At 48.7% G+C, this 123,504-nt stretch overlaps 15 protein-coding genes across 17 annotated transcripts; 5 read left to right on the forward strand and 10 right to left on the reverse strand.

Annotated features, from left to right (window-relative positions):
- The first annotated feature begins 16,836 nt into the window (after positions 1–16,836).
- Positions 16,837–23,713, forward strand: LOC131214932 (uncharacterized). The gene is made up of 4 exons (XM_058209279.1): positions 16,837–17,697; positions 19,049–19,159; positions 22,557–22,639; positions 22,774–23,713. Exons 1-4 carry the CDS (start codon positions 17,671–17,673, stop codon positions 22,862–22,864), a joined length of 312 nt encoding a protein of 103 aa, XP_058065262.1. The 5' UTR covers positions 16,837–17,670; the 3' UTR covers positions 22,865–23,713.
- A 3,051-nt stretch (positions 23,714–26,764) lies between these two features.
- LOC131206604 (peptidyl-alpha-hydroxyglycine alpha-amidating lyase 2) lies at positions 26,765–38,391 on the forward strand. Its single transcript, XM_058199220.1, has 4 exons — positions 26,765–27,014; positions 27,284–27,609; positions 34,646–34,815; positions 34,895–38,391. The coding sequence occupies exons 2-4, from the start codon at positions 27,367–27,369 to the stop codon at positions 35,691–35,693; spliced, it is 1,212 nt and encodes a 403-aa protein (XP_058055203.1). The 5' UTR covers positions 26,765–27,014; positions 27,284–27,366; the 3' UTR covers positions 35,694–38,391.
- Positions 38,392–38,449: 58 nt separating this feature from the next.
- Positions 38,450–56,252, reverse strand: LOC131215559 (uncharacterized). The gene is made up of 6 exons (XM_058209951.1): positions 56,220–56,252; positions 55,428–55,683; positions 41,589–46,204; positions 40,371–41,522; positions 39,703–40,299; positions 38,450–39,632 (listed from the first exon to the last, which is right to left on the reverse strand). Exons 1-6 carry the CDS (start codon positions 56,250–56,252, stop codon positions 39,294–39,296), a joined length of 6,993 nt encoding a protein of 2,330 aa, XP_058065934.1. The 3' UTR covers positions 38,450–39,293.
- A 1,349-nt stretch (positions 56,253–57,601) lies between these two features.
- On the forward strand, positions 57,602–59,069 carry LOC131206622 (ATPase ASNA1 homolog). The gene is made up of 3 exons (XM_058199240.1): positions 57,602–58,086; positions 58,159–58,417; positions 58,485–59,069. The coding sequence occupies exons 1-3, from the start codon at positions 57,677–57,679 to the stop codon at positions 58,821–58,823; spliced, it is 1,008 nt and encodes a 335-aa protein (XP_058055223.1). The 5' UTR covers positions 57,602–57,676; the 3' UTR covers positions 58,824–59,069.
- Positions 58,999–61,365, reverse strand: LOC131206621 (2-amino-3-ketobutyrate coenzyme A ligase, mitochondrial). The gene is made up of 3 exons (XM_058199239.1): positions 60,948–61,365; positions 60,203–60,405; positions 58,999–60,139 (listed from the first exon to the last, which is right to left on the reverse strand). The coding sequence occupies exons 1-3, from the start codon at positions 61,000–61,002 to the stop codon at positions 59,120–59,122; spliced, it is 1,278 nt and encodes a 425-aa protein (XP_058055222.1). The 5' UTR covers positions 61,003–61,365; the 3' UTR covers positions 58,999–59,119.
- A 461-nt stretch (positions 61,366–61,826) lies between these two features.
- LOC131206698 (uncharacterized) lies at positions 61,827–75,409 on the reverse strand. 3 transcript variants are annotated; one of them, XM_058199365.1, is made up of 7 exons: positions 73,630–73,713; positions 67,812–68,654; positions 67,548–67,719; positions 65,150–65,286; positions 64,884–65,081; positions 64,288–64,815; positions 61,827–64,220 (listed from the first exon to the last, which is right to left on the reverse strand). In XM_058199365.1, the coding sequence occupies exons 2-7, from the start codon at positions 68,013–68,015 to the stop codon at positions 63,948–63,950; spliced, it is 1,512 nt and encodes a 503-aa protein (XP_058055348.1). In that variant the 5' UTR covers positions 68,016–68,654; positions 73,630–73,713; the 3' UTR covers positions 61,827–63,947. The 3 variants fall into 3 exon arrangements, with proteins under 3 accessions (XP_058055348.1, XP_058055349.1, XP_058055350.1); XM_058199366.1 differs by lacking the exon at positions 73,630–73,713 and adding an exon at positions 73,402–73,414; XM_058199367.1 differs by lacking the exons at positions 67,548–67,719; positions 67,812–68,654; positions 73,630–73,713 and adding exons at positions 74,593–74,795; positions 74,861–75,409.
- A 504-nt stretch (positions 75,410–75,913) lies between these two features.
- On the reverse strand, positions 75,914–85,281 carry LOC131216212 (nose resistant to fluoxetine protein 6-like). Its single transcript, XM_058210644.1, has 12 exons — positions 85,098–85,281; positions 78,910–79,073; positions 78,635–78,781; positions 78,110–78,404; positions 77,679–78,042; positions 77,427–77,595; positions 77,150–77,229; positions 76,976–77,089; positions 76,749–76,899; positions 76,349–76,678; positions 76,171–76,285; positions 75,914–76,096 (listed from the first exon to the last, which is right to left on the reverse strand). Exons 1-12 carry the CDS (start codon positions 85,213–85,215, stop codon positions 76,035–76,037), a joined length of 2,109 nt encoding a protein of 702 aa, XP_058066627.1. The 5' UTR covers positions 85,216–85,281; the 3' UTR covers positions 75,914–76,034.
- Positions 85,282–87,189: 1,908 nt separating this feature from the next.
- Positions 87,190–87,975, reverse strand: LOC131215560 (uncharacterized). The gene is made up of 3 exons (XM_058209952.1): positions 87,529–87,975; positions 87,346–87,460; positions 87,190–87,287 (listed from the first exon to the last, which is right to left on the reverse strand). Exons 1-3 carry the CDS (start codon positions 87,928–87,930, stop codon positions 87,190–87,192), a joined length of 615 nt encoding a protein of 204 aa, XP_058065935.1. The 5' UTR covers positions 87,931–87,975.
- A 588-nt stretch (positions 87,976–88,563) lies between these two features.
- Positions 88,564–90,204, reverse strand: LOC131215961 (uncharacterized). The gene is made up of 7 exons (XM_058210360.1): positions 90,192–90,204; positions 89,701–89,855; positions 89,492–89,638; positions 89,267–89,429; positions 89,066–89,197; positions 88,812–89,005; positions 88,564–88,740 (listed from the first exon to the last, which is right to left on the reverse strand). Exons 2-7 carry the CDS (start codon positions 89,836–89,838, stop codon positions 88,564–88,566), a joined length of 951 nt encoding a protein of 316 aa, XP_058066343.1. The 5' UTR covers positions 89,839–89,855; positions 90,192–90,204.
- A 1,016-nt stretch (positions 90,205–91,220) lies between these two features.
- Positions 91,221–94,284, reverse strand: LOC131215561 (nose resistant to fluoxetine protein 6-like). Its single transcript, XM_058209953.1, has 8 exons — positions 94,046–94,284; positions 93,838–93,981; positions 93,503–93,671; positions 93,320–93,412; positions 92,525–93,254; positions 92,316–92,466; positions 92,069–92,255; positions 91,221–92,006 (listed from the first exon to the last, which is right to left on the reverse strand). Exons 1-8 carry the CDS (start codon positions 94,250–94,252, stop codon positions 91,720–91,722), a joined length of 1,968 nt encoding a protein of 655 aa, XP_058065936.1. The 5' UTR covers positions 94,253–94,284; the 3' UTR covers positions 91,221–91,719.
- Positions 94,285–95,575: 1,291 nt separating this feature from the next.
- On the forward strand, positions 95,576–99,648 carry LOC131215562 (uncharacterized). Its single transcript, XM_058209954.1, has 8 exons — positions 95,576–96,307; positions 96,373–96,708; positions 96,798–96,877; positions 96,942–97,417; positions 97,488–97,618; positions 97,679–97,944; positions 98,012–98,130; positions 99,579–99,648. Exons 1-6 carry the CDS (start codon positions 95,576–95,578, stop codon positions 97,790–97,792), a joined length of 1,869 nt encoding a protein of 622 aa, XP_058065937.1. The 3' UTR covers positions 97,793–97,944; positions 98,012–98,130; positions 99,579–99,648.
- Positions 99,649–99,844: 196 nt separating this feature from the next.
- LOC131215564 (O-acyltransferase like protein-like) lies at positions 99,845–102,345 on the forward strand. The gene is made up of 7 exons (XM_058209955.1): positions 99,845–99,973; positions 100,035–100,178; positions 100,251–101,096; positions 101,163–101,356; positions 101,423–101,909; positions 101,983–102,085; positions 102,160–102,345. Exons 1-7 carry the CDS (start codon positions 99,845–99,847, stop codon positions 102,186–102,188), a joined length of 1,932 nt encoding a protein of 643 aa, XP_058065938.1. The 3' UTR covers positions 102,189–102,345.
- LOC131205564 (nose resistant to fluoxetine protein 6-like) lies at positions 101,984–107,006 on the reverse strand. Its single transcript, XM_058197714.1, has 10 exons — positions 106,723–107,006; positions 106,506–106,648; positions 106,276–106,425; positions 104,436–104,601; positions 104,239–104,373; positions 103,941–104,137; positions 103,338–103,870; positions 103,117–103,267; positions 102,713–103,045; positions 101,984–102,645 (listed from the first exon to the last, which is right to left on the reverse strand). The coding sequence occupies exons 1-10, from the start codon at positions 106,871–106,873 to the stop codon at positions 102,391–102,393; spliced, it is 2,214 nt and encodes a 737-aa protein (XP_058053697.1). The 5' UTR covers positions 106,874–107,006; the 3' UTR covers positions 101,984–102,390.
- Positions 107,007–111,075: 4,069 nt separating this feature from the next.
- Positions 111,076–114,929, reverse strand: LOC131215565 (nose resistant to fluoxetine protein 6-like). The gene is made up of 12 exons (XM_058209956.1): positions 114,621–114,929; positions 114,347–114,545; positions 114,094–114,276; positions 113,775–113,977; positions 113,538–113,713; positions 113,290–113,458; positions 112,301–112,494; positions 112,011–112,161; positions 111,692–111,878; positions 111,481–111,623; positions 111,304–111,406; positions 111,076–111,200 (listed from the first exon to the last, which is right to left on the reverse strand). Exons 1-12 carry the CDS (start codon positions 114,927–114,929, stop codon positions 111,076–111,078), a joined length of 2,142 nt encoding a protein of 713 aa, XP_058065939.1.
- Positions 114,930–116,471: 1,542 nt separating this feature from the next.
- Positions 116,472–122,317, reverse strand: LOC131215566 (probable beta-hexosaminidase fdl). The gene is made up of 5 exons (XM_058209957.1): positions 122,261–122,317; positions 121,509–121,792; positions 119,843–120,552; positions 119,616–119,772; positions 116,472–119,544 (listed from the first exon to the last, which is right to left on the reverse strand). The coding sequence occupies exons 1-5, from the start codon at positions 122,315–122,317 to the stop codon at positions 118,383–118,385; spliced, it is 2,370 nt and encodes a 789-aa protein (XP_058065940.1). The 3' UTR covers positions 116,472–118,382.
- Positions 122,318–123,504: the final 1,187 nt, after the last annotated feature.

Below are 123,504 nucleotides of genomic sequence, written 5' to 3' on the forward strand. Positions count from 1 at the left end.
GCGTCGGGGCCTAAATGGTCGCCCAGCTTGCGGTAGCCAATTTCTTTGAATAGCTTCCAAAACAACACACCCGACGGAAGATTTAAGACCCTCCCTTTCTTGAATCGTTCAACAACACCGTATCAGTGGTTTGTTTTGCTGAAAATCACGGCGTACATCTAGTTGGCCGGTCACATGGCATCAACAGCTTATCGTCTGATCCGGCATCGTTCGACACCTAACCTGAATGCGCCGCACCTAAAAGGCCGAAATGTTGGGTTCACGGACAATAAGGAGGTGGTCAATTGTTCGGCTGTCAGACTGTCGCCCTGACGACCGCTGCTTTCACGGTCAATCGTTGACGCGGTTGATGGGAGGCCACTCGTGGTCTTGCGGTGGCCCTGATTATGTCAGCCCCACTACGTGGGCGTCTAATACGAGGGCCATCGTTTACGGTAACCTTCGACGGTTCGATAGCCAAACAGCCATAGCAGTTCCGTTGCTGATGACCAACCGAAGCATATACGTGTAGCGATTCCGGGCGTACGTGAGATGCATCGGCAACCGGGACACCGTCAATTTATTAGTCGATTGAGCCGCTGGTATAAATAATTATCGAACCTAGTGAGCAGTCGGCAGTTAGCAACAAACCTCCCGTTGGCCAGCATCAACCATTCGATAGGATAAAAATGCACAAAATGGTAAGTATCGTTGTGGTCGCCCTTGCTAGGTGATTTGCGAGCGTCTTTGCCATGGCCAACTGGAACAGCAGATTCCCAAAAAACGAGCGATAGACTTCCTTGCGATTCGCTTTATCTTCTCGGCGGTCGTTAATCGAAGCAACCACCGATGAGGCTATGGTTGTTTTTATGAAGACTGTTTCTTTCTTCCAGATTGCTCTCCTTGTGCTCGTCACCGTAGTATCGCTTGCCGGTGCCAGACCCGAACCGAAACCGGACGTTCTGGTCGATAGTGTGCCGGTCGTTGCTGCTGCTGCTGTTCCCGCCGTCGCCAGCTACGCGACCGTCTATGAGCAAACGTTCCACGGTAACCTGGCCCCGGGGCCTGCCTACGTGGCGTACGCATCCTACAGCCCCTACGTTGCTTCCGTACCGGTCCACGTCGGTGCGTCGATACTTCTGAAGAAGTAGCGGGTCCGGGTTGAGATGAATTATACACCTGGGGCGGCAGTTGTGATGTGATCTTGTTGAAATGGAAATGAAATGCACTGTGAACGTAGACGAAGGTTGTTTTCTTTCACTTCTAATAAGCTGTGCGCTTTATGCCTAGAATTGAACGTCATTGGCGTGCCGTGCCGTGTGAGGAAGACTCGTCAATGATATTGGCCTCTTTGAGATACATAGCCTTATGCTAATGATGTGCACGTCTCGACAGTTCACATCTCTCCTCCGGTTGCAGCTCGCGAGACGATATGACGCACCAACGGGCTGAAATTCAAAGTGCACCCTGAACTTGATCTATCTCGAGAACGGAAAACATCGTTGGAATACGTGGAATTCAAGAAGGTGTCGCTAATGAGCGAACACGCTAACTCGTCAAAGTCTAGGCAGTTCAACCGGAAGTCTAACATATTCGATACAGGAGTTCAACAAACGGGTTCTTTAGTAGGTTCCTATCCCGCCGGGGGCTGGTCATTACCGGGCAAACAAAGTGCGCTCTTATATTAGCGACACCTAATCAGACGGCAATCAATTAACGGGTGTCAAACGGTGCCGTTCATTACCCTATTCGCGGATAAGGTCATCCCGGAGATGAGTTCGCTGAAATGTGGCCAGCCGTGCGGACAATCCACGAAGCTCATAAACCGTTCTCCCGGAAGGAAGCAACGTGTCCGACGGAGTGGCGATAAATTAAATGGTCACTTGCCCGGAATTGTTTGTCGTCCGTGTGTATCGTCCAGTGGTTCAGGCTCAGGATGCGCCACCCAGGTATAGTGACCCGAAGAAGTCTTAGTTCGCTGTGTGCTGCGTAAATGCAACCCCGTTTCAGCGGAACCAGCGTGTTGAGGCCAGTGGATTAACGAACTAGCATGAAACGGATTTTCTACTCGGCTGGATGCTCGCTTAGTACGAACTGCGGTCCGCGTGACGCAGCCGTGTCAACAGGATTTCGTGGAGCCCGTCAGGTTACCGGCCGTCTGCCTTTCGATCTTCGACTTTTCTATGCCTTCCACAGCAGCATTAACTGCGCGTTTTCCCGTCGAGTTTATCGCCAACCTTCCTGGAACGGGCCTTCGGGGTTCCGGTTCTTTGTGCCAAACTAACTGGTGAACCCGTGAAAGTGAAGTAATTAAAACACCCGACCAACCGTGCCGAGGTAGCGTGAAGAAAACGATATCCTGTGCGGAAGGGACGGGTCTCATCGTCGGGCCATAAAAGAGGAACCACCGACTGGGGACCGACCGCCGGTGAGTGAAAGTCTGCCTAAGACTACCAAAAAGTGTCCCCAGTGGTGCCACGCGCGTCGCTGACGTCAACGTCGGCTCCAACCGACCGACCGACGACCTGATTTGTCACTAATCTTAACCCGGTCTGGTGGTGCAGGCCAACCCTCTACACTCCCACGGGAGTAAAAGTTTTTAAGTAAAATGTAAACTCACGAACCGGGGCCGAAGGAAACGGAAAACACGTTCGCCAACGAAAGGCGAAGCGTTGGCGATCGTAAAAAGGTCGGCTGCGACGGTGGCTGGATTTGACACTTTTGAAGCATCCGTCCGGTGTTGAGGTAAATAAAGAAATTGTAAATAAAAACACCTCACCTCAGCTCATAACTTTATTTGGGTCAGAAGTTTTTAAATATTTGAATTATCAAACCGTCCTGAAAGAGTCTTTGCCTGGTTAGTGGACGAGCTGGTGTTCAAAGTAAAACTGAGAAAACTGCGGATTAAATCGCAATTTGTAAGGCGCGTAGCTCTTTGCTAGACTTTTTCTGTTGTTCTTCTTGCATCACAACAAGATCTGTGACGTCTTCGGAAGGAGTTATTTGAGAAGCTCTACAATAAAATGGGGGTTTTTCCCACAAATCCCACGTAATACACCATCGGTTGGGAAGCCTAGTTCAGTTTCTGGGAAATAGGAAAAACTCATGCCGCTCCACGCTGACCGGTAAGACTAGAAAGTCCACATCGTGTCGGGTTTTTCCAACTCCCTTCCGACCGGAGGCGAAAGCCGCACTATCCGACCCCCTAATGATGATTGATGGTGAATTCAGGAACGACATGTGAAACTGCTGCGATGGCCGTTGCCATCTTTCTGCAAGGTCAGCGCGCAAATATGAAGCACCGACGGTCACCGCACTGCATCGCTGTTCGTTGACTTAATGCGCTGGTCAATGGAGGTTAATCTGAGGCTATCTGAAAGGCTATCGTTTTATTTAAACAGAAAATCACCAAATAAAGCGTTCCACGATAGGTGAGGACCTTAAACACACCCAACGGATGGCACACTCAAACACTTTTTGTGTTTGCTAAAAACATCAGCGCCCGTGTCACGTTCGTGGTGGTTCCAGCGCCCACATCGGTGGGGCACCATGCGCCTCCATCGGCTTCAAAAACCATCCGAAGCCACATTCTGTTTGATTCCACCGGTTTGCTCCCCGAATTCCCAAATCGAGAGTTCCCGACGATCCGGGAGTCGTCTGCTCCGACCGTGTCAAGGACATGCTCCTCCACGTTCACCCGCCCGAAAACGGGGCGAAAGTAGGGCAAATTTGCCGTACCGTCCGAATGACGTCATCGTTGACTGCGTAACGGGCCGGGCTACGAACCGTGGCTGTGATGGGCACGTCCCGTATTCCCATCCCGAAGGATAGCGCTGTTGGCAGGATTAGCACCGGGCGAAAGTTGGCTCTCGTCCGCCGTCGGTAGGCGCGAATCTGGAATCGAACCGGGGGCAGATCCCTGCGCTTGGATCTGGGGGCTAGAACCGGGACAAAAATGTAGGTCAACCCCGGGTTGGGACAATACGGCAATGCGGTCCTCAGCCCTTTCGAGTGTTCTTCGTTCCCAGGGCGTTGATGCCTGCGAGATGGCACTCCGAAGAAAGGTCATCCATCTTGCCGGATGATTTAATGTAAGTTTGTATTAGTTCGATGCTTACTCAGCGACACCGATGGTGGCGGCTGACGACGACGAGGACGACGACCACGACGAGGTGTTTGCTGATGCTGGTTTGGCATCCCGAAGGCGCTCCATTCACAATAACCGTTATTAGAAGACCGGGCTGTCACCGGGTCCTAGGAGATGTGTTTGTTTTACGGTCCCGTTCGAAAGTGGATTCCTCTTTGCCCGGGCTTACTCAGCGAAAAATTCGGTCGGAGGTCGACACTTCGAGGTGCGTGTCCCTGTCCTACCTCGGGTGGGTCCTTGGGTGGTTCAAAAATTCCCCACCGGTGAAGGCCGTAGACACGCTGACCCACAATCCTCAAGGACGAACGGAAATAATTTCGCACCACTCACCAGCAACATTACGAAAGTTTACTGTTGCCATAGGTTTTTTGATGAATTATTGTGTATTTTCTCGGGCCCATTCATTGGGCCCACCGAATTGGGAAGCATGGTTCGCGAGGATTTGACCTACAGAGTCAGTGCCAGCAACGGGCAGACTTAATTAGCGCTGGGAGCACCGTGGGAGCCGCCGTGCCGGGTGCCATGAGAGCGAAGAAAATCGCACCCAGGCCACTAATGATGGCGAAGTGCTGAATATTTTATTAGCACCGTTAGGCGTGTACCGACCACATTGATTGGTGCGGCCGCCTGAATTGTTGGCGCATTGGTCCTATGTTTCTTTTGCTGACTCCAATAATATACTTAATACGAATTTTGATTTAAAACTTAAACTGAAGTAAGAAAATTCTCTCGGCGTGTCTAGTCCCGTATGGATCCAAAAGACACTTACCTGATTATGTTTAAATTTTAACAAATTGTTTGAACTATGTCGAGTCTGTAAGAAAAATATTGCCTGTAGAATATTGTTGGTAGTTAATTAAAATGTAACCATATTTTTCACCATTTGATAGACAATCCTTACCTCCGGAGAATGTTCCTTTTCACGTTGCTCGTAATAGCGCATCGAACGTAGTTTTTACTTGAGTCCTTCAAACAATCGCAATAAGCCTCCTTCGACGGTAGATAAATGTCTCACGTTGAATCCACGTTCACACTTGACATTTGTCAATTTTAATCCAAGCTGGCGAGTGTCGGCGAAACCGGCACATTCTGTGACAGAAAATGTGGCAGTAACTGCTTGTGAAGTTCGAAAGTTTCAGGAGTAGGAAGTGATTGGAAGAATGAGTTTCGATACAATACAAGTATGATGAATCGGCGACTTTAAAAGCTGCAAGTTAGAGCCGCGTCTACGAGGTGTGTTAAAAAAGTTCTGATAATTTATAATTTCCGCGGGCTACGTAGGTTCGATTTTCGTTTTTTTTTGGCGTTTTAGGTTGATACATTGATTTCAATGGTGAAATTTCAATGACAATGGTCAATGATTTATGGTGAAAAGTTCGGCCATTTTGAGTCAATTTTTCAAAGTTCAAAGTCAAAGTTCGGCCAATCAGTCAATTTTTCACAGCTATTTTGCTTGGTAAAGATTTGGCTCATCGGCGGATTTTATCGATTCCGAAAAATGGAAGGCAAAGAATATTTATCAAATGTTGTGCAAAAGGCATCCTTTCTCTGAAAGGCTGGTCGGCTTCCTTTCGCATTTCTCTTTGCTCCTCCGTTTCAGACGTATCTGAACGGATTCCCTTCTTGGTTCTCGTTGGATGCATGGCAAAGCTCTCAGCTCACACAAATTGCTTGAAAACTTTCAAAGTTTTGCTGAAATTTATCCAGATTATGTATGGAAGCCTCCCTTGATAAAGTCGGTTCGGTGGAGCTTAAATTTGAAGCATTGTCACATGTGATAGCATCACTCGGCTAGGTATATCAAAATTGAAATATTTTCACATGATGAAACCACAATATATCATACACCGTTGAAACCGACCGACCTTCTGTTTGAAATCTGTTAAGATTTCACTTCTATTTCGAGATCCCAAATGAGTCGAAATCTAATTCGCTTGGGGTTCAACATCCTTCGAATGTATCTGATAAGTAAACGAAAAACGTATCGATTTCCATTCGGTCCGTCATGAGCAGAGACCATTTTTAGAATGTTTTTCCAGAACCGACACCAGGCGCCCGTAGGCGTACGAAACTGTGGCAGATGCTGGCCCGGCTCCGGACAGGATATTGTCCCGTCCACTGCAAAAATACTGGCGACCCGTTTATTGTGAGTCGCAGAAAAAGTAAGTTTGGCTTACTCCTCCACAGTTGGGCTTGGGGAGCTCGGTTCGGTATGAAAGGAACCGGGGTGACACAATCGTTGCGATGGGAATGATAGTGAAAGGGCCACCTACAGGCGATTATGGAGCGGCCACCTCTGGATGTGGATGGCGCAGAAATGGATCAAGGTTACGGCTCAGCGAGAGAGGGAGAGAGAGAGAGAGTTAAGAATACGTGCATTCGGGTGGGTTAGAGGATTGCATCCGTGGGCCATCCAGCGTCATATGCCTGGCACTGAAACAAACAAACAAACTAATGAACAAAGAGCTTCAGAGTGCCGGTGCTTCGTTTCATTATCCCCATTTCCGGATCCGGTGAGTGCTCGAAGGACGTGCGGCCTCGGCCTGCCAGTTGCAGTGCGGTTGGGGACGTGCGAAGGTTACCGCTGCAGCCCTGCCGGCCACTTTCCGTCACAGTCCCTGGCTCCGATTTAATTGTGACTCTGTTTCTAAAACGCACCTTCGAGAGCTCGCCTCAACGTAGGGCCACGCTAACGCTTATTTCTTCATTTGATTCGAGTAGTCCGAGCCCGCGTTGGAATCCCCAGAACTCCGGGTCAGTGGCAAGAGTGAGCCGCTGGAAGCTTCCTCGCGGTTGACCTCGTCGTTATCAGAGCGCGTAGCGAGGAGACCCCGTCCGAGGAAGCCTTCCAATAACCCGTGTAACCCCAATTTGCCGGACGGCCGGAAGGCAAGCGCCAAGTGTTATCCTTCCGCTGCGGTGGCGCTGTGATCTGGGCGGCCACGCAGCGACCGAGTGATGGGTTGACATTGGCCAAGTCGCACTTAGTCTTTCGATCCTGTTTAGGCCTGCCGGCGGCAGGTCAATCAGACCACGATGGATGTTTATCGAGCGGGCGATTGGTTTTTGCCATGAAGCCAAACTATCGGTAACGGCATCAGAGCGCCCACCACCACGGGGGTGGGCACTAGAGCCTGAGTTTTCGCCGTCTTGAGACGCCGAACGTCAACGAACTGCCAACGGGCGACCCGTGACCTGGAACAATCCGTGGCATGTGCCGTCGGGCTGGCTGGCGTGGCTTCACCACGTTTCCGGTGTCGCCGTTTTTGGGCTGCGTGATTCGCGCAGCACGTGCCGACTTGCGGAACGCGCATTGCTTCCCACCTTTTGGAGGCCGGTAAAAGGTAAAAGACGGCCTCCAAGCTGGCTCCGAGGGCGAGACATTTCTGGTAAACGGTGGAACCAAACACTTTTGGGGCCTCCCGCCTCCGGCAAGCGATTTGAACGGAGAATTGAATTCGCAACGGTTCCCCATCAAGGTTATGTCACATCAATCGCCGTGCCAGGCACTAGGGATTCGGAGCTCGAGTTGTGACATAAAATTTCGCTCCGTTCCGCAATCGTTTGCGGTGTCGGCATAAAGTGCGGTTTGCCAGATAGCAACAGCCCAATATTATTGCATCAGATGCAGGTTGCATCATCGTCACCGTCGTTGTGCTCATCGCCTGTGGGATGAGTCACTGTGCGGTGCGTCGCCGATACATTTCACGGTCACCAATCATGTGGGACGATGAGATGTTAGCAGCACCTATCTGCTAATCATCCGAAGGCTGCAGAACTACTCGAGTTGGCTCGATGGGAGCCGGGAGGCTTTGTGGTCTATGTTGTTTAGGTGATTAGGTTTCGCAACGACCGTTCAGCCGAATGGCCGTCCGAGGGGCAGAAGGCTATACTAAATGTCTGTCTCCACTGTAACACTGTGCAATGTAGACCAGCTATTTCGGGAACGGCTGTTCGCAACCGGGTGCCATAAGCTCTTCCGGGGAGTTTTCAAGCGATTCTAAGAATATTCGGTACAGTGCTGTGGATTAAGGGGATTCTAGTAATAAAGGATGTACGAGAAACTCTGGATGCGGTACGAGGTAGGTTTGGTACGAGGATGTACTCTGAAAAAAATTTAAACCACCGATAAGCGCTGCTTTTGGTCATAATAGCTTCATGATTCTTTGCCATCATTTTTTGGAATAGAGAAAAATAGACGATGAGCCAAAATACGTCCAAGTTAAAAAAAAGTTGTCAAAAATTGGTTGATTACTCAAAATGGTCGAACTTTTCACCATAAGTCAATGACATGTGTAGCAACCTAACGCCACAAAAAAAAATAATTGAAAATTGAATATACGTAGCCCGTGGAAATTCAAAAATCGCGAAAATTTTTGATCAACCCTTGTATTCCGTTTGGGCTTCAATCATCTCGACTTGTCTTTATCTAGTCCTAAGTGTCTTTTACTTATCCTAAATATGTCGGTCAAATTTGTAAAATAAGTAAACACGCCTGTGGTCAAATGTTTTAGATTCACATTGCATTCAAAAAGGTAGTTTAAAGCTTAAATAAGTTAATACATAGGGGAAAAATATGAAAGGATAGTTCTTATATGAATTATCCCTTTTTTTTCTTTCTCGTTTTTATTAGTGCACTTTGTTGAATTCATTCGTTCGACATTTTTAAGTTTTTAGCTTGTAATTCGTTGCGGTTTTAAAATAATCAAGTAAAGTTTGAATATTATAGTGAAAAATAAAAATAAGCAAACATTTTTGGGTCATTGGAAAAACCCTTAAAAATATCTTTAACAGTTGCTGTCGATGGTAATTAATAACGAATTGGATGTTGATGTTGCAATTGCTACAAGGTATTTAGCAACCGACGCTAGCCGTTCAGTGTTTCTGAGTTTATTTGAGTGTTTGCATTATTTGAGTGTAATGAAAAAATCAGGAATTACATTTCCTATTTTTCCAACTGGTTTCTATTTACCAAACGGTACTATTGTTTGCCGCGCCTGCAATTAGAACACTGGGGAGCTGAGAAAATGAAGAGAATAATAAACAGCTTCAAATCATTTTAACTTTGCAAATACCAGAACAGCGTAATCAGCATTGAAGCATCGTCGAAAGACATCACAAACCATTGTTAGATCGTCAAACACAAACCACCATTAGCTCATAATGCCATAATGAATCGAACGAGAGCGCTCCTCGGTCTCGAAATAGAGGAGTTTGCGCTAATGAAATTTAATTAAAAAAATATCGTCCTCCCGCGCGCCCTGACGGGCTCGTATTGTATAATTGACTTGTTTGCTCGACACCTTTTCGAGAGCACTCGATAGGACCAAGCGGGCGAGGAACAGTTTTAATCCCGACGCACCGGAAGCGAACAACGTAAAAAAACCGGAATACCACGGACCCGGAAAGGTCCGGCACGTGGCGAAACGGATACGAACGGACGACGAAATACGCCCCAATTAGCAGCGACTCTACGTAAGCGGACGTCGCGTAACGCGTATTTTAATTTAGGATAATTTTCGTTTCGTTTTCCGAAACGGCAAAGGTCGCCGGGCCCGGGGGTTGTATTAATAGTGGCCCCGAAAAATGGAGGCCAAATTGTGGATGGCAGCGTGTTAGCCTGGTGCTCTACGGTGGGCGTAGAAGTGCATCCGGCGCGAGGTCAACAGTGTCGTCATTCGAGGGCGTGCTGAATGCTCCATCAATTCCTGGGATGCAACGATGACGTGGGTTGGTTCTGCGCTGCAAGGCCACGCTGCGGGCTGCACATGTGGTGAGTGCCACAGAACCACCACTGAGCGGTTACGTCGTGTTGATGATCCAATTCAAGCCTCAATAATATTGCCCAGAATCGCCTCTATAAATAGTGGACATGTGGTTGACGCTGGAAAACCTCAGTTGATGGTACACGGTAGTTGACCATTCGAGGCAGGATCGCAGCGGCGTCCAAAAGGCTCGGCGCAAGACTGGCAAATGATCCGCCGCCAAGTTGTTAGTCGACCGCGAGCCCAACTACAGCTAAGATGGTGGGAACGGCTCGGTACCAGGCGAGCAGACCCTCCGAAGAGTTGAGCCACACGATGACGTCACGTCTCCAAACTAAACGGGGGGAAAAAAGGGCGGAAAAACCACGGTGGCCATACGGCACCGGTACGGGCATGCCCCGTCGGGGTACGCTTCGCTGTGTGGGTAACGAATCGAGCGGGGTTCATGTGCGCCGTCGTCGATTGTGCGGTGGCCACACGTCGCCTTGCGGACGCCCATCGTTGGCTGCGGTGGAACCGCATTCGGAATGCGCACGAGTTCCACCGGGACCAGGGTCGCAGGAACGGCTCGTAGGCAGACGGGGCAACGTCCGTGGCCAGGGGAAGTACAGACAGGCGCAGATCGCTGTGTAGTGTCTCCCACGGTTGGTCGGTGTCGCGTCACAACCGCCATTCAGGAATAAAAAAAACCCCGGATGCTTCCGATGCGTCGGGTCAATGGCCTACATCGGGCGTGCCCCGCGCAGGAGGCTGGTATGCAACTGCATTTCGGCACTGCAGCCGAGAGACGCCGTGTGGCGCAGTGTGCGACGGGCGGAAGCGGAACGAACTCGGGAACTCTTACATAGGAAGAAGCAAAAGGACATAAGACGGTAGCTGAAGGAGTGGGACTTTACACTGACACAGCATCATAACAAGGGGTTCACTGTATTTACATCCTCACCGGAGTGTCCTTACGGGTTTTTGCTTCTTTTTTTTAAACCCCGGTCTATAAATAGACACTCTTATGTTGTGGACACGGCACCTTGGCGGGCGTAAATATGCTTCGAAACAGGCGTAATCTCTCCGGGACCGGCGATGGATGCAGTTTATCGCTGGTGTTTACGAAGCGATTTATGGGGAAACTGACCCACAACTGGTCGCCTTTCCGGTTTGTGCTGAACGTTGGAGGTAAGTGACATCTGGGGCGATGGGCCCTTTCCTTTGAATTGAAGATAAAAGCACCATGAACACTGTAACTGTAAATTTTTTTAAGGGCCTTATAAAGGCTTTGATCAATCCTAAAAATAGTATCATCCAAATCATTTTAAAATGGTTTGTTTTATTACACTAAAGTTAGTTAGTTAGTGCACTAAAATTGCCGGATTTCTCTATAGAATTTCAAGAAATCACTTGTTAACTTAAGCTTAAATTTTAAAACATCGTTGAAAGTGTGGAAAAAAGTTAACGGCACTCGTCTCTGGAGAATCGCTGAACGGTCCTTTTCTTCGATAGCGGTTAAAGGACTTTGGCAACTGGGTCACAAACTGGCACCGTGCAATGAACCATCCAAAGCCTTCGTCCCACTTCTCGAGGATGTTTACGTGAGGTGTCGTACAGATTTTCCCGCTGGAAAGCGTGCCCATCGCTAAGTGCTGATGAACTGCCGGGTCGCTCAATCCTTTAATCCTTAGACTTACGGCAGAGCAGAGGCCGTGAAGATGGTCTATTTATTAATACACTAAAGGGGGGTTCGTTTCATGTTCTTCGTGACCGTTCCAGATGCTCAGTTTCTCAGTATGTGCTGTTGCTTTGCTCGCAAGTTGAAGAAATTGTTGAACTGAAGGAACCATTTTAAGCTTATAAAATCTTATTCACAATTCAAATTATTAATGCCACCGTTCACATCAGACTGCGTCCAGGATTGCCATCGGAATCTGCGTATCGGCTGCTCGCACTACGTCACTCAGCACGCTTGCAGGAGGTCCGCCGGGACATTTAGCTACGCTGCTCCTTATTGGCCGCTCCCCCTCCGGGTGCAACGTGAGTCACCCAAAAGGTCACACGTTTCGGTTTCCGGTTGGGCAGTTCTGCTGACCGCCGAGGCTTCGCACCGGAAGTCCGGCACTGTGGGAACCACATTTGCCCTGCCTGGCTCACCTTTGAACTTTTTCTTTCGAAGGTCCCTGCACGGCCCACCTGCTGGAGCGAGCGAGTCGGTCGTAGTCGGTTCACTTGAGCGAAGCGAAGCTGACCACTCAATCACACCAATAATCGGAGGGACACTTCGGAGGAAGAAGCATAAAAAGCTGTCAAACAAAGAGAAACACTTGACGTCACTGCTTTGTGGCCTCGGCTGAGAATCAGCGTCGGGACACAGATGTTCGACGTGGGCCCGGCTCGCTGTTAATGGGCCAGTTGTAAAGTTTATAAAAGGTACCGGAAGCTTCTGATTTGATTGGGCAAACCATGTGAGCTTTTCTCGTAGCGCAAAATAAGTTGCGACAGGTATTTTACAGATCGAAGGTATCACAACAGCTGATCGTCTTGGGCAGACACCGTGTTTAGCATAATGATGCCTGTGGCCATTATCTGGCGATGGTGTCTTTAACCTCTGCCCGATACACGACTTTGCCGGATTGGCACGGGTGAAGTTTACCTCGTCTATTGAGTCTCACCGATGACACCGGACGATGGAACCGAGATGGAACCGAGTATCCAACAGATTAGTGGATAACTTTACCTATCATACGGTCGTCGGATTTCGTGGAACAGCCACGTAGGGCGAAGGATCGCGATGCAAACTATATGGGGCTGTTTAGCGGCGCAAAACATGTGCGTTGATTGATAAGTCTCCATAAGACTTCAGAAGAAGCTCAGTGATAAATTTTACAAACAAGGGTTTTCGTATATGTTTTAAATGTTTGTGAGAAAAATACTGCTTTCAATGAAGGATAATTGGTCCTCAGTGGACACTTAACAGTGGATATTGTTATTTTACCAGTACCTCAGTAATTCAAATCATCGGTTATAATCGAAAACACTTTTCACGAAAATCGCATCCCAAGCTTTATGCTGCCGGTCACTTTGCGGTCACTCTTAGCAACCCATGCCGCCACGTATGGTTTCTCGGTGGCCCTCACGGATGGCGTTGTTTACTCTTTTCGACAACCTGCAACTTGTTCCCCTCCTATAAATAGCCTAATTTGGTGCGGAAGGATTCGTGTGGTGTGGTGACTTCTTTTCCCTTCCGCTTTACCGGCTGTCCAAACTATTTTTAGTCGGTTCCAGGAGGAGCACCGGAGCTAAGCCATGGCAGGGCGCTGTTAATGAGACCCGTAAACCTTGGGAATGGATTTACCGATGCCGCCAATAATGATGACGCACCCGGGGGCAATCCATGGGCAACGATACAGCGAGGTGCGTGCGTTCCGGGCACGGCATAATTAACGGCTCGTTGCTGATGTCCCCGAAGCGGAGGACGAGTTAGGCTGATGTCGGATTTGATGATATTGCACGCGCATTCGATGGGCGGATTTGATGCTATTGGATCTTTGCTAATCGATCTAATTTTTAATCAAAAAATAATACCCTGCTTAGGTTTTATCGTCGATTCGGAATGACATATCTGACGATTACGCTTGACGATCACATCAAACGGATCAATCGAACGCTGACAGGCAAAGACAGGCAAAGACAGACTAATCCGGTTCGGTGACACGTAGCTTCTTTTATGTAGGCCAAAGCGTGCTTAAAATTCCAATCAAGACTCCGAGGGCTTGTTATCAAACGCGAGCAAACGGTTGGTTCCAGATTATCATATGTGGGCGATCATCAGTCGGAACTCAACCCAAAACCCGGTTCACCTTCCGGTTTTCGCTTCCGGGCCTGGTGGAAGTCGTAAAATATTTACACCGAATCTGGCACAGCATCATTGAGAGCCAAGCCCTTTCGGGAAGTGAAGATTGACTTGAATGGGAGAGAATTCTTTCCCTCGGCTTCCTTCGTGTTTGTAACGAGAAATTAATATTTAAAAAACACCCGAAATTGAAATCGATGCCACCAATCACAGGTTACGAAAGGAAGGAGGCCACCACAACTAGGGCGCAACGAAAAAGAATAAATCTTTTAGTTTTTGGGGCTTAGTTTTGGGGATTTATTTTTCGGCTTTACCAATCGAACCGGGGCTGGATGAACATTCTGCATAATTCATGCACCGTACGTCGGACGGACACCCTGCGCTGGTCACCAGACAATCGGAACGGACAGCAGACGAGCGAGTTGGTCGATTTAAAACCGATTTACATTCAACCTAACTCCACCGTGCTCCAGAGCACTCGATTGCACTGTCGATTATCGCTCCGTTTGTCCGTGCCTAATGTCCGACGACCCCCCGCCAAGAAACTTTCTACGGCCCGTCGGAAAGGAGTTATAAAAACCATAGGTCGGCCACGGATAGGTCATCAGTTTTGTGGATCACACCCAATCGGCGCATTATTCGACATCATGGCGGCAGTGTCTCAAGTTGGTCACTCGATACTCGCCCGGGGTCCAGCCAGAATTCCAAAGTGAATTACTATTGAATATCCTTTCAGGTTCTGCAGGTGTGTGTTCTGGTTCTGGTCGGATTGCTCCCAGCGGAGGCAGGACTGCTGCAGGCCGCAGCTCCTCTGGCGATCGTTCCAGTGCATCCAGCATTTCGGTCGGCGTACACTCAGCTTGTTGGACGCAGCTATGCACCGACGTTCTTCCCCATCAGTCTGGCTGCCCCGGTGGTTACCCCACAGCTAGTGGCGGGACCTGTGCTGAAGACCAGGCTGGGTGCTTCGGTTCTTCCCTATGCAGCCGTTCCCGTGGTGTCACCTGTCATCGGCCCGGTTTTCGCTCCAGCGTCACTACCAGGACCTGCGGTGGTCAGTGTACCAGTTGCTCCGTCGTCGCTGCCGGGAGTTATCGATGCCCGGAAAGCGGGCCCATCGGAGGGTCAAACGATTTTGACTGCCTTCGGTTCACCGGCCGGTATCCGGTTGGTGTCCGGAGCGTTACCGGGATTTCAGTCGGGAGTTCCTTCTAACAGGGCCACCACTGATCACCAACCAGCGAACGTGGAGACAGCACAGGAGCGATCAACGGCCCCCGTAGAAAACCTTGGAGTTCGGCCACCGGGGCAGGAACCACTGACTGAGTACGGAGTGCCGACCTCGGTCGATGCTCCTGCGGCTTCGTAGATCCGATTACATAACCTCAAACGCCGACACTGAGATGGCCGACGAATAAAGCCGAACCACCGATTGCTTATCACTGGGTTAATGATGTAATGGCTTCTCTCATTAATGGGTACTGTTGCCAGGAAGATATAGCTGTCTCTATGATGGCCAGATTCCTTTCCCACCGTCACCGAACGGGTGCTTTATTAAGTTTCTGTGAATTTGCCGCCGCATATCTGTTCATCGAAATAATCTATTTTTAAACGAAGTCGAGCAAAGATCCAACCTTCCAGGAGCTGTCTAAATTATCAAAACGCGCCGATGTCAATCATTTTCAGGAAATCCAGCTCCTCCAGGAGGATATTGTTTTGCATTTTGGCCACAAAATTAAAGCATCTCCCCGGGCAACGTGGCTCTGCTGGTTCAGCTGGCAGTTCTCACGTTCCGATAATGTCTCGCCACGATAGCAATACCAGAAACGGAATTCGGTAGGTCACCCTTGGGGTTGAAAATACACCCCCGAGGTAGCCATTTTAAAAGTGGTTTATTTAAAAATGCTTCTCACATTTCAGTGAAAGTAATTAGGTCGTCGTTTCGCAATAAGTTCGCATTCTTTCATTAAATTGCTAACAGCTGTTGATCTGCTCTGAAAGAAGGAACTACTTAAACAGTGCACTCGAGCGGAAACAGTGCGGTGTGTGCCCGGAACCCGGAACTGCAGCCGTCGAGACCGGTGCCAACACCCGAAAGGTCGTTGACCGATGCAGTTCGGTTCGATTCGGTTTCGGTGTGCGAAAAGGATGCACCGAGCGCATCTTCGTGGCGCGCTGTCGATGCAAATCTTGCTCACCTTCTCTGGTCCTGCTGGCAGCCACGCGGCGGTTGTGACGTAAGAGCCCGCAATATAGGGCAGCTCGGATCGGGCCGCATCGTGACTCGTCGTGTGTGAGTGGTGGAACGTGTGGAGTTGGTGTTCATTTTTTTTTCGCTACACATTAGTCGGCCTTAAAACGACGACCACCATCCGGGTGTACGATGAAACGCGGGTTGACTTCGCCCGCGTTGCTGGCGTGAGGAATAAATAAGCCGCCAAACGCATATCAAATGAGCGTTCGCTAATGGGGGCCTCACTGACGACGACGACGACTGCCGTACGTGTAAACGGTCGCCGCCGGCCGAACATTAGTATTCAAATGGCGCAGCACATGTGTTGTCGCGTGGCCATCAAAACCAGAGCATCAGACAACAGTCCGAATCACCACTAGGGTGAGTCTCAATGCATAACCAAAAGGGGCGTGCGCGAAGCATGAGCAACGAAAAGGGGCGAAAGAAAAGACCAGAATGAATGGCATAAAAGTTTTTAAAAAGATAATAAAACGGGGAATAATACATCTCCATTTAAATAATTTTGTTAATAAAACGAATTGCTGTGAAACTTTAATTATTCACTAAACTATGCTTATCCTGTTGATATTTCAAATGCCATGGCGTTGACGTTACTGCTCGAATCGAGCACTTCTCTGAGTACGCGTTACCAGGCGCCTCCATCAGCAAAGCTCCCGTTTGAATTTCCGAAAGCTTAGAAATCGCACGAACTTTTAAGCTCCGCGATTTTGCAATCCAAGCACACGCTGCACTCAATACGGTGATCTCCCTCACTCACTCTCTGATGGGTCCAGGACCACGAACTAACGGACGGACTTCGGCACCGGGCGGTCGCCGGTTCAGTTGACGATCTTCTTTCGACCGAACCGGAGTGGCCGGAGGACGTTGTTGTGTGGACGGCTTTACGGCTATTTACGCCACCATTTACGGCGGTCAGACGGCGTGCGGTCAGACGACGTCCGGATGATGCGGCACGCATCGCGGGCGAAGCTAATCCGATTAGAGAGCCGTGTTCAGGCCGGACCGAGGCCGGGTTGCCGATTAGCTGCGGTTATTTATTTATTATCCGCATCATTTCTCGCATAAGGAAGTGCAGCGAATGCACAGACACCCGTGCGCTAGACCTTTGACCCTTTACATTTGGGTTCTGTGGAGCCTGGTTTCAGTTTTAATTGTGAAAATGTTTACAAACACACGTTAAGCCAATCGAGTGAAGTGCGAAGCGTAGTTTGATAGTTCGGTCACGCTCTGATCAGCCCCGGGTTGTTGTCAGTGTCGTCAGCTCCGCTTGGTCGTTATCAACAAGTTGCGGGTCGTGATTGGTTTATTTTTCTCGCGCCACAACTCCATAATCCGTCAGCTCGCCAACGTCCCACCGCCGAAGGGTTTGTGTTTGCGTGTGTGAGGGAGCTACCAAATGGACCGCATCGGATCGGTGGTGTTATGCTCTGATGCACCCCACTCGGGTTCCGGGTGAGATAAAGCCGAGCCAAGCCGAGACTGAAGCACTCCGAGTGATGTGGCAGCGGCAGCGTTCGTAGACACAACGCCCCGTTGACAAGCAAACAATCGGGCTGTCCTGCGACAAGTGGATGACAATTGGCCCATCAATTGCATTCCGAGAACAGACGCACTAGAGCAAAAGGACCGGCGTTTTTGGAGGCCGGTTTTCGGTTGAAACCCCGGGATTCCGGAGCACGGGCGAAAGATGCCGCGTCCGAATCAACTGCGAAAGGTAAGCCGGGACTGACGCAAGATTAGTTTCAATCCTTTTTCGCCCGCGGGTCCGCTAATCATATAATATCGGCAACCAATAACTTACCCACCGGAAGGCACTCTGATGCTGCACACGACGCGGCTATCGATCAGCAGCAGCCACACTTGCGTTCGTCTCACGGAACTTCGTAAGGCGCGCGGCCTTACAGTGGTGTCCCGATTTTGTCTACACATACCACACGTTCTCGTTTCGGTTTTTGGAAATTTTGGGATATTTTTAGTACTCTTCTGAGCCGTCCCCGACGAAGGAGCGCATAGTGGAGCTCCAATAAATCCCAAAATCAATACATCAGTCATTAGGCTAAAAAACATGTCCTGGCATCCGAAGAGGAACCTCCGAAACACACGTGATCTTGCTGGCGCGTCCCCGGCTGTGTAAAACGCTAGGGAGCGACTTCTTAATGGCACCCGCTTCACGTTTTCTGCCCGAGGACGCCACGATGCGAAGAAGAAAGCCAGCTCAACCCTTTACAAAAAGAAATCCCTCCACTTTGTTACCTTCGCGTCCCGTGTCAGCCAGCCGGGCACACTGCCGGGCACCAAATCCTCAAGGACCCCACGGGGACCGGGGCACGGAAAAAGACGCAAAAGCTGCTGCTTTGCGGCGCAGTTTCGTTGGTCCTTTCATAGCGTCCACCCTTGTTTTTTTTTATTTTTGCTTCTGGCTTCTTCTCTCATTATTCTGAGCTCCGTTTCTTCGGGCCGCACGTACGGCACGTTCGGGACCCTTTCATTTACTGCCGCAGCTCCCGATGGGGATTACCGCCACCTGGGAGAGGTACTTCCGGGCCGGCCCGGGCCGGGCATTGTTCGGCATCGGGGCTAGTGCCCGATTGACAGGACGATTGGAGGCAAAGTAATGCCGTTACTGCGGCGCCGACCACCGAGCAGCTCTCAAGAGACACTCCCGAGAGAAGCAGCTCCTCGGGCTGTAGTTTGCAGGTTTTCTGTAGTCGCAACTCTTGAAGAGTAAAAAAATTCTTAACAAATTGTCACGTCGCTGCCGCATCCCTTCTTTGGCAATCGGATTCGTGGTGATAATTTCATTAGCAACCTCGGGGGGGGGCCCGCGGCCCTTTTTCCGGTTTGACGTCACGCGAAATCATGAAGCATAAAAGCAGCTTAACCGAAATCAGGCTGTGATTGGACATGCTCGACTCGGGCAAGGCCCGCGCGAGGCAATGCATTCGCTGGCACCGCAGCACACTGCGCTATGGGTCTCCTGGGGGGCCCCAGGGTTTTCATCCTTTTGCTCCAAAGGACTAACGTTCTCTCTCTTTCTTTCTCTCTCTCTCTCTCTGTGTCGGCAGGTGTGGGTTGCGTTTGCCGTGTTTGGCGCAATTTCCATCCTGCGGCCAGTGTCGGGCCGCATCGTGAAGCGCAGCTACTCCGATCAAAGCGTACGGGGATACCTGACCGAGGTGAGTATGTTTTCTTGGCCCCACCACACCACCACACCACCATACACGTGTGCCATCTGGCACGCTCCCCCCCCACGGGTTCATCTTCCGTATCCTTCCGGAGGCTCGAAGCCCGAACAGGCCGTCCGTTCGTCCTTGTTGCGCATTGCTCCGTTCGGTCGGTGCGGTACGTGCGCAACAGTGCCCCGGAACCGGGTGGCTGTAAGGGAGCAGATATTAAAGTCACGGTTCGTTGAAATACCAACGTCCCTTCCCACGCCCCACCCGACCCGCCCCGGCAATGCCACATTCTTCCGCGCCGGACGGATTGGATGGACGATTCAATGAAACGTACGTCGGGGTCCGTAGCCGGGTTTCTTCACCATTCCGGTTCGCCGGTGTCCTTTGACGAGGATAACCGATACGCCACAACAAATTCCCGGGTGTACCGTTCCAGTGAGTGTGTGTTCCGGATGCGGCGTGCGTAACAACCTTTTGCTCTTTCGGCTCGACCACCCGGAAAGGGCGACGAAAAGGGATATGATAAGTCTAGGTTCTACTTTTGCTTAATTAATATCACCATCAATTGGTTGTGGCGGGCACTTTGCTTGGGGACCTCCGATGGAGCAGAATATGTTTTATGCTAATTTTGTGTCAAACGGACGCCATTCAAAAGTCAATTTTGGCTACAACATCAATGAACGGTTCACAGGAAAGCAGAAAAGTTATCGAAAACTTCTCAAATTAGTTACACAATTTGCATTCTAAATACGCGGCGCAGAGCGCAGAAAACAAATAACACTCACTTCATGCAGTCAATTCCCACGCCAGCCCCCCATCTAATGGGGCACGCTGGCCCCATCGGAGTTTGGCTCCATTAAATAAGCGTTTTTTTAAAGGAGGACCAAACTCACCGAAACTTTTCTCAATTCCAATCCGGACCAAAAGTTGGTTCACGCGCCCGGCAGTTATTAAAATTTTCACTTCACATCCGCCCGTTTTATGGGAAATGTTTGAACAGCGAGCCAAACAGGCTAGCTGCTAGAAAGAGAGAGAGCGCGCTCGAGAGAGCGAGAGGACTGGCAGGAAAATAATTGTATTTCCTCCGGGTCGTTCTCAACCTTTTTTTTCTGTCGGTTCAAACGGACCCGGATGCGGTCGGTTTAGTGTCGGGGTGTGTTTTGTTTGTTCCCCCCCCGAGGGCACCGAGCACGAAAGTAATCCGCTGGAAAGCCTTAACACCCCGGCCTATAATAATAAAAAAAAATCAATTTCCTTCCAGCTATTGAGTCCCTTCTAAATGGGTTTCCGTGGCCCGTGCCTTCCCTGCAGGACCCCCCACTAGGGGCACCGGAACCGAACGTTGGGGGCTTTGGGGCACGATTTAGGGAAATTAAAACTACACACTGAACAAAACAAAATAAAACCGCAATAAGTGCGGATTTGTGGCCATTCGGCATAAATGCTGGCCGGTGGCCGGTGGCCATTAACACAGAACCCCAGGCTGGGTTTTACATTTTTTACGATGGCTGCCGAAAAAGCGGGCCTCACTTCAATCCTTTTTACGACGGCATCCCGAACTCGCCGAGCCTGCGAAGTGCGACATCAGCTGCGTATCCTGCGGCCAAATATTTACATTCACTTCACGGTCGCCGGCAGGAAGGAAGACATTTCTTTTTGTCCCCTTTTTTTCCCAGGGTAAGCACGCTCCACCATCAGCACCATCAATCTTAGTCGCCGACCGATTCAGTTCGGAGCCGAATTTTCCGACAAACACTTGTAGCGTGCCGCCAGCACGGGGACATCCGCGAGATAGTCAATTATTATTCGTGCCCATCACTGCGTGGCTCCGAAATGATCCTTTCGGTGGTGGGGGCCGTTGTTTGTTTTGCCAGCTTTCAGATGCTGCTTCACTGTTCTTCGCACAGATTTGGGAAGGGACACGAGGCACGCGCCGGTAGGAAATCATCGTCCCGAGCCTCGGGGTTCGGCGTGGCGTCGTATCGATCGAGCGCTGATGAGGATGCGGCCACGGTCGTTTGTTCGTGCCAATATTCGCGCACTTCCGGGAAATTCTGTCTGCCACTTCCTGAATGGTGCGGCTCAGTAATGTACTCTTGGGCAGTAAATAAACGAATAAATATGCGTGCCACGCTCGGTGCGCTTACATACCCGGTTACCGACGACGAAGCGCCGGCAGTCGTGGCGGAGATTAATGGATGTTAAGATGAAAATTTTGTATCCATTCATCAACATTTCATAACGCCACGGTGATGGATGGAAAAAACTGGAGAGAAAACACATTGATGGCGATAATTTAACGCTGAGTAAATAAAAAGCGCAAACTGCGACGCAAAACCCCCAAGATGAGGAAAAGTTGTCGCGCCCCAAAACGGAAACCGGAAACGGAGTCGAAAAAAGGCGGGTCACTAATTGAGATGATAAATGGTTGCGATCCGCGCTCGGGACAGGACCGGTAGCTGGATCGTCGTCAGCTACGATTGCAAAACGGCAAGCTGCGAATGAAGGCTCCGTGAGGGAAAGTTTCACTCAACGAACCAACGAAAGGCTACGGTAGGCCGGTTGCTGGGAAAAACAACGAGTTCTCCGCCAAGACGAGAGGAGTTGAGCAAAGTTTGTGTTCTTCAAACGGCGCGGACAATGCGCTCCGAAAAGATCAGCACCGGCACCGGTGAAGCTTAAGATGAATCGCAGAACGAATCCTTGCGACGCTCTGGGAACGCGTCTTTCACTGAGTGGTGCCCCTTGGGTCTGTTTTCTAATTGAGCTTAATCGATTAGGTAAATTGCTCACTCGCTGTTGCGGTGACTTCTGAGAGCACTCCAAGGAATGCGCACGGGAACCACGGGATTGGGAAGGGGCTTTTAATTGAATTTTAAGTGCCGCAAGCGGATGAATTCAATTACGCAGCAAGCGTGATGCACCGGGAAAGCCGATGCTCCTCAACTCCTTCGTCCTAAAACAACGTGACATAATTTGTAGCATCCCCCGGTTTCCGAGCGCGCCGTGTTACGAATCTTTTATTTAACTTCATTAACCCGGAACGGTCCGCGTGGCGGTTTTTGCGCTTCCGAGAAGCGCCCAAACCTTTCGACTGCCACGGCAGACAGACCGACAACAGACAGACAGGCAGGGTTCGGGTTTTCGGGGAAACTTTGGCCGTTCACCTCTTGGGCGCGACACATCATTGCGGGGCACGTGATGGTGCGGTGGGAAGTTTCCACAAAACTTCCGCCTCCGTGAGCTTAACTATGTGGAAAATTTATTACTTTCCCTGTCTTTGCGAACGGTTTCCGACCTGGAGACCACCTTACTTCGGCATGATGGTCTCCGCCTCACGACCAGAATCGTGGTGAAATATTTCACCTGCAATATTTCTGCTTCCAAACACCGACAGCGTACCTGCTGGTGGAACGAGGTGTGCAAGGAGGAATTCCAACAGCTGTTCCGGTGCCGATGTCCGCAGTGGTCGTACTGCAGGTAAGTGCAACTCGTCCATGAACTTTCACTAGGGGCTTTTCCCGGTTTTCGTCGTGGAAAACTGCGGGTTGGCTGCGGGCTGTGGCCATACTAAAGTTCTCTCCTTCGCTCTACTACTACTACGAACTCGGCAGATCGCCCGGACGGTACTACAACGCGTACTGCTCCATGACGAACACGGGCTACATCTGGACCCAACCGACGTGGGACTGGGAGACGGCCTAACCTACGCAAGCGGTCGTATTGTTGACGCGGCCGGTGTTGTGAACAACCAAAACAATTTCAGGCGCCTATGAATATTGATCAGAAACATCCTCCTCTTCGCACGGCTAGTCACATTTTCATCAAAACTCCGACCAAGCAGAACCCCGAGCAGGCGTGAAAATGGCATTCCATAGGTATTAATAGAAGTGGTACTACTTCGTCCTCACTGTTGCCAAAGGTAAACCGATTCCAGAATCTAAAGCAACGATTCCGGTGAAGAAGGCACCGGTGATCATTCTTTCCTTCGGGACCGTTCGTTTAATAACAATTTCAATTCAACATCCGAGATTGCTTCCGATCTGAGCCAACAAATAACAATCAAAATAACCGTGCCGCTTAAGCGCCAGTGAGCAGAAGGGTGGAATAGCTTTTACCCCAAACCTAATCGGGAGACCAAACGATTTATAGACTTACATTTTACAGCGCACCTATCTGCTCCAATCGGAAGAGAACCATGCAGACGCCAACAGCACACATAAGTGCAAAACGATCCGAAGCACTCAAAGCAAAACCGGTGGAAGCGAAGGTTAATTAAATATATAAAAAGAAAACTAATATTTTAAAGTACAGCACTAGGTTCCCCGCGGGGCTCTAAGGCCCGGGATTCCCCCGTAGTGGTTTTTACAGGCGACAAAGTTGAGTTTTACTCGTTCCGTGGGAATGCATCGGTGAGTGGATTCAGGGGAAAGTGGTCAGACCGAAGCGGATACCATGTTGAGCTGTTTAGAGCTGGATAGTGTGTGTGTGTTTGTGTGTTTTAAAGTTATGCCATTAAATAAAACAGTAAACCCAGACGGACTGCAGGAGTGAAACCGACCCACAGAGCTTTAATACAATGGACGGTAGAAGGGTAAAGAAATTAATGAGAAAAGTTGGTCCGGCCACATGCAGTTTTAAATTGCGCCGCATAGTGCGCTTTATGCAAGGACCATAATAACCATAAAAATCTCGGTCGAAACGATTGCTGAAGGAACAGTAACGTAACGTTACTCCGTAAGTACCGTAGCCCAAGATCCGGCATACATACGGCATCTTTGAAGTCGTCTGTCGTATCAATGTCCTGAATCAATATTTATTGCCCGATTCTTCTGTACACCATTTTATTCCGTTTTTCCATAATAAATATTCTTGTTCCGAAGTTAAGGATAACAAATTTGCAGTTGAAAACCGAGATGTCGGTTGAAACAACCATTGGAAAGATCAATGTAAACGTGTTGAAATAGTAAAAAATGTAATGTTATACATTCTTTGAAGAAAGGGCACAGACATTATAAGCATAGTACTGAATTTAAATTTTGATAAAATTTTTTTCATCTTTTCGCTTCTCTTCTAAATATACTCTTCAATTTCTTCTAATTTTTTTCAATTATGCATTCAATTTTTATAAGACGCAGCCTGTTTTTTGAAGTGGAATTTATGGACTAGGGAGTAGCAACGGCCCCAGATGACTGTATCTGTTGATTAAAGAGCTCACTTAACTTTTCTTGATGAGTTTATGATCAAAAGTTCTGTCACATTAGAAGTTTTTTTGGAAGAATTCTTTAAACGGCTCGTCTAATCTTTGCAACATCGCCCGAACATTTGTTCTACATTTTACTAATTACTTCACTTCAGCATCATTCGCCACAGTTTCAGTTTTTTCGAGTTCCCGAATCAGACATGTTAATGATGTATTGACGAACGAATGCTTGTCGAATTTGTCGCAATGTTCAAAACAAAATCAATTTGAAACAAATTAATTAGCAGAAAATCGTGCTTACAGTTTGGTAAATTTAGTGAAAAAAGACATTTGAAAAATGGTTTATCCGAAAAATCGCTATACATCCTGAAAGGATATAGATTAGAGTCAAAGAATAAATGGCAAATAAAAGGAGTTGAGAACGGAGAAACGTGTCCCCGGTAGCAACAGGCATCGGATTAACAGCGTGTTAAGTGGCCGCGGCACAAAGGTCTAACAACGTGCGCACTCGGCAGTGGGTCAGGCTCCACGGTGGCAGCGATAATCCTACGGCACGACACACGCGCGCGTGGCAGGCAGAGGCTAAGCTGCGATGCTTCGTTGAGCCCAAAACGGTGGCAAAATCGGTCCCCTGTTTAGCATGTCAACAGCAGAGCCACATTACTCTCGCACACGCATACACGCGCACGTCAACGGTAGGTCAAACGCTTGCCAGGCCCTGTCTTGTTGTTGCGCCTTGTTGCTGGCAGCAATCGAATCGCGGTGAACAAAACCGGCGTGGCGAACGGTGGTTCGAATCATTTGCTTCACGGCAAACAAAATTGCCGGACCGCAGCGGTGGGCAGTGGCACTTTTCGAGTTACCGCGAGTGTTCTGTTCGATTTGGTTCGATTTATATAACGGTGTGCTGTTCGGTGAAAGAGTTGTGAAATCCGAAACGGAAACAGAGACCAAAACGCATGTAAGGAAAAACGGTGCAAAGTACGGTGTGCACGTGGCGCTGCTCAGAGTCAAGTGAGTTTAGTACAGAGAATTGAAATAACGAGACGGAAGCGTGCGACGCAATTTCGAGTTCCCGCCTGTCGGCGGGCTCCAATCACCAGGCGCCTCCATTGCCTCGGGGCGTCTCCATTACAGCCGATTTTCCGCAGGGACCCGTATATCCTCTCATACTCTGGGGCGTCTCCAGTGTCCTCGTTTGGGGACGAGAAATTTGAAACCAATTTTTCCATCGTTCCATATGGTTCGAGCAGTGCGCTACGTCATTCGAGGGTCTGCTATTACCGTCGCAGCACGTGGCCGTCGACGTTTTATATCCCTCTCCGTTCGTATGCAAATAACGTTATCGCCCTCACGTTGGATTATGGCGAACGAAACGGTACGGGATAACAGGTGCGCAATGTGATAGTTGTCCGATAGGTGAGCATAAATTGGGCTTGAACGGTCATGTGGAAATACCGGAACTGTGAAGCGGTTCACGTCAGCATAACATCCTGAAACTAATTATCTCCACTTTGATAGTGTCATAAAAATACACAACTAATTAAAGGGGTTGGAATACGACGCATTGGTCATGAGTTTGCCAAGATTAAGATGGTTTAAAAATGTTGAAATTTGTTAGAATTTTAACGGATCAAAAAACGTTCGAGTTAAATATTATATTCAAATGTTTTTTTTTTTGTTGATTCACATTGCACCAACAATTGAATACAAGCGATCAGTATTTCATAAAGCACCCTTTTTGTTACTGAAATGTTTGTAAAGCTTTTAAATTACGAATGAAAAGCTTTTCGTTGAACGTTTGCTGAACACTCCGGGAGCTTCCGAGTGGTTTGAAGGGAATAAGCTCCATTTCGACTGTCTTTAGTCAACAAAATAGAATCTTAGAACCTATGAACAGTCTTATGATCATAATAAGCCTTATGATTCGGGGTTATTTATTGCGATAATTTGGTTCAACCAAAAATACTATTATTATTTGGTTTGTAATGAAATGAAACTGAAATAGGTGCATCTCGATCCACCCTGTAGTGGACCGTAAATATTTCCGAAAGCTCGCCGAAAGTGGTTTCGAACTATGCTCGTTGCAGACGGCACACACACCTGCACACCGGCCAATTCACTAACACAACCCTACCGAAGCCGACTGTATAAAACACACGTTGGGGAGTAAAATAAAACCCAATGTTTTGCTTTTCCTCAACATAACGCTCCGGGTCGTGGTGTACGTGTTATTAGACTTCTTCACAAACGCTTCTGGCCGCTGTCACACACAGCTCACGAACGCTGTTATCTAAACACGGGCGGACTGCGCGTGTAGAGGAGAAAAGTTTCCTTCGGCTCACCGTCCGTCGGCAGACGTTGGAAGGGCTTCGAAGGATATACATCACCTTAAGCTGGACGGGTGACGGGTGTTGTCTGGCAAAGGCGTGAAGAATTTCTGTGTGTTTCGCTGGAGCACCAGCGCTCCGCGGAAGTGAAGCGAACCGTGCAAGGAAGTGAGCAAACAGTACAAAGAACTGAACCACCGAAAAAAGCCATGGCACGGCGCGGCCTAGTGCCGGATATTGACTGATTCCGTCGACTTCAGTCCACGGCCCGTGGCTTCCGTTTCGTGTCCATCCTATCCGCGCCGAGACTCGGACCGGACCCGTAAGTAACTGTCTATTGGTGTTGCTAACGCATTGGCATTCCGAGGACTTCGAGGACTTGTGTGCGTGGCTAGTGTAACGGAGAACGGGAACGAACGTACCGGACCGTAATCCAACATATGGAGCATACGAGTTAACCCTTGTGTTCGTATGTTCACACCCCAGAAGGAATGCGCCCGGAGGAGAGTTTATCCCTTTGTGTTGGAAATTATTTTTAACTTTTCCTTCAAACTGTTTCTTTTCCGTTCCCTGGGTGTCCCTGGACTCCAGCATCCAGCGGGGGGAATACACACGGTGCCCCTGCTATCTTCCTGCTCGGTACCCCGTAGCGGCATCCTCCAGCAGCCAGCCTAATGGCGGGGCCGACTCCGAAGGTCCTGCGGATGAGAGGGACCCTGTGCGCGGTACCACCGTTACTGCTGCTGATGGTGGTGGTCCTCGCTGGCGTCAACTCGTACACGGTGCCGCGCGACACCGACATCCTGCTGGCGGACGGGTTTTTCAAGCGCATGAGGGACCTGTTCGCCGAACGAGCCTACGAGGACACGCTCAGCTCGGGCGGTGCGGCCGGTGGGCAAGAGATGGCCGACGAGGCGGTAAGTACTTTGTACGCTCTAAAATTGGAATCTCCTCCGCCCTGGGTTCTATTGTTCTTCGTGAACTCGGTGCGATGAATGGGGATGCGGTTATGCCCCAAAACAATGATCATCGATCGGTGTCGAGTGCTATCGGCTCCTACTCATCGGCGTCCACGGTGTATTATGCTGCCAGTAAACAAAGCATAATGGCTGATGAGATGCCACGGAATCCGGAATGGCCTGGAGTCTCTGGGGGGTTTCTGGAGCTCCATTTATGTATCGATTTGCATTCTAAATAAGCACTCTCTAAGCCGTCATAAATATAGATTAATTTCCGATTCGACTAACTTCCCGAAGGTGTGGTACGTCTCAAGCACTGGCCTCGGTCGCTCGGTTCGTTTGATTCCAGAGCGCACCGCGGCGCATTAGAATTCCGCTCGCCTGGTTCAGGGCTCAGGATTCTTCAATTACCCCGTGCCTTCTGCCCCATTTTATCCCCAACAATTTATGTTCCCCAATAGAGCCTGGCCCCGTCCAGGGGTCGGTACCGTAATCAGAGCATCCATCTTGGGCCTGCATAATTCATGCTCGCCGCGGAAGTCTATGGACGGCCCTGCATGGCCGGAACAGCGACTCCCGGCATGGAGGTCTCTCGGAGTGCGTCTCTCTTCTGGCACACAGTGACATAATTGATGTTGCACTTTCGCATACTTAGCCGTGGGTCGCGGGACCACCAGCCGATGAGCTGCAAATTAGATTTTGGGCCACACCATCAGCCACCGATGTTAACCGATTGGCTAATTGGATACGGTGTTGGCGTGTGCTGTGCCCGTCATTAATGACATTCGAGGCCGCTTGTTGCGTTCTGCACAATATTTTGAAATCCTTTATTATCGGTCGCTTCCACTTCACTCCATTGGGAATTGCATGCACAACTCGGGTCCCAGTGAATTCAATTGAATTCAAGACAGGTCTCAATTCAATTGAATCCAACTCAACTCCAAACACAGAACATGGATTCCGGTCCGGAAAACGAATCCCAACCCGTAGGCGGCAGCGATAGCAGTCTACTGTAGGAATCGAAGCTCACATCAAAAGGACATCCATCCTGACGACCGCATCGGACCGGGCCGGTTATGCGGTATTTCTCGCAAATGCAAATTCCGCTTCCGTGCCTCCGGTCCCATTTCTTTGCTTGTTTTCCGACTTCTCAAGCTCGCAGGGTCCTGATACTGGTCCGCAGACCTCGCTGCTGGCCCGTCTGCCACCAATCGCCGACCCGGCTGGACAAAGAATCTAGGCCATGAATTGAAAGTTAACGGATTTCTTAGGCAGAGGTTAGTTGTGGGTACGCCGGGGAGCCCCGCAGTGGCCAGCAGTTTTCTTTGAAGGGACCGAGATTTGGGGGCTTCGTTTGTGGTTGTGAAGTCCTTCCCCCAGAGACCGAGACAGAGACGATGGGTGGCCATCGTGGACCACTAAAGGCCCTGGGTCACTGTGTCACACTCTCCAGAGCGAGTAATGGAGTTTGCTGTCACTGGACGACATGCAGGGGGTCCTGAATAAAATAGAGCCTCCACATTTGATGGCCCGTGCGATGGAGCAAGTTTTTGTTTGCCTCGGCTCGGGTGGTCCAAAGTTTCTCGGTAGGTCTTTGGGTGCTTTTTGGGGCACAGACTTAGAAGCAAACGAAGCACACCACTATTAAGGCTTACGACCACAAGCAGCCTCTTCGTTCTCGAAACTTAGATGAACCGTGACACGAGCTTTGACACCAGTGACCCCCCGCCACGGGCGAGAAGATCGATCGGAGGCGAGCCGAGATTTGCTTCGCAACCGGCGTACGGTGAGCACCTCAAAAAAGCGACCTAACCTCGGGGCGGACGGAGATTCATCGGGCTTCTATGAATATTCTTGGCGGGCTTCGTGCGAAACTTTGACAAAAGCGGTCCTTTGGCCAGATAGGAAGACACCGAGAGCTTGCTCGGGGTGCTCGGGCTGAGTCTCGGAGAATCGTTTCGGGAAAGTTTCTTCATTACCAACTTCTAAGTGATGTGTGACCGATCTATGTTCGCGGTTGGCCCGGAACCAAGGAGACACTCGGGGACCAGCGCAACGGAAAGGGGTTAGGGACTGGGCTTAGGGACCACCTGCGCTTTAATCCATCATTTCATAATCCTGTCAAATAATCAAATACATATTTTGGGTGCGTCGGCCAACTAGGAACCTCAAAGTCAAAATCAAACCACACCGCCCTCGGGCGGCCCCGGATGTGATTAATGGTCGCACTACGAACACATACACCGATGCCGAGCCATGATTTATGGCGCGAAGCCATATTGCCAATAACACGCTGTTAATAGTCAGAAAGTGTCAGCCGAAAACCGAATTACCAAATTGTGCGGCTAGATGGCGCTGGCTGCGCACATGCCCGGCGTCCACCCATCACGCCCCGGGGCTGGGTTTATGATTTCAACTCCCGGCACACAGCCCCCGGGAGAGGGCAACCCGGAACGTGCTTAAGTGGTTATTACGCGGACCGGGTAAATTTGAGTGCGCGGTTGCACTACCGCGTCCTGGCCCGGGGCTAGGACCTCGCGGCTTCCATGATTGAAAGATAATTTTTGCCAAGCGCCAAGGCTGCGTTCGGCCATCGAGACTAATTGCCGCAAGGCGCACGAGCCTGCCGAAACCGACGTGCATATGCGTGCGAAATTATGTTGGGCGCAAAACGTGCGTAATGGGGCTCCCTGTGACGCTGCCGGATTTGGGCGCTGTTTTTTGGGAGCTCATAAGCACGGAGCATAAAATGCCCGTGCCCGAGATGGTCACGCCTCGGAGGAGATGGACGTCGACACTCAACCATTTTGTACGCGCCCTTGTGACTCATTATCCCTTCACCAACCGGTGCCGCAAACGGAGTTGAGAGCTAGGTTGTCCATTAAATTCGGAGCCTCGATAACAGTGGGTGCTACTTCGAGGTCAATTTTTTTGTTATATTAGTACACTCTTCATATGAACGTATGCGAAGTTTCATTTCAATCGATTTCTTAATTTTTTTTACAAGCCATTTAGTATCGACATGTCACAGTATTTTTTACAATTGAAAAAATCAAGGATCTTAATGACTTATCACAACATAAATTTTTATGTTTGAAAGTTGAAAAGCAAAGGAGATACGTAAACGTAAACGTCAAAAACGTAAAAAACAGACACAACACCTGAAATCGTAGAAAAAATATAGGATATTGTATTGGAAAATCGTCAAATAACTGAAAGAGAGTTAGTATGAGGTCTAGGATTCTCATTGAGCAGTATAACCAATATTTTAACTGAAGTGTTGGGTTTCAGGAAGCTGTTGCGTGCCGCATTTGCTAAAAAGGGAACAAAAACGCATTCGAATGCAACATTCTCGGCAACACGTTGAGCTTTTTCTAAAGTATAAAGTAGATTTTGTGCACTGAATTATCACTATGGGTCTACCACTATGATCCTGAATCAAAACAAGTGGCTACGGAGTGGCGTGATCTTGAAGCCCTGAAATCGCCAAAAAGCATTAGTTAGCATCAGTTTTTGGGATGGGAATGAAATTTTGTTAGCGAAATACTTGCAAACTGGTAAAACAAAAAAATTTGGATTATTTTTGTAACTCTTTGGACCAACTAAAACAGAAAATTCGTAAAAAAACCCGGTTTAAAGAAGAAAAACATCCTCCTTCATCAGGACAAGGGCATTTGAAAATGGCAAAAATCCATGAATTAAAGTTCGAACTGTTGAAGTATCCACCGTATTCACCAGATTTGGCCCCTAGCGACTTTCATCTGTTTTCAGACACAAACTAAATTGTGCTTGGAAAGCGTTTTTCATCAAATGATGACGTCATAATAGCTGTAGAAGCCTTTTTTGAAGCCTTTCCAGTTTCTCGCTTCAGGGATGGATTTTGGAACAAGTGTAGGAAGCCCATACTGAATATTAAAGTGTATTTCATACCATAAAATGTGTTTTTCTTATCGAGCCTCCGAGTTTAATGAACAACCTAGTAGTTTGAAGCAGTAACTTCGGTTTACTGTTCAATGTGTCGCACTAAAATCGTACTTCCCGGAATGGACCCCCAGTACCGAGGACCCAGTTCCGGTCGATAAAAGGTGGTCAAAAACAGGACCAAAAGGCCACCAAGCCAAAGCCAAACCCGTTTACGTTCCGCAAACACTTTGCTTAATGGTTCGAGAAAAGGGCATTAAAGCTGGAGTGCCACATGAGATGTGATAAAGTGCTCCGTCGGCCATTTCGGTTAAAAGCGACCAGTGGCGCGATAAACAACACGCGCAACCCATGGGCAGCAATGAAATGAATGAATAATTGCCCTCCGGAACCGGGAACCTCCCGGTCTGGTTGCAGATGCCCACATTAATCTGGCGCGCGAACTCCAAAATTTGGTACCGGTTGGTACTTTTGTGGGGCCATTATTCATTTTTTTTTCGGGGGAACCAGGCAGACGGCCACGACGGTCTCCCGGAACAACGCCAGCCCTGAACATGCGAAACATGGAAATAAAACCACGATGGCCCCGGAATCCGATGGAACCCGGAATCGGTGGCCTCCCCATGAATCCTTAGCCATTCGGTCGGTGACGGTCACATTGGCCCGATTGTGGACATAAGCCTCGCTCCGAACACAAAAGGCACGTGGCTCCGTCCGTTGTTGTTGTGGTCCTGTAGCCAACGTGTGTCGGAAAGTGCGGGCTCATCCCCTGAGTTTCTGAGAATTAATAACGAAAGTACGACGTAACAATCGGGATTGCGAGAGATTCCGCCGAAGCTCGCGGCCCGCGCTGAGCTTCGCGCCTCCGGAAGAATGTGCTGTTCGCGTGTGCGTGCTTTGTGCCACTCAAAAGATCCTTCATCGTCGTATTATGGATTAGGCATCGAGTGCGTCAGTCGCACGTCGCACGCATTCCCTATTCCCCCCGGGGCTACCAAAGGCTCCTGTGCGCGCGCGGTACATTCTTGGAAGGATGCGGCCACCGCGAAACGGCGGTGGATTTTTGTAGTGTACCTGACAAAAATAGCTACCGAAAATCCTGTCAACAAATGCCAGAAATGGTTTCCCCCAGCACCACAGCAGTCCGGGCCTCTGCCGAGGTTCGTTTTCTAATGGCACATTTTTCGATCTCCCGGCGTCGTTAGTCCTCAGAAGAGTCCCGCCACACACGGGGGTAGTTGATTTGGACTTGGTTTCTGGAAAACTAGCGACGCAGTGACCCGCGAAGAAGAGATGACCCTTATGTCGGAAAGTGGCCCGCTACTTACTCGTCCTTCACGGTGCTTCACGGTCAGCAAACTTTCCGCAAACCTTGTTGGGAAATATATTGCGTTGCCCGGGGCCATTTGCCAGCACCAAGGGGGCAGCTTTTCGGTTTGCGATTTTCAAAACACGTAAGACCCAAGCCGGTGCCGTTGTGCCAAGTTGCGTCACGCAGAGCGCAACCGGTTTTGCGGGTTTGGACGCGAAACGCCGGCCAATCGATAATTGGCGCGTTATCACAAATTACGCAGTGCAACCGTTGGCGAAGAGTCTCCGGACGACGGACTGGCTCCGGAGCACGTGGACCACGCAAAAATATTTTATGCTACCGCCCTCGCCCCACTTATTCCCATGGGGTCCACGGGACAGAGGAGCGCCAATTAGGGAGATGCACTCAGGGTAATTTCGTTTGTGCTCAAAAATCAAATGATCGGAAATCAAATGAAGTTGTCAACAGTGACACCGACACCGGCTTTTGGTTCGATTTTTTCAATTATCCTCAACAATATGCTTCTTAATATCGAATATCTTACTCTGTTTTGGCCTTCGCAACGTTGTTTCGGGGGAGATAACATTGATGTTTTCAGTTCAAACAAAGGGACTGACCCTGACGAGGTGTGCCTTTGCGAAGGGGACTTGGGATGTTATGTTTCCCAAGCGCAAACCCCCGACCAGCAGAGTTGATTGAATTGAAAACGTCAGATGCTCATTCTATCTGATTATGGCGCCGCTTGGTTACTGATTACCCAAAGTACACAGCCAATTTTCCAAAGCGGAAACTTCACAGCACGTTTTTTCATCGGGTTCGTACAAAGCAGATGCAATGGCTACGAGGATCAAGGTTGTAGCTTAGACTAGCAGACCCCCGACGGACGTGATTTATAAAAAGTGTCTTTAAGAATGAACACAGAATGCCATGAAGGGTAAATACCAGGCTGTTCAGTAAGTTTTTTAAAACGGAAAAAATCAAGTATCGTGCAGTGATTGAATGTTTAGTTTTGGAAGGTTTAAAAGCAAAGGAAATATATAAATGTACGTTGAAAGTGTAAAAGGACTCTTCGCCTTCAATTAATACAGTAAAAAGATGGGCTGCTGAATTTCAAAGTCGTCTTGAAGCCTTGAAGACTATCAACGTCAAGGACGTCCAAAAACGTAACGAAATCTGAAATCGTAGATGAAATACAGAACACCCGATTGGAAAATCTTCCAATTATTGAAAGAGATTTAGTAGAAGCCCTAGGCATCTCATTGGGGAGTGGAAGGAATATTTTGACTGAAGTATTGGGTTTCAAGAAGCTGTGTTCGCCAATCATGGAACAAAAATACATTCGAATGCAATTTTCTCAGCAACATTTAGAGCTTTCTCGAAATGATAACGTGGATTTTGTTCGACGACTCATCACTATGGATGAGACTTGGCTCTAATACTATGATCCTGAATCAAAACACGAGGCCAAAGAGTGGCTTGAAACTGGTTCTTCGGCTCCGAAACGAGTTGTTGATGAAGAAACGAGTTCGGCTCCGATGAAGTTGTTGGCATAAGTTTTTTGGTTGGCATCAGAGAAAAGAATTTGTTTGTGGATTACTTGAAACATCGACATATAGTTGGCCTTCAACCGTGTGAAATTAAACGACAAATCAAATCACGAAACTTCACGGTACGGAAATGTCTTCTGCTACGAATTTTCTTTAAAGCATATTCGCAGCCCAATGCGGGAACAGGTCACTAATTAATATCGTTTCCTTGCAGGGTCCACCGGTTCCGGTCGATATGTCGCACCTGGATAGTCCCCCGAAACCGAAGCTGGTAGAGGGCTGGCCGAAGGTGAAGCACACATTCGGTCAGGTCACGGCCGTCGCCATCGACCTGCAGGGGAATCCGGTCATCTTCCACCGTGCGAGTCGCACGTGGACCGCGGAGTAAGTAACGCACCGGCCAGTCGTGTGGACCGTGTCCCGTTCGGCTCTCCTAATCCCCTGCTGCTCTTGACACTTACAGGAGCTTCAACGAGAGCAACCACTACCAGCAGATCGCGACCGGTCCGATCCCGGAAAGCACGATCGCGACACTGTCGGCCGCGGACGGTTCGGTGGTGGACGAGCGGGCGGCCGGGATCTTCTACATGCCCCACGGGCTCACGATCGACCGGAACGGCAACATGTGGCTCACGGATGTGGCACTGCACCAGGTGTTCAAGTTCATGCCGGGCCGGGACTATCCGAGCATCACGCTTGGCCGTCGCTTCGAGCCCGGCTCGTCCAAGAGCCACCTGTGCAAACCGACCGCGGTCGCCATCGCCAGCACCGGCGAGATCTTCGTGGCGGACGGGTACTGCAACAGCCGGCTCCTGAAGTACAATGCGGCCGGCCGGCTGATCCGCACGATTCCGCAGCCGCCCGAGTTCCTGTCGCTACAGACCCCGCACGGGTTGGCGCTGCTCGAGCACCTGGACATGGTTTGCGTGGCCGATCGGGAGAACATGCGCGTGGTGTGTCCGCGGGCCGGGCTCCAATCGTCGTACGGTGAGGGTACGCAGGCGGCCACCATCCAGGAGCCGGATCTGGGCCGCGTGTTCGACGTGGCCGCCTACGGCGATCTGGTGTACGCGGTGAACGGCCCAACCTCACCGATGATCCCGGTCCGCGGTTTCACCATTGACCCGCGCTCGGAAACCATCATCGATCACTGGGGCAAGTTCGAGAACCCGCACTCGATCACGTTCTGCCCGAACGGGTCGGCCATGTACGTGACCGAGATTGGCCCGAACCGGGTGTGGAAGTTCACGCTCAGCATGTAAGGCGTCCCGGCGAAAGATCGTCTCCCGGCCCCCCGACGGACCGGTCCCTTCCGGTGGTGTTAGCACGCGCGTTGCGGACGATGCCCGAACGCCGACGTCTGCGTCGCGACGTCGCCGTGACCACAAGTTAGCCCTCGAAACACAGCAACCAGAACAGCAACCAACCAGACGCCAAGGAAGGCGCCCGCGACAAACGAGACCAGCGGCCAGATCGAACACCATCGGGCGGATCGGTGCAGAGCGCGGCAAAGCGATTGAAAGCACCGGGAAAGGACCGGTCCGTCAGGGCCACATAGGGCCCATCAACAAGTCATCAGGACGCACGGAGTGCGCACAGACAGCTTTCCGCAGGACAGATCGGGACGGTTCCCAACGCTTGCTATCTCCAGCCGGCAAGGGTTGGTTTCCGGCCTGCCACTGATCCATGCGCAACATTCATCCCCAAAACCGTTGGTTCTTCACTTGGACGAACACTGACGGAGCAGCACGGAGAAAAGACCGAACTAATATATCAACACGTAGACAGCAAAGAATTAGCCACCACCCTAAGCGTAGACACCTAGTGAGCCGTACATAACAGTTTATGTAGCGTAAAAAACGTATGCGCATAATATCGTCAATTTTTCGCTACATTTTGAGGCAATTCTTCAACGCCAATGGTAAACTACTTGCACCGACGGCAACTGACGGCAGCAATGGCTGAATGAAAAACACTTAGAATCGTCAACTATCATGAACCAATCTATAGATCAAATAGTGATTTATACATCGGCACACCGCACACATGCAATTTTCTGAGTACAGGCTTTTATATTTGTACGAGCGTCGTGACGATGATTGATAAGCACATGTTGGCCGCATTTTGCGGAACGGTGAAGCGATGCACTAGCAAAAGCAAAAGCACCGACACTAGTGGCACACGCGTCCGGGATCCTTTGAAGAGCCTTGCCGCGCTACGAGCGGTGGCCATGGACGAGGGCGAGGAAGTAGCAACAATAATAATATTAATCATATGAACGGTATTGTTAAGATAACCTGACCCCCCACTTCAGACCAGTACGCATCCTTAAAGCCACATTTGGAGACAGTCCCCGAAAATTGGGTGAGATTCCCCACAGAAATGAAACTATTTCAAGGAAAACCCAACAATAAAGCGTGCACGTGTGCATAGAGCAAATATTTTTTATCTTTATATAATAGAAACATGTAACTCACACCAAGCATATTACCGCGAAGAGAAGATGAAACGAATAGCAACGTTGATGATACTAATCTATCAGTAGCCGCAATCAGTTAAGCTAATCAGTTAGGGCCAGTTTCTCGTGGTGGTGAAAAACACACGAGAGGGAACACTTTCTTATACCGTAGATTGTTGCGGCTAAGGTCGCGTGTAGTAGAGAGTTGCGCAAAACAGTAGAGAGCCAACCGCACACACCACCAGCAAAAAGGCGCTATGGATTCCAGAGATATGCCGTTAATATTAATATCGACACATAACCAGCAAATCGCGCAATGAGTAGTACACCTTTCTACGGGCAACATATTTTTATACGAAGGTAGAATAATTGCAAACATTTTCGAAAGGAAAACGTTTACGGAAGTGGCAGAAAAAGTGAAATAATCAAACACACACACAGTCAGACACAAACGGAACCGAGGCGGACAATCGACGAGGATTGTACCGGGCGCACGCTAACATCACGTGCGAGGAATTGAGGTAGATCATTTTACAAAGTTTTGTACATCAGCCCAGGGCCGCTGGTAGCGGCGAGGGCGCCATCTTTTCGCACTGTGTATTCGTACCGAGTTCCTACACTCTCGTTTTGAGTACTGTGCATTGAGTTTTCCTGGGTTTTCACCAAACATTATACACAAGCAACCGTTTTCCAAACACTTTATATCTTCCCAATTGTAGCGCCAATTTCGGTAGGCAGAATATATAGATATATTTAACCATCCCCCACTGGAGCATACCAAACATTTGGGAACAAAAGTACTAACAACAGAGATAGTGAAACAGAAACAAAAGTTATGGTTTCCCCTTGCGTGCGGACGCATCTAAAGGCGCGACGTGGCAAGTGTTTTAGTGAATTTATGAGCAAGAGAAACAAATTAATCCACTTATTAGCGATTGAATTGAATATATCTACCGTAACGTCTATGTCATCACTACCATCCCCAATTATTGCATGTAACACTATAAAATATACGTACTATACGTGCTGCGATAAAGGAGATAAACCATATTACGCATATTATCCGTACCGTATAGCAAACACAAACATATACAAACAAATATATATATATGAACACATGGCAACAATAACCTTCGAATTGTTGGGGAATTTTGATAGCTGAACCGACACCAATACTGCTTGCGGCGTTCGAAGGTCTTTACACTAGGGTTCCGTTTTCACACTTTCTGGCTCGTTGATAGAACGACCTACTAGATGAAAATGCTACAGAAATAAATACTTGTTTTCACCATTCGCCACCACAGCCGGTCGAAACGCTTCCATACCAAGCGCTCCACGAAGCGAGCCGCAACAATGGACGCTGGAACGTCCTGGTGGCGGGGAGGTGAAAGGACGATAAAGAAGAGTGTCCTACTCCGGCATTTGAAAAAAAGACAAGCGACAAACAAGCACACACCAGAATTTCCTAGCTTCTTTACCACACAAACACCTTACCTTTATACAGATGCAAACAAGTTGAATAAATAAAATAGTTTATTTTACAGCCTTTTCCATTCGTGTATATTTTTCTCAGGCGATACGATTTCTGTTTAAAAACCGGCCACAAATTAATCTGCTCTAAAACATGCGACTTGTTACGTTTCTTTTGTAGTAATTGTTCCCAGGCACGCTCTCAGTCGAGCCGCCACTCAACTTACGGTTACGGTTTATAGTTTGTTTGAGCGTTTTAGTGACTAAGCTCAACTTGTTTTTAATTTTTTGCTCCACACAAACGACCGCATATTAAGATGCATGAGATCGAGCTAGAAAGAAAAAACGAATCAAATCATTACTAATACCTTGTCTGCATCACTAACATCTAATTTTGAAGCCCGTATGAATATTCTGTTTTCATCGAAGACATGAAAATTTAGCTATTGTCTTAACTCGTCACGCGCCCTCCTAACGGCCAGCATCTATTGGGCTTACAGCAGTGCTGGCCGATACGCTAAAAATTATGAAGAAAAGAATAACACAAAAAAACAGTAACTAAAGGTAATGCTTACTAACTATTGCGGGTCTTTTCAGCGACACCGACGTCTAATTGAGCACAGTCTTAACATTTCTTTTGAAATAGAGGCGCGAACGTTATCACACCACGGGCAAGTATAAACTAGAGCTCATGCTAGTGAAATCTTGTTTAGGCTGTCAATCTAACTAAAAAAAGGCACAGCGTTTTCACTTCCAAGTTACTGGTTACCAATTTTGTTACTATTGCCGCGGCTCGGCCAATAGCAACCATCGCTAAACTATCGCTGCCAATGGCAGTGGTGTGTGAAGGTTAAAAATTAGTGTGCTGGATGATCGCTAGTATTGCACACATCACACGACTGCATCAATTTACTGTTTTTGCTAGAGAGGGGTATTAAATTTTCCATTCTTTTAAAAATTTTGCAACACGATTCAACTCGTTCATCCAGCGCCGTAGTTCCGAGTGCGAGTCGACGGCCAGTAGATAACACGTCACGTTACTGCGGCCTTGATCGATGCTGCTGGCGACGCCGGTGCCGGTACTGGGATTTGTTCCACCGGTGCTCCTATAGCTTCCGATGCCACTACTGTTGCAACTTGCTGCAGCGCCGGCCGCGCTGTGTGCTGCAAAGATGTCGACTTTCATCGTGCGTGCCCGCGAACAGATGCTCCGATCGGCCAGCTCGATTCGATCGTTGACGCACCGCACGAGATCGATGCATTGAATCGGTTGCTAAGGAGAGCGCAAGAACGATAAGTACAACAGAACAGGCAAATATTATTGCCATAAGACGGTAACTTACCTTTTCGTTAGACTCCTGCGGATAGTTCCAAAACTCTAACGTAAATCTGTTAATCTTGCACCACCGTCTGTTCCAGTTGATGCTGTCATCCACCTTCTCGCCAACATCGAGAAACCCGTGGACATCCGAACCTTCAAAACGCACCTCGCTATTAACGCTCATACCGATTGTGCCGGACATGTTCGAGGTGTAGGCCATCGAGTCGAGCGCCAGATACTTAAAGTCCTCCACCAAAAACACATTCTGATTTCCTTGTCGACGCATCATTTTTTGAAAGTTGCTCGAAACCGAATAATATGGACTGGTGGGCGAATCATCGTCGAGCAGTGCCGTTGCAGTTGAGGAATTATTGTTTAGCGCAGTTAGGTAAGTTCCGTCGATCGTTCGCCCCAGTGGGGAGCCTGCCCTTTCGTCGCCCTCTCCAACGTTTGACGAAACAAGCGTGAAGGAGGTAAGCGTTAGGAAGCCTTGCGATTTGAAGCGTGAAAACTCATTATCGAAATCAAAATTCTTCGGTGAACTTGTGCGGAACGAAAGCATCTTGCCGGCTCGGCGGAACTTTGATGGCGAAGGACAGGTTGCAGTACGCTTCGACTCCTGGTTAAAAAAGAAAACGAAATGTTAGAGAACTTGTGTTCGGTTGTTTCAAGGAGCCCCCAGGTCGTTACCTTGTCGAGATGGTATCGGTTTTCGAAGCTGATATTTTTAACGTTCTTCCTCAATCGCAGCACGAACACCTCGACGCGTATTTCATAGTCGGCGTCCAGATCGCGGAACACAATCTCACAGTCCCGAAAGTAGACCCTCCCATCCGTGCGTCGTTCCTGTGCTAGCGTCGCGCGTACCTCATGTTTGTACGTACAGACCACGATGTAGAAGTAGTTGAACAGTGTGTCACCGATCGCCGTGTCCTTGAGCGGGAATTCGAAATGATTCAAGGCGACTTTTCCTACGCGCTTCCTATCGGGCACCGTCATCCCGTTGGTGGCGTAATCGATCTTACTGAGCTCATTCCGAGCTGCTGTCTCCTTCAGTGTGGCCAAAAGCAACAAGCGCTCCGCTTCGATCAACTCAGTAGAGCACTCAAACTCGTGCGTGGTGCGGCAGATGGCCAGGGCTTGTTTAAGCTGCTTCCTGGCATCGCCCTGTTGTTTGATTTGTGTGATCAGCTCGCCGAGAAATTGATTGCTCAGCTCCATCATCGAGCCCGCTACCATGCTAGTCCGTTCGCTGTCGGCCAACGAGTGGTACATTTCGTCAGTTTCTTCTTCCTGGCGACGCTGCTGTCGAGTTGGCGAACTGGACGAAGATAAAGAGGACGACGCGGAGTTCTTACTGCTACCACTTCGCTCTTCGCGAATGTAGTTAGCAATACGTTGGCGTTCGGTTTTGATAAAACTTTTACTCTTCCGAAAGGACGACCGGAGCTTTTGCTTCAAGTTGCGCATCACAGCTCCACCAGTAGATGAGGAGGATGAGGTTTTGCCACTCGACGGTGAACCTGTTAGCGGCGAAACCGTCGACGTGCAGCGCATATTGTCGTTGCTCGGGTGGCTTATCAGCTTTGACGCATCCACCGTGTCGACGGTTACGTCACGAGGATCGTTGTTCGGTATATCTCCCAAGCTGGACTCGACTTGTGGAACGAACTGACGTCGGCATGCGGGAAGCACAAAGTCGACCGTATCGTAACCTTCCGAATCGGGCGCCACTGAGCTGCCCGTTTCGAGGGTCCCGATGTCGGACAGGGTAACGTTATTGTGCAACGAATTGACCAGTTCCACAACTTCTTTATCCTGATAACGATCAAGAGACTCGATCTGTTGAAAGAGAACAGTGCTTAGCAAAATTGTCATGATTTCGTTCTATCGTCACACAATACTCACCTCACCATCCGAGTCGAAACATCCTATCGGGGCCACATTCCCTTTATGCTTCCATGCACCCAGCTCTTTGGAATTTCCCGGAACTACATCTCCCACCACACTGCGATGTGTTGCTGTGTTTCCGACGGGTTCCAAGTCGACGATGATGTCCTTTTCGAACGCAAAACAATCTCGGCTCGCCGCCTGAGCAAACCCTCTCCTCCAGCTCTCCAGCCCTGTCCCACACTCGTCAACCCCTTCGTCGTCGTTCGGTCTGTGCGCAATACGTTCGTTTGCCCTATAAACGGCCTGCCGATCCTCAGCCCTTTCCCGCACGATCAACGACTCTTGTGCCGCTACTAATGCCAATGCCTGCTGCTGCTCTTCTCGACCCGCTTGCCCAAACGCGCGCCTCCAGCTCTCCAGCCCTGTCCCGCACTCGTCAACCCCTTCGTCGTCGTTTGGTTTATGCTGAATACGCTCGTTTTCCCTACGAGCGACCTGCCGATCTCCAGCCTTTTCTTGCATGATGAACGACTCCTGTACCTCTTCTAATGCCGCTTCCTGCTGCTGATCTTCTTCCTGTAAAACCGAGATATCATTGTCATCAGATGCTTGCCTGCCCTCGCTGTCGTCTGATGACGAGCAAAAAGATGACTCCGGACTAAACAGTGACCGTCGAGTGGTAGATGTGGTTGTTAGTGATCGTCGACCTCCCGCGCAACCGGGACTGCCTGTTAGTGCCGTTTTGTACAGGTAGCTCTCGTCCTCATCGTCCGCATAATGATCGACGCCCATGGGGGACAATGTGACCGCCGGCCGGTTAGTTGGTTTTCCCTGGCTTTTGCTAGTGTTGTTAAGCGGTTTACTAACCGGGGTTAAAGTAACAACCGGATCCACTACACCCGTTGATGTAACGTCCGTCAAAGACCTTGCTCTCGTCGTTAGACCAGGGCCGCTTTTGACCGGTTTGTTCACCGTCGCGTACAGTATGTTCGGATCGTTGTTCACCATCACGTAGCGCTTATTCGATTCGCTGCTTATAAATTCATTCAGAATCGTTTTGTGGCCCTTCTGAGTGATCTCTTGGTAGATCGGTTCTCCGGCATAGTCGTGCGCATCGACCGAACTGTGCACCACTTGGTTACAGTGCACACGTTCGTTCGGGCCTCCCTGCCGTTCGACGATTTGTCGAATTTGGTTAAGGAAGTCTCCCATGTGGGCTACACTGTCGAGATTCAGATCGTCAAACGAGTGAAATTCGCCTAGGGCGTGATCTGTCGCTTCCCGTTTCGACGTCGGACCCTGAAGATCGTTAGAGTTTTGTGTTTGCGAGCCAAACCGGAAATACTTTCGTGGAGAGATTTTTAAACTACGCAAGGATTTCATAAATTTTGCTGGCTCGCTCAACTGTTTGCTCGTTTTGGACGGTGACGGTGCTTCATCACGGGACTCCCCTGATAATGGCGTACGCACCTGTTGGGACTGTTGGCACTGTGTGGCAAAGTTTAAACTGCGAACTGATTTCCGATTTGGCTGCACTCGTCCTGATCGTTCTTCTTCGTCGACCGGATCCGGCGGGCTTCGATTTTCTTTGTTCCCTTTTGCCCGAGGAACCGACTGTTGGTCGGAAACTCGCTTCAGTGACACAACTGCTTCGCGACATTCCTCATTCGTACCCAGATCAGAGGCTCGGCAGCACGACTTGCAGCGTAAATTATCAGGCGTGTAGCCGAGGTGTTTGTGGTGCAAATTTTGCTTCTTCTTCGCCGAACTGTTTCGATTAATGTTCGGATCTGGATCGCCACAGCCGGTGTTTACTTTTTTCGGCGTCTCACACTTTTTCACGGACCATATCTTTTTCTTCGACGCTTCGAACAGTGAACGCGTGTGTTTCAGCAGGGCCGCTTTGCGAAATGTTTTCCTTTTCACTATCTTTCCGTTTGCTGTGGCCGCTTTGGGCACCGAGGTAATGCTACTTCGACTAGCAGCACGCTGCATAGCCGGACAATCGACGCTGTCGAGTGCTGTGGCCGGTGGACGGGCGCCCTTTCTCGATTTACGCCGAGGTTCATGGTTCGTGCGCCTGGCATCGTCTAAAAAATTCTCCTGCTGCTGTCGTCGGCGTTCGAAAAGGCTACCCGTCGTACGGCGTCTCCGTTCACCGACATTTATCGGAAGCTGGCCGTGATTGGCGGCACAGCGCTCATCGTTGAGAAATTCTTCCAAAATGCGACGAGTAGTTGCCGAAACGGGCTTTCCCCGATCACTATGCCCCTCACGACGATGGGGGGTACTTTTGACGTTCGATTCTCTGACGAAACGATCGAAGTCGGTCGACGAAGAATGACGTCGGTCGGGTGTCCGTGGTTCAGGCTTTCTACCATCAACCGTATCGATATCCAATTTAGGACCGAGCAGCTCATCCTGCCTGCGTTTGGACCCGCCAGAAGATGATTGCTGTGGCGCTGCCCGCGAGTTTCCGGTTCTAATTAATCGTTTTCGAGTTTCATCCTCCGAATAGTGTAGCATATCGTAAACTTGCGCAGGAATAGATTGAATTTTATCATTTTCGGCCGCCATTCGCCATCCGATGTGATGCGATTTGGGTCGCGAGTCCTTCCCGCGGTTCGAAGGATCACTTACATCAAGCTCCTCACGCGTCGGACAGGAGGGCTTCACGGCTGATGCTTCGTGCTTCCCACGGACAACGGAGCGTTTCGGAGAGTTGGCAAATGTTCGGGGAGGTTTTTTCGGTCCACTCGTATGTAGCAGTAACATTGACGAATTCGTTGATGCATCGGAACTATCCATCGCGGGCGGATGGGACGTTCCCGTTCTTGTCGGTTTCAAGGACACCTGTTGTAGTTTTTTCAAGCGTGCCACCATCAACCGACCGACCGTTTTACCGGAATACCGTGGCTTACTTTCTAGTTTCCCCAACGACATGCTCGAATCGAACGACTCCTCGCCGGGAGAAGCGACTCCACAGAGCGCGGAATCGCTAAAACATTCCTCCCTCGCTGGCGATGCTACTGACTCGGCCGGAGATAGTGACCCTTCCGCCACAGGCTTCCCTTGCTGCGGCCGCTTGATGCCATACAAGCGATCGAAATGGATCGTCGAGTCGAGGATTTCGTTGCAAAAATTATCGTCAATGATTCGTTGCTGACGGTTGAAGTTCACTTTGTCGTGCCGCTTTTTACAGCTATCACTACCGTGCGATTTTCGCCTTCTTTCTGGCTGTTCTTCAGAAGGTTTCTTCTTCATCTGCGGCTCACTTCTTCTCCCTTCTATCTTCTTTGTGTTGTTAAATTTTTGCATTTCCTTAATCTGCGCCTTGTTAAGTGTGATCGTCGACATGACCTCGCCCCGATCCTCGGTGAGCTCTTGCACGATGCTGATCATCGGTTTGTCACCGTCGTCAGGTGAGCGTGACTTCCCTTCCGGCGGTGTGGCCGGCTGCGACGTGGCTTCCTCGTAAAACGAAAGCGTTGACTCGTGAAGCTCGTCGCAGTCGTGGTACTCGTCATCTTCCGGCGAGCGGCAGAATGCATCGAGTGATCCTCGATGTGCTTTGTGTTGCTTCTTTTTAGCACCATGCCCAACATCATCGTGAGAAGCTTTGCCAGGTTGGTCTAGTTCATCTTCTAGTTCGTAGTCTCCTGTAGCTGCTGATCCTTCGTCTTCCTGTTGTTCTAGTTCCATTAGTTCCTCACTCTCAGTGTCATCGGAACCATCGGTCTGTGGAATGGAGTGTTCGTTGGAAGCTTGCTTTCCATCGTCTGCCCTATGAGGTGGCCTATGGCTGCTACATGGTTTTGATCCGAACTCTGTTCGTCCTAAATTCGTTGGCTCTGAGGTTTCTCCCGCACAGCGAGCTGTATCTACATTTGCTTTACTCTTTGCCTCTACTGCAGCTTTGCTCATCCTTTGAGGATTAGTATCACATCGACAGTTAATATTAATGGTAATCGTTGTGGCATGGCGAGCCGCGTCCACCTGGGTCGCAGCACCATCAGTGGCTCCGCTCGTTTGAACCATCGCCATATCGAACCGATCGATGCTGGCCACATCTCGGCTACCTTCGCTAAAGGCGGAACTCGTGCGCTGACTACGGCCTCCGATATCCGCTGCGCTGCTATCGCTCGTTACACTGGCACTATCGAAATCGCTCGTCTCCACCTCACAGCCTCTCGTATCGGAACACAATCTTCCCTCGTCCTTCACAGCGCCACAGTGGGCATCGTGAGCGCTGGTGCCCACCATGCGGCCTTGCTCGTGCCTCTTCACCATCGTTTTCACTCGGCCGATAGCCCCGTTACTACTTGCGTTGTTATTCCAGTCCTGGCCCGAGCACCGTTGCAAGTTTTGGTACTCGGAAGTTAAAACGCTTCCTGGGTGGTGGCACACTTCTTCCGGCTCATTCGTTGGCCGTGCATCAATCTTCGCATGCACAATATTTACCTTCTCAGCTTGCTGCACGGCGGATGATGCCACAGTTTGGTGCATTCGAGTGTTTTCCGTTTCAAGTGTTGGCGCTCGTACGTCGTCGTGGTTCGATTTCTTTACAGTCGCATCCACTTGGTCGCTGTCTTGAGAGGAACGTTCAACATGTGAAGCGTTTTGTGTTTTGCCTACAAACGAGAGGAAATACAAAAAAGTGTTCAGTGGACTAAATCGTAACCAGGGCTTTCCTTAGCCAGGGATGAAATGAAAAATTGCTGCAATAGCATCACTATTTCCAAACTCAAAATCGAACGATTTTTCTAGATTCATTCGTACGTCTGTTTCATCACGCCACGAATAAAAACAGCGACCACAAAGCAACACTATCACCCCTTCTTGAAATGGACGGTAACAAATTTCGGCTCGTCCCGGTTATGTTTTCGAGAGTTAAACAACACCAGCAACGGATGTACCAGAGTTAAACGACATCATTAGGCCACGAATTATGTGTAACGAAAAATCAAGTGTCGGACAAAGTGTTCACCATGGATGTGATATCTAGCCGCGCTAGCGACTCACTGTTGTGAACCGTTGTGCCTAGACCCGCCGAGGGTCGCATTGCCTTAATTGAAGTTCCCAGTTTGTGTTTTGGGCATATCGTCATAAAAGTTGCCCACTTAGGAGGGCCGTCGGTGAGAGAGGATCACGATCAATAAGCTGCGGGTCCACGGATTGATGGATATTAACCGCACAAAAGGGGTGTCTAGCGGCGGTGCGCGTAAGACAGTGCTCTGCGGGTAGAAGGAACACAAACGGCAAGAAATACACGACACAACGACTTCGAGTGGCACTTGAAGCAAGTGCACGCGAGAACTGGCGACCTCTGCCTACATCATCTGTACAAATATGTAGGTTTTCTCGATGCTGCCCACCAGGGCGCGTCGGGTGATCGCCTTTTTAGGGACGCCTGGCTGAGGCGGGACGCTATCGCTCTGAGTAACAGCCAATACGGGTGGGATGATGCATTGCAGTGCGCTGCAACGGATTTAAACAGATTTTTTTTTCTGCGATCGAACTGCAATGTAGCAATGAAGCCGGTACAAACGGCGATAAAGTGAGTAGGACGCACATGTACAGGGCGGAACTGGTTTTTATCCGTTTCTGGAGAGTTGCTGTTTCAATTTTGGTAGTTTGGTAGCCATCTGTGCGCATTTATCGTCGAAATGAATTTAATAGCAAGATTTTTGAAATAAATGTTTCGCAAAGCAAGCGAAGGTTTGCTGCAACGATTAATCTTTGTAGTTTGATTACAATTATATTGCGTATTCCGTAAAATATTATTACAAACAAAAAAAATCTCATTGAACCGCATTGATGTGCGAGATTCGCCTCAGATCTTTAACGAGAAACAACGAGCAAAAAACACACCACCTCACAATCATCATGGTCCTTGATGACATCTCCGGCCCTGGTTGCACCTTATCAGCAGTGCATGAAAGTCAACCGGTTTGTGCCTTCTCCTTTCCCATTCCGTTCCTTCGAACGCCTCTTATTTACATTTTTATTATCATCACAACGTGCGAGAGGCACATCTCGTACGTAGCGGATCCGCCCATCAAGACGTGTCGTCGTCTTGTCTTGACTAACACACCATTGTTGACTCCGTGCGAAAAGCGCATAACCCCACGTTTTGGTCCGAACGTCGATAATTTCATTTTACTTGCTTCTCTCGCTGGCATTTTAAATTGAGATTGCTCCGCGACGAGACGCTACGTTGTGGTGGACTCATTTCGCAACGTTCGCATTCCACCACACGCAGGACACTCGTTGCACGGCGTGGTCACTGATTTACGACAAATTTGCGATCGAAAGCCGTGCCCATACGAGGAAAGAAGCTCAGCGTATGAATTGGCAAACGCTGGGTGGCAATGACCGCTGCGAGAATTTGTCGACAAGACGACGCTTGAACAAGAAAGAGAGCTGAAGAATAAAATATGCAAAGTCCTGGCACGTCCACACGACGTTGTGTATTCGAAATGTGTAACGTTCGATTTGAGATTCAAATGACCAAGCGTCGGCTGAAAAGTCGGGCAATAGTTCCCCGCGAAAGGATGATCGTCATCGAAACAAGATGTCCCAAATTGACTCACAATACATTTTATGATTTACAATAACATTCGGTTGGCCACTGAGTTAACCAAACAGCCCACGAACGGTGGCGTGGCAAGGTGGAAACTGGTTTCGCCCCGGTGTGATCAGGAGGACGATTCCGGTTCCTTGAACAGGTGAATGTGCCCCCGTGGATGTTGGCAATGACAATCTTCCTGATTCTGGCCAAACAAGCAGGAGTTTTAATTTTGTGCGTTGCTTTTATATGTACGCTACGCCATTCTTATGACGCAGCGGAATGCGAAACTCAGTCAGGAGCCGTTTTGAGGCCGAGATTCTTCGCCTTTCTCTTGTTGCTACCGATAATTGAACATTCCGTACCTTTTGAACGATGCAGGGAGCAGCGTTATTGGAACACATCAGATCCTTTACTAGGGACAGTTCCATTTCGTGCCTATTCAATGCTATATTGTATTCTTTTGTAATTACTTTATATAAATATTACTTTTTTCTAGTTTAAAAAAGGTGGCCTCTCCTTCCTTAACACGCTACTCTTATATAATTGGTTTCTGTGATTTTTTTTTATATTAAGCGCTCCTCGATTCCCGGGCAATGTTTGTGTAGAAATAAATTTTAAAAATTGCAACCTTCGACTGTAGAATGTAAAAAGGCAAAAGCCAGCCATACTACTTAATAAGAAATTTATTTTACGCTCTAAAACCAGGAACCGGACCAACCGGACTCGTCGAGGATAACGACGTGGCCAGCACGCTGGGACCGGCCTGGCCATAAGGAGCGGCCAATGATGCCTTCTTTTTACCGCCTCCTTCTTTACGCCAGCGGTGTTGTCAGGGCCGAACTGGACAAACCAGAAAGTGGGCAGAGAAGTGCAGCAAGCGTGGAAGAAAGATAGAAAAACAACCGGCCACGCACGCGAAATGCAAAAGATAAACAATGAAAGTTGCCAAGCGGAGGATAAATAATGTAGCTGTGGAAGAGAAATTATGTTCTGTCCATTCGGCACCTCTTCTCCAAGGCGTTCCCCGCGTGAAACCGGCTTTCCCCTGGCAACACGTTTCAGGCTCGCTGGTCTTGATTTTCGCCATCGCAAAATGTTTGTCCCAACACGTTTAAAACCCAAACTCTGGTTTTATGACAACATTCCTCCTGGGGCTGATGAAAAAAGAAATACCCATTTGCCACTTTTGATTGCCAAAGGCGATGAAGAACATGGAGTCAATTTTCCATTAGCGATCGGCACATGGGAGCCCCGTTGAGCCGTCAGCGGCACATAGCGATGTGATAAGCCGTGGACCAACCAACAGCAATTGCAATGCAAAATGCAATTAGCGAAGCTGCACGTTGGTACCATTTCGGAGCCAGTAGCGACTTCAGCGATTGATTAAAAGCGCGAATGAGGAGCTCAAAACCGGCTTAAAAAGCACGCCCATGCCCGTCTTGGTTCCTGAGAGAGAGCATATATGTTATCAACAAAAGGATAGTTGAAAAGCCGTTGTTGAACCGAGTCGTTACCGTTCAAATCGATTTAAAGTTCATTTGTGCGGACCTGGGACCCCGATGCAAACGCTATGCAACAAGAAAAGCCATTTTATCGGATTCTGCCATCAGTTATCTCCGCATCTTCTGGCCCCCATCGTAATGATTGATTGGTATATTAACATAGAGCCCTGCTCCGGGTTCCGTGCCGATTGTTGTAGTGGGGAACAATGAAGAAGAAGCCATTAGGTACCCCGCCATCCGCGAAACATCTCACCGAAGGCGGCCTGGCTTTACAGGCTTCGCCACTCTTGATTTGTTGCCACCACGTATCGAGGCCGCGGATCGCTGGCAGCGAGAAACCCAAACGCTCGCTGCTATTATTATCAAATTAACGCCAGCAGGTTACTCTCGACCTCCGGCTTCCGTATTTTCCGTACCGGCACCATAAGAGTAATTTGTGTGGCGGTGAAAATCTACGCCTCCAATGGTGGCGCGAAGCAGAGCTTCGGGAATTTGGGTGTTCCGCTTAAACCATACGCCACCACGATTTTTCCATTGGAGTTGAAACAGGGTTCGCAAAACATTGCCGATCGATTTCTTATGGTTATTATAAGAAGGTTTGAGTAAAGCACTTTTGTATTAGAAACTGCGTCCATTAAAACTACTTCTTTGTACCTGTTGCTTTGTCACAACAGTATTTCATAAAAACCAAGCAGCAGATTCAGTAAGCTAATTGCAGCTTACTTGCAAAGTTTGCCCAATTTCCCACGCCTAAAACAACTTGCCATGCAAAACATCTTCATGTCCATCAAAATGGTTCAACAAAGAAAACAAAATACTTGAGATGAAATAAGAGAGAAAAAATTCAAAATAAATGGAACGGAAGTTAAACATGGCAATGGCTCTCGCAGCTGAATAAATCCTTTTTGAAAGCCGAATTTGGGTGCTTTGAGTTCAATTGTGGTAGATCGGCCTAAAAAACGGACCCACGTACAGTTTGGCCTTGCCCGAAAACGTGTATAATTAAAATCATTCAACCTACGACCATTCATTGCGTACGAGGGGCACATCGCAAGTACAACGGTCTAACTAACATCCGCCTTAACCTTGGACCTACGATCTTTGACTATTCGTGTACATTCGCTGGACCATGTTTTCGAAACGGCGCCCTGCGCCCAAGCGGCGAATGAGAAGTACCATGTAGTGGTGGCTTCTGTTTTGTGTTTTCCGTTTATTTTCGGCCGGAAGAAATAATAATATTTAGCCCTTGGAGCCACGGCCGCCCAGCAGGTAAGAGAAAAATCCCAAAAGAGGAAGATGATCCACTTGGCTAAAAAAGCAAAAGAAGTGAGCATCGGACCACAGACATAAACCACACCTTACCAACCCATCCACGGCGATTTATGCGCCGCCGTCGCCCATTAAATACAATGATACCGCTAGGCTTCTTCAACGCTCACCATGCGCGGCGCGCGTCTGGTTCTGGTGGATCCGTATCGGCCACAACATGGATTCCGACAGATCTTAATGTGCGATGAAGAAGAACCGAAAAAGGAGAACCGGAAGCAAAGTGCAGCCTCAATTGGTTCAAGCCCTCTGCCGGTGGCGCAACATAGAGGATTACAAATCGAAAGAAAGGTGCCGAATGAAAGGGACACAGAGGCCCAAGCGAGGTGACGGTCGATGTGATAAGGTTTCGATTCGAAGAGATGGTGACCTTAAATAGATAAGCACGCTTATCAGTAGTGTTCATTGTAAACCGATGCAGTCAATAGTGTATTTGAAAAGAATGATTGAAGGATCCTCAAAGAGCAAATGATAGAAACCACACAGAGCTACATTCCACGGAATATATGAAGAAGGGATCACGTGAAACGAGCACAACACTAAACTGGATGCTGAAGAGAAGCATTACAAATTCGGACCAATACACCACCAACTAAGATCTTTTGGAAAATGCCACAATGCTGACAAATATAGAAACGTTATTTGCGTTTTTACACTCAGAAGCTGAACCAACTCCATTCGACACGCTCGGTGAGGGAACATTCTAAATGCACACAAATGCCTTTAGCTTGTAGGATCTCACTGTGCCTGCTAAGGCATGACCGTGTTCCTAGACCGAAAAAGGACTGTGGTTCACGGTTATCAACTTTTTCTTTCCGGGTGACATCCAATTATTTAATGACCGTTTGCGATCGCATTACGCGCAACGAACGTCGGTGTCAGCGAGGCGAATAAGATTTTTTCTAGCTCTTTATAACACCGCATTTCCAAAAAGGGGCCTGAGAAACAGCTACGCAAAGAGATAGTTAACAGATGGCACCTTGCACACAGAGCCGTTGTCAATGCATTCGTTTACCAAAAACAGAAAACTGAAGAGAGGTCGGTTCCCACTTCAAGTACAAACGATTGGTAGAACGGGACAAAAACGAAAAAGGAAACCACATTCCACTAAATGCGCACCGTAGAAATCTAAACGGGTCCTTGCTCTTAAGACTGTGCGGTGAAGTCAAGAAGACCCAAGGACCGAAACACTCAGACAACCGCCCAAGCCCAAGAAGGAAAAACTGCTCCATTTCCTTTTGTGGCACGGAGTCACAGACTCCACGATTCGTTCAACTCTGATGTATCGCTCGGCCAGACTAACTGACGCACGAAAACTAAAAAAACGGAACGAGATCTAAACAGCCTACTCGCCGCGATCTGTCCTCAGGCCGGCGTCAAGAAATGCGCCACGACGTGCACAGGAAGGAAAGAAACACAGTTTATGCTCGAGCGTGGTACGTGGATGCGCGTGGGAAGTTTATGACACGCTAACCTGCGCACGCGGCTAACGTTTATCGTTATGACGTTGCTTGTGGGGGCTCGCCCTGACTACTTTGCGGATTTCTGATTACTTCCTGAAACCGGTTGGAAGGGGCGATGCCAGACATCACCGATATCCCACGCTCCTTCAGGTGGTCACTGATCTTGATTTTTTCACCTCTTCACGAGACGTCAAAGCAACGCCGTAGACAGTTTGACGGTTTTGGTGCGTTTCTTATCTCCCCGCAGGTTGGTTATTGCTGCTCGACATACTGAATGGACAGGCAAAGGAACGGCAACGAGTGTCTCCGGCATTTTAGGTTGCTCAGAGTCGTGGGCGAAGATATTTTTGTATACCCATGAATATTGAGCAAAAACCTGGCAAGTCGTTGAGGCAGGTCAACACCGTTTCAACGTCAAAATATGGTATGGTAAATAAGGCTCAGTCAAATGATTGACAGCAGACATCAGTCAGTTACGCGTAGAATAATTGTTGTGTGTAATGGACGTTTGCTTTCATTTTCAAAAATCAACATAGCACGAAAATAAGTTCGTGGAGTTGTCAGTATCGAATAAATTGTAGCCCGAAACGAAAATGAAGGGGCAAATGACATCCTGTTCTATCTCTCACACCAACATTCCTGTTTCCATGAGAATTCGTCGTCACCTGAAAGCGAAGGAAACCCTGAGGGACGCCACTTGCTGCCCACTCAGTTATCAAACAAACAAATAACAAATATGTTCGACAACGACAGCGTAAGCCAATAATACTTTCGCCGCCGTCAGTCAAATATGGAGCAGCACACACAGCACCGATAGCATATGGATTTTGGGGCGCATTATCTCGCCAGAGCAAACACAGAGCCAAACTTGTCGGGACCACCGCTGTCGGCCGGTCCACCCCGCTAATGACCTAAGCAAACGAAAACGGGTTCAAAACCAGAGCGTGAGGGACATACAGAAAACAGGAGCCAGTCAGGGTGGTGATCTGGAGCTCCGGCATATGTCGGAGAAAAAAACAGAGTCAACATGGAAGACTTATGTTGAATGCTTTTTATTGAACGCTTTGAACATATTCGTGTACTCCTCGAAATGGAGCCATCGATGACACGAGCCCCTGAAGCAACAACCAAAAACCGTTAAAATTGATTGGACACACATAAGCGTTGGCGCAAATCATTACCCATCGGCCGACGTCAGATTAGAAATTGTTCGAACCGATGGAGCATATTTTCCGCACGTTACAACGATGGTGTCTGGGTCAAGTGTCATGAGCCAGATGGCGCCATTGCACAGGCCCCATAGGCAAATCCACTTGCTATCAGCGGTGCTGGAGCATGCAATCAGTAAAACGGTAATTTCATGGTGTTTCTGCCTGCGGCCCCGTTCCGTTTGCAAACTCTATGCTCTGTCTAGCCGAGTGCGGTCATGCAACCTGTTGTCACTCGACCGGTTTGGCGTGTGCCGTCTAGACGCTAGAGGAACGCAAATCCCTCCAGCAGATACTCTCTCGCAAGGTAGATACAATGACGGTCACCTCAAGAACTCCAAGAAAAATGATTAACATGGAACCTTGAGAAACTTTCGAACTGCTGTGTAAATACCACATCATACTCCTTGTTATCTGCATTTTGTTACTATCTTAAAAAACAGCATAGGACGGAACTAACATGTCTCTCTTGGAAGGATCTCGTTTTTCATACAAAACAAATGACTTGCTCCACGGAAGCTGTGGAGTGCCAAAGACAAAGTGTTGACCGCGCCGACGATGAACGTGTCAGCCTTGCCATCAACTACTTTATTGAAAAATGGCTCGGACCGGTCGTAATGGTGGTTTATTATGACGACGGCTGTGGTGAAGGCAGGCCAGCGGGCTTTAATGGCTTGCTAGGTCCTTCATCTTGAGTGATCGGTTGTCGCGCATTAGCCTGGAAGCGCAAGCCGCGAGCAAAAGAGAGGCCATTACCGTCGACGTGTTGTTTGCGTACATACGACCACCGGCAAACGTGCTTTGCTTGTCCCCATTCGGTAATGTTACTTCGCAGCAGCCCATCCCGCCAACCGCTACCACTTTCAGGCTTTCTCGAAATTATGCACGCAATTTCATATGCATGCGTCGCGCGAGCCTTCGAACTGGTCCACAAAGAAGATCGAGGAAGAGAAACTGTGCGGGAAGCGAGGTACGAAACCACACGAACGATCGAAATGCCTCTGCGGTGGAGCATAAAAAGTATGGATGAATCCATCGTCGGCAAAACAAACACGTGCCATCTTTTTGCATGACACAACCCCTTGTTGAAAAGACATGTCATGGGATCTGCTTTTTGCGGTTTTAGAAATAAACCGATCAGCCCTCGGGTGCGACCCTGGCAGCCGAGTGATCAAATTTTGTTTCGCCTGATACAGTTATGTTTACTTTTTGTAAGACGTGTTGATTGAGGTCGAATGAGCAAAACATATTGTGTTTTCTTTCCAGGAAGTCGGTCTTCGGTTGGAGTCGGTCAATTGAAACCAATAGTGACTAATAAATTGATCGACGGTCGAAGTTCAGCGTGATTTGTGTTGTGACATCATTGCATCAAATTGTTTGCGTTTATGCTATGTTATTGTATGCATATAGTTGAACAAACTTATGAAAACAATGTGTAAGGTAGCATTTCCATTACGAATTGCTATATCAGCTAAACACGAGCGTTTATAACCCGAGCACGCTCGCAGAGCGATTGACATTAACCTTGAAAGTTGCGTTCATGCAAAACAGGCCACAAAAATAAGGCTAAAGCAAAACTGCTTCACAAAGCAACTTTATAATTTTGCCAACACTTATTCTATGATTACTACGATTGAGAATTCTGTTGTTAAAAAGATCTGCTCATAAACAACCCACAATTCACTCTTCCTAAGCTGATAAATCGTTAAGAGCATAATGACATGCTTCGCGGCCATGAATGATAAAATAAAACATTTCAGAAACACGTACTCTGCTTCACTTACCGGTATCAAACTTCAGATTGTTAAACAGCAGCGACCGATGGATGGAATCGAGCGCACCGAGGATCGCCGGGTTTCTTTCGATGGCGGGACGATTTTTTTCGCGTTCCTTGCTATGCTCACCGCTGCCGTCGCCGCAATCTGGATTTGGCTTCGTTTGCTTTGCGTCGTTCTGCGTTGCTGGCCGTTGCTGCGTCACAAGGCTTTCGGAGACTTTACTATTTTTTTCTTGAAGGTCACTGGCGCGCTGTGTCGTCTGCTAGAGTGAAGCGCGACGATCCGAGAGGGTATCGTGGGACAGCAAGCGGAGGCAAACACCGGTCAGCCATGGTGCAGCATCCGTATCGTGAAGAGAGCAAACGAAAAAGGAAATAAAAATAAGTAAATCAACGTACTTGACTGGGCAGAGGGGTTAACGTTTTCGAGAGCAGTGCCCAAGATGAGGGTGTAGAATGAAACCGGATTTTTCGCAACAAATTTATGGACCGGTACGTGAAACGGAGCCGTACACATGAAGATGCATCCCGTTTCGTAGACTGATAGAGAACTGCCGGCTACACTCGAGCGAAACGAACACCGCTCTGCCCACAATTTTTAGAAAAGTCCTTCATTTTAGGTTATCCTCACTACAAAAGGCAATGTTTACTTTGATCCCACAACGGAGAAGAATGCGAACCCTTTCACGAACAAGTTGCGATCGCTTTCCGGCACGCTCAACCGAAGCCAATGTCCGGAAAGGATTACACGCTCGAAAAATGGACACGATAAATGCCGCTGAGAGTTGGGAACACTTACGAGTTCGATTTTCTTTGGTCGGTATGCAGCCATGAAGAGTGACGCAGTAGGGTGAAATAAAGGATTTTCAAGTTGGTTTTTTATAATACAAAGCACTATCACCACCACTTTGGCGTTCGAGTACGGGGTTAATGAAACGTTCACAAACAGTTACGCTATCTGCTACGAACAAAGGACACGGGACAAACATGCGAGCGTTTAAAGGGACATTCACGACACTGCACAAACGGCAAGGCACAGACACGGAATAAAGTCGCAGAATGAATGAAACAGCCAGCCGTAGCCAGCTACGATGCCATTCGACAGAACTTTTCTTGAATGGTCTTCTTCACTTCAACTACGGTTTCGCCTACAGCCAATGCATATATATCAATGAACAGTATTTTACGCTAAATGCGTCGCGTGCCCTTGTCCAACAATAACGAAACTCCGCGAAAACATCGAACACCGGCCCGGCTTCTGAGTGACCGTCTCCCAACGGCCCGGCGTCATGTGGTAAGGCGAAGAACAAGAACCGGAGAATCGAAGATTTCTCGTACACGAGCCCGCGTTTTTTCTCTGCCACAATCGTTGATTCCGCGTGCGCTCTCGGCCACAGTTCAATCCGAATTGAACGCTGCGAACGTCAAAAACGCACAGCCTTCCGCGAGTGACCAGCGAACTCACGCACACATGGCCAAAAGCCAGCCTCTTTTTCAGATACTGCTCAAACGAACCCGAAATTGCTTGATAACACACCGTACAAAATGGAAATGCTACGTTTGAAATCTCTAAAATGGATTCAGAAATGCAAAGATCGATTGGCAAACGAATGTCCTAACCGATGTAAAAGTTAGGGTTGTGTAACAATTCGTGTGAAATTACACAAAATGCAACGGCATGCAGCGGCAGTTTTGCATTGTTTATAGTGATGGCACGCAGCACCCAATTTTCCTCTGCGAAGTGTATTTTAACAAACCACAACCGACGTATTGCACTGTGAATCACTATTTCTCACGAAACTTTCACGGTTTTTGTTATATTTTAAGGAATTCTTCCGCGTTGGAATGTACTGTGCACCGTTGAAGGTAAAAACGGTTGGAGAATTCAGCTGTCACTTTTAGGCCTTTTAAATGAGTTCTATGTGTGAGTTTCACGAACAATCTGAATTCCGTTGCATCGCATTTTCGAACGGATTATAAATGCAATTACAGCTGATGTTTTAGGAAAAGAATTAATTGGTTACACAAATAGTTTTTTTTATACATCTTGCACCGCACACAGAGCGCTTATTGGACCGAAAAGTTCATCGTTTCAAAAACATGATATTTTAACCAAAGCTGGCAACGCTGGTCTGAGCTATTCAGTTTGTTAGCATACGTAACTGACAGCATCGACAGCGGGTCGTATGCGTACATATTTTTGCTTACGCATCGCGCGCGTCGTAAACTTTAATTTTCCAATTTTAACCATTAACCATGGACGAAGATCTGGAGCAGTTGGCGCCAACAATACAAAACGTGATCGACCAAACGTCCCTGAAGTGGATTTTCGTCGGCGGCAAGGGGGGCGTTGGCAAGACGACGTGTAGCTGCAGTCTGGCAATACAGCTGGCCCAGAAGCGAGAATCGGTACTGATCATATCGACGGACCCGGCCCACAACATCTCCGACGCGTTCGATCAAAAGTTCACGAAAGTACCGACCAAGGTGAACGGATTTGACAATCTGTTTGCAATGGAAATTGATCCGAACGTGGGCCTCAGCGAACTGCCGGAGGATTATTTCGAGGAATCTTCATCGCTGAACGTTGGGAAGGGTGTACTGCAGGAAGTCATCAACACGCTGCCAGGTATCGACGAAGCCATGAGCTACGCTGAAGTGATGAAGTACGTGTCTAGCTTGGCTCTTTAATGCGGTCTGTGTCTTACGGTTGCTTTTAATCTCTTCCTTTCCCACAGGTTAGTCAAAGCTATGAACTTCTCGGTGGTCGTGTTCGACACCGCCCCGACCGGTCACACTCTGCGTCTGCTGTCGTTTCCGCAGGTGGTCGAGAAGGGGCTGGGCAAGCTGTTGCGGCTAAAGATGAAGCTTTCGCCTATCATTTCCCAGATGGGAGCCCTATTCGGTGTGCAGGATTTCAACGGGGACACGATCGCAAACAAACTGGAAGAAATGCTTAGCATCATACAGCAGGTTAACGAACAGTTCCACGATCCCGTAAGTAATCCGAATCACGGAAGGTTGTCCCGACAGATCGCAATCATGATTTCGTCCTTTTTGGTAGGAACAAACCACATTCGTTTGCGTTTGCATAGCCGAGTTTCTGTCGCTCTATGAGACGGAGCGATTGGTGCAGCAACTGAGCAAGTGCGACATCGATACGCACAACATTATTGTCAATCAGCTACTGTTCCAGCGGAAGGGACAACACCCTTGCACCATGTGCTCAGCTCGCTGCAAGGTGCAGGAGAAGTATCTGGACCAGATTGCCGACCTATACGAGGATTTCCACGTCACACGAATGCCGCTTCTGGACGAAGAGGTTCGTGGTGTGGAGAAGCTGAAGAAGTTCTCCCGGAACCTCCTAGTACCGTACTCACCGGATGATCCTAAACCGGAGTAGAGGATGGCGGCTGGCGCGGAATTCGATATATCGAAGAATGCGGACAACCATGGGTAGCGTGGCACGTTTGTGGGGTATCCTTTTGTTGCCAGTTTTGTTGCACCCAGTTTTACGTTGATCGCACCTGTGACACGCAAAAGACGCAGCAGAAAGCTGCGCGAGGGATCCTGTTCAGTTGTAATCGAAGATTTTGTTTTATTTTTCCATTATCGCTTAATGCAAATAAAAAAGAGATATTGTTTTCGACACACTGCATAATCCTCTCTAGAGCTAACCCGTCATCGGATACGAATTGCTTACGAAACGACACCCAACGTTTTGCCTACCTCGATGAACGCGGCTACAGCCCGATCGATTTCCTCCTCCGTGTGAGCCGCCGATAGCTGCACCCGAATACGAGCCTTTCCTTTGGGGACTACCGGATAGCTGAACCCGATAACGTAAATGCCGCGCTTGAGCATCTCATCGGCAAATGTGGAAGCCAACCGAGCGTCCCCGAGCATCACCGGACTGATTGGGTGGTCCATGCCGGAGATGGTGAAACCGGCTTTTGTCATGGCGTCTCTAAAGCGTCGCGTATTGCTCTGCACTTTCGCCGTGAGCGCGCTGGAGGACATCAGCATGTCAAGGACTTTGTAAGCACTAGCGACGACCGGCGGTGGCAGTGAGTTGGAGAAGAGATACGGTCGCGATCGTTGCCGCAGCAAGTCGATCAGTTCCCGTGGCCCCGTTGTATAGCCACCGGCGGCTCCACCCAACGCTTTCCCAAGTGTTGAGTTTATGATGTCGCACCGACCGAGCATTCCGTAGAACTCCTCCGTACCGCGGCCGGTTGGACCGAAGAATCCGGTCGCGTGACAATCGTCCACGAAGGTGATCGCTCCGTAGCGGTCGGCCAGTTCGAATATCTCCGGCAGCGGAGCCACATTCCCATCCATCGAGAACACACCGTCGGTGACGATCATCTTGAGCCGGGCTTCGGTCGTACGAAGCTTCTCCTCCAGATCGGCCATATTACGGTGTACGTAGCGAGCTTTCTTGGCCTTGCACAACCGTATCCCGTCGATGATGGACGCGTGATTGAGTTCATCGGAGAACACGGCATCTTCCGGCGTGAGGACAGCCTCGAACAAGCCGGCATTGGCATCGAAGCATGAAGCGTACAGGATCGTATCCTCGCGCCGGTGAAACGCGGTCAATTTGTTCTCGAGTTGTTTGTGGATGTCCTGAGTGCCGCAGATGAACCGTACCGAGCTTAAACCGGCACCATACTCGTCCAGTGCTTTCTTACCGTAATCGATGACATCGCTATTGGCCTAAAAGAAGGAAAACCCACGTCACAAAACAGTTCCTGGAATATTGGGAAGCAGTACGCCTACCGAAAGTCCCAGATAGTTGTTGGCGCAAAAGTTGAGAATCTTGCCGGAGCTTCCTTCCACGCCGATGGCCGTTGCCTGCGGGGTTGTGATGATTCGTTCGTTTTTGTATGTCCCCGCTTCGCGGATACCGTTCAGTTGGTCTTGGATGATATGCCTCAGTTTCTGGCTGCCGGCCGTTGCCGTGCTGTAGAACGCCACCGGTCCTGTAATCCGTTAATGTTATTAATCCTCTCAATTGAAAACATATCTAATTCGTTTCGATAGCTTTTTTGTGCAGGAGAAGCCATTTAAGATATAAAGACTATCTTATGCTCTTCTTCCCGAACCGGCATTGGCATTGACGCATCTTTCAGTGCGCTGCCTGCATGCTGCCAATGACCCTTTGACGCACGTAGCATACTTCGACGCTCGCACGGTGTCCTTGACCATTGGCAAACGATGGACCAACACGGCGTCACTAGTGAAGAGTGTCAATCATTACGTATGAGACACGCATAAACCAAGAAAGGACTGAAATAGATTTGTTCGTTTGGTTTTGGGGCACACAATAGGATCGACCGCCTATTTCTAAAATGATATTCTGTTTGGACAAGGGGAGAGCCACTAGTTCAAAACCTAATACTTCGCACTTTTCCCTTTAAGCTGTTGTTTATGAAAATTTGAAAGTAAATTTAAGCGGCTAACATAAGCGTTTTTCATTCAAATCCCATTCGACGCGGAGTCATATATCCAACCAATAGCTTACCTCTAACATTGTTGCATTGCTGCAGCAATGGACGGGTAAAATGCATCGTTGTCATCTTTCACTCCTTCGAAAAAGACCCGCGATATACGACGACTGCAACGTGTGTATGAGACGAAGGCGTGCCAAGTTGCGGTCCGGTTTGCGATGCAAATCCACCGCACCGCTGCTGCACCGTCGAGCTCGGTTAGAAATACGATGACGAGCGCTGTCCGGAGTCCACAAAATGCAACTATGTTGCCGGGACACACACAAACGCACAGGTGTTGGAGAACGAACTATCTTTTCAAGGGCCGATGTGATGGACGAAGCAATTTCGTTTGATTAGAACGGCCAGCGAAATAGGATCAATTTAGCGTGCCGTATGGTACGCGGCGCGAGTGGCTATCAGAATCGCGTGAAGGTTGACCGTTGGAGCCGAGGCGTGCCGCAACACTATTTGAGACTCGCAAACGGTTGCGTTTGCGTCCAGCTACTGGTGTAAAAAGATCGACAACGCGCGAGAGTGAGAGCGTGTCGCGAACGCGATGCGTTCCGCGACGGAGATCGTAAACCGGCAACCGGCTTATACCGGTTGCTAGGCAGGTTGTTGTTGATGATGGGAGAAAAAAAAGGGTGGACCAAATATCTTAGTTGAAAGTAAGAGTGCGCGAGAGAGCTACCGGAGAGAGTTTCTTGTTTCAAAAGTTAATATCTCAGGATCGAATACATGGCTACGCACACCAGCGCAAACGTTACCGCGTTGTTTAATCAATCGATGGTTGTAGGACAAACGAAGATCCTAAATTTACGTACTTTGGTTACTGACGAAACAATGATTGTTTCTTAAACACCCGATACAAGCCCCTTAATCGATCGATGGTTGATTTTAATTTGAAAGGATTTATTTGGGCGCAATCAGTATATTGGAGTCTGATATCCTAGCCAAACCATGTACCTGTACGTGTGTTTGTTTGTGTGATGAATGTTATAACATTGGCTTCTCAATCTATACACTGCCGTTTGCCACCTGTTGGCCGGTTTTGCTTTGTTTTTGAGTTGTTTTTGGTTGTATCATATACGTATTGGTTTGGGTTCGTATCGGAGTTCTCTTCGATCCTCGCTGTTTCGGTTTTGATTCGTTCGACAAAACGCAATCGACAGATGGCAGTCAAATATATGAAGTGTAAAATAGAACGAAAAGAAAAGCGAAGACTAAACATAATAAATCGGTCAAGTTCCGCTAACTCATACCTCTAGCAGCATCCGCACCCTTGTGGGGCTTCTTATTGAGTTCGCTTACACTTTCCCGACATTTGAAAAAATCAGTAAAACTAAGAACGCTAACACTATATGGTAAAGTATGAAACGTAAAAAAGAAATAAGTACAACCTGCACATTACTATCCTGTTAGACTACAGACGAGGCGCAAGAGGGGCGAAGATATGAAACTATGATTTTCTTGTATGCTCGAACCACCCACACATACAATCGAGATCGTCTCGATTACCACCAGTTCGTACGCATTAACAATTCTAACAAATTTCTCTCTTAGTATTTTCTTTGTGTGAGTGTTCGCTACGCGTCAGTATGTTTAGGTGCATCTTCAACAATAAACTTAAAAGCCTGGAGCTGCACAACGAGAACAACTTAGTGAACGAGAACATAAGCTGCCGATGCAGGGATTTTTTACAAATCCTTGGCAAGCAAGGCGGCAAACCATTATGGTTTGCGAAAACACTAAACTTAGAGTATAGGAAAGTATTCACTATACACCACACCACCGTATTGGCCATCACTGTGCTCTTCTTATCACTTGATTTGGACCATTTACAGATAAGCAGCTCGACAGGGACACAGAGAGCCTTCCGAGCGTACAAAGCTTGACTTAGACGGTTGGCAAGCGGTGCTGTTGGCGCCGGTGTGCTAAGGTGATGTGTGAGCGTACCCTATGTACTAACGTATTATAAAATACATCTACTGTCGGGAAGGAGAGTCACGTGGATGAGTGTTTTCTAAAAAAAATCCATCTTTCCTTCCCACATTTCTGCCCGCTATCTTGTTGCCTCTGAGTATCAGTAAATAGTAATAGTTTCGCTATCCGTGTGGGTGAGTTCTCTTTGCTCTCTCTTGATCAATCATTGATTGTTACATCTCAAAGGTCTGCCCGCTCTAAAAGGGTAATTCATTCCGCAAGGTACCGAAAGTCTGTTTCCTGTTTTTGCTACTGATTTGGCATGGATCTGTAAGTGCGAATTAAATACTAATGTTTTGCACGCACAACTCGAATGACTTCTACTTGAAACTATTGGTGAAACGGGAACCACTATTGAAGTGGGGCGTATGTGAACTTGAGTAAATTTTTACTGTTTCTTTGTTTATCAATCTTCTCTACCACTTTCGTTTTCGATGTTTGTTCAATAATTGAAAAATGTTTCTACGTTCCGTTCTGTTGCGATCACTCTCTTTAGGATGTTTGTGGTGTTAATTTTCTATTGTTTTGTTGCGATTTTACCGCTAAAACTAATCTGAATTACGTGAGTGAAAACGTGGTACCTTCTGCCTGCCCTGTTACGCCTACTTCTCCTTGTTTCTCTGGCTGTTACTTGAATATCTAACTCACTTTGCATCGATGCACCAACAAAGTTTGATTTTTGAACATCACTCGAGGGCCTACTGTTTGTCTTTCCTGTAACCCAATCGTCTCAATATGATGGTTGGCCACTCGCTCGATCGGTTTTCTTTACCTATGCTTATTTTTCCTTTGCTTTTTTACTCACATTTTTCCTGTTTTTCCTCATTTTCCTACAATATAATCCATTTGTTCTGTTCCACAATGCTTACTTTCTCGCGTGCGCGTGCGTTCCCGCGTTACTTACGTCAATTGAATTATTTAAAACTTTGGTTTACCATGCTGCCGTGACCGTGAGCGAACTGCACGGTCGCGTCAGCTCGTTGCATTAGATAATCATCAATCTTTGCAGTGTTTTCGAAATGGCCCGTGTACCTGTTCGGTACACAATTTTACATGACGGAATCGAACGGAGCAACTGCCTTTTTGGTTCCCGTGGTCGATGTTGCAGTTGCCTTGATGGACGCTGCTGCGGCCGTGGTTCCGGCCGGTTGTGGAGTGGTCGACATTTGAGTAACTAGCGTACCAGCGTATAGAAATGCTTGTGAAGCAGAGGCCGCAGTGGCCGATGGAACGCTCGGTTTGGGTGTGACGGGTTTGTTCTCACTGGCAATCTGCTCAGCGAAAAAGTTCGACAAATCTGGCGGCAAGTTTTCCTGAGCGATCTGCAAACAATGATACAAGAGCATCAAAACGTGGGTCTCCTTTTATCAGGGTCTTCAATCATTTTACCTGCTTCTGCGTGTTGTTCGCTTCCCGCGACCGATGTATGGCTTCTTTCGTTTCCACCTGCTGTATCTGGTCCTGGAGTGCACCTAGCTTGCCGTTGACACCGTCCAGCTTGCTGTGGTACTGCTGGCACTCTTCCTGCACCTTCGCGATCGTACCGTGCAGGCCAGTCGTCACGTTGGCCAAGGCGGCCAGCTGATCGTTTAGTGCTTTCCGGTCCGCTTCGAGTGAGCTCATATTGTTGCGTATCTCCCACCAGACCGCTTCGATCGAAGACACTACCGACGAGATGTTGGCCGTGTTGTCGAACAGCCGATCGATGCGCTGCGTGTGGTTCGTGAGGTCATTGTCGAGCCAGACGTTCTTCTGGTGTAACGCCTGTAGTTCGCTGCTCACGTTCGCGGCCAGCTTGTTAAGCTGATCGGTTAGCTGGTCACGGAGATCGACGATCTTCTTCTCAACATCCTGCGTTCCACCAGCACCCATTATTTCGGATACGGCGGTCGTGTTTTGAATGCGGCCGAAGAGAGTCTATTGAATTAAGCAAAAAACTGTTTAGAAGTCGGGTGGGATCAGGTGATGATTTTGCGCGGTGTCACCTGTAGCTCGTCGAGTGTTTTGTTCAACTGTTTCTGCTCGGTTTGGATCGACACGAACCGTGTCTCAAGTTCGGTGATTCGCGACTTGGATTCACCAATATTGGAGCCCAGATCGGCGACGCTCGACTGCAACGCGTTCAGTTGTGCTTTCTGCGAGTTTTCGTTCTTCTTGTCCATCGATTCGCGTAATTCCTTCAGCTGAAAAAAGCAACACGAACACGAATCAAACCCATAATCTTTCTCTTCCGATTTGCCTATTTACTTACCTCGTTGAAGAAATTGCTGAGCACTTGTTGCATCTCGCGCAGCTTCCCGTTGAGGGCGGTCTGGTTTTGTTCGAGGTTTTTCGACGTTTCGTGCCACTTCTGTAACGCTTCCGGTACATTTTGACTAGTTGCAGACACTGGGCGGGGCAGTGGCCATCGATAAGGTAAGCGCAGGCAACGAATGTGGAAAGAAAGGATGATAATGAAAACCCGAATTAATTACGCTCATTTCCTCGTGACTAGGTGTGGCTCCAGCAATTGGAACCGGCTCGATCGCTACAAGAGGTCATAAGTTTATGGACTTCTGGTGTGCTTAATCCCAAAATAGATAGCACTTTTTCCCGCCCGTCGAACGGCATCGAATTAATTCCAATATGAAAACGACGAGCATAACAGGACGGATCCTTCTAACGCTGGACAACGCCGTTGTTGCTTGGTGGCTCATTTTCTGTTATTTCTGCATTGTGCTTCTAATTGACCATTCTCTCTATCCGGACCGTCGCCCGTCGCCGAGCACCGGTAATTGAAAGGATAATCGGATCTAACTGAATTATCGTCCATTGCCGGGATGCCGAAAGGTTGGCACAGGAATGGCCGAGTCGGTCTACCACGGGCCACAAGACGCCAGCATCAGGCGCATCTCGTTGGGAGGCTGCCTAACGCGTGGAGCTGGAAAATGTTGGCAAATTTATGGGCCAACCTTTTGTCGGTCCCAGAATGGTCGGCTCCGGAACTTTTGATGTTGGGCTGATGAAATGGGCTTTTTATTGCAATATTAAACAACATTCCCACCGGAATACCGGAAGGAGGGGCACCAAATAGCGACGGAATTTTGGGCGCCGTTGAATAATACGCCATTGCTCGGTTCCTTCCGCCCGGTTTATCTTGCTGTGCCTTACTTCGAGTGTGCCGACGGTTGCTTTGATGTTGCGCCAAAAGCAGGAAAGATTATTTTGCACACCAGAAGCTAGCAAGGCGGGCGTCAAAAATATAAATTGGAATAACTTTGTAAACATGCGGGAAGGAAGAGTTTTGATTTCTTTTCTTCATTGAAAGTGTACGCACAACATGCCCGCCTGACCGACGCTGGCTGACCATTAGCAGCCCTGCTGCCCTGCCCTGTTAATTGTTTTACAAAGGACCAAAGCTGCCCGATCTAGATGGCGTAAATAAATAGGCTTCTAACTAAATGAAGCCAAATTATCTGTTTTCTTAGCAAAGCAAAGGGCACATTTTCATGTTCCCAAGATAACAACCTTTTGTAAAACCAGGACGTTGTCTATGAGACAAAAAATATAGTCTCGAAAATAAAGAAGCCTTAGCCGGACATCGCTTCAAACGTCAGTTTATCGTAAAATTAAGCACAAAAGAAACACACACCGGTTGGATGAGGAGGTTTGCATCGGTTTTGCACTTTAGAAACTAATAAAAAAAAAATCAAGGATTGAGCCATCCGGAACCGACAAAGTTGGTCCAGCAAAAAACACTACCAAACATTACGCAAATATAAATAACTCGCTCGGGTGGGTAGCCATCTTCATCGAGCCGAAACTGTTACGATTTGCAGGTCGTGTCCAACCGTGTTGCGTGTTTTTTGTGGTTTGCAGTATGGAGCACTTGAACCTTCCGGCTTTCTCTAGGAACTCCTTTTAGCCCACAAAATTCAAGGAAAGTTCAAAACGACCTTAGTGGCGGAAGGAAGGCAGGCCAGAGAGATTCTCCAGCGAAGGTCGAGGAAGAAATTATGCAATTTTCTTGTTTGGGTAAAACAAAAGTATGTTTTACGAGTTTGAGAAGCACCCAAGAGCTACACCGTCCGCCCGTGCAGCATCGTTCTCGAATATACTGGGTTTATCAACTGGAAAGCAGGAGATTATCACATACCACTGAGGGTGCGGGTTTCGCCGAGTCCCTTGGCACAGTTTTGGAACGTTTCCCAACGACCGTCGGCAGACTTGGGGATGCTTCCCAATGTCGGGTGAAATTTCACTGCATTCAACCACACAGGATACGTTTGTTTAGGACTTATGGCTTATTGCTTTCCGTGTCATTTGGAGCGAAACATGCAATAACGGTACGGTAGTGGCATTTGCGGGTGTCGTTTACGCAGGAGCATGTTGAGCACTGCTCGTTGCCATCGAAACAAGAATTATATTTTTCGTTTGCATAATATCAATTTTGCCACATGCTGCGATGTGCGTTTTGATACAAATCGTGTGTTAAAAGAAACATATAGCTGAACCTGATTCTTCAATCCTTAACTATACCAAGAATGGATTGAGGCACTGAAGTCCTCCGACATATTCATTCTAGTCTTTAATAGTAAGCTTTTGAAAGTATGGTCATCTTTTGTATCAAATAACAAACCAACGAAAAAAAAACTATTCGTCTTTATCACCTTGCTCGATGCGAATGCGATACTGCGATATCTGCTGCCGGATATCGAAGTACAGCCAGTACATGAAGCCGAGCGAGATGAAGATGCAGGACACGAACAGGAGTGGACCGCAAGTGCGTAAACAGGAGAACCGTTTCGCCCGGCACCGGGACTGTGTGCGGACTTTGGGCTGCTACATACACAGAGAGAAGAGAGACAGAGAGAGATAGCAAACGGACAAATTGATTACGGTTCAGCCACTGCCAGATCCTGGGAGGTACAGACCCACGAGTAGTCCTCCTGCTCGTCGGTTGAGTTCGATAGCAGCTGATCGTGGGAAGCGACGCCATTGCTGGCGATGTGCCGACCACCTCCCTTCGATCCCTTGGCCAACGAGTGCGCGACCAGAGCGTCCAGTTCGCGCCGTTTGCGCATCTTCTTCCCGCCGCCGCGCAACGGAACGGCCACATGATGGCCGACGGATTCCATCTCCAGCTGAGGCGGCTCGTCGAACGTCACTCGGTAATGGGCCGGACTTTGGTGCGTGTGGTAGTGATGCAGGTGATGGTGGTGGTATGTGGCCGAGGCGGGTTGAGGCGTCGTGACACGCCGCGGACCTCGAATGATGCCGGTCGGGCGAAGCTCCGAAAGTTCACCGCAGTTCTCGCCGCCGGCGCCGCCGAGCCCTTCGCAGACGTCGTCGTCGTCGTCGAGGTCGTGATCGTTGCTAGCGGTCGTCCCGCCGCCGTCGGCTTCGTCCTCTTCCTGGTCCGCGTCGTCGTGAGCGCCACAGCCGTAGCCGTACCGACCGATGGCTCCCCGTGGTTCGATGGACGCCGTTGGCCAGCCGGCGTGCACCCGGAGATCCGTGGCTTCCGTTTGCACCACCGGCACGCGACAGAAGGGTTCGTACAGCCAACCGGTACTGCGCACGTGAGCCAACCGCCTCGGGGGCGCTATCGTCCCTGCTGTTCGGGACACATTTTTCCAATTCCCTGTCTGGTTGCCAACTACACTGCACTTCGCCTACTGAGGCGTTCGCGTGTCACACTTCACTTGTACTTAGTACACGTTTTAGTACACAATGTTGCTGCACCGAAACTGAACGCGCTAACTAATCACAGTAGCCTGGTACCCAAATAGACGGCGAAGGAATTCATTAGGTTATGCCTCAAATAATAAAACAGCCAGCATTGGATATGAAGTGGTTCGACACTCAAAAAAACAGGATGAATTTGATAAGGGGCCACACAAAGTTTAAATTGATTCTAAGATTAATCAAATAAAAAATTGAGCGTTCGTTAGACTAACGACAGTTTAGTGTGAATTGCCCCGCCAGGCAGCACATCCGAAAATGTATTAAAACATATACTTGTTCCTAAAGGAAACACCTCAGACGAGACCAAACTTTAGTCAACAAACATTGTGGGAAGTGTTTTCCAAGAGGAGACTTGAATCAAATTTTGTGTGCGAAGCTTTTGCCCGTATTCCCCGGGGCCGGGTTCCATGAAGTAGGGACCATCTCCTCTATCTCACATGATGGTAAGTAAATTGGATTTTCCCATGAAAATCAAATAAAACCAACAGCAATTTACGGCTGTGTGATTTTTGGGCCGATTCTCGGATAAGTTATGCGAGCCTGAGCGAACTGTAGTCAAAAACAAATCTCCCATTGGGCCGAGCGAATCGAGCGGAATCGTGGGGCGCTCAGATTGGTCCCTGGAAAACAACAAATCCTAATTCAATTGAAGGTAGCCACGAAATGATGGAAGATGGACAGATTTTGGATTTTTTTTTTCAAACCACTGTGCCAGCACTAGGAAAACTTCGGGATCCTCCAAGATGGCATCAAACTTGCGATGGATAGTGAAACGATAAGCGGCGCTGCCTTCTTAGCCCGATCGATACTACGAGTCACGCAATCGACCTTGAGATACAAATGATTTCACTTCTTATATGCTAATGGTGCTAATAAAAAAAACCATCGAAAACTTTTACTTCGCCACTTATATCTAAAAGTAAACTTAAAACTAACACCCTACCAAACAGGAAGTAGCCTCGTGGAAATGGTTGACCTAACCGCTCCGTCACGTGCGGGTTAATGGATCACAAACTGTACGTTTAGCTTCCCGTGCACGGGAATGGCCCTAATATAGTTTTTAGAATCCCGAATGAATCGCCCCGGAAGTGGCCAGTTATCGTTCATTCCCTCCACCCGGGCGGAAGGTGTTCAAATCTGTCTAATCTCTTCCCGGGGTACACGAAGGGCGGAAAAGGCAACCCAATTGGGGCCATAATTTGGAGTTCCATTCACTAAAACGACCGAAAAAGGACGGAACGGATCCGCTCTTTCGGTGGAAGGTAGGCAAATAAATACATCTAAAGCGGCCCGTGCCCGAAACCTTTCTCAGAAGGCTACCCCACGAACGGGAACCACCTCAGGACCTTCATAAATTCGACGGTATTGTGTCGGTGGGAAAAGGTGCTTCGGGCCACATGTACGAGGCCGGACAGCTAGAGTGTCAGAGAGAAAGCGAGAAAGCGATACACTTAAGGTCACCTCGGTTTCATCCGGTTGCCCGAAACGAGCGTGAAAGGATACGCCACACCGAAGAGGGTGGTAGCCTGTTGTACACGTGGCCCTGGACACCGTCAGTATGAATGTCCACCGGAAGGAAATGAAATTAGAATTATGCAAATGACGGGCAACACTATTCGCTGGCTGCTGCCGGCACTGCTGCTGTTGATTCCCGCTGTGCCTGGAAAGCCGTCGGAGGACGTCACGATTGAAGCATGAAACCACTCGCCGCCAAACCACATCTAAATTCAAATAGCGACGGAGCATGACCACTTAGACAAGGTGTCTCCCTGTCCTGCGTGGTCGCTGTTTATTTGAAACCAAACGGAGCGGCGAGAGGATTCATGGCTCGATGTGAAATGCGGGTCGCGCGAGCAATTCGCTTGCAGTTGGTGTTTCTGGTGTGACTGTACACCGGTGTACAACCCGATTTTGCCTGTCCGTTAGATGTGGCCTTATAATGTGGAATTAGACGCATGTACACCCATTTCAAGCACCGTGGTCGTGAGCTTCTCCTGGTGCAAGGTGTAGTCCGGAATCAGGAGTCCGGAAATTACCAAAGTTCAAGGTTGCCACTGACTATATACTCTAATTCCGTCGCAACAGAAATACACTCTAATTCCTTCGGCCTTCGCAGAGTCCCTGTTGACCGCAAGGTTACTCCCGGAGGCATACACACATGTATACATTGCGCCCTTTAGCGTCGTGCAAGAATTGGGCAGAACTTTGCCTTTCCGTTACCCGCCCAGAGAGTGGGAGTTTTCACGTTTCTTTTTCCATTCCCGTTGGGGGTACGTGTGAAATGGCCAACTTTACTTTGTCGTTGTTTATCGCCGTGCTAACTACGTAATGCATTAAAATGGAAAACTTGGACCCGCGTCGGTGGAATTACCGCGAGCATCGGCGGGAAACGTTTCCGACGTGACAACCGTGTTCCTCATGCCGCCGGTAGCAGATGGCTGAGGTGAATTAAAATGGTTTGCCCGGAAGTTCGGAAGTGTCGAAACAGGTCCTCCGATCACAGGCGAAGGCCTGACGGAGGCGAAAGTGCGTTGGTTTTATTTTAAGCACGGAGCTCAAAGAAAAGACAGTGGACAAGGCAAATGAAAGCTTGGGAAAAGTTTCAAAACAGCCCAACGAAGGATTACTGGCTTAAAATTATGAAACAAGAAATAAAACCTTAGAAAGAAAAACCTTGGCTGGCTCTTTTGAATTCCATGAATTGGTATACTACCAATCTATGACATGCCACCGACCGAACCATTTTTTCTGGCTTAAAAAAATTCCCTTGAGAGGTGCAACGGCAACAGTATGTTTAAGTAAAAATCTAAAAGCGGATAGGACCAAACGGAACTTAAGCTAATAATGTTGTTCGTTAGTAAGTACATTGAGTTTAGTGCTCTTAAGCGAAGTAGAGCGCATTAGCAGAGCCAACGCAACCGAATGACCAATTCGAGTGAAACCGAAAACCGGTCAAACAATTATTCATATTTATTCACCATTGCCGGCACTACACCCATTTCGTTAGTACGTAACTGGTCCATGCTCTCCATCTCGTCAGAATGCGGACGGCAACCGGCAACCGAAATACAACCGGAAACGTCGCGGTAGAACACGGCCCAGGAATGCAACACCACCGTGTGTCCCGGGAGAATTGTCGCTTCCCAGTGCCCGGGGCGTAATGCATAATTCAGCATAATCTCCTAATCAATTTGCAAACAGTATTTGCTTCCGTCTGCCAGCCAGACGGCTCGGTCTTGCTGGCTCGATCCTTTTCCCGATCGTTTCCTTCGCTCAGTCAAGTGACAGGCGTAGGGAGATGAGTTTTTCCTCATATCGTACTCCAACGCTCTGCTTACATGCGTTGTCCTTTTCAGTCAGCAAGTTCCTTCTACCGAGAAAGCCACTTTCCGTGTGCGCAATGAAAGCAGCAAAAAACGGTCCAGGAGAATACTTTTATCCAAGGAATGTCAACAACAGTGCGCCACTTGTGCCCTGTTCATCGTTCTGCAACGAAAGATACGAAGACGTCGGCGGGCTAGCTGGCAGTTCCCGAAGCATTTGTCCTTCCTTTATTAGATATTACCGTCACCGTCAGTGACTTGCTGACAAGCATCAACCATCACCCGGAATGTTGGGAGCAATTAGCAGGAGGGCAAACGAATTAAATATTTCACCATAACCTAAAACAATGAAAGAGAATAAAATCCAGTGGGGGGAAGTGAAAGCTTTCCGAGGGCATACCCATACAATGAGTGGCATATCTAAACTCTGATAAGGATATGAAATGCACACACAATGAGATAAGACGCTTGGTTCTATCACACTAACAAAAGGCAGTCGATTTAATACTGGTAACAGCACCGAGGCCCAATCTGGAACGGCGGTGATGCTCTTTTGTGCGATCCACTCGTCGGCAGAAAACCGCGCTTGGAGCCAACGTAGGATAATTAATCATTTGGTTCAGGATCTGCCGGAAAACAGTTTGTTGGAAGTAATGTTTCCATGCGTTTCTCAAAAGGACCAGAGACGGAAAATGAATGCCCTGCCTGTTCCCTTTTCGACGGATCTTTGTTTGAAATCGCCCAAAAACAAAAGTACAAACTCATCGCACAAAATTACGACTCCGATCTGTGTCAGTTTATCAGCGTCGCGGGACAGGAACACTGTATCGCTCAGTGTCTCACACATACGCGTAAAAGTATCCTTTTCCGGTCGTTCACTCTCTCTCTCCTTCATGGTCCGCTCACGGAGGGTGTCTTAACGAGTCCCAAGATTACACCGAAAGGACGAGAGCACGTTATGTGTGTAGGGACAGGCGGAGTAGGACAACAGGCCGCAGGGATACCAGGCATATGGTTGAGGGCGCCGTGGCTTTTTGGGAGGAAAAAGCTTCCACAAGGACGCTGAAGAAGAGAAGAGAGCCCATAAAATGCCTGCGTCCTTCTGAACACCGAGGCCCATTGTGGCGAGCGTGCACGAAGCAGAATAATAGTGCGGCAGAATGTCGATGAAATTGTAATGATCCTGCACAATATAGCCGTTTCAAAACTTTTTCGGTCGCCCAAGGACTTCTCCAATGCTTTCGAGCGAAGCTGCAGACGCTAGCGAATGATTGCTGCGATTGCGTTTTCTTTAGCTGTGTTTATTTCTTGTGAAACCGTTTGTTCTCTCCCGGAGCTGTTTTCGTGGCAACCTGCGTAGATAAAAAGGAATTAAACTTTCAATCGTTTCAGACACTGCCAAAGGGTAGAGCGCTATCGTGGCTCTTTGGTGTCGGCCCTTCCCCCTTAATACCGTTTTCATTACGGATGGCCCGTAAAGTAATCAATTTTCAGCCACCACTTCATTGCTTGGACCACTTTGACCCCGCACATTTTCCGGGACGGGACCTTTCGTGCCAAACTTAATCCGTCAAATCGAAGTGGAAAAGGAAATTTGTCACTTCCCGGAATCGCGCCTAGCACTCCCCAACTGGGCTAATGTCACCGTGAGAGCAAAATGGGGGTATTTCAAAAGCACAACCGTTCACCGTTGATTTTTTTTCCACTGGCATCCGAGTTTTCACTGCCTCACGTCCGTAAGCGCGTCCAAGGACGTAATGTCGTGAGTATTTCTTCTTTTTTCCAGCGCCAAACCGTGAGGCCAACTGTGAACAGGGCGCACAACGCAAACGACACACCGCGTCCGATACTGAGTATACACTAACGGGCGCGTACGCAGCAAGGAAGCAGTTTTCCGTGCTCGCTGCACAGGAGAGAGCGAATTTCCGTGGAAAATGCGTCCATGACGCTCGTTTTGTGGCGGAGTGAAAATCGTACTAGATGCGCAGAGAAACTCCATTCTCCCGCTTTATCTCTCTCTTCGGCCAGTGCTATACCGCGTTTTTCCGAATGTGAGAAAAAGCATGGCTTATTTGTCTCTCACTCTCTTCATACATTGTCTCTCTGTTTCTCTCTCTATCTATCTCGCTCATTTTCCCAGTAATGTACAAAATCCGAAGGATTCCCCTTTCGGATCGCTCACATTGCGACAGTTCAATGGCAAATCGCTCTGCAGACGGATCGAAGAAGATGGAGAATATTCCGCGGGAAAACTAACAACCGACACCGTCCCGGCGACCGTGCTCCTGAGGGGTGCAGCGTCGTGGATACCATTCCGCAGCCGCACAGCCCCAGCCTCCCCTGACGACCGGTGCCCACTTAGCGACGCGGCGATGATGCGTTACGCTTGCATTCCGGTATTTTCGTGCCATTTTAGCATTCCGGCGCCCATTTAGAAGAACATCTGCGTGGATCGATTTTTCTTTTTGATTCTTGTAGCCGAACTCTTGAACCGGACTAAAATTAGGATCTCGGGTAAAGACGGGGATCGTTTTTTCCTCATCAGTTATGCCAGGTATTTCGTCAACTCAAAATGGAAAAAGTGCTATCGTTGGGATGTCCAACCTGAAAAGTTAAGAGTTTCCGGGGTTTGGTGCCCTCTTACCTTTCTGAAGCGCAAGTTCCAGACGACGGTTTTCCCCGTGGATGACGGAGGTGACGTAGGAAATGATGAACAACCAAAGTACGGTCATGGCCACCGCTAGCCAGATACTGAGGTTGCGACAATCCACGTGTCCCGCGCGTCCCGGTGGGGCGCTTACATGCTCATCGTCTCCACGGTACGATGAGGTACGATGCCGAGTTTTTCTGGAAGCGGAAAATCGAGTGTTACACGACCTGCGTATTTCAGTCGGTTTCGGGAGATTACTGACCTACGAACTTTGCGCTTTCGCTGCACTTCCGGGAGCTCGAGATCGGAGAGGCTTTTCGAGTCCTCGGAAAGTTGCAGTAGTTTGAACGATTCATTCTTCTGTTCACCGTTCATCTTTGACGTGTTCATGGCCGCAGCACATTGGATGTGCCCCTCGCTCTCCCGTGGTCGTCCGCCGCTGAACCGCCAGAAGGTTAACCTTCCCGGTCCGACGTCGATTAATCCTAAAAGCGATAACGCTACGGGCGCTACGGATCACAGCACTGGGGACCGCACATCGATGTTGATGGCGGTGGAAGGCGGCAACAAGGTTCCCTCTAAACTGGCACCGAAAAGAGGTAAGCTCGAATAAACACTAGGAGGAAGCACAACGGAAACACTCAGCTGCCGTTTTTGGACGGACCGACACTGTCATAAACTCATGGTGGGTATCCTGAAGCCGGGTTTCGATTCTAAAGCACCCGCATGGGCAAGAGGGCTTTTTGTTGCGTAAAACGTAAAATCCCGATCCGCGAGTCACCGACTATCGCCAGCCAATGGGCACACACAGGTGTTGAGCGGCTGTTGTGTTTTACATTTATGCGTGTGTATTATTGCGACAGTATTAATTTACGAAAACCATCAGAAGAAGCGAGCGAGAAAAAGACGAACGACCGAACACGAAAACCAATCAAAACAAAAGCCACGGCAACTGGACCGTGAGGTTTCGAGCGGCGATCATAAACGCACCAAGGTTGTAGCACCAAAGTCAGTCTTCAACAGCGCGCTACGTTTGTCTTTGCTTAGCAGAAATGTGTCGTTCGTTGGTGCGCATGCTGAAGAAGACAACTTCAACAAGGCAACCTGTCACAACGTTCGTTCGATTGCGGCGGCGGCTCGGCGGCTCGTTAGCTAAGCGGCTGTTTAATTTTGAAGCTTGGTGAGTTCGCTGGTGCTTTCAGTTTTCAAACTTACCGTTTGTCACAACGAAGGAAATAATTCTCTCATAATTTCATCTCGCGTTACTTTATTTTCGCACTCACACAAAACCAAACCGACATACTGTTTTGCTATCTAGAGTTTAAGTTACAGTTAAACCTAAAAAGACTCACGTGCTATCGATCAATCGAGTATTGGTGTGCAATCAAGGAGTGTAAATAAACTTAATTTAATGAATTAGCGAATGATTGTCTCCATTACGCTGACGGTGGGCTAACGTTGTTGTTTTCCTTTGGTGGCTCGGGTTTTGTAATTTTTTCTACAAATAAACAGTTACGGTTGCGGTTTAGTAATCAGGCACTATCAGTCGCTGTAGTTAAGTAGGACACATACCCATCTGTTTGGCTAGTAGGTGCTTCTGGAGGGCGGAAATCGGAAATTCCAATGTCAGAGCGACGATGGCACCCAGAATGTACGACGCGACTATGACGGATATCACCTTCATGTACTAAAACCAGACAAAGCAGCATTAAACGCTGGGCCACCAAGTGCCATTTTGAAGATCACTCACCATCGTCGTGTGGCTAAAGTATCCGATTTCTCGTGCGCCATAGAAAAAGTTCTTCAAGAAGAACACGTGACTAATGTAGGCACAGTACGTCAGACGGCCCAGCGGTACAAATAGTGGGAAGTTTACGACACTTTTGATGAATCGATTATAGTTATAGATGATACCGTACAGAACGATGGCACTAAACAACGCCCAAGCGTTTTTGTGGAGCGGGAAAAACGCGGCAATCCAAAGCGATGGCTTCTCGAAGTTGTTTGTATAGAAAATCATGCTGATCATCAGCACCAGCATGCCACAGGGGACCGTCATGTACCAGAGGAACTTGAGGAACTAGGGAAACAATATACATCCCAAATGGAGCGAATCTCAAGCTTAATTATGTTACCGAATTTCTACTTACACCTGAACGGTTTCCTTTATGGTTTGAGGCTCGCACACGGTAGTACAAGTATCCGTAAACGACGCCCCCGATGTAGCAACCGATGTTCGTGTGAAACGGAATGTAGATCTTGTGGTACATCTCATCGAACCAATAAATGAACCGTTCCGCCCTGTGATAAATGGCCATGGTGTCAACATACAATGCCGAACAATGTTGTCCAATGTAGTTTTATGATTCCCACTTACTGCAACGTGACAAGGAAGACTCCATCGAAATGATTCCAGTAGACAACCACCGCCGGTATCAGAATGGCGATCAATCCCGATACGCTGAAGATGTGGACGGCATATCTCTTGTACCTTGAAATGGAAAATAAATCTTAGTTGAAGGGGTCATTGCACAAGGACCGCTTTCTGTACTTTGTAACTGCGACTAAAATGATGAGCCCCACGGTGAACAGTTGATAATCACAGGCCAAATACCAGGCTTGTTGGAGGCACTGAAAGAAGAAGCAAAGCATGAATGAAGCAAAGCATTTATGCGAAATGTATGGTAAACCGGCTTAGTCTACGCGGGGCAAGAGCCTGGCTCAACAGTTCTTTGTTTCACTGCAGAGTAAGCCAAGTATGCCAATCGGAGCGACGATCATGTGGCAAATCCCATCCCAGCAGGACGGGGTTTCCACCTTCATCTTACCGGTTCGTCCGCATTTACGTAGTTGTTCACGTACAGCAGATTGGTCCACCAGTTGCGACGGCACAAGTTCCGCTCGACTTCGGCCCCACGCGTCCACAGGGGTCCATCCTGTAGCTTCGGTAACCAGGTAGCATGAAGGAGCAGTATGTATGCGTACGCCGGCGTAAGTCTGCCAAGGACAGCACGAGGATTTGTAAGATGACACCGAGAAATGGCTAGCTTTTGCACAACAACGGATGTGGAACAACCTACCGAATGTAGCGGTATGCTACCGTAACGAGAATGGCCGCCCAGCTAATTTTCTTCATCTTCGCCTGGTTGGTGCAAAAGTGGATGCTCAGCAGAAAACCGCCCATCTCGAAGAAGGATTGCACAATCAGCGACCCATTGATCAGAATGTGCCCCAGGGGATTCGAATACTCCTCTTCCCGGCCCTCCGTGTTGGCGAACCCGGTGGCAGTAAATAGGTCACCGCAGTGCCCGACTACCACCAGGCAGAACGTGAAGAAACGAATCGTCTGGAAGAACTTCAGATCCTCGTTCAGCTGATCCTTCGAGCGGGACACCAGCCGGTACCAGTTGCGCACCAGCGAGAACGAAGTGAGGACCATCGTTTCTGCGAAGTCAGGATGGCGTTTTGGAAATGGCGCTCGTCTCCCGTGCGAAACCCCGCCGATACTTACTGCGACACGGCAGATCCTTTTTGTAGTGCTCATTGCCCTGCCGGTTGCTGGTGCGATAGTCGTACCAGGTAGAACCGATCACTAGCCCGAGGATGAGGGCCGAGATGACGAGGAAGCTGATGTCCAGACCGTCGATCGGTACGGGGCGTTGAGGCCTAACGCAGTACTCAATCTCGGTGTACGCCGTCAAGTTGTACTGCTTCCGAAGGGCATAGTTCTGGCAAATGTTGATCAGTCTGCCGTACCGCGCACGATCGCTAGTCACATCGCTGAAGGCATCCGAGCGTATAATGTACTACGACGAAGATGAATCGGAGGGCAATCAAATGAGCATCAATATGAATATATTTATGGTAACGTTGTTCATTAATTAATTCGACTTCGTTTTCGCTCGGTTCAGTTCACTTTAGGTTTTGTTGTGATTTTTGAACCGTTACTCTATCGTCCGGACCACCGAGTGCAACCACAGATTTCACAACTCCGACTGCGGTAATCTGCGCCACTTCATCCCAAACTGCGACTCACCGGGAATGGAATGTTAAATTTCGGAACGTACAACTCCTCCGCCGTTTGGTTATCGAGTGAATCCAGCAGCCGCTGGCAGCGTTCGACGCAAAAGCCACGATCCAGGTGATCGTGCCGGAAGTGACGTTTGGTATCGTTGGTAAAGTTCTGTGAGATTCCGTAGAGATTTGGGTGAAAAACAGGGGTTAATCTGTGAACCGGGTCGATTAACCGGCCCGAAGGCGCCCGAAGGCCAAGTTCAGGGCTGCCCGCTGAACAGCTGATTCACCACGTACCTCGATCTGCCGCCATAGGCCTGACTCCGGATCCGGTTTGATGACCGTGCGCGCGACGCAGTAGACGGCATCGGAATCCTCCGGTGGAGCGTGGTGGGCGCGAGCCACACACGGATCGTACTCGTCGTAGTCGTAAATCTTCGGCATGCGATAGTATTCGTCCACTGGCAGAAGCAGGCCGCGAGAGACACCGAAAACAAGAAGCCGGGTGAGATATCGAAATGGAGCCACTTAGACGTCTAAACAGGGGTACAGCAGCAAGTTTCGCCGCAGTGACACTGTCTCCGATCGGAAAAGCACCCGAAAGAGCTATGTCACTCAGAAGACGTTTCCTATCGGCCGCTAAAAGCTCACGACAGCCACTACGCCGAAGAATACGGAACTCAGAATCGAAATTGCTTCTCTTTCAATCCATCAACCGCCCATTCCAGCACCAAAACCTATCGGCAAAGTGCTGCCTGGCTAATAACATGCTAATCGGACGAAAGCGTGTGCTAAAAGATGCCTAAATCACCGTGGGTTTAAATCCTACCCAAACTACGTCAGAGTGCACATCAGCATCGGTTCTTCAACTTTGGATTTCCAATGAGTTTCTGATGCAAATTTATTCGAAATGTGGTGTTTTATGGACGGGTGTAAAATGAGTAATGCCAGACTGAAATTAACTGGGTTTGTGGCGCAGAACGGTTGTATAAGAGAATTACCACGGCTACTACCTTCACGTTTGCAGCCTAATTACTGTGTGTTGTAATAAAAAGTACTCCTGGAACGGGGTGTCTCCTCGTTGCTTCACAGTTACAGAGCAGGAAAACTTGTTTAATGTCTCGTGGATTCCGCCCAGAGGGGAACGCTCTTAAACCGGTTACGCGTGGAGATGCCCCACACAGCACGCGGTCAAGATCACGATCGTGCCGCAGGACGGCTTAGAGTTTGCGGGAAAATGTGATGTGCCGTTGCGAAGTTTGTCGACCCGAGCACCTGTCAATCCAATCGCGTGGCGCGGAAAACGCACAGAGAAAAACTGTAGAATGTTTCGGGGCGTAGAACAGGCAAGTCCAGCCGGCGGATCGGCTTTCATGAAATAACCTATTTAAATGCCTCCCCAGGTAGTGGCGTGGCTTGCCGCAGATAGCTCCCATGGTTGGTACGAAATGGCGCATGAGATCCGGCGCTGTTGTCCATGATCACTGATTGCACCATGGCTAGACGGCAATAAAAAATAATTTGCCTCATCAGGGGGTACAACGCAAATGTAAGGAATATTTCCCTACCGATGCTGCCACGTAGAAAGTACGTGAAGCCGTCTCGGTATCACTTAATTTGAGCTACGCAAGCACCCGTTCTACGTGATCGTGATCGTCGATTTGCCATCGGTTTAGATTTAGAGAGAGAGAGAGAGAGCGTAAAAGTATCCTCTGGGTACAGCTATTGTGGAACACGACTTACAGGACTGGCGTCCTGCGGCCGGGCTGACATCTTAGAACGCACCCCAGGCCCTTCGAATGGCACACGGGCCCTCCACGGGCCTACGATGAAACCGCAGCCCATCTTTGCGGAAACCTGTTTCCGCCGGTTGGCGGCTCCAATGCGATAGGGTTTATAATGAATGTAATTTATTTTCACAAAACAAACCCCGTAGATTGGTCACCCGATAGGAGGCAGGATGGAACGGTGACTAGACGGAATGGAATCATGGAATCCCCTCGGCGCCTCGGCGTGTGCTCCGTATCAGTGGTGCCGTCTAACGTCTAGCGTTAACTATTCCGCTGCGGTTTACGGGCTCGCGGATGTAGAATGCAGTATCCGTTCTTACTTGCTGGAGGTGCGGTTTTTGAACACCGGCGATGGGGGCCTATTGTACCTTTCAATAGCAAAAAGCGGCACATTGAGCTTTACATAACACAACTTTACCCACTACTAATCGTCGTGGGCGACGCCTTATTTCCAATTGAGGACTAGTCCACGTGAATATGGATGCAGTGGCGCATGCTCCTCAAAATGGCTACCTGTGAACCTGAGATTTCTAGATTCTACCTTTGTCGGCCAATCGAAATGGTCGTTCTGGTTTAGCATTTAAATTGCTTGTAAATTGTGGCAAAAATATGACGTGGACTCGAAATAGATTCTAAAGGGCTCGCAAGTCGTATTTCGTAGCTCGGATCCCGTGGGTATACTTTTACCGAACCACCACCAACGGCGGGCCACTCCAAGAAAACTTGTTTTGTGCCGTAAACCCTCCGCTAACGGAAACGCGTGCGAAGTTATCGTTTAAAATTTTATTTCATCTACCGCAGGGCGAAAACTGCTTTAGGGTGAATAACATTATTCAAATTTACGGATCTTGCGACAAGGTTTCGCTGTTTACGGTTTGCTCGGTCAAGACATCTGCGAGACACGATCACCGAAGACAGCGGCCCGTAGATCGCGCATCGATTCGGGCTCATATAAAGGGCTTAATTATTGAGCGTTTTGACAAAATGTATCCGGCAGTGGTCGTTCCAATTTTTTTCCTGTTTCTATTTTAAGCGATTTACTAGGAAATTGATGGAACTCTTGAAACCATCGATCGATGATCGAAAGCACAGAAGACGTCAAGGAGGAAGCTAAGAATTTTTGAGCGCGTATAAATTGACGAACGAAACACTCTTCAGTGATTCTGGAGTCACCAGAATTGGGATGGGCACCCTTCCATCTGAATGAGCCAGAGCGAGCGTGCCATTATTTGAGTTAACGACCATGTGCGATCTTGGACTTAAACATGTCAAAATCCTGTCCCATGAATGCCAACGAACTCGTACGCTAATCATTGGACGTTTCACATAAAATTTCAAGAACTGGAGGGTCAGAAAAAGAGGAAGAAGAAAAATCCAATCCAGAAGTTAATGAATGCCGCCCAGTTCATCATCCGGATACGCAGCCCCACACATTATAGGGTGGCACCTGACTAGCATTTTTTTTCTTCACCAACAACCGAAAAGAAGCGAACCGAAGCATTTCATCTTCAATCGAGACATATGGTCCGCCCGAAGATCCGGCATCTGAATGATTTCTGTGGTGTCACACACAGAGTGTTCTCAGAGATTTCACTTCACTAAGACTCGGCGGTAGCTTACTAATTAGTATCACGCCTTGCGAAGAGCACCACGCCGGCAATCAATCCATGTTTTGTCACCTTCAACATCACGCTATGATGTGCAAATTAATGCCATCGCTCCTCGTCGCTGTGAGATGCTACGGTCTGGTTCCGTGTTTCTCGCCAACAGCGTGGTCCACTCTAACGGACATTTCTGTTAGAATTGATTCACCAGCCGTATGATTGTAATACGTAAAATATAAAACCAGAAGTTGCCAAAAGTTAGTTGCCGCTAGAACGTGAGATACGTGGACGGAATACTAAAGCAAGTGAATCGAGCCATTTGATGGGGTGGTCCGAATGCGAAACAACAAACTAACACACCGGATAATTCGATGGATCGTGATTCATTAAAATCCACCTTTGGTGGTATCTTCCAACAAACTTCCTATCGAGGTGCGGCGAGAGCGATTGTGACAAATGCGCGCGTTTTTCAGTTGTAGGCTCACGTTCGTCGGTTGGTACCCAGGATGTCTTTGTTTTGGGGCTCGCTTGACCCTAACAAAACACGCTCACAGCATAAGCGTGAGTAGCGTGATTTGTTTTCCGCTACTAAACTACGTTGTATAATTTTTAATCTACTACCGTGGCGCAGTAAAATGAACCCATCGCCGTTATTTTGTTTTTCTTCAAATGGGCTAGCGGATATGTGCTTCGTGGCACCTATTAATGCTAATGACCCTACCTTCGATGCATAGGCAATACGAGTGGACTTCTGCTTTTATTTTACTAATTGAAGATACCAGATATTGTAGGCTGTTTCACTGAAACCAGCTGTTTCCTGTGTGAAGTTTGATTTATAACTCGAGTGCCCGATTTGGTTGATAAATTCAAGATTTAAGAAACAATGGACGCCGTACAAACCGAATCCGTCAAATCGGTGTATTTTCCCGTCACTTAGTGTAGATCCCATAAGGGAAACATGAGTTGAAACTCTTACCCATGAGATCACCAATAAATATTAAAAATAATTGGTTTGAACTACACGTCTTCTAAAATCCCTCAACACGGGAAATTTCTTCGACTGCCTGTGCCGTTCGGCAGAGGAACAATATTGTACTTACTATTGCGCGAAGACCCAGTCTATAATTTGTGCCATTGCTGGATGAACCAAACCCTTGTGCTGATGATTAATCGAGGAACTTCCCCGGTCTGATGAGCTTGCGAAGCGTAGTTGTCTTAATTACTTAAACAAATTGCTCCCTCATCGACGCCCATCGTTAGGGCTCCGTGCGAATATCGTTTAAGTTGCACGGACAGTAATCGAACAAGACCTTTGTAGATATCGAAGCAAAGGTAGACCCTTAAATACCATAAACCACGTCACCGAGCAGCAGACATCGAAGTTGCATCATCCTAATTCGACCTAAACCTCAAACAGCCAAAGACACATGCCGGCCAGCCATGTTTCGGCTGTAAAAACAGAAGAGGAACACGAGGACCAGCACCAATCCCAACCCACCGTCCACCGGTTGTGAGTGGAATTAATAAACCGAGAGTGTCTGGCAAACCTTTCAAATTGAACCGTTTGAAGCGCAGTGCGGATTGCATTACATTTTATTCAAATGAGTATTTTAACTACGATCGACGATCTTTACACGCCCTCAAATCGGTTGGGCGAAGGCGAATGTGTCTCTAACCCACATTTGGTGCGTCAAAAGGTTTTATCATCGGGTTCACCCCAAAACGCTATCGCAATTCTGTAATTTTCTATACCGTAGTTTGTAAACAAGCCTTGTCTGAGTCACGATCGTGAGTTATGATTCGGATCGGAGATCGATGCTGATCATAGTGCCTCAGGTTGTTAACTAATTAGAAACAAATAGCGGCTCGAGACCCTCTGCTGCTCTCCGAACTGATGACGCTGGGGCAACTTTGTTGATCCCGTGGCGTAGCTTCTCCAGTAGCCAGTCGTAATCACTTCGACACCGTAGGTTGACCCTTTCGCAGGTTGATCTCGGATATGAATGGAAGCAATAATTCACGAAGTTCTGATATCTCTATTAGCTTTCAAGCGGCTAATTGATCATGTTTTTCCGGCTCGGTTCCGTGAACAACTGCAAGTCTAAAAACTTTGTCTACTATTTATGCGTGGACCAAATGGTCTCATTTTGTTTGACCTACAAACACTCGCAACATTTACTTCAGGGCGGTCATTCCCAGTGATTGAGAAAACTTTGCAATCCAAAGCTATGCCGCAACGTCGCAATAAATGGCCTAAATCTCTTCAAGGAAGCCACAAGCCACTTATCACCGCTCGTAAGGAAGCAATCCTATACTGCTTCTGGTTCAATTGAATGCACGATCTTGACTTACCCAATTAGATCCCCGTGCTCTGAAGGTCCGTTGGTCCCCAACGGCACCAAAAACCACATACCATAAGATGCAGTAAAACGGACGGAGAGTCCAACCGGAAACTACACCGGTGGAGTTGATAAACAACATTAAAATATCAAAAAGTGCCACGATCGTTAGTCGCACGGCTGGGTTTAGCAACAGTCACCAAAAGTTATCTTGGGGCAGCTCGGCAATAACGCATGAATAATTTTACACGCAAATAAACTAGCTAACCGGAAGGTTTATGTTTTTTTGCGTAAATCGTGACAGAAAAACCCAGCCAGTGCCAGAATGGGCTAGGAGCTAGGGCTTTGCTGGAATTTGGGTTGCGTTGCGGAAAAACCATACGGTTCTTGGCCTAGCCTCTTTCCAATTCTCTTTTTGTTTCAGAGCAAGATAACCGGATAATAAATTGTTCGTTTAGCAACATTTATAAATGGCAGAAGAATGCATAATTTTCCATCAGTAATTCTTCGTACATTTTGTTACAAGAAAATTTCAACTACTAATACTAGTAACAAATAGTGCTTCAAATTTAACACTATACTCCACCGCAGCAGTACAAATAACAGAATAATTTTAACTTTAATTTATGTACACGGGGTTCGGCCACATTAGAAAGTATCTTAACCGACACATTTTGTCAACAATTCCATATAATTATTTCACAAACTGTGTTACTTTTAACATTAAGGTCACAATCGCTTCGAACACTTACACTCAATATTCGAGGCAGCACTGCATTGCACTCCTAGTAAGATCAGCACTGTCACCGAAAAAGCACTAAATACACTTGAAAAAGCCATCATTCGTAAGCCTTTGATCAATCCAATCATACCGACATCACTTTCCGCAAATTATGCGGCTTAGAACACCGTCACAGAAATAAGAATTTCCGATCCCCGCTTGAGCGGCCGTTGAAGTCTTATGTTTGCTCCAAATTTGTAAGCAAACAAGCGAAGCGATTTTGCAACGATAATTTGCTGGCGCAGGATCTAACACCTCACCGGCACAGTCCAGTCCGATAGAACGCGTGCGAACGACTGAGCTTCGCAAACTGTCTCCCCCGGCGTTTTGGTTGCGGCCGGTCCCCAGTATCAGTGTCGTCACTAGCCCTTCCCCGCGCGCAATCTGCGACCCCGTGAGCCAATCTGCTCAAATGGAGCTTCCTGGTTGCCAATCGCAATGAACGGCGCGCGATCGTCCGAATGAACTCGTCGGGATCGTCTGTGAACATTCATTCGCCCCATGCGTGGAGGCACACGTGAGCGTGAGTAAGGAGTTAAGGCAAGACACGGCAAATCGATCTAGTTAACTGCTTAACTGTGGGCCCATATGATTTAAAGGGACCCAAAGTCGGGATCCAGTCTTCGTAGAAAACAAACAAAATCGATTGAAAGGTATGAACCACAAAAATGAATCTGAACAATAATATGGCCAAACACGAATTTTCAAAAACATCACAATTACCGTTTGAAAATGCGAGAAAATGAACTGCCGATCACATCAAACAGCTTCGATGAACCAAACATCTCTGAGACAACGAAGTTGGCGGTGACTTGCAAAATTCTCGATGCTAATAAATAACCGAAGGCGATAGAAATGGGGAAACCACCAACGTTTGTGGGTCGAAAATATTGGACAAGATACAAGAATCCATTTCACCCCCCACACCAGAGTTCACGCAGCAGTCGAAGATCCGGTTGTAAATTGTAATTTTCTGTAAATATCGTTGCGTATTTCTGGAACCCTGGTCCATTTCAGCAAAATGATGACGAAACTTCTGCCCGGGCTCTGTTTGTCGACGAACCGGTAGTTGATAATGGAGTATGTAAACAACAAATTTGGCGGCATTCGAGTTGTTGACCAAGAACGGTTCAAGAGCAGTCGATTGGCAGTGTACGAATGGGGGTACCTATCCAATCCGAGGCCACCGGAACCCATAACCCAGTAACCTCCTGTTTTTAGGTCTAATTTTAGAAGTAAATCGGTAAAGACAAGATTCGTTCACTCATGATGAAAGAGGCCACCGAAGTTCATTCACTTGCACAATCGATCTATGGCTATCCTCCGTCAATCGTACGGGCAAGAATCCGCGCTGAGAATTTTAGATTCCAACGATTGCAGGGTGTGTTCCATGCGCACCGAAGTCGTTCGTGACGGTGACGTGTTTCGGTGTGGGATGACAGCAGTGGCGGCAGGAACCAGAGAGATTTTTTTTTGTTTCAAATTTCACACTACCCAAACTTGTAGAATACCGAAAAGCTGATTGCTGGTGATTCAGAGTGTTCGCAACGTGGTCTTCCGCCTAATGTCTCGGACACGTGGCTTCGACATACATTTGAAGCGGGGATTTGTTACTATCCAGACGCCAGAAAACCTGTTTTTTGTTCTTCCAAAAACCGTTTTCAAAAATCCCCGTCGAGTTCGTTATCTATTCCGGCGTTGCTGTCTTCTTCGGTCGATTTCGCGCTACACCAAAGTGCTTTACAGAAATTAGAATTGATCGGGCTGGTTCCTTCGTATAGACGGACCGACCAGGATGGAATAAGTGAAAGTCTGACGTTTTGTCCCCTTTTTTGCGATGTGTTTAAGAGTGGCAGAGTTTGGCATGAACACGAAGGGATATTTGAAGGGGACGCACGAATGGTTTTAGCCGCAGTCTGGTTGTGGTTCTGTTTCGAACATCTTCTCAGAACTTAAAGCAAGCCCATAGTCATTTGCGAGATTCCCGTTTTACACATTTTTATGATTTTATTTAGAGCTTTGATTGCACTTTTGTGTACTTGGTTGGCGAACAGTCTGAGATGCTACAGATCTGTTTTCTTTACCTCTAGCCCCGATACGATCGCAGTTTCGCCGCCATTCCTTGCTGCTTCCGGATCGACGCGGTTGGGTTTCTTTCGACCTATGCCGAAAAGACTTTTGTAAAACATCGGATATAACGAGGTTTTCTAAAGGCTTACCCATTAGCCCTCCGAAAAGATGATTTTGTAACGAAGTGGTGGGCAGCTCAATTAAGAAGCACAACAGTAAGGCCACCAGACAGGACAATACCACCGAACCGAACCACATGGTAACCTGTGAAAAACAGAAGAAAGCGGTTTCAGTGTTGGCGGCAAATAACTGCACAGGCGCAAGGTCCTTACCGTCAGCAAGTCACTGTAGTACACCGGGCCACGTGCACTGACGTACATGTAACGCATGACGAGCGGATGGCTAAGGTACGCACCGTACGCCAGTCGCCCGAGGGGCTCAAAGAACCGATAATTTAGCACACGCTGTGTCGTTCGGCTTACGCCGAAGATCATTCCGAGAAACAGCACGCCGAGCTCGATGCCGATCAGGTTCTTCGACACCACAAAGTAGACCGCCATCCAGAGGGAAGGCTTTTGAAACTCCTGCACGTAGAACATGTACGACGGCAGCATCGTCAGCAGGGCGAAGGGAAAGTTGAGGTACCACACCGCCCGGAACACTTTGCTGTCGGCCAGATTGATCGAGCGTTGCTGCAGCTCCCGGTAGATCACTCCAGTTAGCACGCCGAGCATGTAGTTGCCAAAGTTGACGTGCGACGGGATGTAGGACTTCAGGTAATACTCATCGTGCCACAGGACATACCGTTGGGCTCTAGAAATTGGTCATAGCAAATTAACAGCACAAAAAAAGCCCTTGCTCGTAACCGAAGCGTGACTTACTCCAGCGTAATAACGAACGTGCCGTCGAGCTTCTGATAGTAGATGAAGGCGGCCGGAATTAGGTACGCGATCACCATAACCAGCGCTAGGATGGCGATCTTCAGGCGAGGAAACTTAACGATCGCCACCAGCACCACCATGGCCACGATGAAGATCTGGAATTCTGCCGCCAGGTACCATCCTTGCTGAACACACTGCATGACGAAGATCAAGGGCACAAATTAGGACTCGCTGTCGTATTATCTTCAGGCTATCCGTACCGGTTGATCGGCGTGCACGTGGTTGTTGACGTACAGCAAGTTGGTCCACCAATTACGCCGGCAGAACACCTGCTCCGTCTCAGCGCCCCAACGCCAAAGGGGTCCGGTCTGTAGCTTCAGTAGCCATGTCGCGTGGAACAACATCACGAACGCGTACACAGGAGTCAACCTGAGCAGAAAAAAACCGTGATCCATCCGTGCCTCCCAAAGCATCCGAACCCGCCACTTACCGGATGTACCGATACAGGATCGCGATCGGGACGTACAGGATGCTGATCTGGCCTTTGCGCTTTTCCGCCACCTCGAGAAACTGCACCGCCAACAGTGTGCCGCTCATCGCGAGAAACACTTGCGTGATTTGAACGCCGTTCGTTAGTATCATGCTGGCAACGTTGTGAAAGATCTTGCATAACCAAAGGCGCACGCGCGGATTAGTCTAGGGCTCCAAGTACGCGATCGCGATCGCACTCTTACCTTTTCGAACTTTTCCACATGGGTCGTGGGGGAGACGACCAACAGCAGGACGGCGTGCCCGAAAATGACCAGCATCATCGTAAGGAAGCGTAGCGCTTGGAAAAAGCGCAACTTTTTGTGGGTTTCATCGTGCGACCGAGAGGTCAACCGGTACCAGTTGCGCTGGATCGAGAAGGCTGCCCACACCATCTTGCCTGCAATGGACACATATTAGAAGGTAAGCAGAGCGAAGAAACATACAAAAGCGATCCTACGTTTACTATCCAGCTCCTGCTGGTAGTGGCACGGGTGTTGTTTGTAGTTGATCGACCCGTCGTACCAAGAGGACACGATGACCAGCATTATCAGCAGAGAGAAGATGGCCACAAACGAGTAGTCCAGCGTGTCTGCAGAGAAAGCCAACTCGAGGTCAGGACCTTATCTGGAGGCGCTGCTTAACGATCCCCCCTACATACCGATCTCTATCTCGCTGGACGAGGTATCGCAGGATTGGACCTCGGCGTGGGCCAGCAAACCGTACGTTTCGTTGAGTTGCTTATTGATGCAAACCTCTACCATATCGTCGTACTTTGCACGATCGGCCGCCGAGTTGCGGAAGAGTCTTTCATCAAACTTGTACTGACAGGTACGAAATCAAAACTGTAGCGAGCGTCATGACGTAGGGGATCGGGGGGCCTTACCTTCGTGTTGATTGGGAACTCGTTCACACGGAGTAAGCCCCGTTCCGTCGGAGCGAGACTTTCCAGGGTTTGCTGGCAGCGCTGGATACAAAGGCCGCGCTTCAGGACGGCATGGTTAAAGTGGCGCTTGTAGTCACTGGAAAAGTCCTGCAGAAAACACATGGAGTTAGGAACATGGCTGAATACGGGGTCCGGGGCATCCTTGGCACCTCAATCAACCGCCACAGCTCCGATCGGTTGTCCGGCTTGAGGACGACCGTCGCGATACAGTACACTCCGTCGGGTTCCTCCGGAGCTGGTCGCTCGAGGCACTCTTCGTAGTCGTCCATCATCCAGAGCTTCGGCATGCGGTGATACTGTGATACTGCGGTCGTTGATGTTTGTCAGGTGCGTTGTTTTTTTCCGGACAGACACCGGGGCCGTCCGAATGACATCAATGAACGAATGGAGGAAAAAGTGTAATTAAATGTGAGCAGCACAAAAAATAAAATGAGACACATAAACGAGAGCTTAACTCGCTCGACGTTTCCGTTGGTTTCTTTCAAGGGTGTTTGAAGAGACAGCGTAGGAAATGTTCAAATCTAGTCACTAACTTCAAGTTTCTAATGATAGGGGATTTTACTCAAACACTCTAGAAGGTATTAACCAAGCTTTTTTCGATACCCTCGTCGATCGCCATAGTCGTAATCAATTTACTTACACTCAATAAAGTCGTCACCTTGGCTCACTGTCAGCGTCATTAGGAGGATGCCAAGCACTGGCGCTACAATCTGCACGACACCCATTTTTGATGATCTGATTGATAGAGTGAACCTAGTTTAAGATATTGCACACTTTAAGACACTGATTGTAGGCAGTTCTTCACTGCTGGACCACCGAAATCATACTGGCACGATCTTCTCACACCAGAACCCACTTCGGTTTGTTCCAGCGTAGACGTAAATGGCTTCCATTAGACCAAAGGCCGCAGCGTCTGAACCAGAATGCCAAGTTCAATGTTCTTTTTTGTGATAGCGGGGTAAAACATGCCCTTCTGGGGTCTGGGGTCCTTCTATCATCTTACTCAGTTTCTTCGTCGCCGTAGCCATTAAGTGCGGACGGTGCGGACGAATGGACCTCTTCACATCGCGCTAGTCAACCTGCCATGTGATGTAAGGTTTCGACGCAACGGCTAACATTTTTCTGAGATCAACTTGTTTCTTCCTATTTACATAAAACATAATTAAGAAAATCTTGATCGTTTTGTTGGTGCAACATTGCACAAGATCGGTTATTGTACGGTCCTGCAGGAAAGAAAATTATTTAGAGCTTTCCTTCTTAATTTAATCACCAGAAAAAGAAATTATCCTTCATTTCCGATTGGTTTATAGCAAACCTGTGTTGAGAACAAGCGAATGTCCTCGATCTTTCTTGAGATTTACGAAGTTTCCCGGGGCTTTCTTAACGGTATTGATAAATTTGTTTAAAAGATTTCGTTTTCAAGGAAGTTGATGTTAATTTCTTTAACTGTTGATACAAAAAAGATACACAACTGTAACAAATGATATGATATAAATAAGACTCAGTCCCAGTTAAGAAAAAAAACTAACTCCTTTAAAATAATTTAGACCATAATACATCTGGAAAATCATAATTAAATTAAGTAGACTTCAATTTAGAATCAGCTACGACGTTCTCTTCAGCAATTTTCTCGTACTGAATGAGTTCTTGGTTTATTTAATGACTAGCTGTTCCCGTTCTCGTTTCTCCGACGTCCGATCCGACGTTTCAAAGGATTGGACTTCCCGGTGACGTAACCGAGCGACTTCCCTTCTCGCTTCCTTTTAAATTAATTCTAACGACAGGGTACAGGTCGAAGGTCTTAAGGATGTGTATCGAGAATGTTCTGGATCCGCTGGAGGCCCAGCTTCCGGTTGAACATGCCGGACCGCTTCAGCCGGCAGTGGATGTACTGCCCGCACAGGCACTTGCAGTATCTTTAATGTGCCCACGGATTCCTTGCGTACTATGTAAGAGGGCTACGTGTCATCAGCCCTCTATGACACCTAAAAGGAACGGGGTTCGGGGTTGCTTGTCAGTGCTCATCAGAGAAAGGCTCATAATTTGTTCTATATTAAAGTTGACCCAGATACAGTTTCCCATTAAAAACCTAACAACTGTCAAACAACAGTTTTTTATCCCGTTTTTTGTGACAAAAAGGACGGAATCGGACGCTTGGACGCGGACCGTTAAAGCTGTTTCTGTGGGGGACGTCGGGTGCACATCCTATCGATGGCCGGTTTCAGAAGTTGTATCATCGGTTGCTCGATGACCAGGAACACCAGCAGCCCACCGACGAACGATGCGCCGTTGACCAGATAAACGGATCTGAGGAACTTTGGCAGACTGATGTACGTATTCGGGTGCTCGTGGAGCAACAGGAATCGCATCACGACGTCGTGAAGCACGTACACGCTGTAGGTTAGCTTCCCGAGAGTGGTAAACAGTTTGGAGCCAAGGATCCGCCGAAAGTGTCCTGCGGAGAGAGAGCGACGATCGGTTTTAGGTTCTGTTCGCCATCCGGCCCCATTCGCTTACCTTTCGGAGTGTTTATGCTGCGCAGGAAGCAGACGGCTACAAACACTCCCATGACGTTTCTGTACAGCGTACTGTAGAGTGACACCCATAGCGATGGCTTGGGAACGTCGATACTGTACCAGACACCGGTGAGCAGAACAACCGCCGCCAGCAGCGGTGTGATAAACCTTTCAATGACCCGATAAAGCTGCAACAAACCGGAAGGTAAGATCATAAACGATTTCGATGTACATCATGCTTGACGTACGGGGTACTCCTGCAGCTGAAGCTTGTGGTGGACCACGCGATGATGGAGGTAGCCGGCAATCAACCCGGCAAGGTAGCTGCCGGTGTTGGCATAACTTGGCAAGTAAATCTGTCGTATCCAGGGCTCGTACATGACGATAAATTTGGCTTCACTACCGGGGAGAAAGGTCGGTGTATTACTCCACAGCTCTACTACAGCGCTACACTCACCTCAGTTTAATCGGTAACACAGGATGCAACTTATTGCGGTGCGTGATGTACGCCGGGATCCACAGGGACAGTACGGTGCCGACGGTGAACAGAAACCCAACCGCACGCGGCCACCGATGGATTAGCAGCAGCACTCCGAGCGCTAGCAAAAACAGCTGCAAGTCAGCGGCTAGATACCAGGAGTGCATTAAACACAGCTCCTTCGGCCACGGGAAGTTGTTGATGAACAGCACGTTGGCCCACCAGTTCTGCCGGCAGACGGCATTCTCGACGGTGAACAACCGAAAACCGTTCATGTTCGTGTCGAAGCGAACGTTCAGGCTGACGGAGAACAGCAGAAAGTAGCCGTAGACGGGCAGCAGACGGAGTAGGCGATTGAGCAGCTTGCCCCGCACGTAGCAGGAGTCGATCGGTTGCTTGGCAGCGTCGCGCAGAAAGTTGACAGCCAGCAGGTAGCCACCGATGGTGAAGAATATCTGCACCAGGAAGGCGTTCGAGCTTAGGTACATGAGCGCCGGATAGCGCTGCAAGACCTGTTCCAGGTCGGCAAAGTTGCGCGACGGAGCGACACTGGCGGCCAGTACGCTGTGCAGTAGTATCACCAGATGGTTCACGATCACCCGTAGCCCGTCGATGTGGACCAACTCGCGGTACAAGCCCGAAGTTGGGTCCGCCACCAGTCGGTTCCAGTTGTGACGGACGGAAAAAGCGGCCACTATGCCGCCATCACCTGGATGGGACCTTGAAACGGTGAGTAGCCCCGAGGACCAATTACGCTCTCTTACGACACCTTACCCTCTGAACCTTGGCGAAGGTCGCGCAGAGTTGCGACCAGCACTGCACCCATCAAAGTGACCGTGGTGGTGATGAAAAGCAGTTCCAAGAGCGCTACGTCGTAGGAAGAAAGTAAATACGAGAGAAATCATAGGGACCGCCATTTTAACACCTCGCGGCCGCCGCCGCCGCCGCCGTGCTTACAGAATTGATCCGGCGGAGTGTTACGAGGTGGACGGCAGAACTCGAGCGCCGTGTAGCCGGAGATGTTGTATTTGGCACGCAAGCGCCGATTTATGCAAATGTTCACCAGCGTCTCGTAACGCCGCTTGTCGGCCGGCATCGTGGGAAAGAGCGTGTTGGGCAGCAGTGACTAGAGCACGATGATCATTTATCAAGAACAGATGATTTTCAGGGCCGTTAAGATTAGTGCCCGAAGAGCGAATCATTTCATTAGCCAATTAACATACACTCCTAACGGAACCTAATCTCACATTTTTGCTCAGTCAGAAAATATAACAGTCATTTACGTCACTTACAGTGAAATTAACAGGTATTTTGGGCTGATACAGAGCACTTCGTTCTTTTTCGCTCAACGCACCCACTTCATCCTGGCAGTCCGCGATGCAGACGCCAAGCTCCAGAAACTGTCGACGGTGATTAAAGATGATCCGGTCCGTACTCTGCGGTGAAATGGGGTTTAATGCGTACTCACAATACGCGCACAAGTGAGTTTCGAAACCCTACCTCCGTGTTGGGCACAACGAAGCCTGCCGGAAACTGATCCACTCGCAGGATGGTCCGGGCGTAGCAGTACACTGACGACGACGAGCGAGCCTGACACTGCTCGAAGTTGTCGTACATGAACAGATCCGGCGGACGGTACCGGTTAGTGGACAGCTGGGCCTGAGCCACCGACCAGCAGCTCAGTAGTCCAACGATCCAGCGCACCATGCTGACAGTTCCTGTTTGGCCACTAGCAACCTTTCTCGTGGCTGCCCTACGAACGACTGATCGCGCCCGGGCCATATCCGATCGATCTTTACGATCTCATCCCCCTCCCCAGGGGGAAGAATTCGCAATTTGTAAGCAAATGTCGCTGCGCCTGCGGTCCGCGATCAGCGATGCGGGAATGTTGCCGCGCAGTGAGAGTAATTGCGTGGCCGCCCGGCTGGGGTACTAGAATTAGTAGATGGAGTAGCTCACCGTGAGCGCGGGCATCTAGAATTATGGCTACCGAATTGACCCACATTAGCGGCTCGCTGGCTGCTGGCGCTCATTCGTGGGCCCACCGGGTGCCCATTGATGAAAAGGGTGCGTGTGCTGGGTGGATACGTTAAGGACTTGATCACGGTCAAGGCCGGTCTATCACAGCCAGACAGATCGCGCAGCGGCACAGCGACTGTGCCGCCGGTCCGCACGTGTAAGGCTTCAATTTGCGCCGTTAAACCGCGCAATATCGTGAAGTTTGTCAACAAATAAAGACCACAATTGCCGTGCGGCCGAACACCGTCATCAGCGTCACCGTTTCGCGTCACCTTTGCACCTTCGCTGTAATGGGTGTATACCCAGCCATAAAGCTAAAGGGCTCGCGGGGGGTCAGAAGCATTAAATTGATAGCTGCGCGGTTTACGAGTCAATATTGATGTTCGGTCTGCTACGGATAGCGTTGCCTGAGCGTGCCGCCATTATTCATGTGCTTTGAAGGCAAGCCACACGGCAGATGCTCGTGCCGGGGATTCATTTGATAATAGAGCGAAGACTAAGGCTTTCTAGAGCCCAATTCGCAGGTCGACAAGCTAATCACAACGCACGCAACACTTTGCTCCCGTGTGGCACGGGATCGTAATCTCTAATCGGTCGATCCGTAAATTTGTTCAATCGATGACGACAGTACTCCGAGTAAATATGGCAGATTGGCAGCTGATTGGGTACAGTTGAGTCTAGTAGTATACTACGATTTATTTTGACATAATCTGCCCATCGCACGGGGTATGGCGCAAAGGGAGTAGCACTTGTCAAAACAAACCCCGGTCCAAGACGTAGCGCGGTGGTCAGAATCGATCGATGTTTCGCTTTTTCATGGCTTCCTACTGCGCTGGCCATGCCCTTAGCGGATGCCACCGAATTAGCCATATGCGAACCGTTCCCGAGCAGCTGATAACGCGTGTGTCCTGCGTCGCGTCTGCTGATACCGGGCATCGTCGGGATCACTACTAGGGCAGCCAGTCCACGTTGGGTCGTTCGCTACGGAACACAGTTTTGTCCGTAGAGACAATGAACGGTGGCATCTCGTGCGTTGCCTTGCTGATCAGTTTGACGCAGCTGTCATCCGCAGACAACCCGCGGTTACCGGCCTTTTACGAGCTCGACGATTGGGACAATTGTACCGGAGGTGTCGGTGATCCGGTGGTGTACTGTATGGTTCGAGTACTGGTACCGAGTGCCACCGAAGAGGCGGATGACCGGAAACACTTTCGCAGGACGCTTCTCGATCGTGGCATTTGTCTGACGACGGCTCGTGAGCTCGTGCAGAACTATACTCAAGTTGGCGTTCCTGCCACGTTTCCTGCTTCGTGGAAGCGAACGGATCGTTACATTCTGAGCCGCAGGTTCTATCCACCTACGTATCACCCGCACCCCGAGGAGGAACGTGTGGCCAGTGTTCTGGTGCGTCGTAGGCTAGTGACCAACACTCAGGCCCAAGTGTCACCGCCCTACACGGAGATAGAATACTGTTTGAGGAACTTTTCGCGCGGACACTACAACGTAGCGTTGAAGGTTACACTCTCGATTGGCGTTAGTCTGGCGTGTATTCTGTGTGTCAAACGATTGTTGTGGCCATCCAGAGTGTTGTTGGAACCTCACGTAGCCCGTGGTGAGTGCCAGCGACACTTTCTGCTGTTCGACTTGTACAAATGCTACGGTCTGGTTGGGGTGGTTCTTGCCCATTGCTGCTTGTTTGGGCCGTTTCTGATGCCGATGAAGGATATGGCCGAGCTGGAAAGGGTATGCTGGGTTGCCTAGTCATCAATCAATGATCGTTCCGCATGATCCTCAACGGTTTTTGGCAGGTACTAACCCAACCCAACATCAAGCTGGCCCGCATGGTGTTTCCGTTTCTGATGCTGGTCTTCTTCATCATGAGCTCCATGCTGCTGACGGTGAAGCTGCTGGACAATGCCAGAAGATCTGCTCCCCAGCGACCTACATTAGCGGCGATCATCGGGCACCGGTTGATAAGATTACAACCGCTGAACGTGCTGACGGTGGGCTTTTGTGCGCTCGCCTATGAGCACTTCGTCGCTGGACCGCTTGGACCGCGCCAGCTGATTGTGGAGCAGACCATGTGCCGGACGCACTGGCTGACCAATGTGCTGTTCCTGTCCAACTACAACACGCGCGAACCGGTTCGTATAGCCGCGTCGGTCACTGAACCACGCATCACGCACCGGCTTAGTAAATGATCGTTCTGTTGGTGTTCATTCCGGGCACACAGTGCCTGCCACACTCGTGGTACGTGAGCACCGACTTCCAGCTGTTCGTCACGACGGCCACCGTGCTCTGCGCACTCCATAGGTAAGGTCCTGCAGCCGCCAGGACTATAGTGCATTTGACAAGCATTTTTTTCTCTTGCCAAAAGGTGGCCACACTGGAAAAGCGCCATTCTGACAGGCCTAGGGCTGTGTGCGTTCCTGGGACCCTTTCTGAGCGTGCTCGGGAATGACTTCGATCCGATCGGACCCACCAGTCTGCACGAGATGCGCTTCTTTCTACTCGACAGCCCGTTCATGGCGCGACTCTACACCCCGTTCTACAACAACCTGTGCTGGAGTGTCGGTGGTATGGCGGCCGGTTTCGCCTACGATCGCTGCCGAACTGCGCTCGAGGCGCCTTCGGTGACAGATGGCCAGAGGAGACGCATGGTTCGGCGCGTGAACCTATCGCTGCTGCTGGCACTCACGCTGCTCGCTACGTTCATCCACCTGACGATCGAAGCTTCCGAAAGCTCGGCCGATGCTAGCCGCTGGCGGCTGGCGGCCTACTACGCACTGTACAAGCTTTCGGCGGCCGCTTTCTTCAGTGTGCTCTTCGTGCGCGTTTTGCTAACCGAAACTGGTACGCTGCTGGCGAGGAAGGTAAAGTATCCCGAAAGGATGAAAATAACCTCGTACGGATTTACTTACAGATTTCTACGGTTCCGCGGTCGTCAGATGTGGTGCAAAGCTTTACTATGCCGTGTACTTGATACATTTTCCGATTTTTCGCATCGTGTTTAGTAACGAAACGGCGGTACGGGACGTGTCGGCCGAACTGCTGGTGAGTATGCTGGTGATTGCTTTTGAATCGAAATTAATTTACCGTCCACTTAAATTGTAGGTCTGGATGGGATTGAAGGTGTTCGTCATATCGTACCTCTGCGCCGTGCTGCTTCACTACGCCGTAGAGCAACCACTCGTCGGCTTCTTGAGGCGCATTTTCTTTCGTTCGTAGTTGGCACTATGGAGAAAAGACGGTGATAAACTAATTTTAAAAAGAGAGGGTGTTAGTTATATTTTCCTAAAACAGATTCCGAAAGAGTGCTAAAAATGGAGAGTGCACAATTCTGCAACGGTTATGTTCCTGTATTATACATCATTCGAAAGGTAATGGATCGTTCTTTGATAAGAAAAAATCAGATATTCACGTTTGGCATTGCTTGTATACTTTTAGGAACTACTAAAGAAAACTACGAAAAAATACATTTTTTCGACTTTGATAAAGCAGCAATATTTCGGTACGATTTGGTGCAACTAAACGAGGCATTACAATTAAATTTTAAACTATTTCAAGTAAGTTTTGTATCCGTACCTATACGTCCGTGTCCGCTGGGCTTATTTTAAGAAAACAATTCTTGATGCATAAGGAAGTGCCACTTCTCTATGCAGTCTATGAAACGGCTATACAAAACATATTGCCTTTATGAACTAGGTAAAATGTTTATCTTGTTTTCGAGCAAACGAATACACCCTGTACAGGTAATAATGTTTCAGAACACACGTTTGTGTAGAATTCTACCTTTTGCAATTTTAATTATCAATTTACCCATTTTTGATCAATTTTTAGTGTATCTTTTCGGGGAATATGCATTTTAAGGTAGTCGCTATAATGAAAGAATATTTCCAGATCCTGAGCGTGCAAGTACTGTTCCTAATGTAGATAAAGAATTGATCGCAAGGTTTAGCGGCCAGAAAGAAGTTAAAACCTTTTAGTGGTTTATAGGTGGCTTAAAGTACCTGCTGTGCCCCAAAAATTAGTTCTATGTCATTGGTCTATAGGTAGCGAAGAAATCATAAACTTAGTTTTCTTGATATAGGTAAAACCATATTTTATTCATAAAGGAAAACGTTAATGACGATATCGTGATTGATCTTGTATTTAATCAAGTAGATAAAAATTCTCACAAACGCAATGGCACAAAGCTTTACTCGTCGATCATTTCATATCTTTTTTTAAACTCATAAGGCATTACGTTTTTATCAGAAAATGAATATTTTCAGACGATTGTGCATTAAAGCAACTTAATGTCATGCAGATTGTGAAACTCAGCCGTACCTTAAAATATCAAGAAAATGATATTTATTATACTTGAACGCGTGTATTATGCATAAAATGTTGAATTTAACCAAAACACGTGCAAGGAAAACAAAAACGTTGAAAAAAGTTCCCAGATTCTCCCTAGAACCAAATATGCCTGCTCCATACAAATTCCCCACTGTGCGGGGATCCCAAATGCAGCCTAATCCAGTGAAGTTCAGAATAGGTTCTGAACCGAACCGAGTTCTGTGTTAGTAAAACCTCAACTTCAACCAGATGGGTTCTCAAAAGTCAGTGCAATCAGTGGTAATGAAAGTAAAAGGTTCTTCTTTTTTTGGGTCCGTTCGAATGGAATAGGTCCGCTAGAGTTGCATAACGGCACGGGGATTCAAGGTCGAGGACGATTTGTATATTTGAAAACAAGGGTTTCCCAGGTAGGCGTCCCAATATCAATAGGCGCGTCATCTTCGAGTGCAGACGCTTCTTACGATTGCTTCACCCGACAGGGTAGGGATTCCGGTGTAACGGCTACGTCATTGAAGCCGACCCCTCTCCAGGTTTCAAGGTGAGAAGGTGGCCCACGAGAGCATGTCCAGCGGTGGGCCCACTGGAGAGCCGCGTTTGTAAATATTGTTTTTGCTCTGCGCTGGTCCACTTGTGGTTTTTTCTAGACTTAATGTTTTCGGTGATCGCCACCTTCCAGATTAGGAAGCCACCGATGGTTGACCGAGGATGGTGCTCCGGTGAAAAGAGCGATTCATAGTAATTTCAGCCGGCAAAGTGTGCGCATCGAGCAATGGCTCCAGCCAGGCGAGCGATCGTGCTTTTGTTTGTAATATTCTCTCAAACAGGATCTTCGGGTGGCGAGAGACAAGCTGGTGGTAATAATCCTCGTACCGGTGGATACGGGAAGGACCCCGGAGTGACGTGCAGTGTGCTCTTTCACTACTTGTAGATGACTACGACCTGATGCCACCGTTGTTTTACTACGAAAATGTGACCGATTGTTTCGCTCGGTACAGTGCATCCGGTCTGTATTGCGTCGTGAAGACAGTCATCAAGCCTACCCCGGGCTCGGACTTGTGGCGCACGATCGAGGTACACAGAAGGTGTTGGTTCAAGGTTCAGGGTTCTGAAGTGCGTGTCTCTGCCATTCCAGAAATACTCTCAACTTGCCAGCTACCACGATCACGCTCTGCTCGATCGTGGGCTCTGTGTGGATGCTTGCGGTGCTCTGGTGAAACAGTTGGAGCCATCGATCGTACAATTCCTCGACACCGAGCGTGTTACGACAGTGCCCTACGTGAGCCTCCCGCCCGTCTTTAGTATGAAGCACTTCACATCATCAGTTGTGGTCCGTTCCCTTTCCTTACAGCATCTTTTATCGCTCCCGTCGGAAACGGAGTTATCAGCGCGCCGATCACAGTACGGTACACTGTTGAACATTTGCGCCAACTACAAACTCTGGCAGCAGTACAATCTGACCGGATACTCAGAGATTGAGCGCTGCACGACGAAGGAAACGCCATCCCCGGCTCCAATCGATGGATATCACGTTGTTCTGGCTACGATCGTCCTGCTGGCGATCGCTCTCGTTGTCTGCGCAACGGTTTCCGACAGGCGACCCGAGCGCACCATCAACAACAACGAAATCCCAAAGCATCTGCTCGACAGCCAGCCAACGGGGCCGCTCTGGCTAGAGTTCTCGTTGCGCCGGACGTGGCGTCAACTGGTGGCACCACCACGCACCATCCTGCAGCGTGATTTCGCGTTCGTCGAACTGTTCCGCCTGCTGGCGGTGTTCGTCATTCTGGCAATCCACGTGTCGATGTGCTTCGCGGCGGCTCCCATAGCGAACGTGCGCCCGCTGGAGGAGTTCTTCGCCCTACCGGTGTCCCTGGTTGCCGTAAGCATTTTCCCCTTCCAGGTCCACACGTTCTTCACCATCAGCGGTATGCTGCTGACCGTACACTTCCTGCACCTCGCGTCATCCACCGGACGCCGAATCGGTTGGTCGTACCTGGGGCAAGCGATCACCGTACGGTACCTTCGCATTTTCCCGCTCCTGCTGGTGGTCTGGCTGTATCACGTGTCGTGGTTCGATCGACTGTCGCAAGGACCGGGTGACTATCGGTACATTGAGCTGGAGAAGGATAACTGCCGCGCCAACGGGTGGCTGAACTTTCTGTTCATCAACAACTACTTCCGGCACGGCAATATGGTAAGGTGCGAGATGATTTCTATAGGTGACCTCCCGAATTTATCCTCCCATGTGGGCGCTCTACAGTGCATGCAGCAGTCGTGGCATTTAGCTGCCGACTTTCAGTTCTTCCTCATCGGCGTCCCATTTCTGCTGCTCATCCACCGACACCCGAGGCTACGGAAGCCACTGATAGCCACTGCCATCTGCATCTCGGTGGTCGCTCCAATCGCCAACCTTTACCATCATCAGTTCCCCGGTGTGGTGCTGACAAACTTCAAGTACGTATTAGCCCACACAAATCGGGCACGCCGATTAAATGCTTCCCAATCGATCCCTCACGCCAGGCAACTTCGGTTCGTGTTCTACGCCCACCGGGTGCTACAGTTCGATTACATGCTGTTCCATCCGCACACCTGTAGCTACTTTGCCGGAATCTTCGCCGGATTGGCGTACCATCGCTTACGGAACGACCCTAGCTTGGCGCTTCCGGCCATTAGGGGTATCTGGCTATGGAAGTGGGTCCCACCGTCGCTGGTGCTACTGCAGGCCTCGTTCGCTCCACTGTTCTACGATCTCGACTACCGCCGTCCGATGCTCTGGAACGCCGTGTACGGTGCGGTACATCGGTGCAGTTGGGGTACCATGTGCGCCGTTGGAATCCTGTACGGTGCAACGGCGTGGCGTGGTCGATACGCACCGATCCACCGCCATCCCGTGGTTCTGCTTCTGAGCCGACTCTCTTTCGGGGTGTTTATGGTGCAGTTCTGTGTGCTGAAAAGCCTTGCCCGTAACGCGGGCGGGTTCGGGATCGAGTTCAGCTGGAAGATTTACGTAAGCCAGGGCACACCACCTTAGAAAGGTTGGCAACTGATTGAATGAGCGTTTTACAATTTATTTTCCCTAGTTCCAATCCGTGGTCTACTCGTGGGTTGGGTGCTACGCAGCCGCGTTGGTGCTGGCTTTACTCGTCGAGTTTCCGTGTGCCGCCATTTGCAAACGATTGTTGAGTAAGAGAGGGACCCGCATTCGAAATCAAGGCGTTTCAAACGCTAAACGCAACTCGTTTACGTTCCTTCCGTAGGTTCACAGAAACACGGCGCGGCACGGTGAAATGGCACCGACCAGGAATCGTTTAAGGACCAATAGTTACAACTTTCCACTAACGTCTTACGTGCTACGTTTCAATAACAAATAAATGTCGGATTCCCTATTAACTGAGTACTTAATCAAGAGCTGGTGCTGGTGAGTCCACTTGTAGATTCCTTAAAGTTATCCTTATATTAATTTCACTAAAGCCTATCAGCTAACTAATCTATGGATGGTGTGGTGGCTGACCGTTAGGCTCAGCCTGTCCAGGCAGCTTCACCGGACCATCGACCTCCATCACGGTCGATATAATGACGTCACCGTTCGGTGGCTTGACGGGTTCTGAAGATGGTGATTTTCCCTGGCGTTTACCCTGACCGAGCAGCAGTTTCAGTAGCACATCGAAAGGTTTCTCCACCAGCAGAAACGCTACCAACGCGACGGCGTACGAAAGGACGAACGTTGAGCAGTACGTTGAAATCTACGGGAAGTACGGGAAGGATGATTAGTGTGTAGAACCTGGCTGATGTCGATCGTTTGAAACCCACAATCAGCTGCACGTTAATGCGCGTGTCTTCCGGGTAGTTGCTGAAGACCACCTTCAGAACCGTCATCTGCATTAGGTAGAACCCGAAACCTAGCCGCGCGAGCACTCTGCTCAGCGTGTTTCCTGCGAACCAGCGCCGTACGACGGTGTTGCGATCGTGAAAAGCGAGCAACAGGAAGGTCACTGAGTAGAACGAGCCGATCGCCAGCTTGTGCACCCCGGACAGGAAGGCCATCCAGATGGACGGTTTGCTGAACTGCATTATGTTGTAGAGCGGGGCCTGCAACGCAAAGCCTACGATCGCGATCAACGCGAGGAAGAACACATTGCGCAGCTGTTGGAAGATTGAAACCAGGGTGTCAGTATAGGTGTTGGTCGCCCAACCTCCCCTAATAGTACACGTACCGTCTTGATCGGTAGAGACAAATCCTTGCGGGAAATCTTGTGGTACATCAGGCCGGCGATCATACCCCCGAAGTAACTGGCGCAGTGTGTTTCCGTGGCTTGATACGATCGGACGAAATACTCATCGTACCAAAGCTGATACTCGTTGCCTCTGTTTGTGGATAGAGTGAATTATTTGATGAATCGTTTGAAACCTTCCGCTGGAAGCTCCGTTTACTCACTTCATTGTCAGTGGCATTACGGCGTCCACCGCACTCAGATAGGTGTTGATCATCGGGAGAACGAATCCGAGCAGACCCATCGTGGCCGCGCACCAGAACGAGGCCTTGGGGAATCTCCAGAGGACCGTCATGATGAGCAGTCCGATAACGAAGAGCTGAAAATCGGCCGCCAGATACCACGTATGGATGAGGCATTGCTCCTCCGGCTGGTAGTAGTTGTTGATGAACAGGAAGTTGATCCACCACTTGCGCCGACAGATGAGCCGCATTTTGGGTAGAATCTTGTACGCGGACGGTGTCGTCAGGAAGGTGTCGTAGTGGGACACGGTAAACAGCATGAGCACCGCGTAGACGGGAAGTGACCGCAGGTACCGATTGATTAGCCCCTGCCAGAGGATGCTGAGACGGAAGCGTTTGTTTTCCGTGTGCTGCAAGAACTGCACCGTCAGCAGCAGCCCGCTGATGCAAAGAAACAGATCCACCTGGAACGGCACTATCGAGAAAAGCATCTGCGACACCGGGTAAGCCAGGAACTGTGGGTCCAAATGGAAATACGTGTATTAGACGCTCATTCTTCTCGCATTCGGGCACAAACTTTCTGACCTCTTCCATCGCCAGTGGGTTCTGCGAGGTGAACATGACCATGCCGATGAACACGTGTAGCATCAGAATGAAGCACATCGTCAGGACGCGAATCTGATCGATAAAGTCCAGATCCTGCTGGTACTGACACTGGGACGATTTCTGTGTCAACCGAGCCCAGTTCCTGTGCACGGAGAAAGCCGTCGCCATCGTTGCCACTGTGAATCGGAGGTCAAGCATGCCACTAAAGCCCGATCAGTACGAGACTGTCATACCCGCTTGATGCGGTAGTGTCCTCCAGCAGCCATTTCAAACATACCTCGGTTTTTGAGTGGTCGCACAAAGTGTTTCCCGCCGGAAGAAGCTCGTGCCAGCCGGCTGTCGTAACACTGAGAACCTACGGCCAATATGAACAGGGTGCACAGCAGCGTTGTGTAGGCCACATCCAAAGCGTCTGGGGAAGAAGGAACAGCGATACTGAAGCACCAAATCTTCGGCAGGAATTTCTGGGCTTACCTGTTGGTCTGACGAGGGTCTCGTTGGTGGTGCACTCCTCGATTTCGACGTAACCACTGAGGTTGTACTGTGAGCGGAGGGCATAGTTTTGGCATACGTTCACCAGACGGCCGTACGCGTTGCGGTAGTGCGTTACATTCGGCAGCATCCAGTCGGACATGATGAACTGGGAATAAGTATCATTCAAATGTTTCAAATTAATAACCTTAACAGTGGCTAAATTTTAAGCCTGGACTTTGTTGGATTGTTGTAGGATTTTTGTACTCTTGGAGAAGCCAAATAAAACTTTAGGGTCAAATGGATATTTTTCACAGCAGAATTAATTGATTGATGCCGCGATAGATCTACGGAAGAACCTCATCTTTGGTGCGAAACAGACCCATAATCTAACAATCGACAACCTGGGAAGACAGATATGAAGCGGTGAAAGGAGTTGGTCCTTAGGGGCGGGCCAGTCATGATTTAGATACGCTACAAGAGTTGCGTCTATCATATAGTTTTTAGTTAAACTCAAAACTGTATTTAAGATGGTCCGATTTGCGTCAAATGTGCACCGTTTTGTTGAAAATCTTGTTGTCTTTTCAAAAATTACCTCATAATGTCTCTCTTATAGAAGGTTTGGTCGTTATTGGCGAAAAACTCGAGCAATCCATGTTTACAATCCTTTTTTGATCTCAGGTTTTCATCACTCAGGAAATTTTGTAATGCACGATAAAGGTGCGCATTCGATTGGTGCAAGGTTTGGACTATACGGTGAATACATTAAAACTTTCCAACCAAGCTCCCGGACTTTCTGGTGAGCCACTAAAGACGTGCGACAGATTTCGTCCTGGTGTAACACAAAACCTCTTCCGTTGGCCGATGCTGGTCGTTTCTGGTCAATTTGCTTCAGCTTTGATCAGCTGCTTCTGGTCTGGTCAGCTTTGAACGGTGCAGTAATTGACAGTAGAGATCTGAATTTAGCGTTTGGCTACACAGAAACAACTCATAATAAACGGTTCCTTTCAAGTCCCACCATATATCCAGTAGAACCTTCCTGGCCGCTGTTTCTGGTTTGGCCACCGGTTTAGTTGCTTCGCCACGCTTAAACCACGAACGTTTTCACACAGTATTGTCGTATGTATCCCATTCCACATCCCCAATACCAATACCTTGCGGGGACCCAGCTTTGCGCAAATGGCTTTAACCTGTTTGATGATTGATCTTTAGCTTCTGGCCGATGCTCTGATTACTAACATATCGAAGAATTTTGATTTTTTCTATAATTTTATCGACATTTTCGACGATGTGTCTGCCTAGGCTTTAACATAAAAAATAACTGAAACGGGTCAACAAAACCAAAATTTATCGCCACTAGCTGTTAGAGTATCGGCACCATAAACAACATGCGAAATTTGAGCAGCCTAGCTTTAATTTTGGACTTTTTCAAAGAAAAACAGTAAAATGTACCCACATTTCTCCTTGGTGACTTCCATTGTTTACCCCCTGTAACTCACAAACGAAAGGAACAAACAATAATCAATGAAAACATCTTTTTAAGTTTTAAGTATCAGCTATAAAACAAGCCTAAACTTGAAACTGTACGATCGATATAATCACTTAAGTCATCTGCCAAGAAAATAATGGATTACTTTTTCGCCAGCCTTATATCTTGATATTCAACTCACAATTCACTTCAAACTCATTTTTAGTTTATTATAGTTTACAGTCTGTGGCATATCAAGGGCGAACACAATTACGTAAAAGAACTAGAAGATTGTAAGCCTATCCTCCGTTTGTGTATCACCACAACTGCACATTAAGGCAAACACTAGCACTGTTGAAACGGGGCCATACTCACCCTTTTAGTCATGTTGAACTTCGGCACGTAGTACCGATCGGCTGGCGTTCCGGATGCTACCAGCTCATCAATCACACCGGAACACTTCTCCACGCACACTCCGCGCGTCAACACGTCGTGGTTGTACTGGAACGTGTACTTGGAGTATTTCTAGAAAAGTTTTTGCGCAAAAAAGAACTCATCAGTACACCGTCACCGCTACGGCACGCGACCACCGCCGGGCTAGTTACTTTAATCAGGCGCCAAACGGAGGACCTGGCGTCGGGTTTGATGGCCACCTTCGTCACGCAAAACACGCCGTTCGGTTTGTTGTGCAGACAGTGCTCCATGCTGTCGTACAGATGGAGCTGCGGCATCTGCCAGTATTCACTTTCTGGAACGAAATATTCATCGTACGGATCAGCTCCTGGAGGACACCGCGGTGGTGCGTTCCCCGGGCACACTCACTGTTGTAGCCGAACAGCACATCGAACGCCTGTACGCCCGCCGACGGCGACTGACCCACACACAGGAAGCCAACGATGGCAACACCGAGCACGATCACTGCGGGCGGCGATCCCCCAGGATGCCTTGAGGCCTTGATTAATCGAATTTTCATGATAATTCGCGAACTTGGGCAGGTGGACAAAACGAAGCTCTTCGTCCGCCGGGCCGATCATAAGCCTTCCGTTGAGCCTCCCTGGGCGATCAATCCTTGGCGATCTCGGGAGCGATCTAGAGCGATCTGATGCGCTGCGCTGTCCGTCGGCTACTGACTGGTCCGGTACCGGTGCACACCCGGCGAGCCAACGAACACAGGCTTGTACGTGCGGGTGTATTGCGGCAGCTGGCCTCAGCCCCCGGAAGGAGTCCGGCTACGTTTGACGCAACGTTCTACTGAACCTGATCTAGAGTTAGCAGCACTTTCCACTTCTAGTTCCCCCAGGGGGGGTATTAGAAGTTATTAGGAGAGCTACGCATGTAGCGTCTATGAAAGGGAGTCTGTCATCAGTCGCCCGATGGTGGGGATGTAATTTTCCTAATAACCCATTTTTGTACCCCAGAACCACGGCTAGAATAGGACTAGTTGGGCGCTTAGGTACCGATATGTCGAAAGGGCATAGTTTAAAATTCAAATCTGCCAGCGAGCGTCAGCGAACTCGTAATGCTAATACCACCCCAACTAGTCAAGGTACCCTATCGTTGAATTAATAATATTGAGTTCAATTCAATCAACTAAGCCGGTCGGTCTGGGGAAAAGCGTGGTTGTTGCGTGGAAAACATACCGAGACAGTGTAGCATTATTTTCGCACACATCTTGTTCCAGCTTGCTCACCAACTTGTTTAATGCCGTGCCATGTTTAACTGTCGCATGTGTCGCTATCGAAGACGCTTTGGCGCCCGTTCTTGTCCGATCGGTTGGGTTTCACCAAACAAACAACCACCACCACCGGGGACCCGCCCAAGGAAAAAGTTTTGCATAACGCACACATCCCACCAGTGTGGAGTTGGCCTGCGAATTCGGTACCGATACATGCCGCATCCAGTTCTGTTGCTCCGGTTCCATTTTGGTGACCCGATCGCACGAAGCTGGGCCATTTCTCTGCATCACTTCTTTGCTCACGACTGCACATACCTTGCTGGAATGATTAGAGCCTGGGCCCGGGGGCATCGTTTGAGGCGTTGAAGGTCGCCGGGTTTGATGGTACGCCAGAACAGGCAGGCGAATCATAACTGGAAATTTTGGATTCATTCGACCGATCGGCGTGGTTCGCAAAATATGTCCAACTTCAAAATGTCTTCTTTCAATCTTTATCCCATCGCAAGAATATTTTAACTTAAAACTTCTTTTTTTTATAACTCGCCAGGAGGTTGGTCACCTTCTCAATGTCTTTCCGTCCACTCTGGAACGTGTACCGGTAGCAGCGATATCGAATGCGTGTTTGGTGGGTTGCCAGCGAGCATCTTGGAAGGCCAAGGCGACCAAATCAGCGGCACTCCATTGCTTCCGCAACTAGAGACCTGGCCTATTTGAAGAACTTGTACCGCGAGGCAAGGTGCATTCCGCCTCCACCACGTGTGCCCTCATTCTGCAGCACACGCAAAGTGTAAGCCAGCTCAACGCACCGTTTGCCCGTGCACTTGAAACCCGCGGTGCTACTGCCGGCTATGCTGGTCGATTTACGCATCAACGCTCCAGGTCACATGCTCCGGCAATCCGGCCAGTTGTCCTTACTAAGCTTGAGGAATTCCTTTTCGTTGTAGTCGTTTTTAAAACATTGAAACCGATAAATACATAAGCTTCTGATTTAAAGTAAGGTCGATTAATTTAATTTAATTTTGTTAAACGGAAAGCTCTACTTTTTAATTAATAATACTTTTCCATTAGAAACGCAACGGTTAAACCTCCGACGCAAACCCTGAATTGAATAATTTCCCAACCAGCGCACAATTGCTCGTTGTGAGCGCAACGAGTTGGGAAAATTGGTTCAATGAGTCACCGGAGTTTACCGGCTAATTTTCCAACCTCATTACGCACATCATTTGTTTCGATGTCGTTCGACGTTTCCTTGTACACTTCATTCACGTGCGGCCCCACAGAGACTCGCTCTCCAGCAGCCACGGCACCTATTATCGAAAGCGAAAGTGTCGAAGCTCGATGAGGCTTTTCAATTTCTTTTGGCGCAATCGCGGCCGCAAATGGTCCACCTGTAAGCGTAACAAACGAAAGAGTTATTAAATTTACGACACTCGCCATGCTCGGTCGCCATCAATAACCAAGTGTCTAGCCGTTAATGGGCGTCATCTTCGTGAACCGATCGGGCGGGCGATAGAAAGCTCAAGGTCACCAGCTGTTTCTAAAGCCTGGGGGCCAGTGGCGGGAGCTCCAGAGCTGCAGATGAATGAAAGTGGTGGCCGCGCAACTTGTGGGGGGAACAGCTTGCGCGTCACGCATTATTCGCGCCGAACCGGTTTGCGGCCGCCGGTGGCAGGTTGGTCACTTATCGTGACGCGGCGTGAATTTTATGGCGTGCAGTTGCATGAAGCTTACGCAGGAAGGTTTGCTACGGCCGCAGATCGTAGCAGGAAAATTAGGGACTCATCACGCTCAATTAAAAGAAAATCCGAGGCTACAATTTCAAATCATGTTCCATCGAGGCACGAACTGTGACAAGGATCGGGCACGATAGGTTCAATTAAGCGATCTCCTTTACGGAGTGTCGGCTGAATCTTGTAATGAAATCTCAAAAAAGGGGCACTTAAGTCGCTAAATAATAGTGTTTGCAAAACGGAACGAGCCGCCATCCTAGTGGCGTCCGACGGTCAATCATAATGTCGATCGGTGGCTCGCACGAGAGGGTCCGCGATTTGTTTCTAGAATATTACAAAACTACGCTTAATATGCACATTCAACACATCAATCACCGTGGGAGTGGGCACACTGTGCGCGGTAGTACGCAAAACCAGACACGTCAAGGTCAAGGAGACTTCCTTTAAGGAGATTTGCTTCAACGCAACGGTTAGCAATTTATCAGTACCATTATGTAACATTGTGTGTTTAACAACCCCGGGAATAGTTTGAGATTTCTTTCCAACGGTTCGTACCAAACATGCATCATAAAATCTCAACCCCCGAGGAACTGGTTCAGGAACTACGAATGGGAAATCAATGCAGACAAGTTTGAATAATTTGTCCAATAATTTCCCCATTAGCCAAACGCTTTCCACTTACGCGATTCCTAGAACAGTCCACTTGATACATGATGGTGTACTTTGTACGAGTAGACTCTGTGCAGGAAGTGAAACTGGAACCACTTCTCACGATTCCAGGCTAAATAATCAAGAGAACGGGCCACTAATGATCAGCCACATGCGTCGGCTTACTGACATTTCGACGTGAACTATGTTTTCTTTTGCATTTAATTTAACACATTGTATCAAATCCCTGCCCTGTATTTATTGAAAGAAAGAATTAAATAGATTAAGTAAAAATAAAAGGAAAACAAAAGAGATAAAAGGAAAAAACGTAATAGGAAGAATTGAGGCAAAAAGAAAACTACTGTTACTTACTTACTTACATATTTTATAACATCAATCCCAGTAGTCTAGTCTCATCATACTAACTGCATCAACCAATTATTTTGACAGATCTCAACTTTCGATAATGAACGTCTCAATTATTACAACGGCTAGATATGAAAGTTATGAAATCGTAGAATTTTATCAAATCATCCATCTTTAAGGGACCGGTTGGAAGTAAAAATGCTGCAGTGGAACTCTTGAAGCTCTTGAAATCGATCGTTTCACCGGCGAGCAGGATATCGTTCTTATCACAACATCAAACATTCAAACCGGTCATCGGAGCAGGTTTTGGTGGCTAAAACATGCGTCCGTAGTTAGAACATCGAGGTTCTAATGAACCACGAAGGATGTCTACTTATGGGCGACGGCCGTGAAAGTGATTTTACTAGGCCAAACTTCTTTCAGCGTAAGTGATATTAATTTGTATTGGTTTATTAAAATTCACATTGGTGACACTTCATAGGACTCTTTGATACGAATTCGAGTTCATCTAAAGCTGTCGATGATGCCAACGATATGAGTTGATGTTCCCATAAAATGGCCGATAAGATTGGTGTAGACACGGAGTATTCAGCAATTGATACGCGACCGATCCCGATTCGGTAAGACAATTGTAAATAATTTTTGTTTTATTTACATTTTAAATTTTCAATCACTCGAATAATATTACAATCTTTGGTTACCTCAACTCTACCTTTGAATGAACAAGATTGTACTATTGCTAATGCAACTTGGCAGCTATTGCCCAACACCACACGGTTCGGTTTTGCTTTCTGCCACCGTCGCCGAAGATTCTGTGGTCACTTGGCAGCCATTGGTTACCATCTGTATCTCTTCACGGTAGATGCTTTCGGCTAAAAAATCACAACATAAACGAGGTGGTCAAATTCGGAACCAGAGCTCCCCGTCTTCCGTCCCACTTGGCCATGGGTGGGCTTTCCGTACTTTGGCGTTGGGTCGGCCGATGAAAGATTGCTTTCTGAACGTTCGCAAACGGAATCTCTATCAACAGGCACATTAGCGTGCCCATGACGTAGGCCAGCACCAGTGTCGATGACGTCGAAACGAGCTACGTGGCAGAGAGTGAAAGGGATTCTAGTAAACGGTCCACTCTCAGCGGCGGCCAACCCGCAGTCAACTTACAATCCTCATGTCGCTAACGTAAATCGGTTGCCGCTCGTTGCCCAACGTGACACGGATGATGAACAGATGGCAAAGGAACACGCAGTACGTTACCTTGCCCAGGGGTTGAAAGATTGGATTACGGAGAGCACTGCGTATGAATCCTAAAAAACCGGGACGCTGAAGCTCAGTGTTGAAAGGGCAAATGGTGCCCATCACCGGTGCCACTTACCACCGATACCGAGAGCCAACCCAACGAACAGCAAACCGAAAAGGATCCCCCACAGGTTTTTTGCCAGCGCCGCGTACAGGGCTATCCAGAGGGCCGGCTTCTCGAAGTCGTACGCGTAGAATATGTACGCCGACAGGAGCGAGGCTATCGCGACCGGAAGTGATGCGTACCAAAGGACGATGAATTGCTGCCGAATTAAATTACAAGTGTTTATGGTGAAACAGACAACGCGAAAATCGAACGTCGAAGCAGAGTGTTTGATAGAATTATTACAGCCCATTGCCGATGCCGCGACTTCCTGGCTTCTGTGCACACTCACCTTGTTTCGCGCGGCCTCGAAACCGCGGTGCTTCAGCTTCCGATACATCAAACCGGCCATCAAGCCGGCCAAATAGCTGCCGAAGTTGGTGTGCGTCGGGATGTACATCCTGCGGTACGCCGGATCGTACCACAGCACGTACTTAAGGGCCCTTCAGGGAGAGGATAGTAAATAAGGCGCACGGGGCGTCAGATGCGATAAAAACATTGGCGCATCATCACCATTATCGGTCACTTTCGATAACGGGGCTCACTTTAAGCGTGTGAGGCTTCCAGGAACGGCACACTTACTCGGGTCGTAGCATGACGACTCCTTCGAAGCGATTGATGTACGTCACGATGCCAGGCACTGCTAGGGCCGTGAGGGAAGCCAGCGCGAACAGGGGCATCAGGGTTTTCGGGAAGCGCCACGTAACGCTAAGCAGCATCAGCCCGATGACGAAGAGCTGAAAGTCGGTCGCCAGGTACCAACTTTGCTGGAGGCACTGCAAAGCATCCGAGGCAGTGGTTAGAATGGAACAATCGAATACGACTTTTGTTTCGGAATTTGTAGAAAACCCAGGAATACATTTTTAGCATAAACTTGCTGCTGGGAGCCTTATTTTCGAAGAAGAATTGAAATTGAATTTTTTATCGCACCATTAACCTCGTGTTAATTAGCTATTAACTTGTTATTGAGTGAAACTGGTTTAAATAACCAAATCGAGATCGTTAGATTGATGGACATTCCATATTTAATCAATAAGCCAGGCACACCAATAAAGTTTCTATTGTAAGTATAGATCGAAACAATCAATATACAATTAATCGACCAAATAGTGTAAAAATGCAAACCGAAGGCAAGTTTTTAAAAAATGGAATAAACTCTTCCAATTGATCCAGTTCATTTTTGGTTATATTTACGGTTAATAGTAAAAACGAGTGCATAATTATGGCTCATTAGAAAGGCTATAATAAAGCGTGTTCTGTATGATAATTTAATCATCACCCAACTATGCTGATAAGCTATAGACACCAAAACTGTCGTTGGCACCTAATTAAATGCACCTCACTTATGAAAAGTTAAATTCAAAGAACCCATAAAGATAAGAAATAAAAACGGCAACATTAACCGTAATAAGCATAAATTAGCAACCCCTCTAATAACAAACGACCGACTGCAAGAAGTAATTACGGTGGCTAATGATAAAAAACGGTAAAGTTAACGGTAAAACACACGCTGCATCGGAACATGCACTAAACACGGCGGACGCTTGCCGTTGACCCCACCCGGAACTTACCGGCTCCGAGACGGTGACGTAGTTGTTGACGTAAAGTACGTTCACCCACCAGTTGCTCCGGCAAAAGGTGCGCTCTGTTTCGGCAATCCGCTTCCAGATTGGTCCATCCTGTAGCCGGATTAGCCAGGTGGCATCGAGCAGCATCATAAAGCCGTACACGGGGGTCAATCTTCGAGGGGAGAGATTGGTTCCTTGCGGTCACTTGCGGTCGTCAGACGAATCAGATCGGCTGTCCGTGCCACCCTTACCTTAGGTACCGATACAGGATGCTTTGGCCAACGTGGCGCCACCCGAAGGTGCGCTGGCCGCTCCGTTCGACTAGGTCCGCAAACTGAACCGCCAACAGGAACCCACTGATCGTGAAGAAGATCTGCACCACGGTGATGCCGTTAAAAATTAGCATCGTCACCAGCCGGCGATAGTTCTGTTAAAAAGGGACCATTTATTCGACACCCAGACAATCGGCCAAGGTCACCGGAGCTTACCAGCTCGACGTACTGTGGGTTGAGCAGCGGGAAGATACAGTTCAAGAGCATCGAGTGGCCAGCAATCACCAGATACATGACGAGGAAGCGCACCGCCTGGATGAAGCGAAGGTCCTTCGCTTTGTCGGTGTCCGTTCGGAGGTTGGAGGTCGTCAGCGATTGCCAGTTCCGCGGCAGCGAAAACGCCACCAACAAGTTGGTCCCTGGAATGGATTCGGACACAATGGATTCGTTAGAAAACATGAATATCCTTCAGCGTCCACAGTGAGATAAACAATTCAGAGGCCACCGAGAATTACGAATCAAATATTCTTCTCACACTTACACCGACCGGGACGTCCCGTTCCGGATTGATAGTAATCCTTCAGCCCACGGTCGCCTTCGTGGGCCTCGGTTGTCGGCGGCCGGCTTTTGCGGTAACGCTGATAGTCGTACCACGTCGAGAATGCCGCCAGGACGAGCAGTGTGCCAAGGACGACCAGAAAAAGCACGTCCATGGTATCTGAAATGGTGGCAGAAAATACATTTTTCATCATTTGGACGAGATTCCGTCGCTTCCCGCGCGACGTCACCTGCCGAGTCCTGTCCGGATGTGCCTGTCACTGCGGATCGCTCCGTCGGACGGTCGACGGTCGTGCAATATTCGACCGTCGAGTACGCCATCAGCTGGTACTGGCGCTTGAGCTCGAAATTGACACATTGATTGGCTAATCGACGGTAGCGATTGCGCCAATCGAGTGCCCCCCGGAACGTGTTCGGGTCGAACGTGATCTGTGACGTTGGGGAAGCGAAAATTGGATTACAAAGTGTTGGCCAGTGTTTCCTTTGGACCCCTTTTTGGCTTACGTCATGCGCGCCCGGATGGTCGAAGCGCGCCTTAAAATACTTCATTTGGGTGCTCCGGTCGTACTTGGCCATCAACTGGGCGCAGCGGTTCATGCAGAGGCCTCGCTGGAGCCGATCGTGCCGGAAGCTGCGCTTCGTGTCGGCCGAAAAGTGTCGTATCACCGACCAGCCGGCGATAGTGTCGTTCGGTGCCACCCAGCTATCGACCAGACAGTACACCGACCGAACCGGGAACTCCTCCAGACAGCGATCGTAGTCATCGTACAGGTAAAGCGGTGGCATCTGGTAGTACGCCGTGACTGGGCGCATTTGTTTGGGGTCAAAACATAGCGGAAGTTTAGTAAAAAGACGCGGTGAACTAGTGTCCCGTCACGGGTTGCAATTAAAAGTGCAGCCGTTTGTCGTGGTTGAGGACACGGAAGTGAACCCATAGGGTCGTATCTCTCTTACGATGGATGGTGTGGTTAATTTGTATTTAATTATTAATTCCGCTGGGTCCATGAAGCCGACAGAAATATAAACAAGGGCAAGTAATTGCTTTGTAAGAATTGTGGAAGCTTAGAAACGTTGTCAGCAATAATATTGGTTATTATTTCAAAAATCTAAATAAAGCTTAAAATTCCAAAACAGTAAAAAATACAACTAAATATTGGAATTCAGAAATTAAAAAATAAGGTGAACACTTAAAGACACTTTTAAACTCATCACGGCACATCGGAAACACTAAGTTAGATGTTAATCCAGGACATCTATACACTAGAAGTGACCCTTTCCAGTTGCCAGATTTTTACTGGGGTCTAGAATTTTATAGCAGGTATTTGAAAATTCCACCATCATTCCAATCACATCCAGAATAAAGCACTCACAATTGAATTCCACACCATTATCACACAATGAGCTGTTACCACTTTCTTCCCCGGTGCATGATGCAATCTTATAGAGAAGAAAAGCCCCCAGAAATGTAAGCTTTCCCATTGCAACGACTCTCGGTGCTTCACTGAAAGTCTGACGGATTAAAAAACTGCTCAACGTTCAATCAGAAGCAAGTGATGCCATCTACTGAGCGTGGGCCAAATGCAACCGTTTATTGGTGACGTCGATTGAAACACAAACAGACCCATGGGGAACAAACAAAAAAATTGCAACATAATGCACTCTCCCCATTCACCGGTAAGGGGAGGCGGGTTTTAATGACTTAATTGCATACAATTCCTTCTCCAAAACGCTGCATAGTCATTCCCTAACGTAGGGTGAAAGGCACCCGGCTAGTTCATCTATCATTAATGCCACCATCACCTTGACCGCGCCAGCGAACGCCCGTGAGGATGCACGTCACTCACAAGCGCAGGAAATTCGATTCCGATTGACTGTAACATGCTGTGGCGCCGTACTGTTAGTGATTCTGTTCTCTTTAAGCAGAGAAGGTGCTTAAATGGCCATTGCATGTTTCATGGGGAACGACCGCCTTTTTCCGATAGTTGTTCCAGTAAACCACATTATTGATGCAACAGAATTCAGCTCGGCGATTTGTGGGAACGGTTGCATCACGTTGCTTTCGTCCTCGTGAGGCAGCCTGTGGAAGGCACTTGTCAGTCTTAAAGTGGCGCCAATGCCCCACTAGCAGTGCTGATGCCACGAAGGATGTCAGAGTTTCTCCCCCGGGAGCCAGACACATCTTGTCACCACCTGTCCATCAATCCGTGGATTTAGAATGGATAGCACGCTAGTAGCCACGTAGCCACGAATTTGCATTCAGTGATATTTCGCTAGGTTTAACAGTAAAAAAAGCTTCGAAGAGTTTAGTTAGTTAATTTTGTTTCATTACACTATTTTTATTGGACTAATACAAATAAATCGCGTTCAGCAGTACGCGCAACCCAAACACCGCCAACCAGTAAGCTTTGAAATTTTCACCGGGCCTTGCGGCCCCAGCGCAGCGGCAAAGTAGTGCTTCTTTGTTCGTTTTTGTTCAAAATCGGAAAACGTAAATCAAAACTATGTTGTACTCTTTTGCATTCAATCCAACAAACAAACAACAAGCTACCATTAGGTACGTTAGACAAATGTTAAATAAATGAAAATGAAATAAACGAAAAATGAGGCACATTTTCTGGCGAAAGCAATGCGAACGTTACGGAGAACGTAACGGCACCACAATCGGGGAAATAATGCACTTTTTCTGTCCTTTTTCTATTGGTTCTTCTTCGCTATCGGACCCACGCGTTCCATTGCTTCTATCTCGGGGGCGGGAGGAAATATATCGTTTATCAGAAACATTAACAAAGTTTAGCTAATTGTAATGCACAGTAAGTAGAGTACGAGTTTGCTCTGCTAAATATTTGTACGTCTGCACGAGACTGATGGTGATGAGTGGGCCATGGTTTTGCACTCGTGTTGTGTTACTACGCGACACATACGCACACACTACACACTAATCTAGTGGCCGTCGCAGTGCGGGGCGCTAGTGTCCCATCGCAGAGGGAAAGCACCGCAGGGTCGTGGCGTCCTTGCTTTTTAGTGTTTGTCATTTATTAGATTTCCAAGAGAAAAAAAAACATTCTATTCTTAACTAGAAAATGTCATTGTTTTTGTGTTTTTCCTCGAACATTGTTTCTTTGTGTGGATCGGCGCCGTCGCCTACTACTGCTGGTCGGTTTATGTGTGTGCATGTGCGGTTTTGGCAATCGAAACCATTTACACTCTCCTTCTTATAGTATCTCCTTTTCTATGGCATCGTTTACACTATCGCTAAAAATCGACCAACAACAAAAGAAGAAAACAAAACTACAGTAAACAATCGGAATAACATGAAACATAGTGCCGCAACAGAGGCTACGGGTGTTACGTGTATATATTGCAAACCACAGGCGGTGGCTACGGAAGGTAAACGCTACTAGGTACGAAATCGTCTACAGGTCATTGCGTGTGTCATTTGAAATAGCTTTCCTTACTGTCCTATTCTTGCCGCTCCGAAGCTCGAAGTTTACGCTCATCTCTGGCCCCGCTTTGCGGCCCAAGGCTATCGATCGGCCATCGATTAGTAATCTAAACCGCCGCCCCAAACCACCCGCTCGCGCGCTCACGTCCTCGCTAGTGTCCTAAGTAGTTAAGTACAACCGACCATCGGATTAAAGGGGTTTAATAATTTCAATTCTGTCACCATCCGGTCACCCGTTCATGTCACCTTTGGCGGGTTTGCGCCTAATACACAAGACAGGAAACCAAACAAAATGCGGGTTTCGCCGGGATTGTTTTGGCAAATTCCTCCGTTAATCCTGCTACGGGTTTCCGTGACCAACGTGGAATTAAATTAAACAACCTTAAATCATTTTTGTTCAACCTACAAACGATCGCGCTGGCGATCTACGATCTGGCTCTGCTACGTGTGCTACGTGAAACCCTTCGAATAAGTAGCTACCACCGTATGCCCGTTCGCTGCCTTCCACTAACACTATTTACAACCATATCGTTCCTTCCTACTGGCTGTGTGGGGGAGTATTATTGATGCCCCTCGCCCTTTCTCTCTTTGTATCCGGTGTATCGTGTTGACCTTCGTTCATCTCCGTATCTCACTAGAGTCTGTGTCAGGTTCCGATAATCCACTAAATATAAAAGAAATACCGTAGGATCGCAGTCCTTTCGTCAAAGTATCACAACCACAGCGCCTTAATCGTCTCTCCATCCTTCTTTCTTCTCGTGGCCATCCCTGCCAATATCCTCCCCACCCCGGGGCCCGCTTTAGTAGAACGGATTGGCGTAATATCATACACATTCGTCCTGGTTCTGGGCACAGTACTTGGGGAAGATGGGCTCCGGTCGCAGCCCGAGCCCGGCCAAGTGCGTCCGGAACACCGACATCCGGTTGTACACCTCGAGCGGGACTGACTCACTGAACCGCTCCTCGACTGGATCGGTCCACAGTCGTTCACCCAGTGCCGAGGCTCGGGGCCACAGCCGCGACTCCAGGATCGATTCGTCGACCTGCTCCGTCCACAGGCACGCCTCGCCACCCAGTATCTGGTGCATCTGGAGCGAGGTTAGCTTCATCTCGTCCCACGGCCGGTGCTTGTACACCGTCTGCCAGTTGCGGTAGGGTGAGCAGGCTCCCTCACCCGTCGACCGCCAGCTACCGAACCCACAGTCCAGGTACCAGGCGTCCACGTGCGATATCACCAGCCCGTAGCCGGCGTTGACGAGTTGAAAGTTTTCCGGCCACTTACTACCGCCCCACACCTGCACGGCGAACACGCTCTTCGGGAGGCACACGTTGCTCGTCAGCCCACTCGACCAAACGGCCACCGTACTAGGCACGGTCGTGTTCTGAGCCCGTGCGGCCAACTGCAGCCGATGATACGCTTGCAGCATAAAGTCACACCAGAGCGTGCGCATGTCTGAGTCGTTAAAATGCTGCTGCCAGCACTCGAGGTTCACTTCGTCCCCACCGAGATGGAAGTAGTCCAGCGGACCGACGATCTCGAGGAGCTCCTCGTAGAGCCGCTGCAGGATCAGGTAGGTGTTGTTGTTCTTCGGATTGAGCTGTCCGCACGGAGGCTCCCCGCAGTAGTTGTTCCACGGTTGCTGGTTGATGCACAGACTGAGCTCCCCGAGCCCATGCTTTGGGCCCCAGTCCCACCCATTGCCGGCGTGCGCCGGTGCATCGATCTCCGGGATGATCTGAACGCCACGCACTTTCGCAAACGACGCCAGCTCTCGCACGTCCTCCGGCGTGTACACTTCCGCCTCGGAGTATGCCCCGTACCGAGCGAGTTGCGGATAGTGTTTCGAGATGAGCGGGAAACTCTGCGAGTCCGTTATGTGCCAGTGGAACCGGTTTAGCTTCGAGTGCGACATCCCCACGATCGTGCGCTTGAGGGCGTCCAGCGAGAAATAGTGCCGCGAAGTGTCCAGCATCAGACCGCGGTAGCTAAAGTGTAGAGTAAATATGAGAAACAATTAGGCAGGGTTCTACGTTCGGCTTTGGATCGGGAGTCTTACTTAAACTTTGGTCCGTCGTCGATCGCTGCCTTGTTGAGAATTTTCAGCGTCCGTTCGGCGTCGTCGAACCAAACCAACTGCTGGAGCGTCGTAAGGCCATGCTTGGCGCCGAAGAATGAATTGGCCGATATTTTCACAATCAGCACGCGGGCAGAATCTGTGGAAGAGGAAACGACACATGGCTCAGTACTATGGCTTAGGATCCGTCCTTCGCCCCGGGTACTTACGAGTCACGCTCATGTTGTAGCTCTCGTCGGTACGGAGCGTCAGGTGTGTTTCGGGCGATTTTTCCACGTGTACGTTCACCTCGAACACGTCCGCATCGTAGCGCTTGTCGCTGATCAGTTTGAAGAAGTGTATCTTGTTACCACCCCCCAGGCCGGCGGTGCTTTGGCGCTGTTCCGCCGGAAGCCCTCCAACGGATTGGTGCTGTTCGGCCGCCTCATTCATCTCGGTGCCCAAGCTTCTCTGTTGCAGTTCCGGTGGGAGAGAGTTGGCTGGCATCGCTCCCTCAATTTCTTCCAGTGTGGCTCCGTGCGACGCCATCAGGGTGCGTAGTTCGGCCCGCAGGACGTCGAACGCGTCGTGGAGCAGTCGTTCCACCGGCTCAAACGCGGTACTCACTTTGATCCGCATATCGGACAACCGGAAGCGCGACGTTTTACTACCGATCGTCGCGGCTCCCGTTGGCTGGGGCCAGATGTTGATCGGCCCACAGGTCATCGTGCACGTTCGGTACGGGATACGTTTTGAGCCGCTGTCCGTTCCAGCTGCGTGAGGTTGCTGCTGCGTTTGGGTTTGTTGCTGCGTTTGCTGTTGCTGCTGCTGTTGCTGCTGCTGATGGTAGTTGTCGAAGTCCTCTTCTACACCGTCCACGAAGTGGTGCCGAACGCAACGATTGTTGACGCACTTGTACGTCCACGATCGTTCAATGGGGCTAACGGGGCGCACGAAAAGTGGCCAACATTCGCACGTTGCGTTAACGGCAAACAATCGTCGAGGAGAGAGTAAATCGAAAGAGAAAAGAAAAGAAATCAAACGGTACTCTTAAACATACCGGATCTACGGCAGATTATGAAAGGTGGTAACGCGAAAATGACCGATCATCCGATCAAATAACGCACGCTACCCACGTCAATATTGTTTGAAATTAAATCAATTTTCATATGTTTGCTTCTTATCGTATTGTTAAAATGAATTTGAAAACCCCGTTGAAAACGATTTTACGATGAGAGAGGCATTCATTTGCAATTTTTAACATTTGATTAACATAAAGACGTAAACCAAAATGTATTGTGGTAAAATGATAATTTGTTTTTTGTTTGTTTACAGAACAAATAAGAGAATACGTGGAATAAATTGATATTTTTGTGCAAATTTTGTTGCTCCGCTCGAAACACCGAGTTGTCATATATTTTACCGAACTGAATATCGCCCCCTCTCATACCGTGAGGTATTTTTGTTTTCAAAACTAAACTCTCAAATGAGCCCTAAACTCATAAAAATCGCCATCCGGAAGCTAATTGTACTTTATGCTTCCATTTCCGCTCATTACCGCGGTTTTATCGTTTGGGGGGCACATCGTTAAAACGGTTTCGTGCGCCCGGGAGTCGTTCGTGACATTGGTAACACATTTACACGGATCGTAAACTGACTGCGGGCGGGACACTGTTGATTATCGGAGACCGAATGTCCTTCTCCGAGAGAGAGATGGGCAAAAGGGAGGAATAAAACCGACACCGGACACCGGATCGGACGGAGCAGCAACAGTGTGGTTGTTGCTGGTGTGGAAAATATCCGATTTCTTGCGCTCGCCGCAACCGAAGGGTCTCCACCAAACACGGGTGCGGGTGCGGGATTCTAATTGCGTGCCATAGCAACTAAATAACTCACCTGATCGGAATCGCGTTGATTCGTGCGTTTTCACCACTGCCGCCAAGACTGCCGAAGCTTCCTCCGTCGACGATGTGCGAATTGTAGCTTCCCAGCGCGAACGGTGTGGACGGTTTGGACGACTCCGAGCTGTCCCGCCAGTAGACCACGAGCAGGACGCTGCCGAACAGGAACAGTGCCATGAGCGTTTTTAGTAGCGACTTTGTGAAAGCCATTTTTTTGAACAGATTTTTCAACACCGTCATCCGAATGTTGCGCGACTGCGACGAACCTACCGAGGAGCGCTGCAAGTTCGGGGAAGAAAATGTTGTTACAAAGCGATAAAATGACACTTCAATAGAACGAGCAGCTACGGGCAGCTTAGAGGCAATCAACGAAAAATCGAACAATGTTAATATGATTTGGGGTGACCGTCATCTAATAATTCTCATTCGAAATTCACAGGACGGGTACGGTGCGGTGCAAATTTTCGGCCGAATTCGTGGAACATTCATGATTTAATAGAGGCTTCATGGTACACAACTTCCGCGCGCAAGTTTGGCTTATAACGCAACACGGTCCCATGGTTGGTCGGTCGGTCGGTCGATCAATCAATCAATCAAACGGCTCCCAAATTGATTATAAGAATATGTCAATCGTACCGACGGACATTGAAATGGCCCAAACGGTAGCGGCAACCGTGCCTCCTTCGAAACTACCAGGCTGCGCAGCTTATGAGGACATTTATTGACATTTATTTCCGGCAACCGTACCGAGCCGGTGTACGGAGTTGCTGGAATATTGATGTCCCGTCGATATTTCTGATTCATTTTTTTTTAACTTTTAATCGGGTAAAGGTACACGCGAAGCAATTGTAAATTAAATTTAATACCTCGTACGCTAAATGTGGCGCTCTGTGCGCGATTAATTGCCGTATCAAGTGTCTCGGGGTGCGCGGCTCATAGAGTCTCGCGGGGACTTTGCCATCGCGGGCTGTGAAACATTGGTGGCGTACTGATTCTATTCAGTGGGACCAAAAATAGAAATTATGTATGAAGAATCACGTCAGATCACTTTACTGACAATTTTAGTCCGGAATACGGCCGCTCCGAAGTCGGATTTGGCGCCCCTAATTGGAGACCAATTATTGAAATACTTTTGCAGCCACGGACCTCCACTCCGTACCAAGACCAGATTAGTTGGCGAGCACTACTCGCGGGGGGCGACGCGTTGGCGCGTTAATATTGCACAGATAGTGAACTCGAATAGTCCGAGTCCTCCGAGGAGAGAACGAGGCCAAAATGATGCCGAAAGAGGCGAAAAGGTGGAAAAGTTTTCTGATTATACCACCTCGGCAGGTGCGGCGCGCGCGTTCCCACTAATCAGACGAGCGATGGGTGCCAAAACCGGGCCAACTTCAAACACGGTCCTGCTGTTCCGTCAAACGTGGCAGCGGCCGCAGCGTGTAAACGCCAGACCGCTGGCTGGCGGCGGCACATAAAAAGAGATAACTGAAGAACCATCGGGCGCTGGGCAAAAATAAAGAAATCACTTCGAAGGACTCGAGCCTGGGCACCTGGAGCGGCAACAACCCCAAAAACACACACATACAACCTGAGTGATTATTATTAGCAGAGGAACAAAGATATCAACACTAATGAGAAAAGTCCACCGAGCGCGGAAGGATCCTTCGCTCTTTCGTGTACGAACCACCCTCCGCGAGGTGTGACATGTGTGCGCCTGGGGAGACGAGAATCGGATTGTGGTCACAAATTATTCTTTAATAAGGAGAAATCTGTCCTCTCGCCTCCGTTAACGGAGAAAGACGTCCTCCGTCCTGCAAGATGTTCCGCGTTTTGCCTAGCTCGCGGGAACCTCTCAAAACGGAAGATTGGTCAAAAAGAGCATCAGAGCAAAAGGCATGGTACCAAAAGCAAAAAACATCAGAGAAAGTTAAACTTTCCTTTTTTAACTGTTCTTGCAACACTTCTTAGTTCATCCAACTTCTTAGTTCATC

The sequence above is a fragment of the Anopheles bellator genome, chromosome 1 (assembly GCF_943735745.2).
Source record: "Anopheles bellator chromosome 1, idAnoBellAS_SP24_06.2, whole genome shotgun sequence".
NCBI lineage: Eukaryota > Metazoa > Arthropoda > Insecta > Diptera > Culicidae > Anopheles > Anopheles bellator.

What these genes read in the sequence shown, in the direction of transcription:
- LOC131214932 (XM_058209279.1), top strand. Translation starts at nt 17,671, where the DNA reads ATGCCGCGTCCGAATCAACTGCGAAAG. An exon ending in GTCCGAATCAACTGCGAAAG is followed by an intron (nt 17,698 to 19,048) that starts GTAAGCCGGGAC and finishes CTGTGTCGGCAG; the next exon opens with GTGTGGGTTGCGTTTGCCGT. An exon ending in TACGGGGATACCTGACCGAG is followed by an intron (nt 19,160 to 22,556) that starts GTGAGTATGTTT and finishes AAACACCGACAG; the next exon opens with CGTACCTGCTGGTGGAACGA.
- LOC131206604 (XM_058199220.1), top strand. Translation starts at nt 27,367, where the DNA reads ATGGCGGGGCCGACTCCGAAGGTCCTGCGGATGAGAGGGACCCTGTGC. An exon ending in AAGAGATGGCCGACGAGGCG is followed by an intron (nt 27,610 to 34,645) that starts GTAAGTACTTTG and finishes GTTTCCTTGCAG; the next exon opens with GGTCCACCGGTTCCGGTCGA. An exon ending in AGTCGCACGTGGACCGCGGA is followed by an intron (nt 34,816 to 34,894) that starts GTAAGTAACGCA and finishes TGACACTTACAG; the next exon opens with GAGCTTCAACGAGAGCAACC.
- LOC131215559 (XM_058209951.1), bottom strand. Translation starts at nt 56,252, where the DNA reads ATGGCTGCATACCGACCAAAGAAAATCGAACTC. An exon ending in GACCAAAGAAAATCGAACTC is followed by an intron (nt 55,684 to 56,219) that starts GTAAGTGTTCCC and finishes GCTTCACTCTAG; the next exon opens with CAGACGACACAGCGCGCCAG. An exon ending in ACCGATACCATCTCGACAAG is followed by an intron (nt 40,300 to 40,370) that starts GTAACGACCTGG and finishes TTTTTTAACCAG; the next exon opens with GAGTCGAAGCGTACTGCAAC.
- LOC131206622 (XM_058199240.1), top strand. Translation starts at nt 57,677, where the DNA reads ATGGACGAAGATCTGGAGCAGTTGGCGCCAACAATACAAAACGTGATC. An exon ending in AGCTACGCTGAAGTGATGAA is followed by an intron (nt 58,087 to 58,158) that starts GTACGTGTCTAG and finishes CCTTTCCCACAG; the next exon opens with GTTAGTCAAAGCTATGAACT. An exon ending in ACGAACAGTTCCACGATCCC is followed by an intron (nt 58,418 to 58,484) that starts GTAAGTAATCCG and finishes CCTTTTTGGTAG; the next exon opens with GAACAAACCACATTCGTTTG.
- LOC131206621 (XM_058199239.1), bottom strand. Translation starts at nt 61,002, where the DNA reads ATGACAACGATGCATTTTACCCGTCCATTGCTGCAGCAATGCAACAAT. An exon ending in GCAATGCAACAATGTTAGAG is followed by an intron (nt 60,406 to 60,947) that starts GTAAGCTATTGG and finishes AACGGATTACAG; the next exon opens with GACCGGTGGCGTTCTACAGC. An exon ending in ACAACTATCTGGGACTTTCG is followed by an intron (nt 60,140 to 60,202) that starts GTAGGCGTACTG and finishes TCCTTCTTTTAG; the next exon opens with GCCAATAGCGATGTCATCGA.
- LOC131206698 (XM_058199365.1), bottom strand. Translation starts at nt 68,015, where the DNA reads ATGGAATCCGTCGGCCATCATGTGGCCGTTCCGTTGCGCGGCGGCGGG. An exon ending in TCGCATTCGCATCGAGCAAG is followed by an intron (nt 65,287 to 67,547) that starts GTGATAAAGACG and finishes TGCCCCGCCCAG; the next exon opens with TGTCTGCAACTAGTCAAAAT. An exon ending in CGAACAACACGCAGAAGCAG is followed by an intron (nt 64,221 to 64,287) that starts GTAAAATGATTG and finishes CATTGTTTGCAG; the next exon opens with ATCGCTCAGGAAAACTTGCC.
- LOC131216212 (XM_058210644.1), bottom strand. Translation starts at nt 85,215, where the DNA reads ATGATTGGATTGATCAAAGGCTTACGAATGATGGCTTTTTCAAGTGTA. An exon ending in AATTTAACATTCCATTCCCG is followed by an intron (nt 78,405 to 78,634) that starts GTGAGTCGCAGT and finishes TCTTCGTCGTAG; the next exon opens with TACATTATACGCTCGGATGC. An exon ending in CCTACTAGCCAAACAGATGG is followed by an intron (nt 76,097 to 76,170) that starts GTATGTGTCCTA and finishes GTTTATTTGTAG; the next exon opens with AAAAAATTACAAAACCCGAG.
- LOC131215560 (XM_058209952.1), bottom strand. Translation starts at nt 87,930, where the DNA reads ATGCTCGGCGTGCTAACTGGAGTGATCTACCGGGAGCTGCAGCAACGC. An exon ending in ACTACAGTGACTTGCTGACG is followed by an intron (nt 87,461 to 87,528) that starts GTAAGGACCTTG and finishes TGTTTTTCACAG; the next exon opens with GTTACCATGTGGTTCGGTTC. An exon ending in TCTTTTCGGAGGGCTAATGG is followed by an intron (nt 87,288 to 87,345) that starts GTAAGCCTTTAG and finishes TTTTCGGCATAG; the next exon opens with GTCGAAAGAAACCCAACCGC.
- LOC131215961 (XM_058210360.1), bottom strand. Translation starts at nt 89,838, where the DNA reads ATGCCGAAGCTCTGGATGATGGACGACTACGAAGAGTGCCTCGAGCGA. An exon ending in AGCTGTGGCGGTTGATTGAG is followed by an intron (nt 89,639 to 89,700) that starts GTGCCAAGGATG and finishes TGTTTTCTGCAG; the next exon opens with GACTTTTCCAGTGACTACAA. An exon ending in GTCCAGCGAGATAGAGATCG is followed by an intron (nt 89,198 to 89,266) that starts GTATGTAGGGGG and finishes CTTTCTCTGCAG; the next exon opens with ACACGCTGGACTACTCGTTT.
- LOC131215561 (XM_058209953.1), bottom strand. Translation starts at nt 94,252, where the DNA reads ATGGTGCGCTGGATCGTTGGACTACTGAGCTGCTGGTCGGTGGCTCAG. An exon ending in TCGTTGTGCCCAACACGGAG is followed by an intron (nt 93,982 to 94,045) that starts GTAGGGTTTCGA and finishes ATTTCACCGCAG; the next exon opens with AGTACGGACCGGATCATCTT. An exon ending in CACTCCGCCGGATCAATTCT is followed by an intron (nt 93,413 to 93,502) that starts GTAAGCACGGCG and finishes CCTACGACGTAG; the next exon opens with CGCTCTTGGAACTGCTTTTC.
- LOC131215562 (XM_058209954.1), top strand. Translation starts at nt 95,576, where the DNA reads ATGAACGGTGGCATCTCGTGCGTTGCCTTGCTGATCAGTTTGACGCAG. An exon ending in ACTACAACACGCGCGAACCG is followed by an intron (nt 96,709 to 96,797) that starts GTTCGTATAGCC and finishes CCGGGCACACAG; the next exon opens with TGCCTGCCACACTCGTGGTA. An exon ending in GTGCTCTGCGCACTCCATAG is followed by an intron (nt 96,878 to 96,941) that starts GTAAGGTCCTGC and finishes TCTTGCCAAAAG; the next exon opens with GTGGCCACACTGGAAAAGCG.
- LOC131215564 (XM_058209955.1), top strand. Translation starts at nt 99,845, where the DNA reads ATGCCACCGTTGTTTTACTACGAAAATGTGACCGATTGTTTCGCTCGG. An exon ending in ACTTCCGGCACGGCAATATG is followed by an intron (nt 101,097 to 101,162) that starts GTAAGGTGCGAG and finishes GGCGCTCTACAG; the next exon opens with TGCATGCAGCAGTCGTGGCA. An exon ending in CATTTGCAAACGATTGTTGA is followed by an intron (nt 102,086 to 102,159) that starts GTAAGAGAGGGA and finishes TTCCTTCCGTAG; the next exon opens with GTTCACAGAAACACGGCGCG.
- LOC131205564 (XM_058197714.1), bottom strand. Translation starts at nt 106,873, where the DNA reads ATGAAAATTCGATTAATCAAGGCCTCAAGGCATCCTGGGGGATCGCCG. An exon ending in GACCCTCGTCAGACCAACAG is followed by an intron (nt 104,374 to 104,435) that starts GTAAGCCCAGAA and finishes CTTCTTCCCCAG; the next exon opens with ACGCTTTGGATGTGGCCTAC. An exon ending in GTAATGCCACTGACAATGAA is followed by an intron (nt 103,268 to 103,337) that starts GTGAGTAAACGG and finishes ATCCACAAACAG; the next exon opens with AGGCAACGAGTATCAGCTTT.
- LOC131215565 (XM_058209956.1), bottom strand. Translation starts at nt 114,929, where the DNA reads ATGCGCCCAGTCACGGCGTACTACCAGATGCCACCGCTTTACCTGTAC. An exon ending in ACCCACAGTACGTCGAGCTG is followed by an intron (nt 113,714 to 113,774) that starts GTAAGCTCCGGT and finishes CCTTTTTAACAG; the next exon opens with AACTATCGCCGGCTGGTGAC. An exon ending in ACGTTAGCGACATGAGGATT is followed by an intron (nt 111,407 to 111,480) that starts GTAAGTTGACTG and finishes TCTGCCACGTAG; the next exon opens with CTCGTTTCGACGTCATCGAC.
- LOC131215566 (XM_058209957.1), bottom strand. Translation starts at nt 122,317, where the DNA reads ATGAATCAGAAATATCGACGGGACATCAATATTCCAGCAACTCCGTAC. An exon ending in CAACTCCGTACACCGGCTCG is followed by an intron (nt 121,793 to 122,260) that starts GTACGGTTGCCG and finishes CCGAACTTGCAG; the next exon opens with CGCTCCTCGGTAGGTTCGTC. An exon ending in ATCAACGCGATTCCGATCAG is followed by an intron (nt 120,553 to 121,508) that starts GTGAGTTATTTA and finishes GCGCCCCGTTAG; the next exon opens with CCCCATTGAACGATCGTGGA.